Raw genomic sequence first — 144179 nt, 5'->3', positions numbered from 1 at the left:
TTTTCTGCTTTGACATAAATGTTATCAGCTGGTGTGATGATGAAATTAATTACAGATTTCATCGAAATAAGTTAAATGTAATGGCTGCTGATAACGCCAGAGCAATAATAAATCTGACAATCCTGAGTCACTGAGCTGTGCATTTCTGAACAGATCCCTTCCTCCACACTCGCCTGACTACCCTGCTCCTTCTCCAAATTAGAGACTCCATAAAATTCATCTCTTTTAATATTTCATTTCTAACCCAGCGAGTTTTGAGAATATTTTATGTTTCTCTCGTGTGACGAACCTTCAATGGGTCAACGTTAACACTATTTAATTTAATATGATTAACGGTGTTTTCTGCACTTTTCTAGCGACAAACAGTCGTAAAGCATGGAAACAGAACCTGATTTCCCACAATCCATACTGAGCAGGTACTCTAGTCTGATCTCATTCCATTTACCAGCATTTGGCCCATATCACACAATCCTTTCTACTGACATTTCTGTCCAGATGTCTCATCAATGTTGTAACTGAACTAACCTCCACCACTTCCTGTGCAAACTAAGTCCATACACGCACCACCCTCTACGTGAAAACGTTGGCCATCAGGCCCTTTCCAAATCTTTCATCTCACAACTTACACTTATGCCACCTCATTGTTCACTGCTTTTCAATTGAAAAAAAATTCCCTCGCCTACTAACATTATCTATACCCTTCACGATGTTATAAACTTCCATAAGATCAGCCCTCAGCCTTTGATGCTGCACGGAAAGGAGCCACAGCCTACACGCCTCTCTCGTGACTCAAACCTCCAATGCAAGTAATATTCACTTCCACATCCATTTGTGAATGGTGGTGGACTATTAAGCAAGGCTCATGAAGAAGAGGCTCCGCAAATGTCAGCATTTTCAAATCCTGAAGAACCTCGCACTTCAGTGAAAAAGGTATGGGTGCTGTATCAGCAACAATCTTCAGTCAGACGTCCCGAGGGTATCATCCATTTCGGGATCCTCGAACGGTCCCCAGCATCACAGACACCAGTTTCCAGCCAGTTCCATTCACTCTACGCGAGAACAAGAAAAGGTTGGAGGCACTGGATACTGCAAAGGCAATGGTCCTGAAAACATTCCGGTAATTATAATGAAGACGTGTGGTCCAGAAGTTGCTGCTACCCTCGGCATGCTCGTCAAGTACAGTTACATTGCTGGCATGTATCCGATAATCGGGAAATTGTTCGCAATTGTCCACAAAAAGCTGGCCATACCTAAACCAGCCAATCAGCGTCCAATCAGTCCAGTCTCCATTATGACTCAGCTGTTGGAAGAAGTCATCAACAGTGTTAAGAATCAGCACCTGTTCAGCAACAACCTCCAAAGTGATTCCCAGTTGTGTCATGAAGCTCCTCATCTCATTACAATCTTGGTTCAAATATGAGGAAAAGAACTAAATTCCAGAGTTAAGGTGAGACTGACAATCCTTGACTTCAAGGTCACATTCGACCGAGTATTTCACCAAGGAGTCCAGGCAAAACTAAAATCAATGAATATCAGGATTATGGACAGACATGACACAAAGGAAAATGTTTCTGATTGTGGCTGGTCAATCACCACAACCCACCACATTTCTTCTGAAGTCCCCCACGGTATTGCCCAACAATCTTCAACTGCTCCATTAATGGCCTTTCATTTGTCATAATGTCAGAAGTGGGGATATTCACCGATGGTTGTAATGTTCAGCAACATGTGCGACTCCTCAGGTACTGAATCAATCGTGCTCAAAGGCAACATGATCTGGACAATATCCAGCCTTTGCCCACAAGTAGCAAGGATCATTTGCAAAACCCAAATGCCCGATAATAATGATCACTAAAAAGTGACAATATAAACACTGCCCCTTTATATTCAGCAGTGTTACCATCACTGTATCCTCCTCTGTTAACATCTTTGAGGTTACCATTGGCCAGAAACTCAACCAAACTCACCACATAAAAACAGTGGCTGCAAGAGCAGGTCACAGACTGGAGATACTGCGACGAGCAACTCACTTCATGACACCCCATAGTCTCTCCGCCATCTACAAACGACAAATCATGAGTGTGACGGAATATTCCTTACTTGCCTGGATTTGTGCAGCTCCGATAACACTCAAGAAGCTTGATACCATCCAATAGAAAGCAATCTGCTTGATTAGTACGAACTCTCCAAGCATTCAATCGTCCACTACTGGAACGCAGTAGCAGCAGTGTGTACTATCTGCAAATTGCACCGCAGAAATTCACGGTAGAACATTAGTCAGCACCTTCCAAACCACGACGAGTTCCACCGAGAAGGACAAAGGCAGTGGGTACTCCGGATACGACTATCCACAAGTTCCCCACCTCGGCACTTACGGCCCTGTCTTTGAAATATACCATTGATACTTCACAGTCTTTGGATAAAATGATGTCTTCTTCCAGCAAGCGGACATCAGCGAATTAAGAAGGCAGCTCACCACCACCTTCTCAAGAGCAAATATGGAATGGCTATCAATGCTGGACAGTCCGTGACGTCCAAGCTCCACAAATGAATATTTTAAAATAATACTTTCTATTACCTTTCTAATGAAACAATAGTTTTCCGGTCGCAGAGAGACCTAAATCTTTACCGTGCAGAAACAGGCACTTCGGCTGAACAAGTCCACAACGTCCCTCCCTGGAGTAAGACACCCACACTGATTCTCCCACTACACTATCCTTACGCCAGACTAATTCACGTCCACATCGCTGAACATGATGGGCAATTTATCGAGACCAATTCACCTAACATGTGTCCAGGGATGTGCAGGCTAAATATATTAGTCATGGGTAACATGAGGTAGATTCTCTTCCATGGTTTGGTGTGGACTTATTGGGCCCGATGACCTCCTTCCTGCCACAGGGATTCAATGAAGTTCAGGTTTTGTCCTTTCTCTAAATGGAGCATTTACATTTTGATAGAGAAATTTTCTTGTCAACATTTAACAAATTCGTCACCATCAAACATTTAAAATTATGTCAGTGCCAGGCAGTGCTTAGAAGTTTAAACTACCCTACTATTATAACCTTAGAGCACGATGAGGTGTTTGTGATCTGTACATGATGGCTTCGCAATTCCTTCGACTGTTGTGTTAAATGTGAAAAATTGATGAAGCATTAATATGACATTTGTTATATTGAAGTGAACTCAAAGGAGAATCTTGCAGAATGTATCAGTAAAGACCTTCTGACTATTGGAGTAAACTGCCAGAAAATGTGGTAAGTGCAGGTACAGTTACAACATTTCGTACCATACATTTCCATTAAGTAGCATCTAAGAAACGTTTACTCTATTTATTCTCGTAATGCGTTCCTGAATCAAAACGTCACACCTTCTCCCCTTTCACCTCTCTTCCACCCTTCCTATGACAGCGAAAACGCGAACATTGAGATTCCAGTCCTGCTCTTCCCTCAGCCAAATTTCTGAAATAGCTATGACGTCCCAATCCCATGTTTCCATCCATGTCCTTAGCTCATCCGACTGACCGGAACGAGCTCTTGCATTGACATAAATGCAGTTTAATTCTTCAAAGTTACTTTGTTCCATGACTAGCTCTTGTCTCTCTTTTGTACTTAGCTTACTCTTTATTTCTGATTCATAATCATCCTCACCTTTCTGTCTATTTTCTATCTTAGAAAGCACCCACCATATCTCTAAAAGATTACTTGTTCCCACAATAGAATGAGCAAATTTCCCTGCCAGGCTTTTGGTCACTTTCTGATTCAAGTATGAACCTTTCTTTTTGAACAGGTCTTTTCTACCTCAAAAAATCATAACGATCCAAGAAACTGATTTCCTGCACATTGACCTGCCATTTCTTCCAGTGATTTAATAGCTCTTCGTCGACCTTGGTAACAGACGTAAACCAGAGATTACTACATTTTCTGTTCTGCTTTTTAACCTACGACATAATGTCTTGTGTTCACTTTGCAAAGCTTTAACGTTTTTTTCTGACCAAATCATTCCGCTCAATGGGTACAACTTCCAGCTTCTCACTCTCCCATTTCACAATATACTGAACACATTTTGAGACGTCCACAAACTGACACCAGAAAAGCAACATACCATAATCGAGTTTCGCTCACTGTCACAGAAACTCTGTCTGTGCCTCTGACAGGAGAGTCACTGTAAGAATTAATCTTGTACATTTTGAAAAACCCGTTGCACATACGTTTCATATTTATTGCTTCTGATGTGACCTGCTCTTCGAACTTACTTTGAGAGCCTGCCTCTTTCAAGAGGAAACAAAATAAGATATGTATTTGAGAGAAGAATAGCCACAGAATTTTTCTGAACTACCTTCATACCTTCACTGCCAGTCCATTATCTGTCTGACGGTTCCTGCTGTGTAATCACTTCTCTAAATTTCGTAATAATAACACTCATTGCCTCCCATATGCCCTCAGTGACACAAACCTACAAAGAACAGCTATCAATATCGGCTTTCTTCTGAAAGTAAGGTTCCATTCCTTTCCCACAGATATAAAATGAAGTATGCGACAACTCAATACAAATAAACTTACAAATCGTGAAAAGAAATCCAACAAATTTGATCAAACGAAAAAAAAACTTCTTGTCAAAGAGATCCACCATTCATTCTTCAAACTCTGGATGAAAATAGAATTCCTCCACAGTGGTCCATCTGTCGGCCTCTCCACAATCTCAGTATATATGTTAAAATAATGCTCATAATTGCCTCTTTTTTAACATAATTCCTTTTGTCCAAACGTACCCACCATTTATGTCAGTCTCACGGGTTTATAATTAAATGGCTTTTCCTTAACACCAGACCATCAGCAGCCCTCTAGTCCTCTGGAACGTTACCCATGTCCCTCGATGACGCTAATATTTTCGCACGAGACGATAGCATTCTACGCTGGCCTTCTCATAGTCAGACGTTTTTGAAGTTCATGTGAATTGCCTAATGTCAAACTGTATGATGTGTGGGCTATATACAGCACAGTCTCTGATCCGCTTCCATTCTGCAAAATGGAGACCACAGCCAATGTCTTTTGGAGGGTCTGAACAAACCTTGGATGTCCTTTAAGAAGAGTTAGTCTCCCAGAAGCAATGAATCAATTATTTGTCTTCGCCTGCATTCAACTTGATCATCCATGAAACCATCCATGCTATGACAGTGCATCACTCTGCCTGGCAGCATGTCCGAATACATGAGGAAAGGCATCAGCAGACCTGTGTACAGGGGAGGGGGGCAGGAAGGAGAGCAGGCTGACCACACTGTGTCTCTGCCACTAACCCAGGCAAACGCAAACTGACAACACTGTGTCTCTGTCATTGACTCAATGTTGAACAGTCGGACCCCAAGGTGTGTCTGTCACTGACCCAGGGGAGAACAGACAAATCCCAGTGTGTTTCTATCACTGACGCACGGAGAGAAACCTGATCCTATTCTGAATCTGTCACGAACCCATTCACCATTGCCCTGGCCGGTCACTATCTCACTTCAAAGAGGAGTGATTTTAACTTGTGGTTTGTAAGGCAGTGTGTTCAGAGTGACCTCAGCTGGTCGAGGTTCCTCAGTCCGTATTGTTACCGTCGCTATCCATCACAAAACAGCCAAACAGCAAACTGTGAATCATACATTTGTTGTAGGGCTGATAGAAGACATTTGGTCCATTGAATCCACACCACTCATTCGAAAAGTTTCCGCCCAGACACCTTCTCTCGCCATCCGTGTCACACCGCCTTTCCCATGGCTAACCCGCAGACCCTGCACATCGCTGAACAATATGATCAACAATTTTGAATGTTTTCATTCTTCTGTAGGACCTATCAGTGTCACATGCCTTGTGTTATAACATTGAAGTAATTCATGCTGATATGTTCGTGGGTGGATTCACTAAGGAATATTAAATGAAAATAGAGGACCAGTGGGATATTTCTGTGGAATAGAACATTCCGATCGACGCTGCTGATTCATCATCATCGCCATCTGACGCATGGATATTCCATGCCTCACAGTCCTGGCCCCTTCCGTTTGTCATTTCGTTTCCTCCTTGTTTGGCATTCCCACAGTGGGTTGGGCATCTTGGGACGACGTCACCGCGTAGACCTTTCCCGCTTGGTGCCACCCAGGTCTTTGTGAAAGTGTCAGAAATAATAACTGCAAATCACACAATATCATATTATAGTCCAACAAGTAATTTGGAAGCACTAGATTTTGAAACGCTGCTATTTTCACAGGAAGTTGTGGAGCAGGAACGTAAGATGCAGAAGTTATAGCAAAGGATCACAGTGTCACACAACTGCAATTTTACGTTAAAGAAACCTCAACTCTTGTTATGTCCTTCATCTTTTGGAATGGGTTTCAGGATTTGTTTCATTGACATGAAAATTTGAGAGTCTTTTCAGTCACATTCTCGATATAACATAATGTTTCGCGAAAAAAAAGGTGATTTCTCAGCTCAGACAATGCATTAAAGATGTCAGGTTCAGATCCGGTTGTATTCCAATGCAGAGTCAGACTGTTTCCACTTCCAATGTGGAATTTACATAAATGAAATGCATTGACTGCCTGCAGTTTGTGCATTTTTGAGCAAATTAGAAAGAGTATGCAATTATAATTCTGCGAATACAAATGCTCCCCATGCTCCAATGTGCATGTACAAGTACATGTGTGAGAGAGAGTTTGTGTATGCACGTGAGTGTCTGCACGTGAGTACGAGTGCACATGAGAGAGTGTGTGTTGTGTGTTTACATGCTTAATGAAGAATGATGAGATTTTGAAGCAAGGAAACGCAACAGGCAAGGATTCTGTAGCGAGGTCAAGCAGACATTATGAAAATGAATGACAGGAAGCCAAGCAACAAACGTTGTACAGGGGCGTTTCTTCCCCTTTGGTGAACACTTCAGCGGTTAGGAACATCCTCCAGGACGGACATTGTGAGATGCAACAATGAGAGTGATCGAGCGAAGACTGGCAGCCAAGTTCGAAATCAATGAGGATGGCCTCAACTGGGAACATGGGATCATGTCACATTCTGGATGAACCAAATACTCTATTTCTCTCTCACACACATACACACATACATATGCTCACACTCACGCAGATCATCTCTCCAACACACGCTGTCTCTCATGCACACTTACAAAAACCACCACACTCGCACACGCGCATGTACCCCATCACATGCACACACACGTGCACACTTTAGCAAGCATACACACACGGAAACACGCACTCTCTCACGCGCACTCACACTCACATGCACACACACAGGCGAAACTTGATCTCTCTCTCATTCACGCATATTGACATAAATGCCTACGGGCTGAAAGAACAAAGAATAAAGGAAGATTCAGCATGAGAACTGTCTGAACTATTCTCCCCTCCAAGCCTGCACCGAAGCAGAACCGCAATCTAAACCTGTTGCGTATTTTCTCAAGGGCTTTATTCTTTGCTCTGTGCCCATTCATGTATCTGTCGAGATACAGCTTAAGTGATGCAAACGTGCCCGCCTCTACCACCTCCGCTGGAAACGTGCTCCAGGCACCCACCAACCACTATGTAAAGAACTTTCCAATGATATCTCCACTTACCAGTTACATGTTGACTGTGATCTCGTGACCTCGAATAATTGACTCACCTCTCGAAGAAAAAGCTTCTTATATCCAAAGTGTTTATACCACTCATGGTTTTGTCGACCTCAATTAGGTCCTGCCTCAACCTCCGTCTTTCCAATGAAAGGAGTCCTTGAATCAAACTTTCTCCATAGCTTGCGCACTCCATACCAGGTAATGCAAGAGTGAAACTGCTCGGCATCCTTGCCAAAGCATCCGCATCCTTTTGGTGATGCGGGAAGATAAAGTTAAGCAATATTCCAAATGTGCCCGAAACAAAGTCTTATGCATCTGCAATGTAACATGCCAACTCTTCTACTCAGTACCCGTCCAATGAAGGAAAGGATGTTTTATTCCTTTTTGACTACTGGTCTACTTTGCCACCTTCAGGGACCAATGGACCTGAACACCCACATCTCTGTGTCCAAAAGATTTTCCCAGGAATTCCGTTTGTACTTTTTGGGAACAGATATGCACCGAAGGAATCGAACAAATTTAGTCCGTTTGAATTAGTTTTTGAGCATGAATTGAACCGTGAAAATTGATTCAGGAGAAATGAATAAATCAGGAATCAGAGACCACCCTATTGGACTATCTGTAGAGAAAGATAAAATAGAGCTGGAGAGTTGGTTAGACAGCACTAGAAAGTACCACGGCATACAATCAAACAAGATGGGGATGAGTAATCACAAAAGCTCGATATTGCAATTGGGGATAAGGTATTTGTGTTATTTACAGTAACAAGTCGCCTTTAAAGACAATATTTATGAACCTTATCAAATTGATAAGAAATTGAAGGGAGTTAAATACTTGATAAGGAATCCAGACAGGAAGAAATCTCACAGGTTGTGCCATGTGAATATGCTCAAACAATATTTTGATCGGGAGAGAAAGCAAGAGGTGAAGGTGTTAATGATTACAGCACATAAGGAAGAAACATTTTCAGAGGATTCTGGGTTGGACATTCTTCAAATCATATTGGACATTGAGGATGTTATCAAAAATTGGGATACGTTATTGACTTACCTTCCAAAAGAAAACCCAAATTACCTGAATGCGTTAGTACTATCACATGGGGAGACATGTGGAAATAAACTGGGAAGTATTAATCTACTTATGCATGATGTAGTTAAAAGAGATGCTTTTCCAATTCAACATCATGCTGATAGGTATATCCCTCTAAAATTAGCACAGGTTCAGAAGAAGATAGAGCGCATGCTCCAGGATGTCATAATTGAAATGAGTTATAGTTACTCCAGCTCACCCACAGTCATGGTGCCAAATCCAGATGCTAGACAATGGTAATGCGTGAACTATCGCAAAGTCAACGCCGTTACGAAAACTGATGCATATCCAATTCCACGATTGGTGGACTATGTCAAAGAAGCGGGTAAAGCAACTTACATTTCTAAGTTGGACTTGCTCAGAGCTACTGGCAACTACCACTTTCATCGAGAACAAAAGGAATTTTGCCTTTCGTAACGCCAAATGGATGATGTCAAATCAACGTCATGCCATTTTGTTTGTAAAACGCTCCAGCCATATTTCAGAGAGTGACTATCAAGCGCACTGCTCAATTACCCAACTGTGTGGTGTACATTGATGACGTGGTGATTTTTAGTCATTCATGAAACGAATATTTATAGAATCTGTCAGACTTCTTTATTCGACTTGGCAAGTCTGGCTTGGTTTGTAAACCTAGCTAAAAGTGAATTCTTCCTGGGCCATGTTATCGGACATGGACAAGTGGACCCACGTCATAAAAAAAGTAATGTGGGAATTTCCCACAGCGTCGACAAAATAAAAGAGGTATTAAGTTTACTGGGATTAAGTGGATTTTACGGAAAGTTTGTGCCGAAACATAACAGTATGGCTACACCCGTCATCAAAATGTTTTAAATAGGGCAAGAAGTTGCAGTGGACAACGGACTGTCACAAGTCATTTGATCGCCTAAGATCTGTGTTAACCACTGCCCAATTATTAGTCACACCGGATCACTCAAAGCCTTTCAAGGGGGATATCGATGACAGTAATGTGGGGGTTGGTGCTGTGTGCTCCTGGAGGAGGATCACAAGGGAATAAAAAGACCCATCGCGTGGTTTTCCATGAAGTTGAAAGTTCATAAACAGAAACATTCAACGGTGAATAAAAGAGACATTAAGCTTGTTGTTGGTATTACAATATTTCAGTGTTTATTTTATCAACAATGCATCTAACACAATTGTATACACTGATCGCAACTCATTGATATTTTGGAAGAAATTTAAGGACAAAGATTCCAGACTTTTCAGATGAATTTGTTGTTGTTGCAACCATTCAATTTCACAATTGTGTATGTGACAAGTCGCAGAAATGTCATTACTGATGCGTTATCAAAATGCAAATGAGTCATGCAGTGGGTGTGCCGTGCCTTGACTTTCAATGTGGATGTGCATGTTTGCATGTTTATAGTTAGTGCATGTATGTGTGTGTTTAGACTACGAAATGGGTTTTGAAGGTTTTAAAAGGAAGTCATCTTTTGGCATTGGTAGTTCAATTTTTAAAGGGGGTGAGAGACACAAAGCTAGTCCCTATTTCCTCAAAAAAGCGGTTCCTGACTTACAGACACTCTGTCCTTGATTTTTCTTGACAGAAGGGCAATAGACCGGGCAGATTTCGGTCAGGAGAATGTGAGGACTACAGATGCTGGAGATCAGAGTTAAAAAATGTGTTGCTGGAAAAGCGCAGCCGGTCAGGCAGCATCCAAGGAGCAGGAGAATCGATGTTTCGGGCATAATTCCTTCTTCAGTAATAAGGAGAGTGTGCCAAACAGGCTAAGATAAAAGGTGGGGAGGAGGGACTTGGGGAGGGGCGTTGGGAATGCGATAGGTGGAAAGACGTTAAGGTGAGGGTGATAGGCTGGAGAGGGGGTGGGGCGGAGAGGTCGGGAAGAGGATTTCAGGTCAAGAAGGCGTTGCTGAGTCTGAGGGTTGGGACTGAGATAAGGTGGGGAGAGGGGAAATGAGGAAGATGGAGAAGTCTGCATTCATCCTTTGTTGTTGGAAGGTTCCTAGGCGGAAGATGAGGCTCTCTTCCTCCAGGAGTTGTATTGCCATGGTCTGGCAATGGAGGATGCCAAGGACCTGCATATCCTTGGCGGAGTGGTCGGGGAATTTAAATTGTTCAGCCACAGGGCAGTTGGGTTGCTTGGTGCCGGTGTCCCAGAGTTGTTCTCTGAAACGTTCCACAAGTATGCAGCCTGTATCTCCAATGTATAGGAGGCCACATCGGGTGCAGCGGATGCAGTAAATGATGTGTGTGGAGGTGCTGGTGAATTTGTGATGGATATGGAGGGATCCCTTGGGCCCTTGGAGGGAAGAGAGGGGGATGTGTTGGCGCAAGGTTTGCATTTCTTGCGTTTGCAGGGGAGGGTGCCGGGAGTGGAGGTTGGATTGGTGGGCGGTGTGGACCTGACGAGGGAGTCGTGGATGGAGTGGTCTTTCTGGAACGCTGATAGGGGGGGAGGAAAATATATCATTGGTGGTGGGGTCTGTTTGGAGGTGGCGGAAATGATGATACCATGTATCTGGAGGTTGTTGGGTGGTAGGTGAGGACCAGTGGGGTTCGGGTCTGTTGGCGATGGGAGGGGTGAGGTACAAGGGGAGAGGTGCGGGAAGTGGAGGTGATGTGGTGCGGAGCATCATCAACCATGTCTGAGGGCAAATTGCGGTCTCTGAAAATGGAGGCCATCTGGGTTGTACGGTATTGGAATTGTTCCTCCTGGGAGCTATTCCTTCGCCTCCACTGCATCTGCTCCTCCGTGCTTATGCCCGAAACTTCGATTCTACTGCTCCTTGGATGGTGTCTTACTGGCTGCTGTTTTCCAGCAACACATTTTTCAGCCTCCGGTCAGCCGGTTTTATAAATGAAATAAAAAGGATTTTTGAGACCTTTCATTTCTATATAAATGGATGAGATTTCATGTCAACGTCGTCATGCTTTAGCAGAGACCTGTTTAAATAGAGGGGAATTGTCAGCTCTCGAACTAGCTGAGCTGAGCAGGTTTAGTTCAGTTTGAATTGGGAAGTTCAACAGGGAGCTGCATGGAAACACTCTCACTTTTCTGCCCTTCAACTTCATCCTGTAAGTATGAGTCCCATTTATACTAGCGTTTTATGGGAGTTTGCTTATTTGGACTCAGTTGGATGCATTGAGTTCTGTAGGGGTTATTTATTCTGTCCTTTGTGTTACATTGTGTACTTTTGTGTAATTTTGTCGATTTTAAAATACAGTGGACAACCTAGTTATCTTGCGCCTGGTAATTTTCACTGTGGAATTACCAAAACAAGTTGCAAAGTTAGGTCACGGTCTGCCTTCTCGAGAATGCTTTGAGTTGTCTCCCCAAGTCTATAACACTTGAAACACCCGAAGAATGGGTCAACAGACATTTCAGTTGATGCAACCATCAGAACAACAGAGAGCTCATTGCAGCGATACAGACACACATACTCACAAACAAAGGGACACATACTAATATGCACACTGACACCTACTAACATACACACATACTGACACAGACACGGAGAGTCGGATAGAAAGAAACACCGAAACAGAGACATAGAACAAGAAAACACATGAATACTCACAGCTCCGTGCAGACCAACAGAAATACATAGGATAGGTAGCAATAACCGATTGATCCTTGATTTTACCATCTATTACACCATATGTCAATCATCTCATTCACAACTTTTACAGATGAAATGCAGTTAAGTAGCTCGAACAGTCGCGTGATACCCCAAGTGTCAGGGAAAGAGGTGAACATCTTTAACATTCCATGGTCATTTTTACAATTAACCAGGTCGTACAGCAGATCCGTGTAAACAGTGGATGTCCTTTTTTCTAATGGATTGATGATGATGGAGAGCACGAGTGTTCTGTACCACAGCCAGAAACATCCCCTGTCTCCACCAACGACAGTCTGTAGCAGCTGTGCGTTGATCAAAACGCACTGCAGAAATTCGCCAAGGTTCCTTTCAGAACAGCTTCCAGATCTATGGATCGATAGTCCAGAACGCAAGGCACAGCATATAGACAGGAACACCACCTGTTGCCAATTCAACATCAAGCAACTCGCTACCCTTGCTCAGAAAAAATATCTCGGTTGCTGAGTTTCTGAATATATTCTAGAAAATTGAAAATCAATTTCCTTGGAATGTCTCAGATTGTGAAGAGGCAGAAATTGAAACGGTCTCTGCTAAGAACGTATTCCTGTGAATTTTGGAATCTGAAATACAAGGGCACAATCCACGGAGCTGTTGGAAAAACTCAGCAGATCATGCAGCTTCTGTCATGACAAATCAGAGTTAACGTTTCAGGTCTGGTAATTGAAAGGTCACCGGACACGAAACATTACCTTTCATTTGTCATCAGAGATGCTGTCAGATATGTTGACCTTTTCGACCAACTTATGGTTTTGTCTCTTATTTACACCAGGTTCAGTTCCTTCGGTTTCACTGATACAACGTCGGCAAAAGAGACAGATTATTTCTGACTGAGATGAGGAGTCAACACTGATTCTTTCATATTCTCTATCACTGAGGACAATGCGTGTTTCCTGGTTGAGTACATTTCGGATTGGAATAGACAAATTGGCGGTTTCACAGAGAATCAGCGGACATGTGGAGTGGACAGGAAACTGAATTCGAAAAATAAATCCAGCAATGATTGGATTTACTGCCAGAGTAGCCTAAATGGTTTGAACAGGCTGCACAGTCTCCGCCTGCTCCAGTTTCCTGAGCTTTCATGACTATTATGAACGCATGAACAATCATTGCGATATAGTTCCATGAGACTATTTGTTATTAAGTCTTGGCAGTCTCCAACCTTTTACTAATGATCTCATTTTTACTGCAGTAACAGCCCCATTCCAATTGCTCAGACTTCATTACCGTCCTAATTTTCTTCCATTCTTCTGTAATCTTACTTCAGATTACTACAGGATCTGGACCAGATGGGCCAATCGGCTGAGAAGTGACAGATGGAGTTTAGTTCAAACAAATGCGAGGTTCTCCAATTCGGGAAAGCAAATCTTAGCAGGACTTATATACTTAACGGTAAGGTCCTAGGGAGTGTTGCAGAACGAAGAGACCTTGGAGTGCAGGTTCGTAGTTACTTCAAAGTGGAGTCACAGGTAGATAGGATAGTGAAGAAGGCGTTTGGTATGCTTTCCTTTATTGGTCAGAGTATTGAGTGCAGGAGTTGGGAGGTCATGTTGTGGTTGTACAGGGCATTGGTTAGGCCACTGTTGGAATATTGCGGGCAATTCTGGTGTCCTTCCTATTGGAAAGATGTTGTGAATATTGAAAGGGTTTAGAAAAGATTTACAAGGATGTTGCGAGGTTTGGAGGATTTGAGCTACCGGGAAAGGCTGAACAGATTGTATCTGTTTTCCCTACAGCGTTGGTGACTGTGGGGTGACCTTCCAGACGTTTTCATAATTATGAGCTTCATGGATATGGTCAATAGGTAAAGTCTTTTCCATGGTGTCGGGGAGTCCAGAACTAGAGTGCATAGATTTAAGGTGAGAGGGGAAAGATATAAAAGAGACCTCAGGGGCAACGTTTTCACGCACAGGGTGGTACAGGTATGGAATGAGCTGGGAGAAAGTGAGGACTGCAGATGCTGGAGATCAGAGCTAAAAATATGTTGCTGGAAAACCTCAGCAGGTCAGGCAGCATCCAATGAGCAGGAGAATTGACGTTTCGCGACTGAGCGCTGAAGAAGGGCTCATGCCCGAAATGTCAATTCCCCTGCTACTTGGATGCTGCCTGAACTGCTGCGCTTTTCCAGCAACACATTTTCAGTATGGAATGAGCTGGCAGTGGATGTGGTGGAGGCTGGATGTGGGAGCTGGCTGATCCCATTGTGAACAGCAGTGACCACTTCTGCAGCAAGTGTTGGTTGCTGGAAGAATTCCGGATCAGAGTTGATGATCTGGAATCTGAGCTTCAAACACTGCGGCACATCCGGGAGGGGGAGAGTGACCTGGACGCTTTGTTTCAGGAGGCAGTCACACCTGTGAGATTAAGTAATTCACATTCAGTTCGAGATCAGAGACATCAGAATGTGACTGTAAGTGAAGCAGGTACGGGGAACGTGATTTCAGGAGTGCAGGAGCCTCAGCCCTTGACCTTGTCCAACAGGTATGAGATTCTTACTCCCTGTCCGGATGAGGAAAAGTCCTCTGGACTGGATGAGCCAGCTGACCACGGCACAATGGTGCAGAAGGCCATTCAAGGGAGGGGAGCAAAAAGACAAGTAGTTGTTATAGGGGATTCTATAATTAGGGGGACAGATAATATAATTTGCAAGCAGGATCGGGAGTCTCGCATGGCGTGTTGCCTACACGGTGCAAAGGTTCGGGACATCGCTGACCGGCTTAAAGGATATTGGAGCGGGAAAGGGAGGATCCAGTTGTTGTGGTCCACGTTGGGACTAACAACATAGGCAAAGCGAGGGTGGAGGACCTGTTTGGGGATTATCGAGCACTGGGAAGGAATTTGAAGTCCATGTCCTCAAGGGTCATAATCTCTGGATTACTGCCTGAGCCACGTGATAGTTGGCATAGGGATGAGAAAATTAGGGAAGTAAACACGTAGCGAAGAGATTGGTATGGGAAAGAGAGATTCCACTTCATGGGGCATTGACATCAGTTTTGCAACCGGCGATTTCTGTACCGTTGGGACGGTCTCCACCTGAACCGATCAGGTACCAATTTTCTAGCGAAGAGGATAAATGGGGTGGTCAGTAGAACTTTCAACTTCTGAGTTGGGGGGGAAGGAAAAGTGAAAGCAACAGGGAGAGTGGAGTTAAATGGAAAGATAAGCGGCAGGATACCATATGTGCAGGCAGATTTAAACTTGAGATAGACTGGGAATGCAGCAAATAGGAAGGATAACTTAGGACATCATATGACTTCCAATATCTCTAATGATAAGAAAGGTAGCATTAAGTCACTTTACCTGAATGTTCATTCATAACAAAGCAGATGAACTAATGGCACAGATCATCGTGAATGATTATGATGTGGTAGGTATCACAGAGACGTGACTACTGGGGGGTCAGGACTGGCAGTTAAATATCCAAGGGTTTTCAACTTATCGAAAAAACTGGGAGGTAGGCAGAGGGGGCGGGGTTTCCTTGCTAGTTAAGAACAAATTAAATCTATGGCACTGAATGATAGAGCGTCGGATGATGTGGGGTCTGTGTGGGTGGAACTGAGGAATCACAAAGGCAAAAAGAATATAGTGGGAGTTATGTACAGACCTCCTAACAGTGGTCTGAACCAGGGGAGCAACATGTACCGGGTAATAGAGAAGGCATGTCAGAAAGGCAAGGTCACGGTGATCATGGGAGACTTCAATATGCAGGTGGACTGGGTAAATAATGTTGCCAGTGGATCCAAAGAAAGGGAATTCATGGAATGCTTGCAGGATGGCTTTTTGGTACAGCTTGTCATGGAGTCCACAAGGGAGCAGGCTATTCTGGACCGAGTGCGATGTAATGAACCAGACTTTATAAAAAATCTTATAGTAAGGGAACACTTAAGGAAGCAGCGATCATGGTATGGCAGAGTTCAGTCTGCAGTTTGAAAGAGAGAAGGCAAAATCGGATGTAATGCTGTTACAGTTAAATAAAGGTAATTATGTGGGCATGATAAAGGAACTGACGAAAATAGACTGGAAGCAGAGCCTAGCAGGGAAGACAGTAGAGCAAAAATGACAGGAGTTTGTAGGTAAAATTGAGGACACTGCACAGAGGTTCGTCCCCAAGAAGAGAAGGATTATCTGGGGAGGGATTAGACAGCCATGGCTGACAAAGAAAGTCAGGAAATCTATGAAAGGAAAAGAGAAATCCTATAAAGTGGCCAAGAGCACTGGGAAATCAGAAGATTGGGAAGGCTACAAAAAAAAAGAGGATAACAAAGAGAAAAATAAGGAAGGAGAGGATCAATTATGAAGGTAGGCTAGCCAGTAATATTAGAATTGATAGCAAAAGTTTCTTTCAATACATAAGAAACAAACAACAGGCGAGAGTAGACATTGGGCCACTTCAAACTGATGCTGGAAGCCTCGTGATGGGAGATAAGGAAATAGCAGGAGAACTTAATAAGTCCTTTGCATCAGTCTTCACAGTGGAAGACATGAGTAATATCGCAACAATTAAAGGGAGTCAGGGGCTGAGTTGAGTATGGGTTGCCATTACAAAAGGGAAAGTGCTAGAAAAGCTAAAAGGTCTTAAAATTGATAAATCTCCTGGCCCAGATGGGCTACATCCTAGATTTCTGAGCGAGGTGGCTGAGGAAATAGCGGAGGCATTGGTTGAAATCTTTCAAAAGTTACTGGAGTCAGGGAAAGTCCCGGATAATTGGAAGATCGCTGTCGTAACCCCCTTGTGAAACAAATGATCAAGGCAAAACATGTAAAATGATAGGCCAATTAGCCTAACCTCCGTTGTTGGTAAAATTCTAGAATCCATAATTAAGGATGAGTTTTCTAAATTCTTGGAAGAGCAGGGTCGGATGAGAACAATTCAACATGGATTTAGTAAGGGGAGGTCGTGCCTGACAAAGCTGTTGGAGTTCTTTGAAGAGGTAACAAGTACGTTAGACCGGGAAACCCAGTAGATGTGGTCAACCGAGACTTCCAAAAGGCCATTCATAAGGTGCTACACGGGAGGCCGCTGAGCAAGGTGAGGGCCCATGGTGTTCGAGGTGAGCTACTGGTATGGATTGAAGATTGACTGTCTGAGAGAAGGCAGCGAGTTCGGATAAAATGTTCTTTGTCAGAATGGCAGCTGGTGACAAGCGGTGTCCCTCAGGGTTCAGTGTTGGGGCCGCAACTGTTCACATTGTATATTAATGATCTGGATGAAGGGACTGGGGGCATTCTCGCGAAGTTTGCCGATGATACAAAGTTTGGTGGGCAGGCAGGTAGTACTGAGGAAGTGGGGAGGCTGCAGAGTATCTGGACAGTTTGGAAGAGTGGTCCAGGAAATGGCTGATGGAATTCAATGTAAGCAAATGCGTGGTCTTGCAGTTTGGAAAAAAGAATACAAGCATGAACTACTTTCTAAACGGTGAGAAAATTCATAAAGCCAAAGTACAAAGGGATCTGTGAGTGCTAGTCGAGGATTCTCTAAAGGTAAACATGTAGGTTGAATCAGTGATTAAAAAAGCAAATGCAATGTTGTCAATTATCTCAAGAGGGTTGGAATATTAAAGCACCGTTGTACTCCTGAGACATTATAAAGTTCTGGTAAGGCCCCATTTGGAGTACTGTGTCCAGTTTTGGTCCCCACACCTCACGAAGGACATACTGGTACTGGAGTGTGTCCAGCATAGATTCACACGGATGATCCCTGGAATGGTAGGTCTAACATATGAGGAACAGCTGAGGATCCTGGGATTGCGTTCATTGGAGTTTAGAAGATTAAGGGGAATCTAATAGAAACTTATAAGATAATACATGGCTTTGACAGGGTGGACGCTAGGAAATTGCTTCCCTTTTACTAGAAGACTAGGACCATTAGACACAGCCTTAGAATGAGAGGGGGTAAATTCAGAACTGAAATGCGTAGACATTTCTTCAGCCAGAGTGGTGGGCCTGTGGAATTCATTGCTGCAAGTGCAGTGGAGGCTGGGACGCTAAATGTCTTCAAGGCAGAAATTGATAAATTCTTGATGTCACAAGGAATTTAGGGCTACGGGGAGAATGCAGGAAAGTGGAGTTGAAATGCCCATCAGCCATGATTGAATGGCGGAACTGACTCGATGGGCTGAATGGCCTTACTTCTGCTCCTATGTCTTATGGTCGTAATTGCAACATTTAAGAGGCATTTTAATGGTATGTGAATAGGAAGTGTTTGGAGTGAATAGGGCCGGGTGCTGGCAGGTGGGACTAGATTGGGTTGGGGTATCTGGTCGGCATGGACATGTTGGACCGAATGGTTTGTTTCCATGCTGCCCATCTCGATGACCCTGTGACAGTATTACATTCAGAATGAGGTTAATCATATACAGAATCAAAATGAAAGGGAAACTGCAATGAAAATGAATATACGGAGTCATAGAGTAATAATGTCATAGTTAAGTACAGCATGGAAAACCTGAAAGGGTTCAGAAAAGATTTCCAAGGATGTTGCCAGTGTTGGAGGATTTGAGCGATATGGAGATGCTGAACAGGCTGGGGCTCTTTTCATTCGAGTGTCGGATGCTGAGGGGCGTCCTTATAGATGCTTACAAAATTAAGAGGGGCATGAATAGTGTCAATAGAGCAAATATTTTCCCTGTGCTCAGGGAGTCCAGGACGAGAGGGCATAGGTTTAGGGTGAGAGGGGAAAGATATAGATGAGACGTAAGAGCAGCTTTTTCACACAGAGAGTGGGTGGTATGTCATTGGAATCAGCTTCCCGAGGAAGTGTCAGAAGCTGGTACAATTGCAAATTTTAAGAGGAATTTGCTGGGTGTATGAATAGGAAAGGTTTGGAGGGATATGTGCCAGGTGCTGGAAGGTGGGACTAGATTGGGGTGGGATATCTGGTCGAGTTTCACAACATAAATACGTTAGGAAGGAGATCAGAATTGCACGCAATATTCCAACTTTGGCCTCACCCATGTCCTGTACAGCTGCAACATGACCTCCCAACTCCTGTCCGCAAACCTCTGACCAATAGAAGAAAGTATACCAACACCTTCTTCACGATCCTAGACAGCAGCGACTATATTATCAAGGAGCTATGAACCTGCACTCCAAGGTATCTTTGTGCTGCTACACTCTCTAGGAACTTATCCTAAAGTGGATAAGTCCTGTTGAGACTTGCTTTCCCAAAATGCAGCACCTCACATTTATCTGAATTAAACTCCATCTGACACTTCTCTGCTCATTGGCCCATCTGGTCAAGATCCTGTTGTATTCTGTCATCATAGTTAGAAGTTTTACAGCACTAAAATTAGGCTGTTCAGCGTATGATTCACACGGTGGTCTAAACTTTTGTTCTCCATCTCGAAACCCTTCCAATTACCCAGATTCCAGTTTCTGATTTAAGACTGATTTATTTGTATGGAGTTTGCACATTTTCTATGGTGTCCGTGTGAGTTACCTCTGGCTGTTCCGGTTTCCTCTTTCAGTCCAAAGATGTGCAGGTTGTGTGGATTGGCCACGCTACTTTGCCCATAATGTTGAGGGATGTGCAGGGTTGATGGTTTACCGATGGAAAATATAATGTTACGAGATAAGAGAGTTGAGACTGGGCGGAATACAGTTCAGAGAGTCGGTGTGGACTTGATGGAATGAAAGAGCCATTTCCACATTTTTGGGATTTTAAGATCCTATGACTCTTCACATGTGGCTCAAGGGATGAAATAGACTATCACCTGATGCCATATCCACTTGGATTGTTCAACATCAGGTCTACTTAAACAAAGAACTTCGGATACCAGAGATCTGAACGACTGCGCAGAAATTCTTGGTGAATCTCAACATGTCTGCCAGCATATGTTCGGAAAAAAGCAGAGTGAACATTTCGTCTCCAGTAATTGTTCTTCAGACCTGAAGATTTATGATGTTGACAGACCTACTGATCGTTCCCCGCAACTTATGTTCTTGTTTCTGATTTACAACATCATCAGTTCTTTTGTTTTTTTTATTCCAAAATTGATTCAATAACCCAGGAGAGGCAGCAGGAGTTATTGAACGATAGACATGCCTGATGATCTTGACAGATTTAGTTTGAAGGACGATGATGTCCGAAGGAAGGTCAGCTTGTGATGGTCGGGCAAATGAATTATAAGCTTAGTGCCCATGTACCTGACTGAAATAGTTCCGTTTAGACATTGTTAGTTTGAGGATCTAACCAGTTTCAATGCTGGCTTTCGCAACACATCCATTTTGTTTCACTCGCCCAAACCAAGTGACGTCTTTCTCTGCTGTAATCGATCTCCAATTCCCAGGAACGATATTGCAGTGTGATCAGTAAGTGACACAACATATAACCGTGTTGTACAATATAAGCCATTCGGCCCTCAATGCCGTGCTGGCCTTCTATCCTACTCTAAGATCAGACTAACTTACATAACATTCATTGTACTTAATTCCACGTGATGATCCAAGAGTTGATAAACTGTCCCTGATGTATCTGACTCTACTACCACTGCTGGCAGTGCATCTAACGCAGTCACCACCCTGAGAAAAGAATCTACCTCTGACATCTCCACTAAACCTTCCTCCAATTACCTTAAAATTGTGCCTCCTCGTGATACACATTCCCATCATGGGGAAAAAAAACCTCTGGTCATCCACTCTATCTATGCCACACAACATCTTGTACACCTCGATCAAGTCAGTTCTCATCTTTCTTCGCTCCAATGAAAAAAGACCTAACTCTATCAACGTTTCTTGGTAAAACACTACCTCCAGTCCAGGCAGCATCCTGGTCATTTCCGCCCACTCTGAAGCTTCCATATCTTTCTGATAATAAGCTGACCAGAACTGAACACAAAATTCCAAGTGCGATCTAACCTGGACTCTATAGAGATGCAGCATAACCTCTCGTTTCGAAAACACAATCACCCGCTAATAAAAGTCAACAAACGATACGTCTTCTCAACAGCCCCACCAAATTTGGTGGCAACTTTTAGGGATCTGTGGACATGGATCCCAAGAGCCCTGTTTTCCTCCTCACTGCCAAGAGACATCCTTCCAATCCTGTATTCTGCGTTCAAATTTTATCGTCCAATATGAATGAATTCATATTATTCCAGATTTAACTCCATCTGCCTGTTATTTTCTCAGTTCTGCATCCTGTCAATGTTTCGTGGCTAATGAAAACCAATCTCCAAACTATCCACAATTTCACCACCACTCGTGTCATCTGATAACTTACTAACCTTGCGCTTCCACTTCCTCGTCCAACCCATTTAGAAAACTCACAAAGAGCAGAGGTTCCATAACTGATCCCTGCAGAACCGGAACAATTCATCCCCAGAGCATCAATATGGACATCAACAGTTTCTTCATTTCCCCTTCCCCACCTCACCCCAGTTCCAAACGTCCAGCTCATCACTGTGCCCATGACTTGTCCTAACTGCAAATCTTCTTTTCCAACTATCCACTCCACCCTCCTCCCTGACCGATCACCTTCTTCCCCTCCCCGTTCACCTATTGTAATCTATGCTACTTTCTCCCCAATGCCACCCTCCTCTCTTTTATCTCTCCACCCTTCAGGCACTCTGCCTGTATTCTTGATGAAGGTCTTTTGCCCGAAACGTTGATATTACAGCTCCTCGGATTCTGCCGGAACTGCTGTGCTTTTCCAGCACCACTAATCCAGAATCTGGTTTCCAGAATCTGCCATCATTGTTTTTACCTAGAATACTGTTTTATATGATCGCTTCATAATTCATGAAATCGTCATGACACATGTCAGATACCATGAGCAATTTTCGCTCACGTTGTTTGATGTGCACCTTTCGAGCTTGATCAATTCTAATGTTGGGGGCTGAAGCAGAAGTTGAGGTGGGTGATGGGGTAGTGTATATCTTAGCACACTCTCATTCCCTATCGATTAAATGATTAATTGTTTCAGCACGTGCCGCCTTTGCCAACAGCCCCTCGAACTGTATCTCCACAACATTCTGAATTGGCCCTGCCTGGTTTTTCAGACTTTTCCTCACTTTAAACTGTTAATTCTTTCATGATTTGTCTAACCCTCTGCACGTTCTCATTCATACCCTGTATGTTCAATAAAAATTGACGAGGCACGGCACAGCATTGACCCTTGTGACAGCGTCATCCTTCTGGTGTCGAGTGAGATTATGGCATTCCCCACATTTGGTGGCCCCGTGGCATCAAATGCTTTGTGCACCATGGCATTGGTTAACATGTGTTACATTTGTTTCAATCGAACGAGAAATATTCTGGCGTTTGAATGTTTTACGTTATCATTTGACATCTCACCTTTGTCAAAAACTGTGGAGCTGGAAAATCACTGCATGTGAAATAGCATCCCAGTAGCAACACATTCGACGTTTTGGGCAGAAGCCCTTCAGTTGGAATGTGAGGATGGAGAACGGAGCTTAAAGGTAAATGGGAGGGGGTTGTGGAGCTATGGTAAAGTATCTTATGATGCAATAGGAAGCTGGAGCTGGAGGTGATTTCGATAGGTCGGAGCAAAGGTTGGAGCGGATATGTTGGAAGGAAGATGGATTAGTGGCAGAGTTCTACAAGGTAGTGCTGAGTTGGAGGTATCGACCTGGAATTCAGTGAGGGGAGCGAGAGTAGGAAACCGGAGAAATCGACGTTGATACTGTGGGGTAGGAGGATGCCTCGTCGGAAGGTGAGCCGTTCTTCATCCAGACGTCGCGTGGCTCGTGTTTGGCGATGGAGGAAGGTCAGAACTGGGCCAATACATCTCACCTATGTTGAATATTACTATTCCATGAACCGGTTTCTCGTTGGGATTGGTCATTTCTATTTCCCTCGGGCTTCTTCAGAGGCAGAAGTATGTGGTGTGCGTGAGGCAAGTGAAAAGCCAACCTACAACGATTGTACTGGTGCACCCATTTCCAAATAACCTCCACACAGCTATTTTTGCCCTTTCATATAAGATAGCCTGTTGTACGTGGAGGGGATTGCAATGCATGCTGAAGGTGCATTCATCCGTTTTTCTACTTCTTTTTTTACATACATTTCACAGGTCTGCCTGGAGACTGCAGATTCAATAAGTCTCTGCCAGGAGATGGCATGAACGGAGCGCTAAAGTACGTTGACTCGTTATTTTGGCCTTTCGCCCTTGGAAGGCATGTCCCATCCCACGTATTGCGTGATAACAACGTCTCTTGTATTCCGTTATTGCATCAATGTGATCTCTAAAGGAACAGAATATTAAGGAGTTGAGCTGGAGAATGCATCCTGTCACAAAAAGAGCGAAAGGTGGATCCATTGCCTCTCAAAAGGCCATGGTGAGAAAACTGACAAGGTGAGGCAGCATCCAGAGAGCGCGGGAAATTGCGTGATGGAAATGGGGAAGGGAGAGGATAACATTTGTTTTATGGGGTACTTCCGCAGAAGTAACGGAAGTTAGAAAATTTTTTTTCGCAATTGGACCAGGAGTGGTGCTGAAGAAGAAATTAAATGTTCTGTGATAGGGTGGAAGCTGCAAACTTTAAACGACAAATGTTTTCAGGGAAACAAATCTAAACGGATTGCTGACTGTGTCAGCAAGGAAAACAAGAGCCCAGGAAACGAGCAGGAGAAGACACGTTTTTTTTCGATCTGTTCCATCAGTCAATATGATTGTGGCTGACTTCAGACTTCAAATCCAGCGTACTTCCCATTTTCCATGATGCTTTGAGACACTATGAAGTTGTCGATTTCAGTCTGAAATGAACTATGTGAGGGAGCATCCTCAATCCTCAGCGATATCAAATACCAAAGACGACGAGATGATTTGAGGAAAAAGGCGTTACCTCCTCTCACTCCTAAAAAAGCTTTTCCTTATCTTGAGATTGCGTTCGCGTGTTTAAGATTACCATACGTGCGGGAATAATTTCTTCGCATCTCCCCTATCATCCTCTGTCATTCAGGATCTTATATATTTCAATGGAATCGTTTCTCAATTTTCTGATAATTGAGGATATGGACACATGGCATGCAATCTTGGCAGCAAATAGTGTAATTATTTTATAATTTATCATGGGGTTTTGGCATTTCTGGCTGTCTACTGGCTTTTGTTCCCCATACGTAGCAGGTCTGGAGGAAGCGGTGGGGAGTTGTCTTCTTGAACGGCTGGATTCCATGTTGTGCAGTTAAATACAAAGTGCTGTAAAGGAAGGAATTCCAGGATTTTCCAAAAATTGGTACATTTTGGAAGCAAATGTTTGTTCAAACCAGGATGGTGAATGGTTTGATGTGAAATTTTCAACTGGGGTGTTTCCTATTTACCTGATGAGCTTTACATTCCAGATAAGAGTGCTGTGTTTTCAGAAGTTGTTTAGTATGGAATTTCTGCTGTGTATCTTGTCTATGGTACGCACTGCTGCTACCAGTGGTGTAGACAGGGAGTTTGTAGCTGTGATGCTGAGCAAGCTGCACTGCAAGTTTATTCTCCCTAAGTATTGAACGCACATCTGCTCCATGTGGTTACTCAATGCCTTATTGGCAATTTTATTTTAGTTCAGATTGTTTACTTTCTTGCAGGCTTTTCATTTAAAAATAAACACAAAACTGTGGATAGCCTCAGCTGGATGGTGAGAACAGATGCAGGAAAACAGCAGGAGTCATTCCTTGCCCATTAGAAACGGAGTATTGTCGTGTTTCTACTCCTTCTTATCCTTTCGTCCTTTCCTCACGTGGACTCCTCCTTCCATTATTTGCTGCATCTAATCTTGTTGCTCAATTACTTGGATTTATTCATTGATTGAATTATTTTTATAACTGGATATTTAGCAGCATACTTTATCTGGTCTCTGAACTTTTTCTGTGTCACCACATAAATACATGCATTTGTGCAGCAGCTAAAGTTCCGCAGCATAAATACAATTAGTTGAAAGAGACGATAAACAGCATAATCCAATGAATAACCAGCATTAAAATAATATAAAATACAGCCCAACCAGAGGAGTATGAAGCTGGCAGACATGGCAAAGAGTAAAATTACAGACTTCTTTCTGCTCTCTACCTCTGGATCGTTCTCTATTTTTCTCTGATTCCCCAATCCCTTCCGCACCTTAATAGCCTGGAAGATGTGTCTGACAGTCAGAACATTGAGAAAGAGAATAAAAATAAATGGTAACAGCGGTCTTAAAAATTGTTCAAAATATCTGAAACTTACCCACCGACGGTCGTTATAATAACTGGACCGGATATGGCAGTACCATTGAATGTTGTTGATAATCGTTCCAGGTTTAAAACGAAAGTACGAAGGGATGTTCTTTAGCGAAAAGAAAATACAGATGATCGCTAGAACCCTCATTGCAATTTTCTTTGTGCAATACGTAGTTTTCATCTGATGAAAACAAATGGCGACAAATCGATCGAAAGAAAAGGCAACAGTGAACCAGACAGAACAGTCAGTGGTCACGCTGAAGAGGACATCGATAAGACGACAAACCGGAGTGATGCTCAGGAAACACCGTGGATAATAAAATTGTTGAAATCGGAGAAGTACGACATAAAAAACAATGAACAGTAGATCAGACATTGCCATGGCCACCAGGTAGATAGTGCTGCATGTTGAAAGACCACATTTGCCCCGAGCTAAAATTACAATCATCACGAGACTAACTGTAAGAGAAAGGACAAGAAGAGATTTCAAGTTGCTGATGGAGCATTATTCATGCCGACCGTACGTAATGACACAAAGATGATTGTTGTACTCTGAAATATAAAGTTTAAACCATCTGAACCAGACACAGGGAAGAACATGATCAGCGGATTGCTCATGAAAAGACGATCATGTATTCTCTTTTTGGTGTCGGCAGTGGTTGATTTCATATTCTTCACAGACGAAACAGGATGGCTGGGGTTTCCTATATGACCACAACATCCACCACAGAGACATTTTGGATCAGTTAAGCAAAGAATTGGAGACATCCTACAGACATATGGGATTGCAAAATTTCTGCATTTCGTTTTGAATCCAACGTTTGTCACTTATCAGATTAAACGAAATTTTATCTTACTATATATTGGCACAGACCTCTTACTTAAATAGTGCATCATACATTGTGCTAACCATTGTGCAATCACAAGAAAATATCTTTTATTTGGAAATGATGGTGGAAGGAAAGGTATTGCTGAGACAGATACAGATTTTGGGAAACTGAATACTTGCTGCAGCGATGTTCGACAGTTGAGATGATTGCGTTCCAGGAGTCAAAAACATTTTCACCTGTGGTCAGGATGAAACCAGGGAGAATGAGATTACCAGAATGTAATGTCATTTAGTTTTTTTCTGATGGCTGCCTTATTGTGCATCACTGTTTGTGATTTGTATGTGAAAGATTTGAATCTCTTTTCAGGAACGAAAATTTAACTGTAAAAATAGGCACAATTAATTGATAAACAGATAGCCAATCCTACTGTAAATGCAAGGCAAACAGTCCCAAGTGTGGCGTTCGACAGATTTAACATGTGAATATTGGGAAGGTCAGAGATCATCGTACAAAATGCAACAAGCAAGTCATTGAGTTTGAGCCCAAGAGAGTCGGAATGTTTATCATTATGACGCTTAAAGAAGGGAAATGGTTATAAATCAGGAAATTGGATTTGAAAGCTGTGAAGTGGCATGGAGTATGACAGATGGGTGAAGAATACAAAGCGCTTTGTGATGTAATTACTGAATTTTATTATTTGTTGAAACAGACTTTTTTTCCTATTGCTATTCCTACTTTTATTTTTATATGTTGCCTTAAAACTGATTGACGCACAGTTCTCATCGAGAGTTCTACCTCCGAATGATGCCACACATCACAAAGTGCAGTGCAGCGCAGCGATCTCTGAACAATTAACTGTAGGCAGATTATGAATTGCAGATTTAACAATTGATAATCTTATTCTATCCACATACAGATGGCAATTCGTGACAACATTTCCAACTCTATATACATACCTATTAATGCTCAGATAAGACATTAGTGTAACCATTGTTTCACAACTTGCCCTAACCTTGATGGAAGATTAATCAGCATCATAAACATTGCTTGAATCAACATGAAATGTCTTAATGGCATTTTGTTGAATGACCGTTATTGCTCTCGGAAAATATTGCATCTGTTTATCTTCAATGGGACATTTCACTTTCCAAACTTAGCATCAAACATAATCAACCAGTTGCGAATATTTTCCTAGTAGCAAACCATTGTATATTTACAAAATGCATTGAGAACTTCATCACTGGACAGTACAGTAATGAGGAAGGTCATCCAAACGAAGAAGTCACTGTTTCATATTCTTATGGTCATAATTAACTTTGCAGTCAGATATTATGAATCATTCTGCTCCCCACAAACAGCAAAATTAGCAGTCAGAGATACTTCCACTCCATTTAATAATTCCCACTCAGCATAATTTTCCTTTGAGTGATGCTCCCAGTTACGCTTTCACACTCCGGTCATTTGTTCCTCTTTATTTAGGAAATCACTTTTGCTAAAATTCTATTTGAAGATGCTCACTGAATCACTATGTCACTGGAATTGGGTGTCAATTTATTGACCCACATGCAATGTAGATCTATAGTCAAAGATACTCTTTGCAAAATTTACAATTGGAGTCACAGGTCGTCTCCTCTCAGTGCTCCACACTTACGACAATGCTGCATTTACAGGTCACCACAGAAACGCAAGAATGCTGCGTCATAAGTTTCTATTTCAGCAGTTACCCACACTCAGTGCAATTCGACAATGGAATATCCTCCTAGTACCATGTGGCCACTGGAGCCAGGGGATCTGGACTGAAGATTGTGATCCTCGTTCAGTACAATTACCCAATCAGTCAGCACTTCAAACAGTGTAATTCCTGGAGATCTAGATCAATTGCACACAACATTCCAGTCGATCGCGGGATAATATAGAGTGCTTGAAAGCTGCAGACAAAAGGTTTTCTTTATTCCAATTGAGAACTAACACGATAGTGATGGTTTGGAAATATTAACCGCATACATTAATATTACACCAGAAGAACCAGACCAGTGCCCATTAAGTGGAGGGTTAAATTTCACCATTATGCATGTCGATGGATCAGCATTCAGACAGCACTCCATATCAGGGTGTAAGATGCTCTGGCAAAGTAAAGACAAAACTTCAAGACACGATTCTACTCCAAGAGCCCATCGAAGGATGTTTTTGCACCAGAACTCTCAGTGTGCTGTGTTGTACTCACCTCTGGCATGATGATAGTAATCTGTGTTCTCTGAAACTTACAGAGGCTTATTGGGTAGAAAATAAAATTTATTTGACTAACAAGTCTCCATTTTCCTTCAAATGAACCATTTTGGAATGGAATAAGACACCCCATTATTGCATCAAATTGCCTGATCCACTCCCGTGATGCAACAAACGCTGTGCCAGATTTCTCCCAGCAAGCAGTGTTGATGTGGCAACCCTGACAATTGGACAAAACAGCAGGTGCCTGTATTCTTACTTCACTCTCACAATCAAGATAATCTCAATCCTCAGTTGCCTCAAAACATTCCGGGACAGCTCAGCACCTAAATGTGATCATCATTAAATCAGCCCACTTTAAACAGTAATTCAAAAAATATGAAACATTTCATCGAAGCCGAAGGAGCTGAACATGCTGAACTGTCCTGTGGGGGGTCAATGCCCAGAATGGTCATCCACACCCAGCACAGTTTTAGTCATAAACAAGTTCCCACATAGTAAACACAGGTGAGTAGTCATTCCCACTCACCTCTGCTTTCCGATCATTCAGAAAACAAGGAACATGTGACGTTATTAAGAAGTAGATTAGCTCAAATCGGCCAACAAGACCTTGAAATACATCGACATGGCATCGATACAGCAAAGCAATTATAATTGTTGGCATTTATACCTCTATATAAATTTGTCTGTGTGGTGTTAATCGAAATCACTGCTTGGACAGACACGCCACATGAAAACGGCATTTATACCCCACACTATGTGGCAAAGAAAGTCATTCAAAGCTGGGTCGACAAACGGTACAGATTATTTTAGCAGTGCGCTGCTGATGGATTAGAAATCAATTGGTGACCCTGATGCGTTGTCTAACTCACCAATCCCCTCAATTCTGAACATCGGCACACGCAGCAGCTCTAAATATTACTCCATTTTGCCAGATATTATGAGCCTTATTGGAACCTTGGAACAGTAAAATAATCTGAAATATCTTAAATTGTACTTCAGTCACCCCAAATCGACTTCTCTTCCATCAGGAAAATCTGTTGTACCACACAATCTCCAAAGTTCTGAGTACTCTAGATGGCGTACATTAACAGGAATTTCTCATAACTGACAGAGAACTGCAGTCCAACGGAAAACACGACGGTTTCACAGAGAATTGGTCTAAACTATATCCAGGATGTTCATCTCCAAAACGTCAGAATCGGAAAAATAACAGCGACAATAATAAAAATAATAATAAATGTAAACGTAAATTCAGATCCAAATACAGAGTAACAATCCCAATCAAATGCCCAAATGCCCTTATATACCATTCATATAGACCAGTATCGTAAAGGGAACATCGAAATATAACTCAACAAAGGGATAGTTGGGAAATATCTTGTTTGAAAAACCTGTTTCACAACTGTTGGATTGCTGCTGTCACAAAATTCAAGGTCGCAATATTTTTCATATTCGACTCTGCCCTACAGTACAGTGCCTCTCTTTACAAATGGCACGACTCACATGTCTTTTGTGGAAACAAACAATCCAGAAATACACATCATATTTGGAACCCTGTGCTAAACACCCCTCCCAGCAATCTGTCCTCACATATGTCGTGGCCCCACACACCCACTGATTGACGAAAACACACAAGATGTTCAAAGCCATCACTTATCACTCCGTAATGACTCAAACCAAACATTGCCCACCTGGTATCTGCTCTCCCAGTTGGACCAAGATACCTGAGAGAGATCCACGAACAAAATACCTTTGCATCAAGGAATTTGGAACACCTTACTCAGAGGTTACTAAGATGTCGGTCGTTACAAAAACCATCTGACTGATAGTCAGGTTTGAGCTACCACGGAGAGAGATCGGTCTTCCTCAACACTCTCTCGACCATCCAAAGTCAGTACTCATTCAAACTCCATCAGTGTGGCCTCAGTGCCAACCCATCCTGCGCGGCATAGTGAAAATGTTATGCTGCACATTACTGAGGATCCTCCTAATCAATAAACTATTCACATTAAAATCAGTAAGTGGGGGCATTGTCATCTGCCATCGGTATTTGCCATGCTAAATGGAAAGGAAATAACTATTAATCATAGAGTGGAAGTAAGTATGATTTAATGCAGAGATTTTTAAAAATAAATTGTTTCAAGACTTACCAGGAATACCAAAAATGGCCAAGGTGGTATAGTAAATTTTTTCTATCATTATCCTTGGAACATACATTTTGCTGTTTGTGAAATAGCCTTTGATGTCCTGCTGCTGACAGTCTGTCTGAATTGGAGAATTACCTGGCGCTGACACAGTTCAAAAGTTATTATTTTATATCATGTGGTGCTCCACTGGGAAACATTGAATTTTTATCCAACATTTTTAACAAACAATGTATGACAGAAGGTTTATTTTAAATTTGTGATGTAATTGAGATTTAAGCCTGTAATTGAAATACCCCAAAGACTAGATTAATCTCATCCTGTTAGATCTCTAATATTAATTGTAAATCTTCTTGAAACTTCAATGCTTGTACAAAATCATATATAGTTCGTCCCATCAATACCAAAAGATTTTTCGATATTCTTTTCAGTGGCGGCATGCATTTTGATCAGGCTTTACAGTCATTCAATAGTTCGCGCGGTGGACCTTTTTAAGAGCTGTTCTATTGCATATTGTTGTATCCCTATTTTTCTTGTTAATCCAATTTTACAACACATTTGGGAAATTCTATCTGTGAATGAGCACTCTCAATCAGAACCTGAAGCTGACAGAAACCACAACAGCTGGAACGTGTACTAAGTGATATAGTTCGCAAAACAAATGCAAAAACTAAACAGAAAAGATTTAGACCTTTGACTTCAGAATCCAGAATGACAGAATGATACATAATACAAGTGACCCTTCGACCCATCGTGTTCATTCCACCAAAATGAATCTAAATCTACATTAATCCCACTTTCAACCACTTGGCCTATAGACTTGTATGTTATGACATTTCAAAAGCTTATCCAAGTAATTTTAAAAGTGTGTATGTTTTCCCATCTCAAACACCCTCCCAGACAGTGCATTTCAGGCAAATACCATTCTCTCGAAGAAAGGAATTTCCCTCATGTCCACTGTGAACCTCCTGCCTTTCACATAGAATTATACAACCTTGTTCCTGACACTTGGACTGAGAGAAACAGCTACTTTGGATTCACACTGTCCATGCCCCTTATAAGTTATACACCTGCTCTAGATAAGTCACTCCGAACTTATCCACCCTCCTTCTGCACAGCTAAATTGTTGCAAACTGAGCACCATTCTGTTGAATCTCCTTTGCACGTCCTCCAGTGCAATCACACCCTTCCTATGGTGCAGTCTCCAGAACTACACAAATACTCCAACTGTGGATTAAACAAAGTTCGGTACAGCTTCAACATGCACTCTCCTTTTATAATCCTCCCACATTTCTGATGAAGGTATTATACCCGAAAAGTCGACTTTCCAAGTCCTCGGATACCGTCTGTTCTGCTGTGCTCTCCCAGCGCCACACTGTTTGACTCTGATCTCCAACATCTGCAGTCCTCACTTTCTCCTTCGAACCTATGCATCGACTGAAAAAGGCGAGTGTCGTATAAGCATTCTAAACTACCCCAGTATCCTGTCATTCCATCTGCAGGGATCTGTCAACAGCACCTCAAATCCGTTCGGATCCTCTGTCCTTCCTAATGTCGGACTATTCATTGAGTATACCCTTTTCTGGTGACTGGGTTTCTTTTAAAGTGCATCATCTAACATTTCAGAAGGATTACATTTCATCAACCACTCATCTGCCCATCTGACCAATCTCTCTATTTCTATCTCTCACCTATGAAAATATACCTCCCTCACAACGACCCAGACAATGATAGTATCATCAAAAATCCTATTTCACATTCCCAACCTCATCAACTGCATCTCCCCATTCCCCAGCCACACCCACTCCGTAAAACACACACACACTTTCTCAGTCCCCCATGTGCGAACTTGTCAAAGGCTTTGCTCAATTGCTATGAAGTACTTCAACTGCCCTACCATTATCGACAGATCTGGCCACCTCATCGAAAAACCTCACCAGATTGATGAGGCATGTGACCCTCTGACGAAACCGTCCTGACTATCCATGCTGAAAACATTCCGCACTAAACGGAGATTAATTCTATCCTTTGGTTTTCTTTTCTCCAATCGTGTCCTGAACACTGATGTGAAACTCAGTAGCCTGTTATTTCTGTTCGATCTCCACCTCTTTCTTGAAAAATGGAAAAACACCAACTGTCCTCCAGTCCTCTAGCACCCCCGCTACCTCTCCGCGTCCCCACCCCAGCGTGGCTGAGGAGGAATTGAATGCTTCAGTCAGAGACCCTGTAATATTTTCCGTTGTTCCCTTGGTTATATATCCTATGCATATCAGAATCTTTACACATTTAAGGTCTCCAAAATCTGCAATATCTGCTCGCATCATATAAATGGTGAGAGATTGAGCGAGTTTCGTTTTCTTTTAACTCTTTCACTTCCCATTCGGTTTCCCAACCCTACAAAGGGAGGATAAAATGTGTTCCAAGCACCTTGATTTCCGAATTATTTTTTTCCATAAACACATGGCGAAGTCCTTTCAGACTAAGTAAAAGCCGATTTTCGAACATGAGAATTGTACACTGTGGACGCAGGCAATATGTAAAACGATTCCACACCGACTCACTGTACAGCATCCAACTTGACCCACCCTTTGCCCTATCATTGTTACCTCTCATTTCCCTTGTCCAATCCAGCTATCCTGCACATCTCTGGACACTATGGGCAGTATAGAACGTCTCTCTCTCTCTCTCTCTCTCCCTCTCTCTCTCGCGCACGCGTACACACACACACACACACACACACACACACACACACACACAGAGTACATGAAATGTATTTTTACATTCTTCTTTCACCACTTAACACTTTCTTTTGCATGGGGAAACAATTCCTCTGACCGTCAAAATTTGCTTCTTACGCACTGAGCAAATACACTAAGCCATCTTGATTTTCTCTTAATTGTTCGCAGTCAATGGTAATGCCATTGCCTGGTCTTAATTTGAATGCATTCACATTGTCTCGGGATCAAGTAGAAGCAAGTTAATAATTCGCTAAATAATATTAAGACTTATATCTTTATTGAGTAATTGGCACAAAACTTTCAAGTTGGTCTCAAATTCAGGCAGGATGCCAGCTTTGAATCAGTTCATTTTATGACTTTTAATATTGACAGAAAGCTATGGTCAATTGAAGTAAAATTCATCGAATTCATAAATGTCCTTTTGGGAAAGAAACCTGCTGTCCACAGCCAAACTGGGCTCCACGTATCTCCATTCTCACAGAAATTGATGTTGTTTTCGGAGGTTAGTGATATAAGCTCAAGGCCCACACTGCATGAGTTCCTCAGGATTGTGTTCTTGACCTAACTGTCTTTTGTAACTGTACAAAAAAACCTCTTGTCAATTATTACAAGTGCCATAAGTTAGACTGTTTGCGAATAATTGCACAATCTTCAGAAGTATTCCTGCATACTGCAGCACTCCATGCCGCAATGATGCAAAATCTCAGAAACATCCAAGGCTGTGCTGATCAGTGCCAATTAAAATGCGTACCACACAAATGTAAAACAATTACCACCTCGAATACGAGATCACTAAAGTTCCACCTCTTGACATTCAGAGGCTTTGCTGTTTGTGAACCATTGTAATCAATAACGTGGAGTTACTATTGAGCAGACAATGAACTGGACTCAGATTTAATACTGTGGCTCCAAGAGCAGATCAGAGGGAAAGATAACTGTCATGGGTAATGCATCACATAACCCCAAAAGCCTTTGCACCATCTACTGTGCAAGGCATGCATCAATTTGATTGGTGCCATATTTGGTAAAATATCGCATACATGCATTACATCAATCACCAAATGTTCAGTGGAAGCATTATGCATGACTGACAGTACTCATTGCAGAAATTCGCTGATGTTCCTTAAGCAGCATCTTCCAAATTGCGACTGACACATTTCTAAATACAAAGGCAGGAGAAGCATGGGAACACCTCTAGCTGCATGTTTCCTAACAAGCCACTCACTATCCTGACATTAATGTATCGTCATTCAAAAAAAAATGCCATCACCCCAATGGACAATAAAGCTGCTCACTTAATAATGATAAACGACTGTTTGTGAGTTCAACCTGAGGGTTACCATGTCCCAGGTTAGTGGTGATGGTGGGAATTTAGGAACTTCATGGTGATACCAGCCAGTGTGGGAAGTGACCCACACTGTTGGTGCCACTCTACATCGCAAAAACAGCCGTCCAGCCAGCAATGCTGCAGGAATTCAGTAAGCACAGCTGGTTTGACAGCTGCTGTGAGGTATGGAGAGGTGAGGTAATCCTCTGTTCAATATCGCTGCCAGTTATCTCACTCTCTGAGAGAATACCCCTCCGTATCTAAGACGATTCGTTCGGTGTCCCATTGTTAAAATCCTGTGCATTCCCTCTCTCCTGTCCCCTTCACACACCTTCAACTATTTTTTGCCGACACTGTCGTGACTGTGATAGCACAGGAAAGCAGCTTCAATAAAATACTGAAGGGAAATAAATTTTGGTCCATACATTAAAAAACAATCCCGCTGAATTAATTGATGAAACATACCTGAACAAACCATTTTTATAGCCAAGATTATGACTCCCAGAAAATTCAGATTAATGTACAAGGAAATTCGTTGGATATGTAAACAAATGGCAGATTTTTTTCGGGTGGAGACTGAGTCAGAGAATATGCGTGAGAGTGTAAGTGAGATACTGCGAGAAAGAAATGGCATGTCAATTGCTGAACTCAGTTTAATGTCATTTTGACTATGATGAAATACATTGAGCAAAGACCACTGCTGGCTGAATTTTCTTTGAAAGTTTTCGACACTTTGAAGCATTTTCAGACATGACTTTCCAAAAGTGGTTAGTACATGTCGCACGTCAGTACGTTCCTGCTTCTAATCGCAGAAATAGCTCCTTATAATCCTAAATAATCATCTGATGTTTGCCCAGTCCGAGTATCTCAGATGAAAATATCGTTCTCGTGATCCAAGATTGGTCAGTGTTTGTACTCGAGATTAATAAAACATAGAGTCCATGCCAAATTGCTTATTTTTATTGAATTGATGACGTTCTGTTATCAACATTTACGCTGCAGTTGGATTAGAAAAGTACTGTTATCTATGTTGGGTGACACATATATCGGGAGAGAAGAGTAAATTTTCCAGTGAGGGGTTTTACATTCAAAACGACATTGAATGATTACTGTTAGTGCAAGGATATGATGACCCTGTGGTACGCACTGCTGCCTCACATGTCAGGGCCACATTATCGATTTCACCATCGCGCGACTGTCTGTGTGGAGTTTTCACATTTTCCCCGTGTCTGTCCGTGTTTCTCTCATGTGCACCGCTTTCCTCCCACAATCCAAATATACACAGGTGGGGTGCTATATTCACGGGTAAATGTCAGAGAATGGGTCTGGTAGGGTTACCCTTCAGATGGTTGGTGTGTACGTCTTGGGGAATAAAAGGCCTGCTTCTACACTGTAGGAGTTCTACCGTTTTATAAAAGAGATCGGAACGAAACCTTGGTCAATAGCTGATTCAAGGCAATATGTCTGAGAAGAGTTCCCATCGTTCGTACTTTGGAGATAGGCTCGCTGCCAATTCATCAAAATGTCACTTTCCAATTGGAAGTATTGTTTTACTGAATTACATAATGATATTGTCGACACTTTCTTTCAAAGTGAAGCATATAAAACAAACTAATAATACTTGTTAAAAGACTACAAATAATGGAACTATTTAGTTAACACACTTGGCTACCTGGAGATTTGATACTCGAATTAGAAACAGAATTAGGCTGTACTGTCATGTGTCCTGATCAATATGAACACGCGAGAATTGTAAACAGTGTACAATGTCCCAATTCTCAGGTATCAACTTTGTTACAAAGGCGGAATTTTTAAAACAAGCAACATTACAAATAACATAGCCAAAGGTGTGTGTTTGGGGGGGGGAGGGGTGGGATTTGGCGGGATTGGGGGGGTTAGTATCCGGACATTAAAGTTTAAATCTTTTCTCCATAAGCGTGTTTGCAACCTCCAGAACAGGCTCATGGACCGAGCCATCGCCTGTCGTATTGATCAGCCTACGATTCTGCATTTAATAGGAAGGGATGTCGTTGCTGGAAGAGGTTACAACGAAAACGAAAGTTGCACAGGCTGGAAGATGAAGCAGTGGGAGGTAGATTTACGCGGATTGGAGCAGATAACAGTAATATTGAAGGGTATAGGGACTGTAGGAGTTTCTATCAATGACCGGAGTGGCAAGGATGAGAGGAGTTTGCAGTGATAGAGAGGGCAGGAGTATCTGAAGGAGATGACAGCGAGAGGGAGATGCGTGACCGCTGGAGGAGTTTTCAGAGATTTCGATGTTTGTCGATGTTGGCGGAAGTTCCAGAAAACGACATTACTGCTGCATGGAATTACACAAGAAGGGAGGCTCTTGGGTTGGAGGACCTGACAGAGGGTGTAACAGAAGGTGTTAATGTACTTGAGCAGATGCTGAAACAAACGAAGCGTTGTTGGGCTAGAGTGTATCACTGAGATAGAGAATGATGTAGATTGTGGAGTCGGTTCCCTATATATGGAGGAGTGTAGCTGCTGGAGATCATTACTGCGATAAGGAAAAATGTCAGGGTGTATGTGGTTTGCAGAGATAGACAGAGATGTAAATGCTGGAAGAAGTTAAGGAAAGAGGAAAGGATGCAGGTGCTCTCGGAGTTAACCGAGATCGGCTGGGTGTTTGTGCTCGCAAGTGTTGAATGGATCGGGTGTCGTCTTGAGCCTGACTTATTTAATTTGATTTACTGTAGTCAGGTGTACGTAAGTACAGTGCTTTGTTTGCGAGCAGCATTTGTTGGATCATAATAATCGAGTATACACATCATAGAGTGCTTCGATAAAGTGAGGCAGAATGTTTTCTTTGCACAAGCGATGCATGAAGCAAAATCACTATAAACAAGATGAGCAAAATTTGAAGTTAGGAAGTCCATCCAACATTCTGATAACGGGAGGGAAGAAGCCGCTCTTGAAACGCATGGTGCCTGATCATGCTTCTGGATCTTCTGGTTGACGGAAGATGTTGCAGGAGAATATTACAGAGGTCGGAGGGAGCATGATTTTGTTGGCAGTCTTTCAACTGGTAATGAGCTGCGTAAATGGAGTTCATGGATGAAATCTTGACTTTCCTGATGAGCTCGATTCTGCACACAACCTTCTGTAGTTTCTGACAGTCCTCGACTGAACAGTTGCCGGCTGAAGCCGTTATTCGCCATGATACTATGCTTTCCATGGTGCATCTGTAAAAGATCTTGAGATTCTTATGGACATGGTGAACTTCCTAAGTTGCCTTAGGAAGAAGTGGTGTTGATGTGCCTTCTTAACCATTGTATCAACAAGAGCCGTCCAGGACAGGATGTTGGTTATCGTCGGTCTGAGGAACTTGTTGTTCTCAACCCTCTCAACGACCTCTTCTCTGATGTAGATGAAGTCATAGATAAGTGAAGGTGTAAAGATTTTACAGAGATAGGGATGTGTCTAAGGGTTAGTGAAGTTCAAGAAAGAGAAACGTGTCCGGGCAGGTTGAGTTTAGAGAGAGGGGGCAAGTTATAGGCATTGCAGAACTTAACAGACAAACAGAGGCAAGTAAGTTCTGAAGAAGTTGGCAGAGACAAAGGTGCATGTTAGGCTGGAGGTTGTTACAAATATAAGGAAGTAGAGAGGTGTTGGGGCTAGAGGGGGTGACAGAGATATGGAGGGGTGTAGCAGATGTCAGAGGTGAGAGGGGTCTCGGAGCTGTGGAAGGTTAGAGCTATGGAAAGGTATAACTGGTGGGTGAGCAATCAAAGAGGTGGAAGGGGACGGATGTCTGGGCTGGACAGGGTTAAACAAATAAGGAGGGGTTTAGATGGCGTCAGAAGTAATCGAGGGTTAACGGGCTGATTTTGTCTGGATTAATTTGCAGATTAATCCAGGAACTCAAGTAATGCTCAGATTCGAATCCCACCATGGCAGATTGCAGAATCTTTCACACAGAAATACTTGGAATTATGAATACAGTGATCACTGTGAAACTATTGTTGTTTTCCAGAAATATCCAACTGGCTCTCAGATGTCCTTCCGAGAAGGAAATCTGCCATGCTCACCAGGTCTGCCTACATTTGAATCCAATCTCAAGGCCAGTTGGTAGATCCTTAACTGCCCTCTGAAAGTGCAAGGCAGTCAGTTCTTTCAATTGCTACAATGTCTCAAAAAACGAATGAAATGGCACCGACAGCTGAGCATGACCTAGGCAACAGAAAAGACAAAGCCAGAAAACACAAAGCAAGAAACAGACCTGTTGAACCTGCAATGTCTTCCAAGAGTTTATGACAAAGTTTGGAAAGTGGCCTCACAGAGCAGTCAAGCAGCTTTCTCTCCTTTTCTGTCCCCAGCCAGCTCTCACTGTGTTTCTTTCTGTCTTTATCTTTCGTTCCTCTTCCTCTACCTCTGTGCAAGCATATCCTATATATCTGTCTCCTATTCCATGTACTTGACGTTACCTCTAACTTCTGTCTATTTCTATCTGTCTTGCACTCTGTTGACCCAAAATAATTATGCACTGCACCACATTTGTGCTTCCCCATTCTTGCATAGCCGCAATACGTGTTGTTTTTCTTTCTCTCTTCCCAAACACACAGCTTCACACAGCTCCAGACAGAGTTGTATTTGACTCTTCTCTGTATGAATGACCATTGCACAGAACTTACGAATTATTATAGTGTGGAACCATGCCATTCTGCCTCCCGAACAACACCGACTATCCGAAGAGCAACCCACCCAATCTACATAACCTTGCATTTACCATGACTAATCTACCTTGCCTGTATTTCCCAAGACACTATGGATTATCTAGCATGGCCAATCCACCTAGCATGCACAACTTTGAACTGTAGCAGAAAACCGCAGCAACCGGACTAAACCAACGCAGACACGAGAAAAGTATACAAATTCTCCTCAGAAAGTCGCCCAAGCTTGAAATTGATCCTCGCTATCAGAGATCTGGCTTTTTTTTTATGTCATGTGTTAATTGCGTCTGTTGTGATAACAGAAAAAACAGAAACCACTACCACCCTCTGAGAAGACGCTTTGGAATCAAATTTCCAAACACAAAACTTCTCTCACTCATTGTCTTCTGCCTCAGCCTTTACTTTCGAGACAACCTGTCACTTTGCCTTTTCCTCGATGCGTTGTTAACTTCGAGTTCAGAGGAATGGTCTTTCGACCCGAACTAATTGCACTGATTTCTCTCCACAGGTGGTGCCAGAATCTCTGAGCTTTAACAGCAATTTCTGTTTTTGTTTGAGATGCATAACTGTGATTGCCTGTTCCCTTCCCAAAAACATCACTTCACATTTCTCCAAATTAAGTTAAGATTGTCACTTCTGCAGGTTGTTTTTCGTTTTTTACCCACCCAGAGAACCGTGGTAGACAATCAGTGAGCTTTGCCGACATGCAATGGCTAGCTGAACCATTGAGAAAGCTCTGCCTTTCGTCTGCACGACGGCACAGCCTTTTAAGGAGGCCTGACACGTTACTGATAGCTGTAACAACAAATCAGACCAGCCTACAAATGACTGCCAGCTATGTTAACCAATCCGATAGTACATCCTTTCAGGCAATCAGAGCAGTCAACCTCTGACATTGGCACTTGCAATCAATCAGATTGGCAGTGCAACGGCTACGTTATCCAATCAGAAATCACCAACCACACCCCCACCTCCGTCAGACCAGGAACAGTGGGAGAGATTCAAAAAAAGTTGAAGAATTGGAGATGCTGGCAATACGAAAGAAAATCTGAAATTGTTGGTTACTGAATGGTGATGGTCACTGCATCTGAAACGTTAACTCTGATTTTTCTCCACAGATGCCACCGGATCTACTGCGTTTTTACACCACTTTCTGCATTTGTTTGTCACATTCCGAAGCATGTTTCACACATTGACATAGAAGCATGAACTGAATAGCTGGGAGACATTCGGAACAACTTACCCATGCCAGTCAATAAATATATGACTACAAAGAGGTGGGGGAGTGGCATTGCCTTGAAGGGACAGTGTCAGAGCTGCAGAAAGAGAGGTCATCGCGAATAGTTTCTCGACTGAGTCAGTATGAGTTTGAGTCAGATACAGGAAAGGAGCAATCACATAACTGGGTGTTTTCCACACAGCCCACAACAGCAACAGTGACACGGAGGATCAAGTTTTGTGAAGGTGCAGAAGTAAAGCGGTTATCGTCAAGGGTAACTCCAACTTCCATAACATGGATCATAATTTTTCAGGTGTGCCCAGGAATGAGTCCAGACTCAATATGTAGAAAGGCCGACTGGGGAAGGGGGGGGGGGGGGTAGCGGGGGGGAAATTGGATTTGGGGCTTTGTAATGACCAGGTCAGGTGCCATACCTCTCGTTGGGAGAGAATTTTGGCGAAATTAATCATAACTCTCCTAACAGTACTCTAGTTATGGAAAGGGATAGGACCAGACAGTATGGGAAAAAGTCATTGTGGGCGGGGAAATTATGATGCCACTAGACAGGAACATTCAAGCATAAATTGGGAGCTTTTATTATCAGAGAATGATCAGACACGGCTCGAGAAGGATAAAAGTTAACCATGAAAGCACTGAAGAATGGACTTACGTAAGCAAGAAGAAGTCATGAAAACGGTTTGTCCATTCGGACTAAGGGAAACCCAAGGCATTCCACATTTACGTGAGGAAAAGGAAGATGGTCGAGTGAGGACAGCGCCGATCAGGGATAGTGGAGGGAATTGGTGCCTGAGTCGGATAAATACAGCGATTTCCTTAATGATTGCTTTCCTTCAGTATTCACTAGTGAGGAGAATCTTGACGTTTGTGACAAGAGCGTGAAACAGGCTGTTATGCTTGAACAGGTTGATGTTAAGAACGGGAATATGCTGGAAAGTTTGGCAGCATGATTTTAGATAATTCCCCTGGTCCAAATGGAATATATCCAACTTCACTACGGAAAGCAAGGTAAGACATTGCTGCGCTTTTGGCGATTTTCGTTGCATCTTCACTGTCCACTGGAGTAGTACCAGATGATTGGAGGATGGCAAATGTTATTGCCTTGAACATGAAAGTTAAAAGGTTTAATGCTAATCATTACAGAACAGGCAATCTTACATCAATGATGGGCATATTATTGCAGAGGAATCTGAGAGACTGGATTTCTTATTATTTGGGAAAGATTGGCTTGATTAGAGTTAATCAGCATGGCTTCGTGAGGGGCGGGTCATACCTCACAAGATTTACTGAATTCTTCGAGGATATGACAAACACATTAATAAAGGTTGAGTAGTGCATATTATGTATATGGATATTACCAAGGAGCTTCAGAAAGTAAGGGGGATGGGATACAGGGAAATCTGGCTTTATGGACACAGAAATCCTGAGGTCATTGAATGAAAGAGAGTGATAGTAGATGGAAAGTATTCAGCCTGAAGCTCAGTGACCAGTGGTGGCTCTGCGTGAATGATATGGATGTGGAAGTGGAAGAGTGGCTTCGTAAATTTGCCTGTGACACGAAGCTTCTTGGAGTTGTGGATAGTGTGGTGGGCTACTGTAAGTTGCAGTGCGACATTTAAGGAATGGAGAGTGGGGCTGAGAATCCGCAGATGCAGTTCAACCTAGATAAGTGTGAAATAATTCACTTTGTATGGTCGAATCTGAATGCAGATGACAGCATTAAAGGCCGAATTTTTGACAGTGTGTAAGAAAAGAGTGATCTTGGAGTCAACGTCCATGCATCCCTAAAAGTTGTCAAAGAAGTTGAGAGATTTGTAAAGAAGACGTATGATGTGCTGGCTTTCATATGCAGGTACATTCAGTTTCAGATACGCAATGTTGTGCTGCAGCTCTGTAGATCTCTTGTTACAAAACACTTGAAACATTGTATTCAGTTCTGGTCGCCTCCTTATAAGAAGAATGTAGAAGCTTTAGAGAGGGTGCAGAGGGTAATTACCCGGATGTTACTTGGGCTGGAGGGCATATCCTATGATGAAAGGTTCAGGGAGTTAGGGCTTCTCTCGTTGGAGCAAAGAATAATGAGAGGTGATTTTATAGTTATGTACAAGATGATGAGAGTCATAGATAGTTTGGCTAACAAGAGACTTTTTTCTAAGGCCGAAATGACTATCATCGAGTGCATAATTTTTGCTGACTGCAGGAAGGTTTAGGGGAGATTTTAAAGGCCGGTTCTTTACACAGAGAGAGGTGGTTGCGTGGAATGCATTGCCTGCAGTGGTAGTAGCGGCACATACTTTGAAGTCACTTGAGCAACTTTTGGATTGGAATATGGATGATAGTTAAATGAAGGGTATGCAAGTTACTTTGATCTTAGAGGAGCAGAAAAAGTCGGCACAACATCGAGGACTCAAAGGTCTCTACTGTGCTATACGGATCTATGTTCTTTGTCAAATAACTCTATTTTCTACTTTGGATTAAAAGCGCTGGGTTCACAAACACATTGAGTACATCATCTCTTATTATTTTCTGAATTGAATTCCATTTCCTATTGCTCTGCACATCTAAGTTATCTATTGACTTTCTCCACCAGTTTACGCTCTCCCCCTCACTATTGACTATGCTAAGAATATCATATGATTTGCGAACTTCTTGATCATGTCACGAGAAATTTATTGCAGATGCTGACATCTGAACTGAGAAAAAATATTGGAAATTTCAGTGGGACAGACAGCATCACAGAAGAGAGACTAAGTGAACGTTTCAAGTCGCGATCACTTTTCATCAGAATCGGAAAGAAGAGTGGAGGCGGCAGCATTTATATGATATTTTGGGGAAGGTTCGTGGGTGCAGTGTGTGATGGTGGAGAAAATATGCTGATTGCTCAGATTAAGCGATCAGTATGCGAGAAAGACGGTGCAATGCTTTGCCTTACTGTCAGACCTGAAAGGACAGACACTGGGATAAGTGGCGGGAGAGAATGCATGATTACAAGTTAAATGCAAGTGAAGAAATGGTTTACAATTTGAACACCTGATTAAGTTCAGAAATCTGGAAAGTGCCTCGTCTGAAGATGTGTTTTCTTCCTCCAGTTTATGCTGTGATTCACAGGAGCATGCAGCATGCCGAGGACAGACACAGGCATACGAGCAAGATTCTGCGATTAAATGATTGTTTATGGGAATGTTGTGCATAGATCAGAAGTGTGCGACAAGGTCGTCACCCAGTCTGAATTTGGAATCTCCAAGGAGGAGTACGCCACATTGGGTGCAGCGAATCCAACTCACAAGATTGGAGAAGGTACAGATGAAATGCTGCTTCATTGGAAAGAGTGTTTAGACATTTGGATTGTGAGCAGGTAAGAGGTGAAGGGGCAGTTTTCACACCTTCCGCAGTTACATCGGAAGGTGCCATGGAGAGGTGGATGGATTTAGTGGTTGTGGAATGGTCTTGAGAGTTTCAGAGGGAATGATCCGTGAGAAATGCAGATCGTGGAAGTGAGGGAAAGATGTGCTTGGTGCTGGCACTCTGCTGGATTTGTCTGAAATGATCAGGAATGATCTTTTGAATGCAGAAGCCTGTGGGATGTAACGTGAGGTCAAAGAGAACTTGATCACGCTGCCCTGAGTGATGGGAAGGGACAAGGGGTTAAGTACGGGTGATAGGTCGAATACAGGTTAGTCAATCACAGTGGGTTGTAAACCACGGTCATGGAATAAGCGAGCCATGCCAGCAGCAATGCTAATGGAAGGAGGCATCATTCAACAGATGTTTTCTGGTTGGAAGGACTGGGAGGATGTGATGGAATTCTTGCAGGACATGGGGAATATGGAGCTGCAGGGAATTTAACCGTCAGCGTCCGTGGCTTCCCAGTGGACTACAGTGAACACTTTAATCCCCGTCTGTCTCTGTCATCATTTCAGGTAGACACTAAGGAATTCACAGGCATTGTCCTTCTCACTGCCACCCAATGAAAGTCTTAATGTTTGTTGGTATTGATAGCATGCTCAAGGAACCACTTGTAAAGATCCGTATTTTCATTTACCGGCAGTGTCTCGACGACACTACATGCTGACCAATTCCTTCTCCACTGGTAGTCAGAGACACACAGACACTCACCTCGGTCAGTCCACCTGCCAAATGAGTTGTGGCTAATAGATTCTGTCACTCAAAACCCATGTCCTACGACATCCCAGTTCATCCACTCTGGTCCTAGCACCCTATATTGGAACACACCTCCCACAGGCAGGAAAAACATCAGCAATCACTTTTGTGGGACGAGACTGAGTGTGGGAGAAAGCAGCAAACCAATGTTTTAGCTCAGGCCTGTTCTTGTCCCTGATCCATCCACACTGGACCCAGACTTGGAATACACACGGACACAACGCTGCAGTTTCAGACCCAGAGAAACCACACATATGGTTACAAAACAAAGCTGTCTTTTGCATAAATGAACAAAAGTTTATTCCAAAAATGGGCACTAGCTCTTTGTAAAAATGAACATAAGTTTAGTACACAAATTAACACCAAGTTCTTAAGTAACTGAGCACAAGATTTTTCGACAAATTTAATGAAACCAAAACAATCAAATAATGTCAGCATTCTGGATTAGTGGTGCTGGAAGCGAACAGCAGTTCACGCAGCATCCAAGTAGCTTCAAAATCGACGTTTCGGGCAAAATCCCTTCATAATGTCAGCAAGCTGGATAAAGCGGGAAGTTCTGAGGAATGCTCATTGGCCCTAAGACTTGAATTTTGATTTCTGTTCACAATGCTGCCAGAACTGCTTGTCTACGTCAGCAAGCTTCATGAGTTTGAGATTTATTCAAATGATAAGAAACCATCATAAATCTGAAAATATCATATTTACAATTTAACACAGTGCAATTATAAGAATGGACACAATTTAAAAAAACACATAGCATGCAAATGTCAGAATTGAAGACAAGATTGTTAAACAAATGAACTTCATTCTCGTGAATAAGTCAAGGGAATCTGACCTTCGCTACATCTGAGAGACCAATTGTAAACTAGGGGTACTTTCCACTGGGCAACTCAGACGGGCCTAGAAGGGCCGAACCTGACCTTCTGTCACTGCCTATTTCAACTTCCATTACCACTCATTCTCCGACATGACCATCATTGGGCTCTTCCATTGCCAGAGTGAGTTAGACCATAAATTGGAAGAACGACACGTCATCTTCCGGATGCCTCAACATTGAGTTGTTCAATTTCAAATAACCTCCCTTCCCATCCCCTGACTCCGTTTCCAGCCCCTCCCGCTCCCTTCCATTCCTGTGACCGACCCTTCCTTCCAGCTGTTGGCTGCATTCAGTCTTCCCATTGACTATACAGGCGCTAACCGGTACCTGTCGTCACCTGTCATTACTTCATCACTCCACCCATCTCCCCACAAATAACATTCCCCCACCACCTACCCTGCAGCTCGCCTTACTCCCACCTCCGGTCCTGAAGAGTGATTGGACTCAAAACGTTGAATCCTCCACCTCCTGATGCTGCCTGGCTTGCTGTGTTCTTCCAGCTTCCTGCTTATCTACTTTGTATTGGAGCATCTGCAGTTTTATTTTGTGTCTGACAATGGGTTATTAAACGGTTCTTACACTTTATCATCTGTAGTTAATACTGGGAAGTAGATGTTTGACACAAAATGTGTTAAAGTCGTTCATATTCAGCAATGTCAATTCCAGTACACATACCAAAAACAGCAATCTCCCTCTGCGGACAACGTGAGTATCACACTCTCACAGACCGGTCATCACACCACCATCCCTCTCTGCTGGCGACTGTTCATTTCCCCCAAGAAACAGGTGATACGATTATAGCCATGACTTTTACAGACAAAATATAATTATTTGCATGAGTCTGCGCAGACAACATACCGATGACTCGCCTTTGTCCATATACCGTGTTGTGAGCAAACATTTGTGTCTGATTGCTCGGAGTGCAGACATCTTGAAGGAAAACACAGCTTTATTACTTGTAACATGGCAAACTCAGTCAAACCTGAATAAACATTCCTGCACATATCTAAAGTTTAACATGCATTCCTGAAACAATTTGTGTTTTAGTGGTATGTGCATCGCTTTCTAATTATTAATAGATGACATGTGATGTCAAAATTGGTCAGAAGGTGCAAAAGCATGTCCTGATATTATGACTTTGATCCGAGGTTAACCCTGTTCATATCCTAAGTCTTTTGAGCGTCTGCCAACTGGTGTCAGCTAGTTTCACGTTATCACTTCGTAATTAAGGCACTGTCTCTTGTGTTATCCATTTGGACTCGTTAATACCTTATTGTATCATGGCGTTTTTGTATGTTTTCTCTCAGAGACATCAGCTTACACTTTGCATTCTTCGATCTTACAACAAATGGTACGTTTTTTTGTGAACTGAAAACAGGCCCCAGCAGTTTCTCTATGTGGGGAGGGAGTGGCCACGTCATAAGTTGACAATGTGACTTTTACTCCCTGCTCCTGTCGGCCTGAAGCCATGTGGTGTACCATTCATTATCTCACTCACGATGATCTTTTTCTATTCTAACCTCTGACATTCTTTCCACCCCTACAATGTGAAATTTGTTCTCATCTTTTTGCGTTTTTTTTTGACCTTGAAGATTCTGTAACATTTAGATACTGATACAATCAGTCCAGATGCAGATTCCCGTGCTGACTCTAATTGACGTGCGATTTTATATCAGCTGAACTTATTTGCCAACAACGTGAAACAGATTGAAGAGGAAACAGGAAATAAATGCATTGATTACAATTATAAATCAGATTGATATAGTAATTCAATAATTGGAAAATTATTACCAATTAAGGTGGCTGGATCACATTGTGTTTTATGTTTACAGAATGACAAACACTCACACACACCTTTCCAGATCAGGAAGAGGCGGGAGACAGAGGGGACAAATTTGTTTGTGAAGAACGTTCAATGAGTGGTTTGTACTGACAACTGTGCAAAGATACTCAGCACAAGCACCGTGAGACTGACAGTCCACAGTCTTGACCGAAGAGAAATGACTGGTATCAAAGTTATCCCCCAGAGTTCTATGTTATCGACAGCAGTAGCAACATTCAGTGCTTGTTAGTAATACAGGAATTAATATTCTAAAGTCTCGACAAATTACAATTGTAGAGGGAAACAATCATGCAGAATATCAGATAACGATTAGCATCAACACAATCTCACACGATCGGGTACGTTCAGCAGTTTCTGTTTACTACAGTCCGGATTCCCCAGAACTACACACAGTAGTTGGACTCCAGAACCTCCCAAATTCCTACCATTGATGTTCAGATCCATTAAATACTGTTTTTATTGAGACCGCAGCAGAGCTAGTGATCAGAAGACGTTGTCAAACCATTTCTGTCGAGACTTGGATCAAGAGACAGAATTAACAGGAATCAGAGTGAAGCCCCAATGTTGGTCATTAATTCCACAACTTAACAGTTAACAGCATTTTTAAATAAGTTGATAACAAGCACAACCTCACAGAATTTGGTAATGACAGAAATTTTACAATTAAGTTTTTTTAAAGCCTGTGACAGTAGTTTCACTGCTGAATCACTCAGTTTATTATCATTCAGGTTGACAAAACACTGGTTTGGACTTAAAGTGAAGTTGAGACAGTTTGCCCAAGAACATGTGAGGATGTTATTTTTGAGATTGGGGATCAGAGAGATAGGAAGAGAAAGAAACGACAGGGCTCAACTTTAAGACGAATAATAATAAATATATAAAGTTTCAGATATCTGTTTATCAGATGGCAACACGTGAAACCGGAACTGAAGTAGGTCATGTGCTCGCTTGACCCTACTCCTCCATTTCAGAAGACTATGGCTGGTCTATTTATATTTTGAGCTTCACTTTCCCATCTGCCCACTGTAATCTTACATGTTTGTTATGCAAGGGAATAAATCTTCCAGTGACTTAACAATACTCATTGTCTATATCTCTATCATTTTCTGGGAGAGACAGTTCCCATGTTACACTTCCCTCAAAACAAATCACTTCATCTCCGTCCAAAAAGGGTTACCCTTCACTAATTTTAAAACCATGTTCCCTAGGTTAGAACTCACTGACCGGGAAAAAAATCTCCATTCCGTACTCAGCAAGATCATTTGCGATCTTATATACTTCGATCAAGTTACACTTAACTTGTCCAAATTCCAGCGTAAACAAGCCCATTCTGTCCACCTATTCCCACAGCTCAAATCACTCATTCAACGCATTCATTGAGTAAACCTGTTCTGAACCGCCTTCAAAGTCTTTAGATCCCTCTTTTAAAAATGAAGCTATTGGAAATAATTAGACAATAATGGTTAAATGCAGACTATTATAGCAAAGGTAGAGAGCGGGTTACAATTAATAAATCCTTTAACAAATGAAAATAATGCATCCTCGAGTTTCCTGTCAACAGGAGTCTATGAACAACAGTCTCGTACCAACAATTCATTCCAGAAAGGCATTGGGGCCAGAAGAGGTTTCCAGACAGTGAGGTGACTGACACTCAGAATGGATGGGACAAGCAATAACAGACTAAATGATACAGACTGAATGAAGTCTGATGAAACTTTTCCTGAATCTTGGCAATTCTGGAGCATACACACGAATGTTTCTGCTTTCAAAATTTCGGCCACTTTTGTGTCCCTGTAACGGAGACTGAACATGAGATTCCACTGCTGCCTTAGTTTACAGAGTGAAGCCTGATTAGTGAATGAACTCATTATCTTCCTTCCCTCCCTCCTACCCTTTGACTTACAGTTGAGTTGACGCTGAGGAATATTCGCAAATGTCTCTAGGGAGATGCTTGTTCATCTATTAGTGAAAGCGATTTGTTGAAGTGTCTCAAACAAATGCCTTCTTTCCATGCATTCTCAATTTCACTGGATATTGAGATCTGGGGTGGGGTTGAGTGGGGATGGGAAAGAGAATCGGGGAGAGAATGAAAAAATGCGAGACTGAGAAATTGCGACCTGCTGAGGAAAGAGAGAATAATATATGGTTTGGAATACGGGGTGAAGTTGAAACCCACAGAGGAGGAGAGTGTATTTTTCATCGAGTTCCATTCTGTGTTTGTCGCTGTCTCATGTCTATGGCTCGTTGTACTGTGTCTGCCCATTCATGGTTCTTTGCGGTAGTGAGTCAAGTCTATTGGTGTGAAGTTTCCTGGTTGAATCAGGGAACCTATGCATAAGTGCATTAACTTGGACCTGATTCACAACACTCTGAGAGAAACGAACAGGAATTGACATCAACACAGAAAATGACAGTACCACTGGAAATGACGTCGCCAACCCAAGGAAACCTAAACTCATAAATAACAAGCGGCTCACTAACACCAGTGCTTCACTGGTGTCTCAACGATGATGATACCAAGTATAGTGACAAAACGTCTGAAAAAAAAGTTCCACCTCAGCGACAAACTTCAATCCAGATCCTGAACCTGAGCTGCAAATCATCTGAAAACTCTCTAAATTCTGTTTTTTTTTTAAACTCAGCGGTTTGACCAGCAGCATCTCTGAAAGCAACGAATAAACTTACGATCTGGGCTGCCTTCTCGAAATGGCCTGCTCTATAACAGATTGGAGGCTCTGTGAGGGATCTATTTCAATTTTCCAAACTTGGATTCGGGTTGTTGGACTCGAAGACAATGAATGGCAACTCTTTGTGTAATTTGTGCCGGTAGGAGAAAGTGATGACTGCAGATGCTGAAGATCAGAACCGATAAGTGGGGTGCTGTAAAAGCACAGGAGGTCAAACAGCATCCAAGAAGTGCCAGAATCGACTTTTCAGACATAAAGCTTTCATCAGGACTGGTGAGGAACGGGTTATGCCTGAAACGTCGATTCTCCTGCTCCTCAAATGGTGCCTGACTCGCTGTGAAATTCTGGCACCACACACTTCGACTCTTTCATTCTGAGAGTTGAATTCGGTGGGTTTAAAGTGTTTGGGATAGCAATGGCTCTGTTAGTCACAAAGGGAGTTCTTGAGGTAGAAGCACTGACGTTTGGGTTTCTGCAAAAGTTGATTAAGGCCAAGCTGCTGCACGTACCAGATACCCTGGAGGTGGAGGTGAAGCTGGAGCTGCCTCCTTTTTGAGAAAATGAGAGATAATTACTGCAATAGCTTAGCATTTAATTTTGCCAGAAACATCATCAGAATTGTTGGGACTGGCTAAAATACCATTAAAAATTAATTTTGGTGCCCTCTCCGAAAGAGTTGCATTGGAGATAGTTCAGAAAAGGTTCACAGGTTCGATCCTAACTTGAGTTTGTCCAATGAACAGAGATTGAGCATTTCAGGCCTATATTTTCTGGAGTTCAGAAAAATGAGAGGAATTCATATTGCAGTCTCTCAGATGCTGTAGGGGATTAACAATTTAAATGTGGAATTCAGGACAACAGATAAAGGGACATTGTGTAAATGGAGGGTTATGGATTTCGGGAAGGAAAGTGGAACTGAGGTCGAAATGACTTCAACCATGATTATTAAACTTACGGCGGAGACATGTCTTTGAAGTTGATCTGTGTCTTGTCCACTGACAGATGGCGGAAGAAGCTCGGGGGACTTAATTGTCAACTGGTGCTCCTCATTCTTATTCAGCGGTTTGTATGTGCTACATTCCCAGGAATGGGTGAGCACTTGTTCAATAATAGGTCTTCAACGGTTTGTCGCAACATAACGAGGGGACAAAAGCGGTGACAAGTGCTGGACCCTCACCCGTTCACAATCTACATCAATGACTGTGAAGGAGTGGAACAAATGTATTATATTTCATCTCAGCGATGATACAAAAGTAAGCAGTAAACTTAAATTATCAAGAGAACGTATAGAATCTAGAAATAAATATAGACTGGTGAGTCAAAGTACAATATTTTGGAAGGTAGCGTCATACATAACTGTAAGTTATTTCATGAACATTGGAACGCAATATGTTACTGAAACGGAGAAAGGTTACAGGACTTCGTCATATAGCGTTTACTGGAGAGTGCACTCAGACACGTTCAGCCATGGGAAGTGTTGCTTCATCTCCCTGGTGGTCTGCTCGTTGATGTTCCCAGTAGCCCCATTGCTCTAAGTACAAATGGGATATTTTGATGTGGTTGGTTGGTGGTGGAGAGTGGTGAGGAGGAGGGTGTTTTCAATCATGTAGCAGGAGGGCGGCTCTTATGTGAGAAGTCATCCTTTCGTTCTATGTGGAGATTTGATTACGATAGGAAAGGATGAATGTTTCTCAATGAAGAGTCTGTGGCTTCCGCCAACTCAGTGTGTATTCACCAACATGATGTTCTGTGCATGGTTACACTGTAATATCAATGCAGTGAGAGCTCCTTCAGTTCCTCTCACACTCCACATTGACTTGGGGTCCCCGTGCAGCCATGCACACCACTTGAATCCCACTATTCATACACTCGACAAGTCCATTCTGAAGGAGAAAACATTGTAACAGCTTATACAACATGTATATTGTCTGTGACCGAATGGTAACTATGATGTCAACATATTGGGAGATGATGAATATGTCACCCACTCCTGCCTGGGAACTTCCAAATTATAGAAGCTGAATAGAACTGTGACACTAATAGCCACTGGCAGCACCGTCCTACAAATGGTACAATGGTTCAGGTCGTGCTGATGGAGGTGACACCATTCTATGACCAACTCCATGTTCAATCAGGGCCCCCTCATTTTCTTCTCCTGGGTTAATTGTAACTTGGGAAACTGTTCTTGGAAAAGCTGCGGGGCGGATACAACAGATCATTTTCCCCACAGACACTAACTCCGTGGTTTCAGAGCATCCCCTCTCTGCAGCCTCTGCCCCATTTGTTGCAGAAGCAGATGCTGTAACTACAGTCCCCATGCTCCTTCCAGATTTGAATCATCAAATCTTCAGGTCTCCCTGAATATCTGAGGAGGTTCACACCACAACCTCCAGCAGACCATCCCGAACACCTTAACGAACTTTTCAATGATAAGACTCATTCTGACGCCTCTCAACTACAATCAGGTTTCTGGTCCTTTATAATACTCAAAGGGCAACCTCGTGTTAATGCCCGTACGATCAGCTGAGAGGGACAATTATAGGCGTTCAGTGGACAGACACAGATCGATGAAACCCCGCTGTTAAGCATGGAGCAGTATATGAACACACTGGGAAGTGAAAAATAGCTCAGAACGCAACGTTTCATTGTTTTTGAGCTTCACAATTCCAGCATTCCATACATGAGAGAGACAAATTTAAAATCATAGAAAAATACGAATGGACAGAGAGATTCATATTAAATATAGAAAACGACAATTAATTAACTGAGAACTTGCGAAAGATTGGGCGCAAAGACAGCGGAGTGTGACTAACTGGAGGAATGAGACTTTGGAGATTCCAGTCTCCAGCATGGGAAAATTGAATAAAGACATAACAGGACGAGCTGAAATAGTTCTTTGCTTCAAATTCTGAATCTGTCTCAAAGACCCAAACAAGTCGCCATAAACGATGATAGCTCAGCATGGAGAGGTGTGCAGATCATGCCAGTGCATTGCTCAGTAAACTAGAGTATCATCCCAGTATGGGAGGATTGCAAACATTGTCATATTGGGACTATACTAACACTAGACATTTGTCTAACATAGGGAAATTTGCAGCTCATTCTGGTAGTGACATTCTGCGAATGGGATTCACATCAATTTATGTATCTGACACTGTCAGAGGCAAAGAGAGAGAGAGAGAACTGAGCACGTTCACTGATGCAGTTAAACCTGATTTGTGGACCTCCTTTCAGAATCACATTATGAGCAATAATGATGGTAAGGGGTGCAGAATAAATGAAAAGAACAGTAATACCGTGATATTTACATTATTGAAATAATTTCTGAACGGTAATAATTACGAGGAACGAAAACGATATACAGGATATGACATTAAAAAAAAGGATAATCAGAAGTGTATAATAAACCCACAATGTCAATGACCCCTCATTAAAATATACAGGAAGATACGAAATATTCCGGGATAAACTCCTGCTCATTGTTACAACATGAGGCTATAGATCTCAGATTCTGATCCATTGCTGGAAGATTCCAGTCTATTGTCCTCAGATTCTGCGCCATTGTTGGAACATTCTTGCCTAATGTTCTCAGATCTCCGATATATATAACACCGGCAGTGTGTAAATGGGCCGTTCAGCTGAACAAATCCACACAGACCCTTCTAACAGTAACCGAGGCCGACACATTTACCTACCCTATTATCGCATATTTCGCCTTGACTAATGTACCTAACCTACACATACGTTACCACTATGGGCAAATTAGCATGGACAATTGCCCTAACCGGCACATCTTAGGCCCGGGGGTGGGAGGGGAGGGAAGCAGTGCAGGCGGAGGAAACCCACACACAAACACGGGGGGAATGTGCAGATTCCACACAGACCGTGGCTGGAATCAAACTCGGATCCCTAACGCTATCAGACAGCAGTGCTAACCACTGAGCCACAGCACGATGCATTCCAGTCTGATCTCACTGCCCCCTCTCTCTGGAGCTGGGCCATGTTATTGGACATGGACAAATGACCCCACGGGATGCGAAAACTAAAGTAATTAGGAAATTTCCCACACAGTTGACAAAACATCGGTACTGCGGTTTCTGGGATTGAGTGGATATTATCAAATGTTTGTGCCAAACTTCAGCAGCAAGGCTGCTCCACTCAATGAATTGTTAAACAAGGGCAAGGAGTTCCACTGATCGCGGACTTTCAAAGGGAGTTTAACAGCTTAAAACCTGTGTTAACCACTGCGCCGAATTAGCCATCCCTGATTACACGAAGACTTTTAATATGACTATCGATGCCAATGATGTCGGTGTCAGCGTGGGACTCCTGCAGGAGGAGGACGAGGGGATAGAAAGAAAGATTTTTCCAGCAATTGTACATTCATCAACAGAAATATTCAATGGTGGAGAGAGTGACTTTAAGCTTGGTATTTACATTACCAGCAATGCATCTGAGGCAATCGCATAACCTGCTCACAGCCTATTGACATTTGTGGTAAAATGTAAGAACAAAATGACCAGAGAGTTTAGAAGGAACTTGTTGATATAACCACATAATTTGACAATTGTGCATGTGGCAGGTCGCGAAAATGTGATTGCCAATGCATTGTCGTGACTCGAATAAGATAGAGGAAGAGGTAAAAACAAGAACTGCAGATGCTGGAAACCAAATTCTGGATTAGTGGTGATGGCAGAGCACAGCAGTTCAGGCAGCATCCAACGAGCAGCGAAATCGACGTTTCCGGCAAGAGCCCTTCATCAGGAATAAAGGCTCTCCACTCTTCAGGCTCACTGCCTTTATTCCTGATGAAGGGCTCTTTTCATGAGAACGGCAAAGCTGTTAGATATAGTTAGTGCTGGATAGCTAGCAAATTTGAGGCTTTTATCAAGAAAAAGAAGGAGCCAAATGACAGGTGCATGCAGCCAGAATCGAATACTTTAAGTATTCCAAGAGCACTCAAGTAATAATCAAAAGAGAAATCAAGTCAAAATTGGACCCTGAGATAGCTTTGGCAAATACATTAAGTACAAAATAGAAATTAGCAAGAGAATAGGGATCTTTCATGATCAGCCATGCCAACTTTCTGTGAAAACACGGGAGATGTGTGAGTGACTAAATGAGTGTTTCATATCAGTATTTGGTCTGGAGAAGGCTATGGAATCTATAATACTTGCGGAAAAGCTGGTCAGGCCACATTTGGAATACTGTGTTCAGTTTTTGGTCGCATATATAAGGAAGGATGCATTGACCTTGGACCGAGATCAGAGGAGGATAACGAGAAGGCCCTCGGAATGAAATGTTTAAAATATGATGACTCTGCATCTCTACTCGGTGGATTTCAGAAGGACGAGAGGAATCGAATTGAAACATAGAGAATACTCAATTGCTGGACAGAGTTGATATTGGGAAGATATTTCCATTGGAAGGAGACTAGAACTCGAGGGCACAACCTTAGAGTTTCCTGAAGAACTTTTAGAACGGAGATAAGGAAAAACGTCTTCAACCAGGTAGTGGCGAATCCATGAAATTCGTTGTCAGAGAAGGCTGTGGAGGACATGTGCTTTGAGTAGGTTAAAGACTGAGATCGATAGATTCGTGAATATCAAGGAGATCAAGAGTTACAGGAGGAAAGCGGGATGAAGGGTTTGAGACTCTTAATACCAAATATCGAAAGCTGGAGCAGACTCGATGGGCTGAACAGCCAAATTTGTGGCTGCTGTGTTTTAGAATCTAAATGAATAGGGATATATTTCAAAAGTGCTCATATATCAGAGGAGAAGTTAAATTCTGTGGGAAGGTGAGGAAAGGAGTATTCAGCGCCTTGTTGAGATATTTGTCGGGTACATAACGACGGGTAAGGCGCTGAAAGCCTGAAGATTGACTAATATGGTGCCATGATTTAGCAAAGATGGTAAGGAAAAGTCAGGTTGACGAAAGGTCATTGAGCCTGATGTTGTTAATGGGAAAGTTGTCAGACGGAAACCGGAGGGATAAAATTTACATGTATTTCGAAAGGCAAGGACTGATTAGGAATACTCATCATGGCTTTGTGCACGAGAAATCATGCCTCACTAACATGAATGAGTTGTCTCAAGATTAAGCAAAGAAGATTTATAAGGGAAGAGTGGACGATAAGATCACTCGAGATTTCAGTAAGGTGTTCAACAAGGTTCCGCATGGTAGACTGGTTGACATGGTTAGATCACATGGATAACAGGAAAACTAGTCGCTTGGATATACACCTGATTCGACGGTAGAAGGTAGAAGTTGTTGGTGGTGGGTTGCTTTTTCAGAATGTCGGCCGATGACCAGTGCTGTTCCACAAGGATCAGTACTTGTCCACTGCAGTGCGTCAGGTATACAAACGATTTGAACGTGAGCTTAGGAGATATAAGTAAGTAAGTTTGCATCTGACAACAAACACGAAGGTGCAATGGCCAGACTAGAAGCTCACCTCAGAACGCAACAGAATGTTCTTCAGATAGGCCAAATGGCCCAGGAATGACAGACGGTCTTTAATTTCGATGAATGTGAGGTGCTGCATTTTGGAAAGGCATATCATAATAGGACTTACACACTTCATGTTAAGGTGCTGGGGAGTATTGCTGAACAAAGGTATGCAGGAGTACAGGTTTAGAGTTCAAAGCGGAGTCACAGTTGGATGAGATAGTGAAGAAGGCATTTCGCATGTTTTCCTTTTTATGAATTTTCGAGATTCGGTTCACTATGGTTTGGAAACAGGCCCTTCGGCCCAACAAGGCCACTCCGACCCTCCGAAAAGCAACCCATCCAATTTAGCATGGCCAAATCCCTGACCTGCACAGCTTTGGACTGTGGGAGAATACCCACGCAGACACAGCGAGAATGTGCAAATTCCACACAGCCAGTCATCCGAGGTAGGAAACGAACCTGCGACCCTGGCGTTGTGAGGTAGCAGTGCTGACCATTGAGCCACGGTGCCGTCCTATAAGGGAGCGCATTGAGTAGAGGTGTTGGAAGTTCATGTTGCGGCTGACCAGAGCATTGCTTTGGCCATGTTTAGAATATAACGTGCAACGCTAATCTTGCTTCGATACGAAGAATTTTGTGAATCTTGAAAGGGTTCAGAAAAGCTTTACATGGATGTAACCACGGTTGGAGGGTTTGAGACAATGTGAGAAGCTGAATAGTTTGGGGCTGTTTTCCCCGAAGCGTCTAAGGGTGAGTGGTCTTCAAAATTATTAGGGGCTTGGATCGGGTAAACAGATATAGTCTTTGCTTTTGGTTGTTGGAGTGCATAGCTAGAGGGCACCGGTTTAGGGGGAGAGGGAAAGAACATAAAAGGGTCTTCAGAAACAAATTGTTCATGCAGTTGATGGGAATATTTCTACACAAAGGGCTTGGAGAGATGTGGACCAAGTGCTGTTAAATGGGATTAGATTAATTCAGGATAGCCTCTCAGCGTGGATGAGGTGGATTGAATTATCTGTTTCTCTACTGTAAATCACGTAACACATTGAATCTCTCTGCTCAAATGATGCCGAATTCCACTGGGATACCCCAACATTGCCTCCCTTTCGCCCACCTGCGGATTATATGCCACCACCTCCCCAAAGTCAGGTAGACAGGATTATTAGCTGTAACTGACACATTTCCTGCACTTCTGCCTTCGCCCTTTCCCCTCGTTACCAGATCAAGTTATTCATTAATATTACTGAACGCACAGTACTTACTGATCTAAAATAAAGCAGATCTTAAACAAAAACTGATATAATGACGAGTCCCTAGATTTGCAGTGTTATATTTGCTTTCTTCCAACAGATACTATCATACACCTAGAGTTTCACCAGCAATTTCTTGCATATGTAATTTTCTGCTGATAACGTGGACAAAATGGGCCTTGCAGTTTTGATTTTGATACTTACTTCCCACAAATAATTGCTTCTCCTTGCTCTTCTAATCTCCAGTTAAGACGTTTCTTTGTATTCTGAGTGACGTGGGCTATACTGTGATTGCTTCCATGATGTTAAGATAATCTCAGTTCTCTTGTCCGTTCCTATCAAGGGGAATTGTACAGTCTCACTGTCTCTCAACTTACGCTGGTGGAGTGAAGAAGGACAATAATCTCCCAATAATGCTGCACATTAGTCTACATGGATAAGACTGTTCTAACCTGGGGGGCAACTTCAGAGCAGGCCCGCATGGTCTGGTGTCATGGTCTCCACGCCTGGCCTCAGGGGAAATGGGAACGTCAGCCTCCCCACACAGGAGGAGATCCATGCCCATGACCACAATGTGGGTGTGGGGAGGGCAGTAATTTCGTAAAGTCTGCCACGTGCAGGCTCAATATCGATGGTGTGCAGGGTAGCTCCAAGTAGAATGTATTTGTCCCAGTGCAATTTGGGCTGTCAAAGATGGCTTTGGTTCTCGGGCGTCTGATTACTTGCTGGGGATATCCGGTGATTGCGGAGTAGCTCTGGGAATGGCCTGAAGTAAGAATCGGGGGAACCCAACCTGATTTCCACTGTGAGTTCCATGAGAGCCACACAACCTCAAGGTGGAAATCTCTCCCCAAAACACAACTCCACTGGCACTTTGCATATAAAATCAATAATATTAAGCAAAGACATAAGAACACAAGAAATAGGAGCAGGGTAAGACCAACTGGTCGCTAAATAATATGAAGGATGTATAACCAAAGGAAACCGTGCAGAAAAGATTTACCAGAATGTTACCAGGTATGTAGCGAAGGCATTTTGAGCATAGGCTGAGTGACTTGAGACTATTTACATTAGCAAAAAGAAGGTTAATGAAAGACTTATGAAAGAAAGACAAGACGATTCGAGGATTAGATAGGTGGGAGAGTGAGAACTGTTTTCCTCAGATGATGTTTAACACGAGTGGGCATAGTTTTAAATTGAGGGGTGAGAGATTTCGAGGTCGGCTCTTTGCTCAAAGAGGAGAACAAGCGTGGAATGCCCTGCCTGCGACATTGTTTGAGCCGAAATTATTAAGGGCATTTTAATGGTCATTGGATAAACAAATGAATGGTAATGGACTAGTGCAGGTTTGATGGAATTTAGGTTGGTTTTAATAAGTCGGTGCAACACTGAGGGCCGAATGGCAAGTGATACTCTGCAATGTTCTACTTTCTATCTGGCCTCTCAAGGCTAGTCCACTATTCAACAAACTCATGGCTGATATTTTCGTGGACTGATCTCTACTTAATTGGCCGTTCACCATCGCCTTTACTGTTGAAAAATTGATCTGTCATTGCCTTCAAGACATTTAAAGAGTTAGCGTCAGATGCATCATATGGCAGGGAATTCCACGGATTCACAAACCTTTTGGGGAAGACTCTCCTCCGAAAATTAATCCTAAACCTGTTCTCCCTTCTTTCGAGGCTATGACCTCTAATTCTAGTTTCACTCACATGTGAAACAACCTCTCTGCGAGTATCTTATCTATTACCTTCATAACAATACATGTCTCCGTAGAAACGCCTCATTCTTCGTAAGCTCCAGAGTATAGCTCGGAGAGACCCTTCGGCTCCCCAGAGGCAACATTTTCAACTCCAGAATCAAGTAAGTGAACGAGGACTGCACTCCCTCCAGTGCTAGTGCATCATTTTCTTCTCGAGGAAGGGTAGCAAAACTGTGCACAGTACTCTTGGTGTGGTCTCAATATCACTCTATATGTCTGTAGTAGAACTTTCTTATTATTAAACTTCATCCCTCCAACAATGTAGAACAATATTGCATTTGCCTTCTTAACTTTCTGCTGCATCTGGATACCAACCTTCTGTGCTTCATGGACTGGGATGACCAGATACCTCTGCATAGCATCATGCTGCAATTTTTCATCATTTAAACAATAGCCCATTTTGCTTCTTTTTTCCAACGAAAATAGATTATCTCACATTTACCAACATCGTGCTCCATCATCCTACCCACTTAACCTGTTTGTATCCAGCTGCACACTTGGCTGTGCCACTCATCTAATTATTGTCTGCAAACGTTGACACACTACACTTATTTTTCAACGCCAATGATCTGTGTAATACCTTTATCAGTTGATGAAAGATTCTTGTTACGATGATGCATCCTTTTTTGCTAATGTCCACCATCTCCTTTTCAATTTTGTGTAATAGTCCCAAATGTGAAATATTCCGGATATTCAGTTCCCAATATTAATCACCCTGTAATAACGTGTCGCTCATATTATTAAATCCGATCCATTGACCTCATTGCTCATTGAAAACATCGATCATTTTTGAGAATACAACACACATTAAGATGGAATGCCTTTTATTTCGTTTTTTAAGCCGTTATTCCCTGCTCCATGGAAATCTTCATTTCTTATATTGGCCAATCAGGAAACAGTCTGATATCGTCTTCCTCACAGAATCAGGCCAGATGCGTAATATTTCATAAGGAACCGTCACCGTTTCTGGGGGTATCCTGTACGACTCGAAGGGCAGCTATGCCAAATGCGGGGCACTTGGTCAGGAAAATGGTCAGGAAAATGGTTACCCTGGTATTCCTCAATATTGATTTTGGAATGTCAATATTAAAGGTCAATAAAATCGCTTGATGATGGATCAAGCCCGTCACACCACCCTCGGATTTAACCCTGTTCCCTCGATGGTGAATGCAATTCGGAGAAAGCACTGAGAATGAACAGGACACCCAACATACTCTGTGTGTGGTAATTGAATGCCCATTACCAACTGTGTGTCCACAGACCCATCACTGACAAAATATGGGGAGGCGTCAAATACGCAGCAGCCAGACTATGCGAAATGATGGTTGAAACAACAGGAGTGTAACATTCTAATCAAACAACTTGTCAAAGACGTATCTGTCCCTAACAGCATCTGTATGAGGACCCAGCAAACAGTTGGGGCGGTGGGAACGTCTCAGCTTCATACTGAAGATACCGTCCATTGTGTTATATGGCACTACCTCCTACGAAGTGGGTGAAGGACAGATCAAATGGAAACTTGGTATCCACGAGTCAGTGTGGGTCATCAATAGTTGCAACATCAATGGTCTTCCTTTCATCATAAAGTCAGAAATGGGCGATTCCCTGATGGTTCGAAAACGTGCAGCACTACTCACAACTACACCTATTCTGAAGGAGGCTTTTCAGACCAACATGAGTGTTAAACAGGAACAGAACAACGCCATGCAGACATTTTAGCCAGTTACTCTGCAACTGGAGCAAATCCTCTAATCTATCATGCCTGTTACCAAGGAAGTAGAAGGAACATACAGTAATTCGAAGCTGCTAAACAATATTAGGCGAAGGATTGACCCCTAACATAGAAGCAGGGACAATATAGGGTACTTTTTATCAGGTTAACAGATATCACTGACCAGAGAGACACATTGACATTGCTGGCTCATCAACTATTTGCATACAGTTCAGATAAATGGTTGAAATATATTGTATCTGAATTTGTGAACGAGACAAAGATAGGCAGGAAATTAAGTGATCAAGAAAAGATGGAGAGTCCAAAAAGTGGATAGGCAATGGACAATTAATTTGCGTATGGAATATAACGTGGGTCATAAATGAAGCAATATTGCAGGACGTAGTGGAAAAGTGTTTCCCGGAGACTTTGATCTGTCCCATTTAGACATGGAAAGTGTTGCTTGTTTGTGCTTGGTCTACTGCTTTTCGTCTACTGCTTTATGACAATGATATGGATGCAAATATGTGCCTGTTTAGTCCATTTCGAAATGAAATAAAAATATATGGTGTCGTGGACAGTCAAGATAAGCTCACAGTCCAATGGCACCTTGTTCAAATGGGAAAATGGGTCAAGGATCGCAGATGGAGGTTAGTTTAGATAAATGTGAGCTGGTGCCTTTTTGTAACGTAACACAGGGTAGGACTTGCACCATGAATAGTTAGGTCCTGGGGAATGCTGTCAAACAGCGATGCAGGAGTGTCGGCTCATAGTTCTTGAACAGTGGATCCATACGTAGACAGGAAAGTCAAGAAAGCGTTTTGTATGCTTGCTTTGTGCATTGTGTATAGGTGTTGGGAGGTCATGCTGTGTTGCACAGGACATTGGTTCAGCAACTTTTAGAATCCTGTGTTTCATGCTGTCCACTCTGCTCTGCAAAAGAGTTTGTTTAACTCGACATCGTGCAGAATGGATTTTCAAGGTTGGTTTGGAAACTGTAAGTTTTGAGCTACATGGAGAGACTGGGCAGACTGGGTCTTTTTTTTTAATTTGAAGAATTGGGGCCGAGGGGTGATAGTACAGAGGTTGATAACATTATAAATGACATGGATATAATGAACAGACAAGATATTTATTGTTTTCCCACCAAAGGGAAATCCAAAACCTGCGGGCATAAATTTAAGGTGACAGCAAGAAGATATTTAAGGGTCATGAAGGGTAAGGTTTTCTCACAGAGGCTGCTGCATGCATGGAACGAGCTGTCAGAGGAAGTGGTGGGAGCTGTTACAGTTGCAAAGTTTAAAAGACACCCGGTGAGTACATGACTAGGGAGTGAAGGGCTTTTGCCCGAAACGTCGATTTCGAAGCTACTTGGATGCTGCCTGAACTGCTGTGCTCTCCTAGCACCACTAATCCAGAATCTGGTTTCCAGCATCTGCAGTCATTGATTTTACCTGAGTGTTTAGAGGAATATGAGCCAAGCATCATTTAGCATTCGACAAGGTTCCCCACGTAGACTGATTAGCAAGGTTAGATATCATGGAATGCAGGGACAACTCCCCATTTGGATCCAGAACTGGCTCAAAGGTAGAAGACAGTTAGTGGTGGACGGTTGTTTTTCAAACTAGACGCCTGTGACCAGTGGAGTGCCACAAGGATCAGTGCTGGCCCTCTACCTTTTGTCATTTAAAGAAATGATTTGGATGCGAGCATAAGAGGTACAGTTAGTAAGTTTGTAGATGACACGAAAATAGCAGTTGTAGTGGACAGCGAAGAGGTTTACATCAGATGTAAACAGGATCTGCACCAGATGGGCAAATGGGCTGAGAAGTGGCAGATGGAGTTTAATTCAGATAAATGCGAGATGCTGCATTTTGGGAAAGCAAATCTTAGCAGGACTTATACACTTAATGGTAAGGGCATAGGGAGTGTTGCTGAACAAAGAGACCTTGGAGGACAGGTTCATTGCTCCTTGAAAGTGGAGTCGCAGGTAGATAAGCTTTTGAAGAAGGCGTTTGGTATGCTTTCCTTTATTGGTCAGAATATCAAGTAGAGGAGTTGGGAGGTCATGTTGCGGCTGTACAGGACATTAGTTAGGCCACGGTTGGAATATTGCTTGCAATTCTGGTCTCCTTCCTATCGGAAAGATGGTGTGTAACTTGAAAGGGTTCAAAAATGATTTACGTGGATGTTGCCTGGGATGGAAGATCTGAGTTACAGGGAGAGACTGAACAGACTGAGGCTTTTTTCCCTGGACGTCGGAGGCTGAGGGGTGAGCTTATAGAGTCCCAAAAAAGAGGGCATGGGTTTAGGGTGAGAGGGGAAATATTTAAAAGAGACCTAAGTGGCAACGTTTTCACGCAGAGGGTGTTACGTGTATGAAATGAGCTGCTAGAGGATGTGGTGGAGGCGGGTTCAATTGCAACACTTAAGTGGCATTTGGATGGGGATATGAATAGGAAGCGTTTGGAGGGATATAGGTTCGATGCTGGCAAGTGAGACTACATTGGGTTGGAATATCTGGTCGTCATGGACGGGTTGGACCCAAGGGTCGGTTTACATGCTGTACATCTCGTTGACTGTATGACTCCAAATGGGACTGGGCAGAATTGGGATATCTGCTCGGCGTAAACAAGAAAGACTACTGGATTTTTTTGCTCTACTGTATGACTCTCTGACTCGACAAGAGCGCTGACGAGAAATTCGAAAATAACCTTTTGAGTCACTATTCTGTTCTTCAGAAGTTTGTCTTGTATCTACATTTGCATTTATTCAAAGTTCGGAAATATTTGACAGAGAAGTGAGTCAAAGATGATAGGACGCAGACAGGCAAGTGGGACTGAGTTCACAACCAGATTCGCCACCCTCGTAATGCCTGGTGGAGAATGCTGAAACTGTCTACTGACCCACTCCTGCTCCTCAGTCCAATGTTCATAAGTTTCATTCAGCCCCTCAAACCTGGTGGAGAGAAACAGAGGAGATTATTCAGTTCAGCAAAATTATGGAACGCGGTTTGGGGTGGTTTGGTAAATGTGATTGGAGAACCTGAGCTGACTATGAAAGAGGATCCTTATCTCTCTCTCCAGACCATCCCCCTTCTGGAACTTGTGCTTCATTTGTTGGTCATGTCGCAGACACAGAGTCACTGTTAATACAACACCCATGCCTCACCCAGAGATGGCAGACAAAATAATCTGTTCTCCCTGGCTGCAACACTTAGTACCAGAACGTTCATGAAAATAAGACCCACTAACTTTCCAATAACAGAATGAGAGAAAATCAGAACCAGGAGCAGGTCGTTCACTCGCCAAGTCTGCCTTGCCCTTCGATAAGATCTGACGAAACTCTGAATTCCTCTTTAATGTTCAATTCTTTACGGCCCTCAACTCTCTGACAGTTAAAAATTCACCCGACCCTCTTCACTTTTTTTCACTTATTCACCTCCTCAGACAGTCCGGAAAAGCGAATTCCTGGCATTGAGTTCGCTCTGTTTGAAGGAAGCAATGCTGTTCCAACCACATGATCTATCAATATGAACAAAAGAAGTAAATTAAATGTTCGAGTAAGAGCGACTGTCGCTGACACCAAGGCGTTACTTGATTAAGGATCTAAGCAAATTTGTGCTCAATGGGAATCAGTTTAAACTTCCCACTGATGGGATTTAATTATAGCACAAAGGAATATATTCGTTGTTCATGAATGACATTCACCTCAATCCTGGGATATCCTTCCTCCATGTTTCTTCATCACCAGAAATATCTTCAGCTGCTTAGTCAATTCTTTCCTCCATCATACAATCGGAATTAGGAATTGTCGCTGAAGAACACGCAATGTTCAGAACAATGTGTCACTTCTTAGGTCCTCAAGCAGCCTCTGTCCACGTACAGTAAGACCTGGGTCATATTCAAGCATCTGCTGTTAAAGGGCAAATACTTTTATGTACTGCCGGATAATGAAATATTCCACAGTTAAAAAATGAGGCGTTTATTCAGCACCTCACGCTGGCTTCGTAGGACTATGAGGAGGTCATTCAGCTCAATAAAACATATTGAAGAAGACGCGAGATAGCCCATTCAGTCCCTCCAGCCTATTACAAAGAAAGACAAGGAATCTTGTATTCTGATCAGATTTGAGACCTTTCAAAAATAGTTTAGTGTGTCAGCCTGGAGCCTAACATTTATTTTATTTAAGACAAATGCAATGTGCTTGAGTCAGATGCAATGAAGAAGGGCTGCTGCCCGAAACGTCGATTCCCATTTTCCTTGGATGCTGCCTGACCTGCTGCGCATTTCCAGCAACACATGTTCGGCTCAGATGCAATGTGACATACCAATCTCCTCCACTTTAAGCAAAACACGATTTGCTTATAAACTGAGGATAAAATACAAAGAAAGAGGATTTTAAAATAGCTCAACTCCATGTACAAACTTAACAGAATAACAGAAACTGCAACAATTACTAATTAACTCTCCAATATTGTAAACTCCCATAAACAGACTGCGAGGTGAAAAGGGAAATTCTTAAACAGGAGGATGGCAGCTCCTCGGATCACCTGTACTGAACAGAATGTGGCAATTGATGTTTGAACATGACAAAAAAAAGCGGAGGTGGCAAGGACAGATAGCTCCATATTTTGCCTCGCAGCTGCATTGCTCGTGGAACACACGTGGGACTTTACCGTGGTTTTCGAGCAGTGAGGAGAGAAGCAAAATGTTTTGTATGACGTAAAAAGGAGGCACCTTTCATCCCCAAAAGACAGACTGGTGTTCTCTGTGTCGGTAAGAATCTGGTGGGAATGGCTATCTGTTTCAGAAGGAAGACATTGTGGCTGCTTTCGGGGATTCTGAGCAACATAACGTTCTCTCCAGGGTCACATACCGACTGCATTTTGACGTGGGGTGAGTTCATTGAGTCACATAAAAAATTAGGAATGACATATTAGACTGATGAATGAACTCGCTCAGTTCAAATATTGCTGATCTTGTTCCTGTTGATCTTGACTAATGCGCATTCACTGTAGGCTCATCTGCATAACTTACTCCGGAAAAGGTTCATTTTTAAGCTTATGGCCTATTTATCCATGTTTACTATGCTTAGCCTGTACTGGTGACAAACAAAGCTTTTCACTGCACATTGGAACACGAGACCATAAATCATATCAATCAATCCAGAATAAATGTGGAAATTGTCACCCTATCAATGTCTCTTTTGGAAATAATTGATCGCTGCCAACTCTCAAATTGCAAGGTAACCATCTCCTCTTCTCTCAAAGTGCTGCAGAGTAAACAATCAGTTTCTTCACTCGCTCCTCATGCACCATCGTCTGCGTCATTGCTAAGAGGATCGTGCTTTAAAAAGGAGTTCAGATCAATACACAATGACCCAAACGTCTCTCATCTCGGCTCAACCTTGTGAAATTGGTTTTATTTAGGTATTTAAATAATGTTAAAATGAAGGGCATCGTATCATTTACTGCACTTATTAATTATTTGATTAGAAGTAGTCAGCCTGTATTTGTGAGTGTGGGAACATGCCTCGAGTTCTTTTTAACAGTACTTTGATGAATTGATAGGAAGCTTGACGAGGGCAGGGCGGTAGATATACTCAACATTTCAGTCTGGCTCTTAAAAATGTTTCATAAGAGAGACTGCAACAGAAGATTAGATCACATGCAATCCAAAATAATCTGACAAATTGGATGTACATTTGACTTCATGTTAGGAAGCAGAGCGTAATAGTGCAAGGAAGCTTGTCGAACTGGAGGACTGTAACGAGTGGAGTGTCTCAGGAGTCAGCGTTCGGTTCATTACTGCTTGTTATCTCTATCAATAATTTGGATGAGAATGTACAAGGCATGATTAATCAATTTGCAGATGACATTAACATAGATGTGTCGTGAGCAGTGAGAAAGGTTATTAGAACTTGGAGCAGGACTTTGATCAAAGGGGAAAGTGTTCCGAAAAATGGCAAATTGAGTTTTATATAGGTAAGTATGAGGTCTTGCATGTTGGAAAGTTAAATCGAGGTGCACTTTTCGTGTTGAATGGCAAGGTTTTGAGGAGTCCCGTGGAACAGACGCATCTTGGAGTTCAGGTGAACCGCTCTCTAAAAATGGAGTTAATGGGAGACTGGGCAGTGAAGAAGTTTTTCACACATTTGCGTTTGTCTGTCAGAGCCTTGAGTTTTGAATTTGAGATATTATATTGCAGATATATAGGACATTGTTGAGACCTCACGTGAAGTATTGTGCTCACTTTTGGTCACCTTGCTATTGTAAGTATGTTATTCAACTTGAAAAAGTGTAGAAGGAATTTAGAAGGATGTTGCGAGGAATCAATGGGTTGAGGTATAGGGAGAGGCGAGACAAGCCAGGAACTTTTCTATTTCGAGTGTGGTGCAGGAAAAGCACAGCCGATCAGGCAGCATCCAATAAGCAGGAGATACAACGTTTATCTAATGAACAGCTTATGCTTGAAATGTTGACTATCCTGCTCCTCGGTTGCGCTTTACGGACAATCGATTTACCAGTCAATTATTACTTTTGAAGCATCTTGAAATTCAGCAGGCAGCTCTGGCTGCACATTAATTTCAGAAGATAAGCATTTTATGTCTTAAAGTGACCACACATGCTTCCCGCTTGTTGACAGGTCCCCACTTAAGAAAAGGAACATGAACTGCCATAACAAAAAGCAGACTCCATGTCCTCGAATTCTTAATACAATTACTATGAAATATATGTTGTTAGTCACAGTTGTACTTTTCTTAGTGATAGCTGCACTCACAGAGAATATTGGAATCAGGTTAGTATTACACACAATTATGCATAATTTGTACATTAAATGTCTGCAGAATAAAAAGCCAACAAAATAATTTCAGACTTTCTTCTTTTTTTTCTAAATTGTAAAAGGATTGTGGTCCATGTTCACAAACGTCTCTGATATCTTTTTCGGCACATAAATTTTAAATGTTTTCATGCCAGTACCCATCTCAATTACTCTTTTTCGGTTGTTGAGCACTCTCTCTGGAGTAATATTGAATTTTTTTTCGAGAAATATCTAATGAGCCATTCAATTCCAGAGTCATTTTCCTCTCTCAATATGGCTATCATCGATTACATTTTTGAATGCTTTTGAAATATAATGATGCAGCTGAAAATAGTGTCGTGTTTAATATAGCTTTTAAATTCTCAAATGCCTCCAGGTATTGTTTTCGCCACCGAAATTTTACCCTCTTCGTCATAAATCTGTCAGTGCCGCCTCGCCGATGAAGTTTGGAGTAAAAAAAACAACATCCGGGAGTTTCTGTAGAGTCCCAAAAATTGAAGCACCTCTTTCTTTGAGGATGGTCGTGTAAATTACTTGATGGCCTTTGACTTTGTTTTCCCTGGGCTCAAACTTCCATGACAGATGCTCTGTCCCAAGAACATTACCTCTGCTTTCACAAATTTAGTTTTATTTATTTCACCACCAGTTTTCCTCCTCGTAATGGTTAGAAGAGCTCTGCCAACTACCTTGTTTCCATGACTTGCTAAAGATACACTATATGATCACGATTAATTGCACAATTACTTAATTCGGTCAAAATTCTGTTCAAGAGTTGTTGAAATTCAGCTGGTGTGTTCTTCCTTTCAAAAGCCATCATTTTGAATTAAAATAGCCCATTCGGAGATACAAAAGCAGGAAATCATTTCGATTGTCTGAGAAATGTACCCCCAACCGTGCAGGCAGTCCAACTTTATGATGTATGTAGCTTGTCCAACTTTCTCTCTGCAGTACTCCAAACTTGATATTGGATAGGTGTCCGTATTAGTTAAGGCACTGAACCTCTGATGTTGCACACAAATATGTTGAGTCCCGTCAGGTTTGTGAACGAACATGATGGGCGAACTCTACTCACTCTGAGTCGGTTCGGTGATATATTTGTCGAGCATCGACACTGCTTCCTCTGAACCTCTGTGGCTTTGAGAAGATTAAGCCTGTTGTGGTGTTGTTTTATCGGAACTGCATTACCTAATTCCACCTCATGCATAATAGCATTAGGCTGCCGAACTTTGTTCGTGCATATGTCCTCATGCTGCTGCAAAAACATTTCATCTCGAGTCTTTGTATTGGAGACAGATAGCGCAATATCCGATCCCATTCGTGAAGGACTTCCTTGGTAATTAATGCATTTTGTAGCACATAAAACTCCATGACATCTGAATTGTATTCAGCACTCTCTTGGCAGTAATGTTTCTCCAGTTACGTCTGTCTATTATAATAGGATTGGAATATGTTCACATGTCGTACACAAAGCAGCTTTTTGTTTGTTGTATCTGGCAGCTTTACCAGACAGTTTACCTGGCAACGGTTCTCTCCATTTGATAGGGTTCCACGAAATCTGGCTTTAAAGCGAACTCCTCCAAGTGCTTAGTTCCTTCGTGGAAATATCGGAATTTTGGAGTCATTATCGGCCACCTGCAAAATTCCAGGCTGTATGCTCTTTGAGTGCTGTTTACCAAAATTATCTTACTGATATATAATCTCCCTCACCTCAGATACATCATTGAAATGTGCGATGTCCGAATTGAATTCGATTACTTTTTTTCGTTAATTCCTTTCAAAGGCCCTTTCACTTCATATTTGTTCAAAGCAAGTCAGCTGAATAGATTCGTTTGGGGCATCTCTTATGGCAAACAATATGAAAGTGATAGAATTATTCCACTCATTTGTGTAATCATGACAGTCCCACCTTGGATCCTGCTGAATCATTCCCAAGAACAAACTGTGTTCCTGGAAATGACATTCTGCTAATCACACTCACTGTTACTTCCCCAGTCTTGAGTTCACTTTCCAACCTGAACTGATACACGGGCATGTCACATTTCTCAACGTCTTCACATTAGTTCCTGTTCTTTAGCTCCAAAAGCCAGTTGGCAGGGTCACGATGTCATCAGGGAAGGGCGCAGCCTGTCGGGATACCTGAGTATGCAATATACATTTTTCTTACATATAGGTCCGGCGTACTTTACTTCCTGGTGTCAGTAGAAGACGTCGCGAGATCGCCAGAGAGCAGTGGAGCCTGCGGGAATATGTGAGTTTAAAGTATAAATATTACTTGCTTTTCGGTCTGGCGTTCATTCGGCCCTGGGGAAAGTCGAAAAGGTTACAAGATCGCCAGGGTGCAGCGGAGTCTGTGGGCATACGTGAGGATGCAGGATGAATGTTTCTTACCTTTCAGTCCAACGTTCAGTAGTTCCTGGAGCCTTTTGTAGAGGTAACGAAGTCACCAGGGAGCGGCAGAGCCCTTCGGAATGGGTGAGTATACATTATAAATATTACTTACCTTTAGGTCTGAAGTTCTTTAGTTCCTGGAGCCAGTCATGTGTGTCATGAGGACACCAGGGAGTGCAGAGCCTTTCGGGATATCTGAGTAGACAGTATAAATATCACTTACATTTAGGTGTGGCATTCTTTAGTTCCTTAAGTCTTTTGGAGAGGTAACCAGATTATATACATGGGCATTTGCTGTATCCAAATACACTACTAAGGTGGTGTCCGACTCACTCTCCTCAAATAAACAAACAAAAACGGATCTGTGCGTCAATTGTTATTGTGATAATTGTTTGCTTTCGTCTGACTTTTTTTGCATCGGTCTATTTGGGAATTTGGAATCGTGGTAATTGAGACTAATGCAGGTGAATATTCTTCTTGCAATATGGGGGAGGTAATGGCCACTTCTAGTTTCCTTGCTGAATTCATTTGTGCGAAGTGCACACAACTCTCGCTCTTCGAGAACTGTGTTCGGGACCTTGAGCTGGAGCTGAATGTACATCCGATCATTCGGGTGGTGGAGGGGGTTATTGAGAGGGGTTACAGGGAACTACTTACTCCGCAGCCACGGGAAGATGGTAAATACGTTACCGTCAGGGCTAGGAAGCTAAACCAGCAGGCAGTGCAGTGAAGTGCTGTGGTGTTTCCCCCATCGATAATTATTCCGTTTTGGATGCTGTTTGTTGGAGGGTAGGTGGCTGAGACTTTCCAGGGGTAAGCAATCGGGTACAGGTCTGGTGCAGAGTCTGGTACTGTTGCTCAGAGAGGAATACGACAGAATAACAGAGATTTAGTCAATGGGGTCTCCATAGTCAGGAGGTTTTGTGTGATCGGGTGACACTCACGATTGGTGTGTTACCTCTGAGGTGCCAGGGTTCGTGATGTCTCTGATCGTGTTTTGGGGATCCTTGAGGGAAAGGAGGACCAACCCCACATTATTGTCTGCAGATACCTCATCGACATCGGTCAGAATAAAGGTGGGGATGTAAGGCAGAAATCCTGGCAAGTCGGGTGCAAATTAGAGCTAGACTGAACAGATTAGTTATCCCTGCTTTTATTTTTGCCCATGCCGCGTGCAGATGAGGCGAGGAACGGGGAGAGATCAGAGCTGAACACGTAGCTGCTGGGATGGTACTGGAGGGAGGGTATTGAAGTCTTGGATAATTGGCCCTTTTTTTCCTGGGGGAGGTGGGACCTCCAGAAACAGGAGTTTCTTCACCAGAACCAAAGTGGCAAAATTACCCTGGAATTTGCTAATGTTGGTTGGGGTGTTTAAACTCGTGCAGCAGGTGGATGGGGATCTGAATTGTTGTTCCAGTGTACAGGTGAGGGTAGTGAGGTCAGCGATAAATTTACAAGTTCGTGAGAGGGCTGATGCAATCAGGACGTTGGGTGGAAATGTGTGAATGTCAATGCCAGGAGAAGCTGAAAAGAAGTGGATAAACTTGCAGCATGGTTTGGGGCCAGAAATTTAGATAACGTGGCCATTTCAGAGACATGGCTGGAGGAAGGACAGGAATAGTTAATTCAGGTTCTGGAATTCAGATGTTTCAGTCGGAACAGACAAGGTGGCAAAAGAGGGAGCAGGAGTGGCATTGATTACGAAGGGTATTATGAAAGCAGCTGAGATAACGTTTGTGGACTCATCCAGTGAGGTATTTTGGATTGAGGTCAGAAACAGGAAAAGAGATTGAATTTGCTGTCGGCCTCCAAATTGTTCCAGGGAAGTAGATGAAAGGATAGCAAATATGATGTACAATAGGCGCGTGAGTAACAGGCTGCTCGTTATGGGGGACTTTAAGATCCACAATATTGACTGGGCATACTATTGCTCCTGCAGTTTAGATTAGTCAGTTTTTGTCCAATGTGTTCAGGAAAGTGTTCTGACACAGCATGTAGACAGGCCAACAACAGCCAATCCCATGTTGGATTTGGTACTGGGGAATGAACCCGGACAGGTGTTAGATTTGCAGGTAGGTGAGCCCTTTGACGATAGTGACCAAATTCGGTTATGTTTACAACAGCAATGGGCAGGGATACGATTATACCGCAGGGAAAGCAGTATAATGGGGGAAAGGCAACTGTGATGCGATCGGCATGATTTAGAATGCAAAGGATGGGGAAGGAAACTGCAGGGGATGGGCACACTTGAAATGCCGAGCTTATCCAAGGAACAGTGACTGCCGGTACTTAATAAGTTTATACCTATCAGGCAGAGACATGGTTGTCGAGAGAGGAAGACATCGTTTACTGAAGAACTTGAAGCTTTTCTCAAGATTAGAAGAAAGCTTTTGTAAGGTTGAGGCGTGGAAGTTCAGTTAACGGTCTGGAGAGTTACAATTTAACCAACAATGATGTGAGGAGGGGACGAGGAATAATCAGGAAGATGCATTAGACGTCTTTGGAGGATAGGGCGAAGGGAAACCCTATGGCCTTCTTTATGTACTGCAGCAACAAAATAAGGGGAATACGTTTGTGGAAACCTAGGATATCGGGGAAGTGCTAAATGAAAGCGTTTCGTCAGTATTCACATTGGAAAATGGCAATGGTCTTGAGAATACAGAGATACAATCTACTAGGTTAGATGGGAATGCAGTTGAGCAAGAGAACGTTTGACCAATTTTGGAAGATCTGAAAATTGATATGATTCCTGGGCCAGATGGGAGTTTTCCTCGCATTCTCTGGAAAGGCAGGGACGTGATTTCAGTACCTTTCAGTGTGATCTTGCTCGACAGGAGTAGTTCGGGATGACTGGAAGAAAGCAAATGTTGTTCCCTTGTTTATGAAGGGGAGTAGGGACAATTTTGGTGATTATGGGCCTGTGAGCCTTACTTCTATTGTTGGTAAGGTGTTGGAAAAGGTCACAAGAGCTAGGATTTATAATCAACTGAAAAGGAATAATTTGATTCTGGATAGGCAACACGGTTTTCTAAAGGGTATTTTGTACCTCATTAATATGGATGAAATTAAAGCGGTTGATCTGGTGTATATGGACTTCACTAAGACGTTTTTGAGGTTCTATATGGTAGGTCATTGCACAAAATACAGGGTTTCTGGATTGGAGGCGATTTAGCGCTTTAGATCAATAATTGGCTCGCTGAAAGGATACCAAGGGTCGTGGCGGCAAGAAATGTTTACCCTGAAGGTCGGTTACGCAGTCGCATTAAGCAAAGATGTGTTTTGGGGCAGTGCTGTTTGCCATTACCATAAATGATGTGTATGTGGGTGGAGAAGGATGTGTTAATAAATTGGTGGATGATAGTAAGGTAGGCAGAGTTGTGAACAATGCAGCAGGATGTTGTACGTTCCATGGGGACACAGATAAGATGCAGAGCTGTGCTGAGAATTGGAAAATTGAATTTAATGCTGAAAAGTGTGAGGTAGTTCACTTCGGAAGTAGTAACAGAAATGCAGAGTACTAGGTTAATGGTAACCATCTTGGCCGTGTAGATGAACAGGGAGATATCGTTGTACAGGTGCATAAATCCACGAAAGTTACCACCTCGGTTGACAGGAGCCTAAGAAGGCAAATGGTTTGTTAGCGTTTATCAACAGGGGCATTAAATTTTGGAAACACGAGGTCATGCTTCATATGCAGAAGACACTGGTATGGCCGCACATGGAGTATTGAAAACAATTCTGGTCACCGCAATATTGGAAAGATGTGGGAACTTTGGAACATAGAACATAGAACAATACTGCACAGAACAGGCCTTTCGGCCCACGATGTTGTGCCACACAATTGTCCTAGCTTTAGCACCTATCCATGTAATGATCCAATTGCCGCTGAAAAGTCACCAATGATTCTGACTCTGCCACTCCTACAGATAGCGAATTCCATGCCCCCACCACTCTCTGGGTAATGAAACTAGCCCGAACATCCCCCTATTCTTTCCAAACTTCACCTTAAATTTATGTCCCCTTGTAATACTCTGTTGTCCCCGGGGAAAAACTCTGACTGTCTACTCTACCTATTCCCCTGGTCATCTTATAAACCTCTATTAAGTCACCACCCATCCTTCTCAGTTTCAATGAGAAAAAACCTAGCACTCTCAACCTATCCTCGAACGACCTATTCTCCATTTCAGGCAACATCCTGGTAAATCTCCTCTGCACCCTCTCCAAAGCTTCCACAGCTTTCCTCAAATGAGGCGACCAGAACTGCACACAGTACTCCAAATGTGGCCTTACCAAGGTCCTATACAGCTGGAACATCACCTCACGACACTTGAATTCAATCCCTCTGCTAATGACTGCTCATACACCATCGGCCTTCTTACAAGCTCTATCTACCTGAGTGGCAACTTTCAAAGATCTATGAACATAGACCACAAGACCCCTTCTGCTCCTCCATCTTACTAAGAACCCTACCATTAACCCTGTATTCCGTATTCTTATTTTTCCTTCTAAAATGGACAACCTCACACTTGACAGAGTTGAACTCCATCTGCCACTCCTCAGCCCAGCTCTGCATCATATCTAAGTCCATTTGCAGCCGACAACAGCCCTCCTCACTATCCAGAACTCCACCAATCTTCGTATCATCTGCAAATTTACTGACCCACCCTTCGACTCCCTCTTCCAAGTCATTGATAAAAATTACAAACAGCAGAGGACCCAGAACTGATCCCTCTGGAACTCCAGTTGTAACTGGGCTCCAGGCTGAATACTTACCATCTACCACCACTCTGACTTCGACCGGTTAGCCAGTTCTCTATACAACTGGCCAAACTTCCCATGCCTCCTAACTTTCCACATAAGCCTACCATGGGGAACCTTATCAAATGCCTTACTAAAATCCATGTACACTACATCCACTGCTCTACCCTCGCACAGATGCTTGGTCACCTTCTCAAAGAATTCAATAAGACTTGTAAGGCAAGACCGACCCTTCACAAATCCATGCTGTCTGTCCCTAATAAAGCGGTGACTTTCCGGATACTCATAAATCCTATCGCTCAGTACCCTTTCCATTACTTTGCCTACTACCGAAGTAAGATCAACTGGCCTGCAATTCCCGGGGTTATCCCTATTCCCCTTTTTGAACAGAGGGACAACATTCGCTACTCTCCAGTCACCTGGCACCATCCCAATTGACAGTGAAGACGAAAAGATCATTGCCAACGGTTCTGCAATTTCCTCTCTTACTTCCAACATAATCCTAGAATGTATCCCGTCAGGTTCGGGGGGACTTGACTATCCTCAAGTTTTTCAAAATGCCCAACACATCTTCCTTCCTAAAAAGTATTGCTTCTAGCTTACCAGTCCGTTTCACACTCTCCTCTTCAACAATACGGTCCCTCTCGTTCGTAAGTACTGAAGAAAAGTACTTGTTCAAGACCTCTCCTATCTCTTCCGACTCAATGCACAGTCTCCCACTGCTGTCCTTGATCGGACCTACCCTCGTTCTCGTCATTCTCCTGTTTCTCATATACGCACAAAAGGCCTTGGGGTTGTCCTTGATCCTACCCGCCAAAGATTTTTCATGCCCTCTCTTAGCTCTCCTAACCCCTTTTTTCAGGTCCCTCCTGGCTCTCCTGTATCCCTCCAACGCTCTGTCTGAACCTTGTTTCCTCAACCTTATGTAAGCCTCCTTCTTCCTCCTTAAAAGATATTCAACCTCCCTCGTCAACCAAGGTTCCCTCACACGACCATCTCTTTCCTGCCTGACAGGTACATGCATATCAAGGACACGTCGTATCTGTTCCTTGAAAAAGTTCCACATTTCAACGACATCCTTCCCTGACACCCTATGCTCCCAACTTATGCTCCTCAGACCCTGTCTTGCAGCATCGTATTTACCCTTCCCCCAATTGTAATACCTGTCCTGTTGCACACACCTATCTCTCTCCATAACCAAGGTGAAAGTCACAGAATTGTGGTCACCATCACCGAAATGCTCACCGACTAACAAGCCCATCACTTGTCCAGGTTCGTTACCAAGTTCCAAATGCAATATGGCCTTCGCTCTGGTCGGACCATCTACATACGGAGTTAGAAAAGCTTCCTGGACACACTGCACAAACACTGCCCCGTCCAATCTACTTGATCTGAAGAGCTTCCAATCAATATTTGGGAAGTTGAAATCGAACAAGACTACTACCCTGTGGCTTCTGCACCTTTCCAAAATCTGTTTCCCAATCTGTTTCTCCACATCTCTGCTGCTATTGGAGGGCCTATAGTAAACACCCAACAAGGTGACTGCTGCTTTCCTGTTTCTGACTTCAGCCCATACTCCCTCCAAAGGCAGATCCCCCTCGAATTGCCTTTCAGCAGCAGTTATACCATTTCTAATTAGCAACGCCACCACCCCCCCTTTTTTTACCACACCCCTGCTCTTACTGAAACATCTGTAACCAGGAACCTCCAACAACCATTCCTGTCCCTCTTCTATCCACGTTTCCGTGATGGCCACAACACCGTGTTCCCAGGTACCGATCCACGCCTTAAGTTCACCCACCTTATATCTGATACTCCTTACGTTGAAGTATACACACCTGAGCCCATCTCTGTGTTTGTAAGTATTCCCTGTCAGTGCTACATTCTCCACAGCCTCCCTACATTCTTGGACGTACTGAAAAACAGCTAACCTACTTGCTGGACTACAAGTCCGGATCCCATCCCCCTGCCAAATTAGTTCAAACCCACCGAAGAGTGCTAGAAAATCTTTCTTCCAGGATATTGGTGCCCTTCTGGTTCAGGTGCAACCCGTCCTGTTTATACAGGTCCCACCTTCCCCAAAATGCAATCCAATTGTCCAAATAACTGTAGCCCTCCCTCCTACACCATCCATGCAGCCACGTGTTCAACTGCACTCTCTCCCTTGCCTCATTCCTTGCCTCACTGTCATGTGGCACCGGCAAATTCCCAGAGATAACGACTCTGTCCGTCCTTGCTTTTCGCTTCCAACCTCACTCCCTGAGCTCCTGAATGACCTCCCCACACCTCTTCCTACCTCTGTCGTTGGTGCCAATGTGCACAACGACTTCTGGCTGCACACCATCTCCCTTAAGGATTCTGAAGACACGGTCTGAGACGTCTCCGTTCCTGGCAACTGGGAGGCAACAAACCATTCGAGAGTCTCGCCTATGTCCACAGAAACGACTGTCTGTCCCTCTAGCTATACAGTCTCCTATAACAAGCGCTGTCCTCCTCTCCCCCTTTCCCTTCTGGGCATCAGAGCCGGACCTCGTGCCAGAGACCCTGTCACTGCTGCTTACCCCTGCTAGGCCGTCTCCACAACAGTATCCAAAGCGGTATACTTATTGTTGAGGGGAACGACCACAGGGGATCCCTGCACTGCCTGTTTCCTCCCCTTACCACCTCTAAATGTGACCCAGCTACCTCTGTTCTCTGGCGTAACTATGTCCCTGCAGCTTCTATCTATCACCCCCTCAAATAGTTCTCAGTTCATCCAACTCCAGCTCCAGTTCCTCACGCGGTCTGGGAGGAGCTGGAGATGGCTGCACTTCCTGCAGGTGAAGTCGGCAGGAGAATCGGTGGTCACCCCTACCTCAAACATCCTGCAGGAGGAACATTCCACTGCCTGCGCTGTCTTGACTCTACACCCGTAGATATTCAGTTTGTGACAAGATTTGTAGCTCGCGTGCTCGTTGTTGTGGTTCTGTTCGCCGAGCTGGGAATTTGTGTTGCAGACGTTTCATCCCCTGTCTCAGTGACATCCTCAGTGCTTGGGAGCCTCCTGTGAAGCGCTTCTGTGATGTTTCCTCCCACATTTACAGAAGTTTGTCTCTGCTACTTCCGGTTGTGAGTTCCAGCTGTCCGTTGCAGTGGTCGGTATATTGGGTTCTGTTAGATGTGCTTAATCTGTGGATGAGTACCATGCCTCTAGGAATTCCCTGGCTGTTCTCCGTTTGGCTGGTCCTATAATAGTAGTGTTGTCCTAGTCGAATTCATGTTGCTTGTCATCTGTGTGTGTGGCTCCTAAGGATAGCTGGTAGTGTCGTTTCGTAGCTAGTTGGTGTTCATGGATGCAGATCGTTAGCTGTCTTCCTGTTTGTCCTATGTAGTGTTTTGAGACGTCCTTGCTTGGGATTTTGTACACTTAGTATACACATCCTTCTCCCCTCAAACTTCTTACCTTCCCAGAAGCCTCTGTTGACAACTTCCGAGTTTCCGCTCCGAGTTGAAAAAAACACACACAGATTGCAAAAAGAAAAACGTTAAATTAAACTAGTTTCCGCTTACCTTCCGGCTCCCTCTCTGTGCTCCTGCTGTAACACTGAGATATGTGATAAACTCTTCATTGGTGTCTGAAATGGCCATGTAAGTCATTCAATTGGGTAAAACTGCTCTGAGGGCGTAAAGGTCAAAACTGGACTGAACACCCAGCTCCAGCCTCGGTAGCGGAAAAGGAAATGGGAAACTCAGTCTTGTCGAACCTTCAGAGAAGAGAGCTGAAACTGTGTTGCTGGAAACGCGCAGCAGGTCAGGCAGCATCCAAGGGGCAGGAGAATCAACATTTCGGGCATGGGCCCATCTTCCAGAATGAGGAAAATATGCCAAGCAGGCTAAGATAAACGGTAGGGAGGATGGACTTGGGGGAGGGGCGTTGGAAATGCGATAGGTGGAAGGAGGTTAATGTGAGGGTGACAGGCCGGAGTAGGGGTGGGGGCGGAGAGGTCAGGAAGAAGAATGCAGGTTAGGAAGGTGGTGCTGAGTTCGAGGGTTGGGACTGAGACAAGGTGGGGAGGAGGGCAAATGAGGAAACTTGAGAAATCTGAGTTCATCCCTGATGGTTGGACGGTTCCTAGGCGTAAGATGAGGCGATCTTCCTCCAGCCGTCTTGTTGCTCTGGCCTGGCGATGGAGGAGTCCAAGGACCTGCATGTCCTTGGTGGAGTGGGAGGGGGAGTTGAAGTGTTTAGCTACGGGGTGGTTGGAATGGTTGGTCAGGGTGTCCAGAGGTGTTCTCTGTAAAGTTCTGCTAGTAGGCGGCCTGTCTCCCCAATATAGAGGAGACTACATCGGGTGCAGCGGATGCAGCAAATGGTGTGTGTGGAGGTGCAGTTGAATTTGTGGTGGATATGGAAGGATCCCTTGGGGCCTTAGAGGGAAGTAAGGGGGGAGGTGTGGGCTCAAGTTTTGCATTTCTTGCGGTTGCATGGGAAGTTGCCGGAAGTGAAGATTGGATTGGTGGGGGGTGTGGATCTGACGAGGGAGTCAGGGAGGCAGTGGTCTTTTCGGAACGCTAATAGGGGAGGGGAGGGAAACAATATCACTGGTGGTGGGGTCCGTTTGGAGGTGGTGAAAATGACGACAGATCATTCAGAGAACTCTTGTGAGCTTGTGAGCTTGTGAGAACATTTATAGAATTTTCCCACAAACTGCTCAGAAACATCTGGAAGGGAGTAGGCCATTCGAACCTTTCCCATCACAATTCATGGCCGAAGGTCTCTTCAATGCACTCTAACCACACAGCGTACATACCCCTTACTGTCGAAAACCTTATAGCCAGAAGCGCACAGACGGTTAGGGAATATCAGAGAATCAGGAGAGTCAACCTTTCTGGCGTAAAACCTTCATCAAGAATGTTTGTGACGGGTAGGGTCCTCGCATTCCGAATGAAGAATTTATACCCAAAACGTCAATTGCATGCTCCTGGGATACTCCCTAACCTGCTGTGCTTTTTCAAAGCCACACACTTTTAACGTGATTGACCTTAGGATCCAATGTAATGGGAACAACAGTAGTGCCTTTGGTTCACCCTGTCTTCAATAGAACACAATATAATGATAGCTGATCCTCTGTCACCACACCATGGTCTTGCCCTTTCCACATAATTTTAGTGACCAGAAATCCGAAGTTACATGCAGTGTCTTTACTTCCACAGGCATAAGTGATAGAGAATTCCGCATGGTCACCAGCCTCTGAATGCAGATACTTATTCCCGTCACAATGCTGAGAGGCTTTCTGTATCTATCAGTGTGTCCCCTTGTTTAATATATCGCAGCCAGAAGAGTTATCATCCCTGCTTCCAACCTGTCTCACTCTGTCAGTATTTTAGATATTTCACTGAGATCTCCCAACCCATTTTCCTAAACCCCATGGAATACAGGCCCAGTTTGCAGGTATCCTGATACCACAACGTTTCTGTCATCCCAGAGAGCAGTCTTGTCATCCTTCACTGCATACCCGAAATGTCGGCTTTGTCCTTTATTCGGCAAAAAACCAAAACTACACAGAATACTGCACAATGTTCGAGATGTTTTCTTATTGAGGCTCTTGCAGCTACAGTAAGACATTCCTATCGTCAAATCCCCCTGAAATAAAGGTCAACACTTTATTTACCTTCTGATCTGCTTTCGGTTCCTCCATTATTGTGTTTAGTTACTGCTGCACGGGGAGATCCAAATCCCTTTCAATGTTACAGCTACCCACTCGGGTGGGTCTATGTACACTGGTTAGCGTGCCAATGATATTCCCGTATTAACGTCTGGCTTCAGAACTCACTGCCATGCATGGACTTTGAAGGAATGTGCAGAAGGATTCAGAAAATGAAACTAAGTCGCTTTAAAGATCAACATTTTTCGACCATTTAAATGATAGACTGCCATTCCATTTTTCCCAACAAAGTGTCCAACGTTACATCTATCCACGCTGTTCTTCATCCGCCATGTATTTGCCAATTCACTCCACTTGTCTTCATCACCTTGGAGAATTTTCACAACCTCCTCATCCACTAACATTCGGACATCGTTTAGTGATATCAGCAGACTTGGAAACATTGCCTTTGATTCACTTAACCAAATATTTCATACGTATTGTGAATAGCTGAGGCCCTATCACTGATCCCTGTGATACTACCCTATCCTTCCAGTCAAAACAAAAATATTTTATTCATATTTACTATTTCCTGTCAGCTGTTCCATTCTAAAGCCTTGTTTATACATTAGTAATAATATTTGAGTTTGCACACTCGGCTTGCGATTTTATCAAAAATCTCTCTGAAAATTCAAATGCATTGCAGTCGTTGCTTCTTCACAGTTTATCGACCAGTCAGCTTCTCAAATATTATTCACATTTCGTAAATGTGTTGACTTTGCCTATGCACTTTGTTTGCAGTCCCAATAATTTCTCCAATACCGTTGATTTGCTAATCTCATTCTAATCCCTTTTCCTCTACAGACTATTGTTTCCAGGTATTGCAGACATTGTTGTTTGTTTTGTTTCTTCTGTGAAGACAGAATTGAAAAAGTTGCATGTGCATCCTCCTTTATTTAATTCGGGTACAAAGGACTCGTGTGACTATCTATAATGTTCACCAGCTTCATCCACAGATTTCACCTTGATTTTAGTGGGGCGTAATTGATTTCTGATCTTCAGTTCAGCTTTGCATTCGTTTGGAATAACTTGGAATTCTCGTCAACCTTGCCTGTGCTCTGCAGTCGCTTCTGTGTGCATTTTCTAGGTTTCATTAAGATTATTGCTCCTTATTTTTAAACTCTACCGAACATAGGCCGAGTTTACTCTTCAGACAATCATGCCATCTGATGGATTAATCTGGAAAATATTCATTCACTACATGTGCTCAAGATATTCTTTCTTAGATCAGGACACCAAAACTGCGAACAATATTCCACGTACAGTCTCATCAACACCTTTGTAAGCATGCTGGACGCATTTACTTTTAGTGAGAGCACATTACTGCAGATCCTGGAATCTCTGTTGACAAATTCAAATGCTGGAGATTGCAGTTGGTCAGACAAGGTTCATGGAGAGACAGCAAGCTAATGTATCGAGTCTTGATGATGCTTCATCATCTACATTCCGGTTCTTCTTTAAATCAAGGCAAACTTAAATTTTACTTTCCCGTATGCCTATGTTCCATTTGTTTCTTTATCATAACTTACCGTGTGAGGTCTTTTGAAATTTCTCCTGAATATCTAACATCCAGTAGTTATGCATTGACTATGCATAAAGGAGATACATTCAAGCAAGAAGTTTTCAAATTTTGACTTCGCTTTCATAAAAGTGAAATCGTTCTTGTGGAAATTACAGTTACTTTCTAAGTGTATACTATCATATTTTTATAACCACTTCCCTCCTGTGAATGATACCCTTACTGGTCCATAATTCTACACTGTCTAAGAACAAAGAGCTTGACAGGACAGGAACAGCTCTTGCGGCCTCTAAGACTGCACCTAACTGGATTCCTCTACTGAAACCTTCCACTATTTTCGATGGATCTGTGTCTGTCTGATCGATGCCCATTCATGTCTTTATCCAGATTCATCTTCAATGACGCTTTCCTACCCGTCTCTATCACTTCCGTTGGAAATGCATTCCACTCACTCACTCCACTCTGTGTAAACAACTAGCCATGCAAAACTCCTGGAAAGTTTACACCTCTCACCCTGAACTCGTGACCCCATATATTGAGTCGCACACTGTGTAAAAAGAAGGTTCTTCCTGTCCATTCTGCCTGTAGCTGTCGTGATCTTGTTGACTTCAATCAAGTCCCGGCTCAACTTCCGTCTTTCGAATTAAAATAACCCGAACCTACTCGATCTCCCTTCATAGTTAGCACCATCAATAACAAACAACACGTCTTTGAACCTCCTCTACACCCTCTCCATAGCATCCTCAACCTATTGGCAATGTGGCGTCGAGAACTGTATACAGTATTCCAAATTGGAACTAACCAAAGTCCTATACTACTAAAACCAGACCTGCTAATTCCAGTACTCAACACGCCATCCGATGAAGGAAAGCATGCTGCATCCCTTCTTGACCACTCGAACGACCTGCATTGCCACCTTCTGGGGACTTGAACAACCAGATCTCTCTGCACATCAACTTACCCCTGGTCGTTTCCATTTAGTGTTCTCACTTTAATTGAATATTCCAAACTACATCGGCTCACACTTGCACCTCTGCATCCTCTTCCCTTCTTAAATCGAGTGAAACTGTATATATTTTTTTCAAAATAAATAGCAGAAGATACAGTATTCACTAACGCAATCAATAAGTTTATTTATGTTTCTTCGAAATTCTGGTATGAAGTCAAATTGGTCCATTAGACTTAACAATGCTCAATGTTTTCAAATACTACTTCGTCACTGATATTATTGATTTTAGTCCTTAGTTACACACGTTCCATGGTCACTTGATATTTCTGGGAGATTTCCTGAGTCTTCCTGCATGAAGACAAACACTAAGCATTTGTTTAGGTTTCCGTGTCATATATCTGTTCTCGACAACAAATTATTCTGTCCACACACTCGCTGTTTCATATTCGATTTTCCAGGCATTTTTCCTTTCAAATATTAACGGGAGCTTTTCATCAAATTTATGTTTTTGTTAGTTTGCTTTCATGCCCTTTTTTGAGTTACTTACCAATTTTCTAATCCTCCTGTGTCCTAGTGCCTCTGACTCCACAACATTAAACATTTTTCTGACCCCCTGCTTTGATTGAATGCGAAATTTAAATGCGTTTGTTAAACATCGTTGAGTCACCTTTCCTTTTGCCGTTTTGTACCTTGAAGGGAGATACGTATATTAAACACCTTACAGCTTTTCTATAAATAACGCAAATTGCCTGTCTTTCATTTAAACCTTTTCATCCACATTTCTAATTCACTGAAGCTAACTTGCACTCATACCTTCATGTTCTGCCTGACTTTGGCATATGCACACAATCTAACGAAGGACTATTTTGTATCTGGCCATTGAAAACTCAACATATTTTCTGATCACGACTCCCACAAGCTTCTTTATTGCAATATGTACAATTAGCATGTCTGCTCACACAACACAAATTCTAAAACGTCGTGATCTCTACTTGATGCTCAACACGCTGTTGAAGTAAACCATCTCATTCATGCTCAAGAAATCCATTCTTCTCAGCATTAGCATTTGCATGTGTTAGCACAGCTTAAATGCAACGTGAAATTATCTTTAATTACTGTAGTACCCACAAACCTGCATTTATAATGTCCTGTTTTATAACATGCCCAAAATTTGTATTGCAGTTTTGACTTTGATATGTATCTCAGATCAATATTTGCTTCATCTTGCTGTTTCTGAGGTGCACCTTAACCGATTCTAAGGGGTCTGACTGACGTGGACATTTATTTTATATCATAGATTTCATATTTTGTAGAAGCAGGATATTCAACGCACACAGTGCACACTAATCCTCCGAAGAGTTCCCATCCAGCCAAACCAGCATTCCCAATGACGAATACAACTGGCCTCCACATCACAGAACATGATGGGCAATTTGAGTATGGACAATCCAACTATCTTGCACATATTTGGTTATGAAACTGTGGAGGTACTGTACCTTTAAGATAGTTAAAAAGCTAGCAAAACTGCCTGACACAGCACAAGGTGTTCTGAACAATTTAAAGCATGGTCGACTCTAAGAGGGTATCTGCGCTTCCATGAAAAAAAATAAACAAATGCAAATTAGGCCAAACAGTTTTTATTATTGACCTTGATACCGAAATCAATTAAATTTGAATTTAATATTTTGATTATATTGTTAAACAGTGAAATGATCCGATACTTTGTGGTATAAAGGAGGGCATTTGGAACAGATAGAGGGAGAATTGCCATAGAGATTCGGAGTTCGAGGTCTCCGGGAGGCATCTGCCTGGGGAAGGAGTTTGCACAGTATAACATCGAAACCGACCTGGATAGAATCTACAAAGAATATCTATGGAGGAAACTGAGCAAAGCTGAATGGTTTTGCACAGTGTTTCTTTAGTAAGTCGTAATCGGTATTTTTATCAGACTAAAATTGGAGGGTGGGAGGTCAAAGATAGGGTTAAGAGAAAGGAATTAGAAACAGTTGTTAGTTTTACCATTCTCTGCTGGACGTCAAGAATACAATGGTTAACTTTTACTTTAAATAGTGAATTCTGACATATATCGTTGCCTCTCGAATTTTAACAGTTTACAGCACGCAGCGAATCTTCTTTAGTGATGATGGTTTTAATGAGCAGAGGGGAGAACAGAATGTCACCATTCCACCTTGGGGGCGATTTGAAGCGTTCACAATGATCCAGTTTGCGATTTGCACAGACCTGAATCGATTTGGTGGAAGGAAAAGCCCAGTAGGTTTAAACACTTGCCCGTTAGTGTCCTAGGTTTTTAAATAAAGCGTTGACCCGGCAATCTGTTTAATTTCAGTGACTTGTGGTTGATTCAATTATAAGTGAAAGAAATGCATCTCAACATTGTTAAAGAGGCGCTTGGATTTGAAGATGGTTCGCAATTTTTTCAAGAAAGTTCAGAAGGAAAGCAAAAGACAACATATTTTAGAATTAGCAAAGAAGTTAGAACAGGGTTTAAGCAAGGACAAAAGTAAAGCTGAAATTATAAGCTACTTGCTCAAACACTTAGGTGCATTAGGGAAACAGACAATTGCAGTAGATGTAGAAACGCATAAATTAGAATTGAGGAAAATAGAGTATGCAAAGAGAGAGAAAAAGAGAAAGCGAAAGAAGAAAGAAAGAGAGGGAGAAGCGAGGAGAGTGAGAGAGAAGGTTCATGGCTGTGCAAAGAGAGAGAGAAGAAGGGGACGGACAGTGGTAGAGAAAGGGAGACATGAAAGGGGAACGAAAGAGATAGAGAATAAAGGGAGTGAGTTCTGCTTTAGGACCACTGCTGTTTGTCATTTTTATATATGACTGGGACGCAGGCATAGGTGTATGGGTTAGCAGGTTTGCAATTGACAGCAAAGTCGTTGGAGTGGTGGGAGTGTGGAAGAATGTAGCAGTTTCCAGGGAGACTTGGATAAACTACAGATTTGAGCTGAGAGGTGGCAAATGGAATTCCATGCAGGTTAATGTGAGGTGATTCACTTTGGGAAGAATAACAGGAAGTCGGAATACGTGGTCAATGTCAAGATTCTTGTTAGTGTGTACGTGCAGAAGGATCTTAAATAGAATAAGGAGGGGGAAAAGAGGAGAGGTGTAGCACTACTAATCAGAGAGGGTATCACAGCTACAGAGGCTTCCATTGTCGAGGAAGATCTGCCTACAGAATCAGTATGTGTGGAAATTAGGAATGGCAAGGGAGCAGTCACCTCTTTCGGGGTTTACTACGGGCCCCCCAATAGCAGCAGAGAGATGGAAGAAAGTATAGCTCCGCAGATTTTGGGAAAGTGTGGACGTTGTAGGGTTGTTGTAATGGGTGACTTTAACTACGCAATATTGATTGGAACCTCCTTCGAGCAGAAGATTTGAATGGAGATGTTTTTGTAAGGTGTGTTCAGGAGGGTTTCCTAACTCATTGACAGGCCGGCGAGGGGAGAGGCCATTCTAGACTTGGTGCTCGGCAATGAGCCGGGGCAGGTATCAGATCTTGTGGTGGGAGAGCATTTTGGTGACAGTGACCACAACTGCCTCACATTCTACAGAGCTATGGAGAAGGAGAGGATTAGGCAAAATGGGAGGATATTTAATTGGAGAAGAGGAAACTATGACGCGATTAGACATGAGTTAGGAAGCATGGATTGGGAGCAATTGTTCCATGGTAAAGGCACTATTGATATGTGGAGACTGTTTAAGGAACAGTTGTTGCAAGTAATGAATTAATATGTCCCTCTGCGACAGGCAAGAAGTGTTAAGATAAAGGAACCTTGGATGACGAGAGCGGTGGAGTTTCTCGTCAAAAGGGAAAAGGTAGCTTACATAAGGTGGAGGAAGCTAGGGTCAAGCTCAGCTCTACAGGATTACAGGCAGGCAAGGAAGGAGCTTAAAATAGTCTGAGGAGAGCCAGGAGGGGGCATGAGAAAGGCTTGGCAGAGCGGATTAGGGAGAACACAAACGCATTTTACACTTAAGTGAGGAATAAGAGAATGGCCAAAGAAAGAGTAGGGCCGATCAGGGAGAGCATAGGGAATTTGTGTGTGTTGTCTGAGGAGGTAGGGCAAGCCCTAAATGTGTTTTTTGCTTCCGTCTTAACGAAAGAAACGAACTTTGTAGTGAATGAAACCTTTGAAGAGCAGGTGTGCATGCTGAAATGGATAGAGATAGAGGAAGCTGATATGCTGAAAACTTTGTCAAACATTAAGATTGACAAGTCGCCAAGCCCGGAAGAGATTTGTCCTCGGCTGCTTTGGGAAACGAGAAATACAATTGCTTCGCCACTTGTGAAGATTTGTTCATCCTCGCTCTCCACTAGAGTCGTACCTGAGGACTGGAGAGAGGAAAATGTAATTCCTCTCTACAAGAAAGGAAATAGGGAAATTCCCGGCAATTACAGACCAATAACTCTCACGTCTATCGTCTGCAAGGTATGAGAAAGGACTTTGAGGATAGGATTTATGACCATCTGGAAGAGCATGGCTTGATTAAATGCAGTCAACACGGCTTTGTGAGGGGCAGGTCGTGCCTCACAAAACTTATCGAGTTGTTTGAGATTGTGACTAGAAAAGTTGATGAGGGTCGAGCTGTGGATGTGGTGTATATGGACTTCAGCAAGGCATTTAACAAGGTTCCCCATGGTCGGCTCATGCAGAAGGTCAGGAGGAATGGGATTCAGGGAAACATAGCTGTCTGGATACAGAATTGGCTGGCCAACAGAAGACAGCGAGTGGTTGTTCAAGGAAAATATTCTGCCTGGAAGTCTGTGGTTGAGTGGTGTTCCACAGGGTTCTGTCCATGGGCCTCTATTGTTTGTAATTTTTATTAATGACTTGGATGAGGGGATTGAAGGATGTGTCAGCAAGTTTGCAGATGACAGAAAGGTTGGAGGTGACGTTGACAGTATAAAGGGCTGTTGTAGGCTGCAGCGGGACATTGACAGGATGCAGAGATGGGCTGAGATGTGGCAGATGGAGTTCAACCTGGATAAAAGGTCGAATGTGAAAGCTGAGTACAGGTTTAAGGATAGGAGTCTTGGCAGTGTGGAGGAACAGAGGGATCTTGGGGTGCAGTACATAGATCCCTTAAAATGGCCACCCAAGTGGACAGGGTTGTTAAGAAAGCATATCGTGTTTTGGCTTTCATTAACAGGAGGATTGAGTTTAAGAATCGAGAGATCTTGTTGCAGCTCTATAAAACGTTGGTTAGACCGCACTTGGAATACTGCGTCCAGTTCTGGTCGCCCTATTATAGGAAAGATGTGGATGCTTTGGAGCGGGTTCAGAGGAGGTTTACCATGATGCTACCTGGACTGGAGGGCTTATCTTCTCAGGAGAGGTTGACTGAGCTCGGGCTTTTTTAATTGGAGAAGAGGAGGAGAAGAGGAGACCTGGTTGAGGTATACAAGGTAGTGAGAGGCATAGATAGAGTCGATAGCCCAGGGCAGAAATGACTAACACGAGGGGTCATAGTTTTAAGCTGGTTGGAGGAAAGTATAGAAGGGATGTCAGAGGCGGGTTCTTCACACAGAGAGTTGTGAGAGCATGGAATGCGTTGCCAGGAGAAGTTGTGGAGGCAGGGTCATTGGGGACATTTAAGAGACTCCTGGACATCCATATGGTCACAGAAATTTGAGGGTGCATACATGAGGATCAGTGGTCAGCACAACCTCCTGGGCTGAAGGGCCTGTTCTGTGCTGTACTGTTCTATGTTCTATGTTCTATGTTCTATGTGCACAGATCCCTAAAAGTTGTCACCAAATTGATAGTGCTGTTATGAAGGCATACTTTGTGTTAGGTTTAATACGTGGAGTCACTGTGTTCTGGTGCCGTAATGTCTTGCTGCAATTGTACAAAATCCTTGTGTGGCCGCACTTAGAATAGTGTGTACAGTTCTGGTCCCATTCCAGGAAAAATGTGGAAGCATTGTAAAAGTTGCAAATGAGATTTACCATGATATTGCCTGATCTGGAGGGCGGGATTCATGAGGAAAGTCTGAGAGACTTAGTTCTGTTCTCATTGAAATTAAGAAGGGTAAGATGACATTTGATAGGGACATACAAGATGATCAGAACATTAGATAGGGTAGACAGTGAAAGGCTTCTTTCTCGGATGATGGCGTCAGCTTGTACGAGTGGGCACAGCTACAAATTGATAGATTTAAGACAGATGTCAGAGGCAGGGTCATTACACAGAAAGTTGGAAGGGCGTGGAATGCCTTGACTGCCAATGCAGTTAACTCAGCCATATAAAGGACATTCGAATAATCCTTGGATAAGCACATGGATGACGATAGGACAGTGTAGGGGGATGGCCTGAGATAATCTCACAGGTCGGCGCAACATTGGGGGCCGAAGGGCCTCTTTGGCGCTGTATTGTTCTCTGTTCTGTGCAGACAAATCAAGAGAGAATTTGAAATTTAGAAGTCGCGGGACTAAGTCAGCAAAGTCAAGTTTACAGAATGGAGGTTAAAGCATAAGTAATATTACGAACAAATATGTCAAAATTCTGCAACATTTCGATGAGAAAGATACCGAAGAATCTGTATTTCATTCGAAAGAAAAAAGCGAGGCAGAGGAAGTGGTACGATGATTTAAGGGTACTTCTATTCAGTGTAAACTGGCAGGCAGAGCTCGAGAGCCAATTGCTTCGTTTTCAGATGAGGAGTCAAAACATTATTAAGACGTCAAACAGGGCAATTTAGGTGTTTATGTATTGGTTCCAGAAGCGAATCGACAGCTATTCAGAAACGTAAAGAGGGAGCCAGGTCAGACTAATGTTGAGTTCGAATGAATTAAACATAGACATTTTGATAGATTGTTTCGTGCTTTAAAGATAGCAGGACCCGACCTCTTGTGTTCAGTGATTGTCATCTTTTTGGTGGCAAGTGCAGTGGGATGAGCGGCAGAGTGGAGCAGAGGCTGGACGGGAAGGTAAATTTAAAGTAATATAAACTTACCCATGAGTTCACCGGATTTCATTTTATCGGTGGCATTTTCAGTGGGAGGAGCGACAGCGAGAACCAGAAGCCGGACGGCAACCTAAATTTATAGTATTAAAAATTACTTCGTGTATAGACCGAGCACGTGCTGCGCACGAGCGGACACGGGACTGCTGGATGATTGAGGCTTTATATTTGGGCGATTGTTTTACCCGAAACACTACCCAGGTATTGTCTTCCAACATCTCCCTCTCTAACGAAATATAGCTTCTGTGTGCCGCATTGGTAAGGTGACTTTTTTCGGTTGTATTATTGGGAGTGGATGCTAGGGTGGTTGAATGTTATTCCTGTAGAATGTGGGAAGTAAGTGTCACCACTAAAGTCCCTGCTGGCTGCACCTGCGGGAAGTTCACCCAACCACAGCTCCTCGAAAACCGCCTTAGGAAACGTGCTGGAACGGTATGAACTTCAGATTTTTCGGAAGTTGGAGACAGTAATTGCGAGGAGTTACAGGGAGGTAGTCATACATCATGTCCATGCAGATTTTGGAGGGAACGGAAAGAGAACTAGCAGGCAGTGCAGAGATCCCCTGTGGCTGTTGCATTGAACAACAAGTGAACCATTTTGGATGTTCCTGGGGTGGCAGCTGTAATTACCAGTGTAAAGTAATGTGGCACAGGTCTCTGGCACACCTTCTGTACCTGGTGCTCAGAACGAAGCGGGTAGAGGAGAAAAGCATTAGTAATTAGCGACTCCATATTTCGAGGAACAAATTGGTGGTTCTGTTGGAAAGAGGGAGACTTGTGGTTTGTGTGTTCCGGCCAGGGCCAGATTTCGTGACGTCTCTTACCATGTTTTTTGGATCTTTGGGCGGGAGGAATGCAACCCCAAGTCATGGTCTGTATAGGCACTAGGGAACAGGTGGGAAGAGATGAGAGCATTTAAGTCAGAAATTCAGCGAGCTGGTATGGAAAATTAACACCAGAGCAAACAGAGTTGTTATCTCTGGTTTGCTGCCCTTGCCATGTGTTAGTGAGACAAGGGATAGCGAGAGAAAGGAGTTGAACGCGTGGCTGCAGGGATGGTGCAGGAGGGAAAATGTTTGTATTCATGGATAAATGGGGCTTTTCCTGGTGGAAGGGGCATCTCTACAAAAAGGACGATATTCAGCTGAAGCAGAGTGATGCCCATATTATGGCGTGCTGGTGGGCACGTGGGTGATTTGCTCATGTTTTTCGGGTGTGACGAAACTAATTCAGCAGGGAGACGTGAAGCTAAATTGTAGTTCGAGTATGCAGGAGGATTCGAGTAATGAGGTAAGAAATAAGTTTCGTAAATGGCAAGAGGTCAGCGACAAGCAAGATGTTGGTTCGAAATGTGTCTACTTCAATGCCAGGAGCATTCAGAATCAGGTGGGTGACGTTACTGCATGAGTTGGTACGTGGGTTGTCGATGTTGTGGCCATTTCGGAGACATGCGTAGATCCCGGACTGGAATAGTGGTTAATGTTCAGGTATTTAAACCTTTCACTATTATCATGGAAGATGGTAAAAGAGGGGGTGGTGTGGGATTGTTAGTGTATGTCTTTATTACAGTTGCAGAAACGACGTTTGACATGCAGGGCTCTGGTTAATCCAAGATGGAGGACGGAAAAAATCAGGATGCAACAGCTGCTTCTTTTTAGGTATTTTAAATGTTTCAGGTGATTTCCTCACAATTTTAGGAGCAGCAATTACTCTTTTATGTGCTGCTGCATCGTTTTGAAACTTTGAAGAACAACGTCAAAAGAACAGCAGTTTTAAAACAAAACATAGGAAGCACATGGTGAGGTCAGTGCAAGACAGAGAGAGAAAGAAAATGACACAGAGTGAACTTATACCTTTACTGCCTTTGCTGATTGAATTCATGCATTGCTGGGCATCGGAGTGCGTCTGGGAAAATGAACAAATTATGAAATTCACAACTGATCTTGGAGGCACCTTTTTGGGCGAGGTCACAGCACAGCAACAGATAAGTGAACAGTTTTAAGTATGGCGTACAGAAAGTCTGCAGTAGTGAGTACAGTGAGTTCTTTCTTGATTTTATATATATCTATTTAGATATGTCCCTTGACTAATCCTAAAATCTAAGCCGCAACTATTAATTTAACCTGAAGCATTATTTTGAAGAGGCATAAGATGATGAAATTTCTGGGTCTATATTTTGTGAAGGAGTAAAAATGGACTTTAGTGGAATGATGTGCTAATCTTGTCGGATGTGGGAATTTAAAGAAAGTTTACGGTTTACTGCAGATGATACCTGCCATAAATGATGTTGATTGTGAATGATATCAGATGGAAAGGATCAGTTGGAGAGACAGTTAGAGGCAATGAAGAATGTGCAACAGCAAGGGGATGTGATGGATGGCAGATATAGGAAGGGGGAAAGTCACACATTTTGTCACATACAACGGTTAACTCCAGGAATAATAAGGGAAATAGGCAGTTAGTGCAGGGGTCCCCTTTGGTTATCCCCATTTCAAACAAGTATGCTGTTTTGGAAAATGAAGGGGTGATGGATACACAGGGAAACGAAGCACATGCATTCAGGTTTGTGAACGTGTTAAAATCTTACTATATTAGACACAGAGATTGGAGAAACATGCTCGAGCTACTGCCCTGCAGAGTGTGCTATAAAATCCAGATGTCTGAGAGTTTGATGAGCTTCAAAATAAGTTAAATAATGAGAATGTCCTTGAGGGGTGGGAGAGATTACTGAACTTTCTGGCTCAGAAGTAAATAACCCAGTTGAAATGCTTATTGCAACTGTATGAGGACATATGCATGAATGAGGTGGGGAGGATTAATATTACTTTGCGTGAGGTGGAAATGCTGTTCAGAAAAAAAGCACCTTTCGAGAGTTGATCCTCTCAAATGCGCAAAGACGCAGAAGAATATGATTGTGATGATCAAAAGCTTCCATCGAACCTAGTCAGATTGAGTCGAATTCGCCAATCATGTGGTTCTGGAAACTAACGTGGTCAACGATGTTGTGTGGACTGTCCAAACATCAAAGCCATAACAAAATCCGACTCATACACAACACCAGGATTAGAGGACTGTCCAGAGAAAGTTGGATAAGCCGCATGCATCACAAATTTGGACTAAATACGTGGTTTTTCGTAGGTACATTAATCAGAGAAACCCGAAAAATGTTTCTGTATTTCAAACCCCAAATTGTATATATTAATTCAAAGTGATGTCTTTTGGAATGAAGATTGCACCAGCTACATTCCAAAGACACATGAACAGAGGTGTCTTGCAACTGGATTGCGAAACTGTGCGCTTTCCCAGTAAAGAGGAGTGATCATTCACGAGTGGACGAGTTATCACATGATACAGTTGGCAGGAAACTTCGAACGATGACGAGAATCAAAACTGGAAGTAAACTTAAAGAAAACTGAATTATTGAAGGCAGAGGTGACGTTCTTGAGACATACCTTCCGTCATGGAATGATGACCCCAAGGTCACCACGAAGGCTTTCGAAGAATTTCCACGACCATCCTCAAGGAAAAATGTGCGTTTCGATATTAGGGAATAAGTGGATTCGACTCGAACTCTGTTCCAAACTGCAGAAGCGTGTTGGCATCACGAACAGACTGAAGGAAGATGAACACAAACTTTTCGTAGACATAACAATGCCAGGAGCTATTGGATAATTAAAAAGCAGCATTAATCACCATACCAGTTTGACCATTCGCCAAATTTTCGGAATTTGCAATTGATGCTAACTTTATAGGAGTTGGAGTTGTACCATTACAGCAAGATAATAATGGAATTCATCGGCCAATTTCCTCCTTTTCAAAGAACCTCAACACCCACCAGCGAAAATGCTCTGCCATCAAAAACTATTTTGGTACTGACCTTACATCATTTTAATTTTGCTGGACTGAATCATGTATCGGAGATAGTTGTGTTCACCACCTACAATCTCCTTACAATCTTGGAAAGATTTATAAGCAAAAGTATGATAAGGTTTTTCAGGGGTCATACGTAACAAATTTTTAATTGACAAATTATACATGCTGCATGTCGTATAATTACGATTGCATATGCCTTATCGGGAATTTAAAGGAGAAGTATAGATAAGACTGGACATATATAAATACTTATGTGTGTGTATGTGCACGTTTGTGTCTGTTTGTCGACAGAAATTAATATGGACTTTGTTCAATGAACTGCGTATGAAGCTATCTTTTCTTTGTATTCATTTTTTTCTGAATGGGGGAGGTGTGTTATGAAGTTGAAGGCGCGCACTGTACCTTTAAATGAGAGTGAATGGTGTTCCAAACTAAGAGCTTACAAGCACCCATGTGATATAACCTGATGGCAATCTCAGAGTGCACTGGAGAATTGAAATAATGTTGCATTTGATTTTTAAAGGATATCCCAGTTATTTGCTGTTTTACAACAATTCGAAATGAATCAATGAGTTTAAATTATTCCCCAGGATACAGAAATAAAATCGAGTTTTAATCCATTTATTTGCAAACATTGAATCAATGAGATGATCCGTTGGCAAAGATACAGAATGCAGGCATTTCGAAAACTGGACAGAGCAACAACCATCAACACAGTTCCAGGAAATTAAGAAACACTTTCTATCAAAAGTACATTTTGATATGAAACATCTTCCCAGCAAAAAGAAAGACGACGACCCATGAAGATCTCATCCAGAAGAAGACAGATACTGAAGACACTCTGCGGTTTCGAAAATAAGTTGATGTAATTTTAGTAACTGTCCTGGAAAATTATACTGTTGTCGAGTTGGAGGCAGGTAATAAGCAATTGAAAGAAAGGGGGGCTACAGATGTGTACAATTGTTGTTTAATGTTCTCTATTAGATTAAAAAAATGAACTGTTACAATTTTCATAAAATAGGAACATTATGGAATTCTCTGTCACTCACATTTTAACAGATTACGTGGCGAGATGAACTTCTGTGTGTGTGTGTTTGGTTTACTTAACAGAATAGTTCACCAGCTTGTCGTAACGAAAGAAACGTTGTAACTACAAAGGCACGAGTTATATCTCACTGAAACAGGAGAATTCACAAGGATTAGAGTGGTGCTGGAAAAGTGCAGCAAGTCAGACAGCATTCAAAGAGCAGGAAAATCAAAGTTTCGGACAAGTGCCCTTCATCAGAAATGTGGCAGGGAGCCACAGTGGTGGAGAGATAAATGGGAGTGGGATGGGGCTGGGGTGTGGGGGGGTGAAGGTAGCTAAGAGTACAATTGTTTAATTGAGGTGCAAATGAAAGTGATATATCAGAGAGGAAGGTGGAGCGGGTAGTTGGGAAGAAAGTTTGGCAGGTAGAACAGATGATGAGGATCGTGCTGAGCTAGCAGTTTGGAACTGGGGTAAGGTGCGGGGATGGTAAACGAGGAAGCTGGGGAAGTTCACATTGATGCCCTGGCATTGAGGTGGTCTGAGGCGGAAGAGGAGGCCTTCTTCCTTCAGGCGTCGGGTCGAAAAGGAGTAGTGGTGGAGGAGGCCCGGGAAATGCATGTCCTCGGCAGACTGCGAGGGAGAGTTGAAATGTTCGGACCCGGCTTGGTGGGGTTGATTGGTGCCGGTGTCCCGGAGATATTCCTTAAAGCACTTTGTGAGAAAGCATCCTGTCTACCCAATTGAAAGGAGGCCATATCAGGAGCAACAGATGCAACACATGACATTTGCGGAAGTGTAGGCAAAACTTTGATGGATGTGGAAGGCACCTGTTGGACATTGGATGAAGATGAGTGGGGAGGGGTGGGCGCAGGTTTTGCAATTCCTGCGTTGGCAGTGGAATGTGCTAGGCTGGGAGGGTTTATTGTGTGGGGCGTGGGCCTGACTATTGCAGTCACGAAGGATCTCCAAACCCTTCCTATTCATATGCCCATCCAAATGAATCACAAATGTTACAATTGTACCAGCCTGCACTACTTCCTCTGGCAGCTCATTTCATATACATACCACCCACTGTGTGAAAACGTTGCCCCTTAGGTCTCTGGTGGATCTTTACCCTCTCACCCTAACCTGTGCCCTGTAGTTCTGGACTGCCTGAACCCAAGGAGAGGATCTGGGTTTATTTACGCAGCCCGTCATAATTATGTAAACCACTGTAAGGTCACCACTCAGCTCCTGCAGATTTAATGATTCTTCGCAACTTCTATCTTTTAGGCTCTCTTTCAAAATATGAGATTGTACTTGTAGGTGTATGTCTTATTATGAGGTTGTGTTTCTCTTTGGATAAGGTGAAAGTGATCTCAACATAAATACCAATCAAAAATTTGACATTTTGTGCCGGTTCTATTTGGACACAACAATCACTAACTATCTAACCTCTCCTTTATTTATGTAAGTCATAAGAAATCACAGTTTCCTTTAACGCTTTATTTCAGAATGTGAAGGACAGCAAAGAATAGTATTAATACCCACGAGACATCATAAAATTATAGAATAAGACAAGAAACGCATGGTTTTCATTCAGTTCTGTTGCAGAAAGAAGCTATTTGGTCCGCTTTGTCGAAGTGGCGTCTCTGTGATGTAATCATACCAGTTCATTCTCTGCAATTAAAACATTAAAGATGGAAATTTTTGTCCCTCAATTTTTTGTGAGATCATTGCTTGGAGATGTTTTCATTACATGAGTGGATAGAGTCATCGACTTCACCACTACACATCGCATCAAGTAATCCTGCAGTATGTATGCACTTGCTAATTTTGCAGTAGTGTAACATGTATGGTATTGATTGTTGTGCCAAACATACGAATATAGGTGAATAGTATTTTCAACTCTCGAGCAGCAAAATTATTTACTCGACAGCGTTATTCATGCTACTTCATTTCTTTCCATTTTTTCCAGTTCTGATTTCCTACGAAATGATTGATTCCATCTTAAAAAGCATAAAAATATATTGGAGAAGGTATGATCTGAGACGATTGCAATTTGAAGTCTTCTGGCGGAAGGTAAGTCAGTTTTGATACTAATTATCTGTTTATGTAGAATATGCCACAACCCATCCGTCCAGAGTGCAATTTTCATGTTTTAGCTTGGAACCGCTTTGTCAGGGCCTTGTGGGTTTTCTCAAACTATGTTTCCTCTGCAGAGAGATTTGCTTCAGAAAATTGAGCTCTTTCATCAAGCACAAAAGATCACCTCTGAAAGTATGGCATTGCCGTAACTTGCACATGAAAGTCATTTCATCCAACAAGTTTGCATCTCCACCCGAGGAGCACGTCACCCTATTCCAGTAAACCAATATTTCGATAGTTAATCTACCTGAAACACCATGCTACTCTTTAATTATGCAAGTCCAGTTCACTTAAATTGCACGTCACTGGATTATTGGAGAAAGCAGAACATCCAGAGAATGTAAAAACTCCACAAACTCTGAGGCGAGAATCAAAACTTGCAGTCGTGTCCACAACTGCACTATTGCAACGTTATGTTCGACACTTCTTCTTTCCAAAATGTAGACAGACTCAATTTGCATCTTTTTGACTCAAACGAATTTAATGTCAAAATAACTAAAACGAGTATTAACATAGCTCCATTGAAGTACTTTCATAACTGTGTTTTTCAGTTACTATGAAACAATGTGGAATCTTGTGAACGTGCCAGTTCGCCTCCGTCATTTCTTTTCCCATTCATTCAGCAGACGAGGTTGTGGTTGATGAGGTCATCATTTATGGCAAACCTGTAACTGCCAAGAAGCCAGTTATGAATCAATTACATTGTTTTGGGTCTGGATTCACATGCATGCCAGGGCAGGTAAAGACAAAAGTATCCCTCTCTAGAGACCATTCCTCACATTGTCCAGAATACTGATAATTGATTCATAAATATATTAAAAACTTAATTCCAGATTTTTGAAATAAGTTTTAACTTTCTACAGGAATTCCAGTTTTACGTCACCAGAACGCTTCCTGCGTCTCTGGATTAACTACCCAAATGTAATATCGCAGGCCATCACCTCTCCCTTATCTCGCGTGATTGTTTCCTAATACTTGGGTCTCTTCTCTGCACATGACAACACCAACAACGAAAGCGAAACTTTTTCTCAGCTGTTCATTTAGTGTCATCTTTACCATTCCATTAAAATCTGCTGCAATTATTTTTAAAAAAATCTTTGTGACACATTTCTGCCAACTTTACCTTTCACACTACAACGACAGATCCCTTCTGTCACGGAAATTAGTCGTGATTAATGATTTTGTTCAACTTTTTGTTCAAAGAACATTTACGGGCATTTCCACAACTTCTGCTTTTTTAAATATCTAGTGCTGCGATCAATTTCACACACAGTGTCGAAATGGCAGAGATTCCAAATTCTTGGAAGAAAATAATAGTTTATAATTGAGCTTGCATATTATACAGAATGCCATCTAAATCGGAATAGGCTTGCAAAATCGAGATAATATTCAATCTTAAAACTTGGTCATCGGTAATGAGAGCACTTCGTTTTTTAAAAGGCCCTTTGCTGGATAATTGACAACATTGCATTCGTTTTCTTAATCACGGACTCAACCTGTATGTTTGCCTTCAGAGAATCTTCAACGAGCACGCCCAGATGCCTCTGTACTTTGGCTTCACGAATTTTCTCACCGTTTAGAAAGTAGTCCATGCCTGTATTAATTTTACCAAAGTGCAAGACCTCGCATTTGTTCATATTGAATTCCATCAGCCATTTCCTGGACCACTCTTCTAAACTGTCTAGATCTCTTGTAGCCTCCCCACTTCCTCAGTACTACCTGCCCGTCCACCTAATTTTGTATCATCGGCAATCTTCGCTAGAATGCCCCAAGTCCCTTCATCCAGATCATTAATATATAATGCTAACAGCTGCGGCCCCAACATTGAACCCTGCGGGACACCGCTTGTCACCAGCTACCATTCAGAAAAAAAACCTTTATCCCAACTTTCTGCCTTCTGTCAGACAGCCAATCCTCAATCCATGCCAGTAGCTCACCTCGAACACCATGGGTCCTCACCTTGCTCAGCAGACTCCCGTGTGGAACCTTATCAAAGGCCTTTTGGAAGTCTAGGTAGACCATATCCACTGGGATTCCCTGCTCTAACCTACTTGTCACCTCTTCAAAGAACTCCAACAGGTTTGTCAGGTACGACCTCCCCTTACTAAATCCATGTTGACTTGTTCTAAAACGACCCTGCTCTTCTAAGAATTTAGAAACCTTATCCTTAATGATGGATTCTAGAATTTTACCAACAACCGAGCTTAGGGTAATTGACCTATAATTTTCCATCTTTTGTCTTGATCCTTTCTTGAACAAGGGGGTTACAACAGCGATCTTCCAATCATCCGGGTCTTTCCCTGACTCCAGTGACTTTTGAAAGATCTCAACCAACGTCTCTGCTATTTCCTCAGCCACCTCCCTCAGAACTCTAGGATGGAGCATATCGGGGCCAGGAGACTTATCAATTTTAGACCTTTTAGCTTTTCTAGCACTTTCTCTTTTGTAATGGCAACCATACTCATGACCCATGACTCCGTTTAATTGTTGGGATATTACTCATGTCTTCCACTGTGAAGACTGATGCAAAGTACTTATTAAGTTCTCCTGCTATTTCCTTATCTACCATCACGAGGCTTCTAGCATCAGTTTGAAGTGGCCCAATGTATACTCTTTCCTGTCGTTTGTTTCTTATGTATTGAAAGAAACTTTTACTATCATTTCTAAGATTGCTGGCTCGCCTACCTTCATATTTGATCCTCTCCTTCCTTATTTCTCTCTTTGGTTTCCTCTGTTCGTTTTTGTCGCCTTCCCAATCTTCTGATTTCCCAGTACTCTTGGCCACTTTATAGGATCTCTCTTTTTCATTGATATAAAAAAAAGAACAGAAATGCCTTTGAGAATATCCAGCACTTTCTCCCTCCATGTGCTGACTTGAAGTAGAGTAATCAAACATCAGTTACCAATCTCAACATCCAGTCTGTGCCACTCCTCAGTGATTGCGAATGCAAATTACTCGTTAAACGTCTCAATCATTTTCTCAGGCTCCACACGTATCTTTCCTCTTTTGTCTTTGATTGGGCCAACCCTTTCTCTAGTTTTCCTCTTGTTCATTACATATGAATAACACGTTTTAGGATTTTCCTTAACCCTGTTTGCTACAGGTATCTCTTACCCACTTTTAGCCCTCTTAATTCTACGTTTCAGATTTTTCCTGCGTTCTCGATATTCTTCAAAGCTTTGACTGCCTTCAGATGAAGGGCTTTTGCCTGAAACGTCTATTTCGCTGCTCGTTGGATGCTGCCTGAACTGCTGTGCACTTCCAGCACCACTAATCCAGTATTTGGTTTTCAGCATCTGCAGTCATTGTTTTTAGCTTGCCTTCAGAATCTGCCTGCCTAGACCTTATGTATGCGTCCTTTTACTTACAGCTGATTTTAAACTTTAACCTATCTTCTTTGCTTCCCTAATTTTGATATTTTCATCCCTCATTTTCAAATGAAAAATCCCTGCTGCACTCCAGTTAAACACTCTTTAAAAGACTCCCTCATATCAAACGTGGATTTACCTGCAAACACCTATTCCCAATATACTTGCCCCAGCTCCTACCGAATGTAGATATAGTTGACCTTCCCCCAATCTAGCAATTTTCCTTTCGGACCCCAGTCGTCATTGTCCATGATAATTCTAAATTTTACGGAACTGTGAATGCTATTCCCAAAGTAATTGCCATCTGAAACTTTAAACAGCTTTTCCGAGCTCATTCCCCAACATCAGGTCCAGAATGGTCCCTTCCTCTGTCGAACTATTTACAAAATGCTCGAGAAGGTTTTCCTGGACTCTGCCAAATATATTTATCTCCTTCTAGACCTCCTCGATGAACGGAACCTTAGTCAATACTGGGAAAAATAAAATATTCCATCTGCACTCCACTTTTTCCTCCTGCATTTTTCCATATATGTTGACATATTTATAACTACTATCTCCTGCTCCTTGTTGAGAGGCCTGTAGGAAAGCTCCAACATTTATTCTGCATCTTCCCCATCTCTGAGCCCTACCCATCTTGCGTCAATCTTTGAGTCATTCATCGTGACCTCCTTCAGTGTGGCTGTCGTATCCTCTTTGACCAGTAAAGCAAATCTATCCAGACTGAAGCATCTGATTCCAGTCCGGCCCAGGGTTGGGCCGTCTAATTTGTAATCATCCCACCCGTGCCAGAATCGATGAGAATGTCCCAACAAACGTAAGCCCACTCTCTTGCAACATCCCTCAAACCACACATTCATCCTGCATGTCCTTCACTCCTATTCTGTTTAGCACCGGGCACTGGTAGCAATCATCAGATTACTATTTCGGAGGTCTTAATTTTAGCTTGGTTCACACCTACATAAATTCTGATTGTAGGAGCTCCTCGTTTGTTTGTTTTTTCGGAATTTCTGGCATTGGGTTCAGTGGGAAATCAGGCTGGTTAAACCAGGACAAAGAAAGCAAAGAATGTGAAGGAGATTCCAAAGAGATCGTGCAAATACATGAGGGCGAGAGACTAGACAGGGGCACAATAAGCCCCTTAAGGACCAACAAGGCCGTCTATTAGTTAAACCGCAGGAAATTAATTCTCCACATTGTACAACGATTCTACTGCATTATTTACTGTGAAGTACGAAATGTAAGTTAGTGAACATTATGAAATTAACAGTGATGTCTCGAAAAGCGTCCACGTTCCGGAGGAGGAAGTCCTGGAGACCTGACAGGGCAGAAAAGTAGATACATCTTCGGGTCTTGATCAGTTGTAACCCAGACGCTTGTGGGTAGCTCAGGAAAAGTTTACTGAATCCGTTGCTAAACTATTCGCATTATCGACAGTTACATGTGGGGTGCTGGAAGAATAGAGTACAGGAATGCTGTACCTTCGTTTTTTAGAAAAGCTGCAAGAAAAAGCTGGAAAATTATAAACCTTTGAGCCTGAAGTTAGTGGTGAATGGATTGTTGGAGGGGATACTGAGGGACAGCAAATCAATTCAGTTGGAATAGCAAGGACAGGTTAGATACTGTCAATAAGGCTTTGTGGTTGGGAAGTCATGTCTCACTTATAAACTGAAGATTTTTGAAGAGTTGACAATGAAGATTGATGAAAGCAGAGTGGAAGACATTGCTTCTTTGGACCTCAGCAAAGCGTTCTACAAAGTTACATATGCTAGATATGTTCGTATGTTTGAATCCCAAATGATCGAAGGGGAGGTAACCAATTTGATGCAAAATTGGTTTGACTATAGAAAGAAAGGACAGTGGTTGATGGTTGTTGTTTCAGGATTCAGGACCTTGAGCAGCGATGTGCTACATCAACTTCTGCCGGGTTCACTCTGTTTTACCATTTGTATCATGATTTGAATGAGAATACAAGACGCATTCGTAAATTCATTAATTCATTCAGTGCAGAAAATATTGATTTTATACCGACATATCCACCATTGAAAGTGTGCTAAAACTGCCACCGGTCCACACAGTCTCCGAACACTCATGCAATGCTCCTGCAGGTTTCTATGGTAAACAACTTAATCTTCTCGATATTATGGGCAATTCAGCATGGCGAATCCACCTAACTTGCACACATTTACGAAGTTGGACGTAAAAGGAATTTTGGGAGGAACCCCACGCAGCTGTCGGGAAAATGTGCAATCTCCATGCAAACATTTGCCCGAGGCTGGAATTGAATCTAACTCGCCAATGCTATGGGGTAACTGTGCTAAACATTGAGCACAATGCCACTCATACCCTTGAAATTTATCATATTTGATGCAGTTTTGCAAATATTTTTGTAAACGTTCAGGCCAACAGTACCTTCCCAGGCAGTTTTTTCACCACATGCTGAGTGAAAACGCTTCTTTTAACCGAATTCCTTCGCAATCTTCGGGCGAGGCCGAAGGTCTGTGCTGTCTCAGTTCTGATTCCTCATTCTAGCAGAATGGCTGCACGATATTCGCTGTGTACAAACGCCTTACAAATATATGCAGCTTAATCATGTACACACCTCCGTCATCTACGCTCAAAGGAAAACTTTCCAAACCTATCTCTTCTCCACTAACAACTCAATTTCTCCATTCCAGGTAACATCCTGGTGAACCATCTCGGTATGTCCTCCAAGATCAGTTATGTATATCCCAGTCGCACTTCGATGTCCAGTTTTCACATGATTTAGGAGATTAAAGAGAGTTTATGGGTTACTGAGGATTATATCAACAATAAATGTTGTTGGTTTCGAATCCTATCAGATCTAATGGACCAGTTGGAGAGACAGTTAGAGGCAATGAGGAATTTGAAGCAACAACCGTATGTGATAGATGACAGTTATAGGACGTGGGGAAACGTCTCAGATATAGTCATATAGATGGATTAACTCCAGGAAAGTTAAGACAGTTAGGCAGTTGTTGCAGAAACCTTCTGCGCCTGTCCCCATTTCATGCAAGTTCTGATTTGGAAAATGTAGGGTCTGATCGATTCACAAGGAAACAGAGCACGAACACCCAAGTTTCTGGTATTGAGACTGGTTCTAATGCAACGAGGGGCACGTTGTGTTCCAAGAGATCGATTGTGTTAGGGTATTCTCTAGTCCGATGTACAGACAGACGTCTCTGTTGCCAGCAGCATAAAACCAGAATGGTATGTGGCATTCCTGGGGCCAGGATCAAGGATGTCTCAGAGAGGATGCAGAACGTTCTCAAAGGGGAGAACGGTCAGCAAGGCGCCATTTTTCACAGTGGAACCAAGGAAATAGGATGGGAAAAGGTTGAGATTCTGAAGGGAGATTACAGAGAGTTAGGCAGAAAGTTTAGAAGGAGCATCTCGAGTTTAGATATATCTGGTTTACTACGGTGCCACGGGCTAGTGAGTGCAGGAATAGAAGGATAGAGCAGGTGAACTCCTGACTGAGGAATTGATGTATGGGAGCTTTTGCATCATTGGAATCTCTTTTGAGGAGGAAGTGACCTGTACAAGAAGGGCGGAATGCACATAAATTTGAATGAGACGAATATACTGGAAGGGAGATTTGCTCGAGCTGCTATGGAGGACTTAAGTTAGTAAGGTGGGAGGTGCGACTCAGGGAGATAGTGAGGAAAGAGATCAATCTGAGACTGGTAAAGTTGAGAACAGAAGCGACTCAAAATATCAGGGCATGGTTAGGAAGTTGTGACTGGAATATCATAGCAATTACTGAAATATGGCTCAGGGCTCGGCAGGGACTGGCTGTGTAATGTTCCGAGATACAAATGCTGCACGAAGAATAGAAAGGGAGGCCAGAGAGGAGATGGAGTTGAGCTTTTGATAAGGGAAAGCATTACAGCTGTAATGAGGGAATATCTTCCTGGGAAATATATCCAGTCAAGTTATTTGGGTGCAACTGAGGAAAAAGAAATGGACAATCACCTAATTGGGTCTCTATTAAAGTCCCCCGAATAGTTGGAGGGAGATTGAGAAACAGACTTGTGAGGAGTCTCAGCTTCTGTAAGAATAATATGGTTATGGTGGGGTGTTTTAACTTTCCGAACATAGACTGGGACTGCATAAAGGTTTAGATGGAGAGGAATTTATTATGTGTGGACAAGGAAATTTTCTGTATCAGTATGTAGACGTACCGACTGGAGGACGTGCAATACTTGAACTACGTTTGGGAATTAAGGCAGAACAGGTGACTGAGGTGTCAGTGGGGGAGCACATTGAGGCCAGCGACCATAATTTAATTAAATTTAAATTAGTGAAGGAAAATGAGAGACCAGATCTAACAGTCAGTGTTTTAAATTGGAGAAAGGGTAATTTTGACGGTATTAGCCAGAAATTTCAAAAGCTGATTGGGGCAGATGTTCGCTGATAAAGGGCCGGTTGGAAAATGGGAAGCCTTCAGAAATGAGATAACGAGAATCCAGCGACTGTATATCCCTCTTCGGGTGAAAGGAAAGGCTGCTAGATATATGTAATGCTGGAGAACTAAAGAAGTTGAGGATTTGGAAAGGAAAAAGACGGAAGCATATGTCAGATATAGACAGGAGAGATCGAGTTAACCCTTAGAAGGGTATGAAGGCCGTATGAGTATACCATAAGAGGGGAAATCAGGCTGGCAAAAATGGGACATAAGGTTGCTTCGGCAAATAGAATTAAGAAGAATCCAAAGGAGTTTTACCAATACATTCAGAGCAAACGCGTAACTAGGGAGAGTATAGGGCGCCTCAACATCAACAAGGCTGTCTTCGTGTGCAGCTGCTGAAAATGGGATAGATACGAATGAGTATTTTGCAAAAAAAAGTTAACTGTGGTAAAATATATGGAAAATATAGAATGTCGGGAAATAGATGGTGACACTTTGAAAAAATATCCTTATTACAGTGGAGGATATGCTGGATGTTTTGAAACACATGAAGATGGATAAGTTCCCAGGTATACCTTTGAACTCTGTGGGAAGCTAGAGAAGTGATGACTGGGGGTCTTGCTGAGAGATTTGTGTCATCAATAGTCACAGGTGAGGTGCAGGAAGACTGGAGGTTGTCTAACGTGGTGATAAAATTTAAGAAGGGTGGTAAGGAGAAGCGAGGAATCTAAAGGTCAATGAGCCTGACGTCGGTGGTGGGCAAGTTGTTGGAGGGAATCCTGAGGGACAGGATATACATGTATTTGGAAAGGCAATGACTGATTAGGAATCAGCCAACATGACTGTGCGTGGGAAATCATGTCTCACAAAATTTATTGAGTTTTTAGAAGAAGTTACAAAGAAGAGGGATGATGGCAGAAGAGTGGAAGTGATGGATGTGGGTTTCAGTAAGGCATTCGACTAGGTTCCCCATGGGAAACCGATTATCATGGTTAGATTTCATGGAAAACAGGGAGAACTAGACATTTGGATACAGAACTGGCTCAAGACTTGAAGACAGGGTGTTGGTGGAGGGTTGCTTTACCGTCTGGAGGTCTGTGACCAGTGGAGTGCCACAAGGAAGATACCTGTATTCCTCCAATATTCCCAACGTCCTGCCTTTTATTAAATTCCGCAAAATCTTTATTTCGTTAACAAGCTATAAAACCATTGCGATTGGCCTACCAATCTGATCAACACTTCTAAGCCATGCTTCGTATATTCGCAGATGACACCAAAACACGTGGTGTTGTTGACAGTGAATTCGTTTATCTCTGATTCCAGCGGTACCTTGAGTCAGATTTGCCATTGGGTGGAGGAGTGCAAATATGGACCGTATCTTAATTACATGTCAGTTAATGCTTTTGGAAAGTCAAATCACCCAGACATATACACTTCCAGATCAAGGAATTTGCCCGATTCCCCAGCTCTTCGGATACTGGCTGACGTGATGTGCTTTTCCATCATCACACTCTCTACTCAGATCTTCAGCATCTTCAGTCCACAGTTTTCTCTTTACACTTAATGGTAGGGACTGGGATGCGTTAATCTAAAAAGAGACCTTGAATTGCAGGTTCATAGTTCTTTGAAAGCGCAGTCATAGGTTACCAGAATCTTACAGAAGGTGAATTGCATCCCTGTTTTTTTCTGGCAGGGCATTCAGTTGATGATTGGGAGGTTGCATGTGTGCAAGACATTGGTTAGGCCACATTAAAATAGTGTGTGCGATTCTGATCTCTTTGCGGTCGAAAGGAAACCGTTGAACATGAAAGTTCAGAAAAGATTGCTTGGAATGCTGAATTTCGAGGTGTCAAGCTCGCTGAAGAACAACAGGATGACGGGTGACCTTATAGAGATTTATAAAGTCATGAGGATCATGGGAAGGGTGAGTAACTCAGGTCTTCTTCCACTGTAGGAGCGTACAAACCTGACAGCATACGTCTAGTGTGAGAGGGCAAAGAACTAAACGGAAAGGAAGGAATGATTTCACCGAAATGGTGATGCACGTTCAGAAATAACTGCCTGGGGAAGTACTGGACGCAGCTACAGTTCCAATATCTGAAAATAACCTGGATGATTTTCATGAATAAGAAACGTTTACAGAGATTTGGCCAAATTCTGGCAAAAGGGAGTAGATCAGTGTAGGATATTTACTCGGCATGGCCATGTTGAGCCAAAGATGTGTGTCTTGCTTTTTAATTACTATGACTCTTTGACGGATTGACTCTCCTTCTGGTAACCTCCGTGGATTTATTAATTTCAATTTATAACACACCAGATAAATTCGAACATCAGAGAGAAATCCACTTGGTAGATTCATTTTTTTTAAATTTTACTCATCGTTTTATGCGTGGGTTGCTGCCTAAGCATATTAGCCAAATGCCGTGAATGCACTGTTCATTACAAAAAACAGAGATTCTTTTGTAGACGAAAAAGAATCGGCATCCATTCATCGGCAGTTGACATTTACAGGCGTGATTGTAGTGTGAACATCAGAAAGGAAAATATAATGTATTTTTCCAATCGATAGCCATACAGAAACTCAGAGGCATGAAGATTTCTACCTCTCGATGTGTTCAGTATCGTTATCAGCTCGCATGTCTGCAATCCACCTCTTTTCCAGAAATTCATGTGTTACCACTCGTTGTAATCTTATTCAGGAAATATCTCTACCGATTATTAAAACAACTTCACACTCAGCTCAATTTCATTGAACATGGGGCATGAACAAAAAATCAGCTCCATGTTCCTCCATTGTCAAGCCAAGTCCTCAAACATCAGAAGAATAAATATTGAAACTTCATAAAAGAAGGAAAAGCAAGAAGACTTTTAACTCTCCACTGAAACCTGTCACATGTGAAATTCTGTGGACACGCATCCGAATTTTGCATTTTTGCCATGTTGATCTGATCATATCATAACAGTGTCAATTTTTAAAAATCACACGACTCCAGGTTATTGACCATCAGGTTGAATTAGAAGTCGTAGATTTTAGAGCGCTGCTCCTTCAATAGGTTGTTGTGCAGTAAAAGATCTTAAGACATAGAATAATAACAACGTTTACGAGTGATGTAACTCAAATTATATATTGATAAAAGAGGACTATTTGTTTACTCTCTTATCTTTTAGAATGCCAATGTTGCTTTCAGTGCTTTCATATGAAAATCGCAGAAGATGTTTTAAAGTTGCATTCTCAAGTGAACTGAAACAACATGTGCTATGGCAGCGCCGATAATGCATTGGAGGTTTGTGGTGCCTTTGTGAGGTGACCTGAGTCCCAAAGTTCAGACTGAATCTCATCTTCAAAACGGATTCACAGAATCTTACATAGATTCGTGCTGTTTTTGAGCAAAGTAACATATAATTCTGCAAGTACAAATTCACCTCACAAATTTTGGGCGGCACTGCTGCTTCACAGCGGCAGAGACCTGGGTTCAATTCCCGCCTCAGGCACCTGTCTGTGTGGAGTTGCACATCCTCCCCGTGGGATTCCTCTGGGTGCACCGGTTTCCTCCCACAGTCCAGAAATGTGCAGATTATGTCCATTGACCATGCTAAATTGCCCGTAGTGTTAGTGGACGTGGTAGATGTGTGGGTGGGTTGCTCTTTGGAGTGTCGGTGTGGACTTGTTGGGCCGAAGGGCCTGTTTCCACGCTCTGTCTGTATTGGGGCATGAATGAATGTGAAAGAATGTGTGCATGTGTAAAGGGTACACGTGAGTGAGAGACTTCGGTATGGGTGTGAGTATAGGAGTGCAGCTGTGAGCGTATGAGAGAGGGCAGCGTGAGAGTGCGTGTCTGTAGGAGAGAGGGAAGGAATGTCTGTGTGTGTGTTGTGCAATGCGGTCACCTGTAGTGTGACATGAACCCAGGGTCCCGGTTGAGGCAATCCTCATCAGCACTGAACTTGGTTTCCAGCCTCTCTCCATTGAAAACAATGATTTGGCGATGCCGCTGTCAGTGAGACAGGTTGTATGTTTATGTGTGATTGTGAGTGTAAAGGCGTAAGATTCTGTGAGAGGGTGCGTGCTTGAATGTGGGATCATATCAGAGAGGGTCTGCTTGAGTGTGTGTGTCTGCAACTAGGTTTGAAATTGATTTTGCCTTAAATGTAGGAGGAGTTTTTTCCGTCCAGTGTTGTAGAGTATAAAGTAAAAATAGGTTGAGGAGAAAGGGGTTGCTAATATTTGTTGGTTTTAATATTCTCTTTTGGGTTTACAGAAAAAAAAGTTATTTTTATTTAAGTTGTGCCGTTTTATCTCTTCAAATTTAATATGTGAGTGCCAGGTGAGATTCCATGTGTGTCTTTTTTTAAAAATTGGCAATGTGTTTATTAGTGTGGAGGTTCGCGCCTGTGATTTCGATACGATTAGGAATACACATTATGAGGAATGGACAGGTTTCAATAGATGTGTGGATCGAGAAAATAACAGTAAATTAAAGCATTTGCCGGTTAGTTTCCTGGATCATTAAATAAAACAAAGGTGGGACAATTTGTTTAATTTTTGTTACTTATGGTTGGTTAAATTAAAATTGAGAGTAATAGCTGTTAAAATTAGTAAAAAAAAGTATTTGGGGTTTGAATATGATTCCAAGTTTGCAAAGATTGTTTGAAAAGAAAGGATTTTTAAAAAGTACTGTTGGAATTACAAACAGAGGTTAGAATTTTGTTTAACCATGGACAAATGTAAAGCTGAAATTGTCAGGGAATTTCTCAGGAGGGCAAAACGGACAATGATATCGGCTTTGGCAAATATAATTAAGGAGAATCCAAATGGTTTTTAAAGATATATTAAGGACAAAAGGGGAATAGGGAGAGAAAAGGGCCACTCAAAAATCAGCAAGGCGGCCTTTGTGTGGAATGACAGAAAATGGGGGAGATACTAAATGAGTATTTTGCATCACTATTTACTGTGGAAAGGAATATAGTAGATATGGACTGTAGAGAAATAGATGGTGACATCTTTCAAAGTGTTTAGATTACAGAGGAGGAACAGCTGGATGTCTTAAAACGGTTAAAGGTGCATAAACCCCCAGGACATGATCGGGTGCACCCGAGAGCTCTATGGAAAGCGAAGGAAGTGATTGCGGGGCCTTTTGCTGAGATATTGTTATCATCGATAGTCACAGGTGAGGTGCCAGAAGACAGAAGGTTGGCAAACGTGGTGCCAAAGTTTCAGAAGGGCGGTAAAGACAAGCCAGGGAACTATAGAACGGTGAGCCTGACCTCGGTGGTGGGCAGGTTGTTGGAGGGAATCCGAAGTGACAAGATGCACATGTATTTGGACAGGCAAGCACTGATTAGAGATAGTCAGCATGGCTTTGTGCGTGGGAATACATGTCCCACAAACTTGGTTGAGTTTTTTGAAGACACAAAGAAGATTGATGAGGGAAGAGCAGTGGATGTGACCCAAATGACGTTCGACAAGATTAGCAAGGTTAGATCTCATGGAATAAGGGAGAACTAGCCATTTGCATATAGAACTGGCTCAAAGTGAAGAAGACAGAGGCTGGTGGTGGAAGGTTGTTTTGCAGACTGGAGGCATGTGGCCAGTGGAATACCACAAGGATCGGTGCAAGGCCCTCTACATTTGGTCATTTACATAAATGATTTGGGTGTGAGCATAAGACGTACAGTTAGTAAGCTTGCAGATGACACCAAAATTGGTGGTGTAGTGGACAGCGAACGGGGTAACCTCAGATTACAACAGGACCTGTACCAGATGGGCTAATGGGCTGAGAAGTGTCAGATAGAATTTAAATATGATAAATGCGAGGTGCTGCATTTTGGGAAAGCAAATCTTAGCAGGACCTATACACTTCAGGTTCAGGTCCTAGGGAGCGTTGCAGAACAAAGACACCTTAGAGTGCAGGTTCACAGATTCTTGAAAGTGCAGTCGCAGTTAGATAGGATAGTGAAGAAGGCGTTTGGTATACTTTACTTTTTTGGTCAGACCATTGAGTACAGGAGTTGGGAGGTCATCTTACAGCTGTACAGGACATCAGTTCGGCCACTGTTGGAATATTGGGTGCAATTCTGGTCTCCTTCCTGTCGGAAAGATGTTGAGAACCTTGAAAGGGTTCAGAAAATATTTACAAGAATGTTGCCAGGTTTGGAGGATCTGAGCTACAGGGACAGGCTGAACAGGCTGGGGCTGTTTTCCCTGGAGCGTCGGAGGCTGAGGGGTCATCTTATGGATGTTTACAAAATTATGAGAGGCATGGATATGATACATAGACAATGTATTTTCCCTGGGGTCGGGGAGTCCATAACTAGAAGGCATAGGTTTAGTTTGAGAGGGGAAAGATATAAAAGAAACCTAAGTGGCATTTTTCACGCAGTGGGTGGTACATATATGGAATGAGCTTCCAGTTGAGGAGGCTGGTACAATTGCAAAATTTAAGAGGCATTGGATGGATATATGAATAGGAAGGGTTTGCAGGGATATGGGCCGGATGCTGGCAGGTGGGTCTAAGTTGGGTTGGGATATCTGGTCGTCATGGACAGGTTGGACCGAAGGCTCTGTTCCCATGCTGTACATCTCTATGACTCTACTCAAATACTTAGGTGTCAGTGAAACAGACATGTGAAGTGTCCATGAAAAAAGATTTAAATTACAATTGAGGAAAAGTTTGTTAGATGATAAAGAAAGACAGAATAAAGGGAGAGAAAAAGACAAAAGAAAGGTAGAGAGAAAGACAGACAGAATAAAGGGTGAGAGAAAGTTTTCACTGAGCAATAAGAGTGAGAATTCGAAGTTGCGAATTGGGAACTTCGTCATCAGAGTCAAGTTAACTGGCTGGAGATTAGATGAGATGTTAGTATTATTACAAATATTTCAAATTTCAGCCACATTGTCATGAGAGAAACATCGAAAACCTTCTTCAACTTATTTGAAAAATTGATGTGCCTGTTGGAGTGGTCCCTGTATTTATGGACAATGCTAGTTTAGACTAAACTGGTAGGTTGTACTAGTGAGGTATTTGCCGCTATGTCAAATGAGAGGGCATGAGATTACAAAGAGGTCAAACAGCTATTTTAAGCGCTTATGAATTGATACCAGAAGCGCATAAACAGCCTTCAGAGGCATAAAAATGGAATTAGGTTTGACTTATGTTTTGCGTTTGAAGGAAGTAAAACCGTAATTTCTAATAATAGATGCCGGCCTCAAAAATAGATAAGATCTATGAGGTTGAACGTGAGATTAGTCTGCTGGTGGAGTTGAAAATTCATGTGCAGTGTTCCTGTGGTGTATCAGAAATTCCAGAATTTTCCAAAAGCATTATGTTAAACACGGTATAAAAGAAGGAGAATACACCTGAGGATAACTTTCAGAAAGGTGAAAGCTTGAGACGGAAATGGAGACCAATTCAGAACCGAAATCGGCGAAATGCAGTAGATTGTGTAGTCTGTGTATTACACCGTGGAATTTTTAGAAGTAGAATATGAGCTCGATAGATTAGACTAGGTTCCCTACATTGTGGAAACAGGCCCTTCGGCCCAACCATTCCATATTGACCCTCCGAAGAATAACCCACCCAAACCTGTTTCCACCTGACTAATGCACCTAACACTACGAGCAATTTAGCACAGCCAATTCACCTGGCCTGCATATCTTTGGACTGTGGAAGGAAACCGGAGCACCCGGAACAAACCCACGCTGACACTGGGAGAACGTACAATCTCCACACAGACTGTCACCCTAGGTTGGAATCGAACCTGGGACTCTGGTGCTGTATGTCGTTAGTGCTAACCACTGAGCCACCGTGCCGCCCATGAATGTGTCCACTGTGGTATTTGAAAGACTCAGGCTTCGGTAAACAAATCATTTTTATTGGCCTGGACCGCACGAGGATGTTGCTAACCTTCACCAGACGTCTCATACATGCCAAATGGTCGGTACGTTACAGGCGGAAAAAAAGCCAGGACCTTTGTTAACAATTTCTGCACGTGAAGAACGTTTCACACGGGTTATGAAAGATATTTTCGGACATACGCCGAGAAATAAAAATGGGAAACAGATTTCGTTAACCATAATGGCTTTGTCTACCAGATTTCAAGAGTAAATTGAATTATGAGAATTAAGGCAAAATGAGTGGTGGAGGAGTTCGTCGCTTTGTTCGCGTGTTATGGGCTACCCAGAGAGATTCATTTGAATCAAGGTTCTAATTTTTTTGCAAGCCTAGTTATGGATTTGGATTTTATTCAAGTACGTATCATACTTATTCCAAGAGAGCTTTAGAAAGCTGGCATGAGACCTTGAAGACCATGTTGAGAGCAGACTGTCAGGATTACCCGAAAAATGAGGAGGAAGATGTCCAATTCGGATTGTTTCCCATCACAGATGCACCAAATGATTGGACGCAGCTTACTCCCTTCGAGTTAATATTCTGACATGAAGGTGAGGACCCATGAAATTATTTAAAGTAAACTTGACAAGACCAAAGCACAAGACCTAACAATTTGGTTTTGCATCTGGTGAGAGGAAGATGTTATGTCGAGCAGGTGATTTTGCTAAAACGTACCAAAAGGGGCCACAGCATAAAATGAAGCAGTTTCCATATACAAGCACAGACTCAGAAGTTGTCTTTTAGTCATGACCTCTTATTACTGTTGCCAGTGATAGGACACAATTTATAGTCAGGTTTAGTAGCCCCTGATAAATTTAGAAAAAAGTTGAGTTAGGTGAACAATCTCATAAAGTTGTTGACTTGTTGAAACTGAATTGCACTGGACAGAAACAACTGAAGAAACAAATGTAAGTTACTTCTCAGCAGAGTGCGGAATCAAATCCGGATATTGTGGATTTTGATCTGACTCAAAATATCTTTCAAACTAAGAAGGCCTTGAGTACTGGGAACAGGTCAATACACTATCCTCCTCAGAACCAATGAACACAGTTGAAAGTTTGCTACTGTAGTATGCGGACATATGTATGAGTCTGATGCATGGGAAGAATACAATTGTAAATGATGTGGATATAGACAATGCTGTTCAGATAAAGCAACACTCTAATCAGCGTCACACTTCCAAAGCCAGCGAGGTCCTGAAGGGTGTGGTAGCCAAAATCAACGAGGATGGCATTGAACTGAGCCAGAATGCATAAAGTTCAATGATGTTCTTAGATATCAAAGCCCAAATGCAAATAATGTTTCATACGGATTATGAATGATTGTGATGGAGCCCTGCCTGGAATTAAAAAAAAGTTTTCATTATCCACAATGGTTGTACCTACCAGATTTCAAGAGACAATTTGATCACAAGAACTCAAGCAATCAGATTGGACTCAAGGCCAGACTGGATTCAACGATTTTGCTTGAATTATTGGAAGTCCATACCGTTACAAAATCGGACTCATACCCAATATCGAGATTGGATGTCTGTATGGAGGGAATTTGACAAGCAGTTATATCAGCAAGTTGGACAAACTGTGTGTTTATGACAAGTACATTTCCCAGTGACAGTGAAAGACATTTCTGCGCTTGCAAACACAAATGAACTGCAACAAGTCAAATTGATGCCCTTTGGAATGAATAACACACCCGCCAAATTTGAAAGACTCACAAACAAAGTTGTCGATTGGTTTACAAACTGTGAAGTCTGTTTGAACAATGTATTGGTGTTTTGTAAGCACGGGTAGGATCATACTGTGTCGTTTGAATGAACACGAGAGGCGAAATTGGCAATAATATTAAACAATACAGAAGACACAAAAGGTGTCTTCTTGAGTGATGTTCTTGGGACATAGCAGTGGTCCTGGAATGTTGACCACACGGAACGCAAAGATGAAGGCCATAGAGGAATTCTACCTAATAAAGTATAGATAAGGTAGGTATCTATTCAATTATGAAATATATTTGTCTGTCAAGAAGTTAATGTGAATTTAGATTAATGTCATACACATGGCATGGTGATGGTGTTAAGGCAAATAAGAAATTGAGCCTTTTTTTTCATTATATTGGTTAATTTGCTTTCTTCAGGGGAAGGGGTCATGACGGTCTATACGCGTACTGTATTTTTAAAGGAGAGAGGAAACTAATCCGGAAATAGAAAAGCAGACCGGAAAATATGTAACATTTGCTGTCCAAAAACACTGCACGGTGTTGCCATACACCTAACAAATTCAAACTCGGCCAATTAATTTCAGTCGTACCACAGATAACAAATACCAATCGAATTTCAATTTTTCAATTTGGGATGACATCAAACCAATTAAATGATCCAATGTTTTGGGGAATAAAACCAGACATTTTGAAGAGATTGGTAGAGAATAGCAACGACTACCAACAAACAAACTGCTAGCTATATAGCTGTCTGAAAGTTCCCTTATGAAAACAAATATCTGCAGCAGAACACTAATGTCAAACCAAAGAAATCCACAAAGAATGGTGTGGATCTGGAGATGATAACGGGTTTTCAAATTGATGTTGACGTAAATTTAAGAGGGAATGTATAGGACCAGAATTGTTGCGTGATAGTTAAAAGATAGAATTAAGAGGATGTTGTAAATAGTTTTTGGTTTTAGTATTCTCTTTCAGACGTTTAGAATAAAATTGATATTTTTTACTTTAAATGGTGACCTTTGGGAGTATTATTTTCCTCTCGATGATTATCGCATTGCAGAAAGCGGTGCGGGTCTCTGTGTGTCAGTTTTAGAATGATCAGAGTGTTTTAACCCGTGTCATAACCAAGTCTTTATATCTTTCTCCACGATAAACACAGTGAGGAAATATTCATTGAGAAGCTCGCCCATTTGCCGTAGTTAGACAAAAATATAAACTCACACACTTACTCTTGAGAGGCCATAACCTTTCTGTAATAATTATTTTCTCTCAGCCAAAGCTATCTCAAAGCCTTCATCAATAAACTCTTTTGTCCACTGCATACCTCTAGGGAATCCCTTGATCATAGCTGCTTTTACGTTGAAAATAAAGCCTTTATTCCTTTATTGCTGATGTTCTGTTCAAGAAAGTAAACTGTGATATTTCATCAAACTAAAGGAAAGTCAGCATCGCACTGTCATTTGGAAAGCTGTTGGAGAGTATTCTAATGGACAAGACTTTAGATGTTTCAAACCGCCTGGCCTAATTAGACACAGTTAAAATACCTTTGCGCAGGCAAGGGCAAGTCTTATTAACATGATTGAATGTTTCGAGGAGGTGATGAAACTTGTCGTTTATGGTCGTGCTGTGGATATTATCGACATGGATTTCACTGAGACTTTCAGCAAAGCCCCTCATGATAGAGTCGTCAAGAGATTTAAATGCATAGCATCCACGGTGAATTGGTCGCTTGAATCCTTTTGGTTTTGCACATACTAGCCAGAGGAACGTGGTCGAATAGCGGAGTTTTGTTTTCTGAAAAACAGTCCGTGACAAGTGGTGGTCCATAGTTATCGCGACTGGCAGCTCTGCTGTTTCTGGTTTTCATTATTGACATGAATGAAATTGCAGATTGTAAGTTTGTAAGTTTACAGATGAAATAAGGTTCAGTGGTTTCTGGGAAAGTATAGAAGGTTGTCAAAGAATAGAGCAGGGAGTAGATCTGTTCCAGGTATGCACGAAGATTTGGCAGATGGAATTGAGTCCAGTGCTGCACTTGGAGATCATGCCTTAAGGAAAAGTATATAGTTAATCGTAGGAACCTGAAGAGCTTTTATTTGAAGAGGGATTTTGCTTGCAAATCCAGTGCTCCCTGAAAGTGGCAACACAAATCGACACGGCATTAGAACAGTTTTATGACATGCTTGTCTTTATTGTTCGGAGTATTGTGAGTAACAGTCAGGCTATCATGTTGCAGCTTGATAAAACATTAGTTCGGCTTAAATTAGAGTTCAATTCTGTTCACCATGTTACAGAAACGTTATGGAGATTTGGAGAAGGTGCAGCAGAGTTTTACCAGGATGCTACCAAGATTTGAGAAAATGAGCGATAAGGAAATGTAATTAAAAAGCTCGGCTTGTTTTCTCTAGTGAGGGGGGAATGAGGTGAAACTTGGCAAAAGGCTACAGAAATATGAAATTAATGGATAGGGTTATTGGCCTGAATCTCTTCCCCACAGTGCAGTGTCTAACTTTACATTGCATGCATTTCAGGTGAGTGAATCAAAGTTCAAAGGGAGATATGGAGCGTACGTTTCTTTAAAGCAGTGAGTGTTCGCAGTCTAGTACGTACTGTCGTGATGTCAGTCGTGGCAGAAGGGGGAGCTAAGGAAGCCTTTAGGTATGCACATTATAATGCAAGTCATGTAGGGATATGGTCAAAGGGCAGGCAGAATGAATTAGTTTAATAATGAAGCATGTTAAGCATTACGTTATCCCTCGAAGTGCACGTTCCTGTGCTTTCCATGTCTATGTTCGTTGTTCCAAGTTCCCCAAATTAGGTACTTGTGCATCTAAGATAACCCAGCATCGATGGAAAAGTAAATCTTTCAACACAGGCATGTGAGTACACATGACAATTTATGTAACTCAATTGAAGTCAATTGAATCATTACTTCTGTGCCTTTTCTTCAGAGCGCTGTTTCCCCCCTGTTGTTTCATGGAAAGATTTGAATTTTCCTTCTTTTATGTGCGATACCGGCAGTCATGAATTGATGACCAAAATGAATATTGACTGGGGGGATGAAGAAATAGGCTGTCTGGATTCAAAGAATAAAGCCAGGTAATGTGATTTTCAGATTGTTCTATAGTGAAAGGACATTACTTCAATATTGCAAATAGACATATTTCAGACAACTATTCGAATTTCTATTATCGTCCTTCTGCAGTGCTTGTTTATCTCCTCTCCAAATACGCATCAAATTCTCCCTTTACTCTGAGGCAAAGCATTCCAAGTTCCAAACACATACCATCAGCGAATGTCTATAATGTATGTTTCATTCACTTCCCAAGCTTCTGAGCAGTCTGTACTCTGATGAAACCTCCCATAAATGATAAGAAGTCTTAGCATGTCCACTTAACCCTTGGTACCTCAGTGTGATTAGATTCAATTGCTGATTTTCCGTCCTTTAATTTGAGTCTAAATGCCATCATAGAACATAGAATGTAGAACACAGCAGCAGATGACAGGCCTTTCAGCCCTCGATGTTGCCCCGACCTGTGAAACCAATCTGAAGCCAATTCATCCTGAACTATTCCACTTTCATCCTAATGTTTATCCAATGATCGCTTAAATGCGCATTAACTTGGCGAGTCAACTAATGTTACGAGCGGGGCATTTCACGGCCTGAGTGTCTATGAGTGACGAAACTACCTTTGACATCAGACTTATATCAATGAGCCCAAAATATAAATCTATGCCACGTCGTGCTGGTCATCACCATCCGAGGGAGAAATCTGTCAGTGTGCAACTTGTCTAAACCTCTGATAGTCTTACATGTTTCAATTAAGTCACATGTCAACTTTCTTCTCTCGAACGAAAACATCATCGAGTCCCTCAGCCTTTCCTCGTCAGAACTTCTTTCCATACTCAGGAACATCCTGGTAAATCTGCTGTGAGTCCTTTCCAAAGTTCCCTCGTCTTTACTGTAATGCAATTACCAGAACTGCGTGCAATACTCCAAGTATGACCGCACCAGAATTTTGTACAGCTGAAAGTTAACCTCGTGGCTATGACCATCAATCCCTCTACCAAAAAGCCAATACGACATGTGCCTTCTTAACAGCAATATCAACCTGAGTGGTAATTTTCAGAGATCGATGCACATGGACACCAAGATCTCTGTTCATCTGCACTATCAAGAATCTTTCCTCTCGCCCACCACTCTATATTTCTGTTGCTCTTTCCAAAGTGAATCACTTCATACTTAACCACAGAAAACTCCATTTTGCACCTCTCAGCAGAGCTCTGTAGCTTGTCTATGTCGCATTGTAGCCTGAAAATCGTTCGTCACTATCCACAACTCCACCGACATTAGTGTCATTCACAATTTTCCTTACCCATTCTGCTCCGCCCTCATCCAGGTCCTGTTTAAAGATGACCCACTGCAGTGGCCGAAACAGATCCTTTCATTACACTACTGGTAACTGAACTCAGGATATACATCTCCCATCAACCACAACCATTTGTCTTCTCTCAGCTAGCCGATTTCTGATCCACACCCCAAATCACGCTCGATCCCATGCCTCTTTTCTTTTGTGCAATATCTTCCGATGCGGATCTAAAAGAAAACTTGAATGATCAAAACATCCCAACAAAATGAAATGGTACAGGCTTGACCCTCTCAAAGTATTTTCAGAAGGTGGTCCTGACTGATTTTTGTCTGAAGGTTGATGTGAAGTGAGTGTTCCCCAACTGATACAAGCCATCAAAGCACTGGACTTTCAGGGGAAAAAACACAGTAATTTCAGGTCAACAGTTGTAGCCCCAACAAATGGAAACGTAATTTTGAATAACTTAACTGTTGAAATACGACACCAATCCGCTCCAATACCTATTAGTAATTAAGTGTTCCAATAGTTTAACATCCCATGAACATATCCATGGCAAAAACGAATCAAACACAGACTCTTATCGACGGAAGGAAACAACGACAAAGACATAAACTTCAATATAAATTCAGAAAAGTCTTTTAAAGAAGCTGGCGACATCCCTGCACTCCACCAACTTGTGTCTGCTGCAGCTGAAATAAAGTCGAAAAAACGAGCATGAACTGAGAGCACTGGCCATTCCTTTTCCAGCTTTAAACGGAAAACTAATGCATGAAAATAAAACTGTTGGCCTATAACCTGGTGTTTTAGTCCAGTAACGATACCTCCAAATCATTATTAAAAGCGATACTGCGGCAGCTATGCCTTTATGACCTCGAAATATAAAAAAGACAGAATATCATTGAAAAAGTAACAGCATTGTCACCAGCACAATACGTTTTTATTCTGATCCTACATTCCTCACAAAGGTATTGATGTTTAATTCCACACGCATATTCCATATCATTAGTCAGTTGCTTAAATATCGTAGAAACTATGCATGTCGTCAGTAATGAATATTGATATTTACTCAGTGTTCTTTGTCTAATCCCAGGCTTTCAGATGAGCTAGACTAAATTTCCAACTGGTCTGGAATGAGTTACTGATAAGAGGATTGCATTCTTCACATGTGATGCATGAAAAGATATCCAATGTGGTTAGTCAATCACTTCGTGTGAATTTTCCTCTATTCGCCACTCAGTATGCAATTTCAGAAACTGGACAAATATTCGAATTTGATGAGCTACGATATGCGTAAGGATTCAACACTTGGCAGCGAGGAAGCGCAGAGAACAATTGATAAACGTATTAATAACAAAAATAGTCAGGAGGCAGTGTTATTTTTCACAAAATCCGGCTGTCTAAATTCTGAAATAAGGTGATGTACATGACATCTCGCGTCCAATGCATAGAGATCACAACGAAAGTGACGTCGAGAATATCAGGGCCAGATCTTATTTTGTTTCATTGTGTTATGCAAAACAAAAACATTTTAAATTAACGGAACTAATGTAAGTGATGATTTGACGTAATCGACTCAATGGAGGTCTGATGTGTGCATAAATACAGCTGAGCATTTCCATGTGTCGGTCATATGGCAGCCAGAGACCTTCAACAACTACAAACGTCATTCATTTTCAGAAATGAGGAAACCACCGGTTTTGCTGTTGAAAGAGATTTACTATCCACTTCTTGCAGCTGCTGCTCTTCCAGGTAAGCAATTGATCTTGTTTCTTTCCGATTGATTTTACTTTACTCGTGTAAGCGTTGAATTCTCTATTTTTCCATTGTCAGTTTTCACAGAAGATTATCAAACCAGTGATTGAACACTTTCGGCTCCTACATTTTAAATGGGGACATAACTCGTGTATTAACAATTGCCACCAATGTGCCGCCTGCAAGGAGTCGTGTCGTTCTTTAGACAGTCTGGTAATACCAAACAAAATGATGACTACAGCAGCATATTAAACATTTGTGTAAATGAAATGTTTTGTAAATCACTCAGAATGTGTGCACATTCTCTTAATAAATATCTACACCTCTATTTCAATCATGCTTTGCAATATTGCCGACTCTGTCTCTTATATCTGTCTTTATTACAGCGAACACGATGACTATTTTAATTCTTTTACGAAGAAACTGTGGTCTTTCCAAATGCATCACTGCTTATATCGTGGCCATGGCAACATCGGATCTATTGGTCGTCATCAATAATGTTGTAGTGTATCGCATTTTAAGTTATCACTTTCCATTTTCCTTCTTCTCCCGAACACCTGTTTGCAAGCTCATTATATACATGACTGTCATCAGCCTCGATTTAACTGTTTGGTTCACTGTGTCGTTCACATTTGACAGATGTGTGATGATCGGCTGCCAGAGATTTAAAACATTATATTGTACCGAAAGAACTGCAACCACGGTATTAATAATCATTTCGGTCTTGACATTGTCAAAGAATATTCCAGTTTTGTTTGCATATGGGCCAGAGGAAATCATTGATGTAATCCAGTGGGGCTGTCGATCAAGTGTAACATCATCTGAATGGTTGGTCTGGTTTTATAGTGCCTGGCTTGGTTGGCTTCCATTTCTCTTAATATTCTCGTTTAATTCTTTAACCATCCACTTTATTGTGATGGCGAATCGAACTCGGATTAGGCTCCGCGGTCACAGAAATAATAATGAAAGCAGTGCAGAGACGGAGAACCGGAGGAAGTCCATCGTTTTATTATTATCGGTATCCGTCAGTTTCATGTTGCTTTGGTTGACATTTTCTATTATTTTGGTCATTGCCAGATTGGAAAACCCGAATGATTACAGAGGTGACTTTAATGATCCTGAATATATCGCAACTGAAATAGGAAATAGCCTCAAGTTGTTGAGTTGTTTCCTGAATCCCTGTATTTATGCCATAACCCAGAAAAAATTCAGAGAAGAACTGAAGAATGCAATGGAATCGCTATTGAAACAAACTCTCAGAGTATTTATAAAAAACGTGGACAAGAGCAATATATTTTAGCGGAACCTCTTTTTAGCTGAGGCTAGATTTCACCCCCGTTTTGGTTAATTCCCCCGCTTGTGAAAAATGTTTTGCACAATTATCCCTTAGATTTTCAATCCACATTTTGACATGTGATAATTTCTATTTCGTGCGATTTTTGTTTGAAATATACATATTACACATCCATTGAAAAGTGACATTTTCCAACTCAGGTGTCAATGTTCTAAAACCTCTCTTGAGCAGGATATTTTTCAAATAAATACATGAATATAAAATGGATACCGTGATCAAATACATAAGTCTACAATCGTACTCCTATTTATTGCTTTCAGTAGAAATTATCAAAGAGAGTATTGGTTCAAATTGGAAACTGGGTATTTTTGTTCAAATTTTGCAAGGAAGAGATTTTATAGTCTGACAAAATTACACAATGGAAAGCCATGGTCGACAACTTCAAACAGGCAAGAAGAAACAAAGGAAACGTTCTTGCGGACCTGGCTCTTGTAAGATAGGGAACGGAGCGTTAATTCATTCAATGGATGGATCAGATAACCTCTGTCAAATGGCCTACTATGTACACAGGAATAGTGCCTATAACGCTCATTGATGAGTACACGAAGGAAAGGCAGACTTAGAGATATATTCAAAATAAGAGTGATCTTCCATCTCAAGACTTTTTTTCGTATTCTCCCGATACTCAAGCATCCTTGGAGCCTTCAGAAATACATATTGCTATTTCTTTAATACATTTAAGAAAACGACCATTACTGGTTTCTCTGACAGAGAACGCCACAGTCTCTGTTCAAAAACTCTCTCTTTATCGCAGTCATAAATATTCTGTCTCATCTTCTGAGATACTGAAGCATGGCTCCATCAGACAGTGGCATTGTGATGGAAATTTCTTTTTTTTTGTTCTCAAACATAAAGCAAGATTATCGGATGGAAACCCTAAACGTTCATATTTGTTTCAACGTGATGAATTTTCAGTCACTATCTAAGACAAATTTAATGTCTAATCCTTTTTTGCCTGCCTGAAGTTACATTGTAACTTGTTCTTTAACTTCTAACATTGGTGTGGGAATACCAAGTGTGGGAATGTCGGGTCTTAATGTGGAACAAGAGCAATAATGTAAATTCGTCTTTATCTTTACATGCAGATGCAAATATCAATGAACAGTTGCTCTCTGACGATTGCAACATGATCACATAAACAATGCGTAGTGTCAAAGAGTCGCACAGCACAGACGCAGAAACGTTCATCCAGCCAGTTTGTGCCTTCCATAAACAAAAAAATATCTTCGTCGCACTTCTCTGTGCTTGGCCCATCTACCTTCAAACAATTCTTGTTATCATACTGACCTTAATGAATTTTAAAAGTCGTAACTCGATGTCCAACTCTACCTTTGCAAGTTCATTCCACAACCGAACCACTCTTTGTGTAAAAAATACCAGCATGTATGTATAAGGTTTTCTCCTCTAACCTTGAAAATATGTGACCTTTCCATAAACTCCCCCATACAATGGAAAACGCACCTGCAAATCTCCTCATCTGTACATCTCATGATTTTATTAACCTGTATAATGCCATCTCTCAACGGCACATACTTCAGTAAAAATATCCTTGCTTAGCCAGTCAATATTTCAAAGGTAAACCCTTCATTCCCAATAACATCTCATTGAATCCCTTCTGACCACTCTTCCGCTGAGCTACTAATCGTATTCGGGGCTTTGACGGGCTGAAACTGAGTACTAATCCTTTCAACATTATAGTCATGGTAGACTTGTCAAAGGAAGATTGTGAACAAATCGGTGCCCAATTTCATGTGATGTCCGTTGGCAGGAAGAACATCGACCCTCCTGAGAAGCAGGTAAGGGGTCTATTCTGCTGTAATTCCCAGTTGCTTGTATCCTTCATTAAATTAGCATAGTCAGCATTAACTGATCATCTCTCATTCTAATTTTAACACATTTTGGGCGACATTGTTAACCAATCGCATAACGATTTCTGGCGGATGACAGTTCACTCCCTAATTCAGTGATGGAACGTTCGATGATGGATTGGGAATCGGTTTCCCATATCCTAACACCTATAGAAAAGGGTATAACAGATGTTGATTGGATAGGAATTTTCTTTCTTTTGACGAAAGTGCTATCAATGGTGAAAGAGGCTGAATAATGTTCCCTGATTTCTTTCTGGTAAAACTGCAATTCCTCACTTTCAGAAACTTCATCTCCCTTGCAAGAAACTATTGCAAAAGCTCGACATAAAACAGGAAGAAAGAAACCGTAACAATAACATGAATAATAGTCAGTGTTTGTCAGGCTATCAGAACACGATCAATGAATAGTGTGCTGTTGAGGTACGTTATTGCTGTCGTCGGGTCGTGGAAATTGTTTTTTTTTTCTGATACTGTGTTGATGAAGGAATTTTCACATTTTGTGGAACGTGAATTATTGTGTCCATGAAAGGGCTTTTAATGTCGTGTGACTTATGATTTATTCTGTTGGAGTACTTTGCATAATGCCCTTTTGCAGAGGAAGGAGGAAGATGTGAGCACGCAAAACACGGGATCTCAAAGAAGGTCAAAGCTAATTTTCGACACGCAACAAGGCAATCACAAGGTGTTGCCTGCAAAAAGGAAAATCACGCCGAATTCTTGATTCATTCTGCCAATGGATAAGGCATAGGAATGGACGACTTAGTCTCTGTTAAACATACTAGACTAGAAACATACTCGAATATGGGTAGAATAGCAAGTTTTCTTTTCAAAGAAACGACTGTGAATGCATTTAATGTCGTTCTCCAGAAGAAGATATTCTTGCCTCTTCGTCCAAATCAAACAAGAATAAAATATATTTTTGTAACTGTTTTGAAGGCATGAAGCTCATCAGAGAATTCGGAGAAGATTTTATCCTTTATGAGCTCACTGAGACTGTGAGGTTGGGAGTCTGCAGAGGGAGTAAATTCGATATGTTTGCTTTAGAGTTTTGCCAGTATGTTGGAGGGAATGTAGTTGGAACAAAGGCCTGCTTCATGAAGACTGCAGCATAGTAGAGCACAACTGGAACAGGAGGCTCTGGTTGGAGGCTGAGTAAACTCGTGTTGCTTATTGTTGAGCAAGAACTGTCTATGAGAGGCATGGTCATGGTGATAAGGAAATCACTGTCTCCCTTCGACCACGGGATGCAACAAAGGGGGCACAGTTGTCTTGGAAAACAGGATGTTTACCAGGGAGTTGAGGGCTCATCATTTAAACCCAGATATGTTGGTATTCTCGAACGGATTGCGTCGGAGGTTATTTGAGACGGGTATCATCTAAAGTTTTAACGATACTTGCATGAACACTTACAGTGTCATGACTTCCATGCCTATTGACCAAATCCGCAAATTGGACACATGTAGTTATGGCATAGCTAAGGTAGAGTAGAATCGATGGACCGAAGTGTCTCTTGATCAATTTGTTATTCTAAAATTCCATAAAAGAACTTGGGAGACATGGGATTGTGCATGAGCAAAGAATCACTGATATCAACACCAGTTGGAACATCTTAGAGGAAATTTGGTTTCAAACATAAAGTAAATGATGTTTGAAGTGGTGATAAAATATAAACTGAAAAGTTTGAATAGGCAAGTAAACAAAATATGTTCTCTACCGCAGGAAATACCTTAAAGTCTTGGGCACACACAGACATTAAAAAGTTATCCTAAAAAAAAGTTGCACATAGTAGGCACGTGCGAATTGCTCTGACATTCAAGCCAAGGTTTCATTTGTTCCAAGCTAGCCTCTGGAAGTGAAAGTAACGCTAATCAGAAAAATACATTTATAAAGTTGCTGAGACCCTACAAGGGCAAATGAATTTGTCAACTCCTTCTGAAAGGCAAGCCTAACTGTTCAGACGATGTATCAATATTTTTAATTGTATCCTAACGTCTTCTTTACAACCAATGTTCAGCAAATTGACAACTGGATTTGGTAAGTTTGACGAACGTCTTTAACATTACTCTTGAACTGAATTGAACATTCAGCGAAAAATAATGAACTAACAATGCAATTTCAGATAGTTTTATGAAATTTTGGTTGTTCGCGTATTTTGTTTATTTTGATGAATAGATTAATGAAATCTCATGACCAGTTCAGCAACTGACATTGTTTTGAGTGCACTTCGCTGACAGGTGACGTGCAAAGAAATGTAGCTGGGCATTTAATAATGTTTCCCGTGGTAGGGTCATTCAGAAATTACAAGGCATTGGATACAAGGAAACCTGTCTGTCTGGATGCCGATTTGCCTGACCCACAAAAGACAAAACGCAATTGCAGATGAAAAGTATACTGGTTGGAGCTTGTTGACCAGTGGTGTTCCACAGATATCGGTTCTGGAACCTCTGCTGCTTCTGATAACTACATGTGTCCAATTTGCGCATTTGGTCAATAGGCATGGAAGTCATGACACTGTGAGTATTCATGCAAGTAGGATGAGGAACTGGGAGGAAGGATTAGTTCGTTTGCCCAAGACACGAAGATTCGTGGAATTGTGGGTAGTGTGAAGGGCTGTTGCAGGTTGCAAGAGAACATTAACAGATTGCAGACCTGGACTGATCAGTGGCAGCTGGAGTGTAACATAGAAAAGTGTGAATTATTTCACTTTGAAAGGTTGAATTTGAATGGTGAATACATGTTTGAACGCAACATTCTTGACAGTGTGGAGGATCAGAAAGATCTGAGGTCCATATTCCTGCATCCCTAAAAGTTGTCACCCAAGTTGATTGGATTTGGAGGACGACATATCGTGTGCTGGCTTTTATTCGCAAGGGGGGTTTTGATTTAGAGTTGCTAGTTTATGCGGCAGATCTGTAGAGTTTGGTTAGACCACACTTGGAATGCTGTGTTCAATTGTGGTCACCTCATTATATGAAAGGCGCAGAAGCTTTAGGCAGTGTGCAGAGGAGATTTAATGGGATGCTGCGTGGACTGGTTGGCATGTCTTATGAAGAACGGTTGAGGGAACGAGGGCTAATCTCATTGGAGCGAAGAAGGATGACAGATGCTTTGATAGAGGTGTACAAGACGTTGAAAGTCATAGATGGAATAGATAAATATAGACTGTTTCCCAGGTCAGCCATATCGATCACGAGAAGGGATATTTTTTGGAATTTCAATACAATGAGGTATTTCAGCCAGGTGATGACCATGAGACCATTGTTAATTTTCGGGTAAAGAAACAATCCAAACAAATCCCGTTCACTGTTGTCTTTGAGGAAGTCATTAGCTGCTCTTGCCTGAGGGTGATACCAGATCATTAACAATTTACTTAATTCTAAACACCTCTATTGGCAAAAAGGGTCTGTCAATCACTTGTGGAATAGGCAGCGACACAAATGTCCGAGCAATAGGTAACAAGAAAAAGTAAATCATGGTTTGAAAATTAACAGAAGAGACATGGCAGCACACCAGGTCACTTCGAAGTGACATGAAGTTTTCATTCGTCCAATGGGCTCCAACGTTATCGCACTTCAAGAATTCATATTAGCATTTTCACATGATGTCAGGTTTGCACCTCAGTGGCCCTGTTGGCAATGCATTCCACACACCCATGATACTCCGGGTGAAAAGGTCTTTTCTTCAAAGCCCCTTGAAATCTCCAGCCATATAAAATTATGGCCCCTTGCTATTCTGTCTTCAAATAAGATGAACTACTGCTTCTCATCCACTCTGTCATTGCACCTCATAATATTGTACATTTGATGTTTCATAGAAGGTTATCTCGTGCCATCTCTGTTAATAGATGGCCTGTGCAACCCAAGGCTGAATTTGGTGAACACCAACTCCAGTGCAATCACATACTTTCCATCATGTGGTTGCCAGAAATGCATGAAATACTGCGGCTGTTGCCTGTACAAAGTCCTATACAACTCAAACATAATCTCAGTGCTGAAAGTCAATATCACGTTTCAGTACGCAGAAAGGTTTAATCTGTGTTATCAAGAGTGGTGAAGTTGAGTTATCAGAAGAAGCAGGATGGGTGGGGATATAATTCCCTGGGGAGTAGTGGTTGAGGGACATTTTTACAGATTTGGAGAGATCATTAGATATTTAAATTGCAAGGTATTTTAACGAATGTATGGCATTCAAAAACTAGAAGTCATAGATTCTTGCGGGGAGAACGCAAAATTCAGAGACCCAAGGGACCAAGACGGTGGTTTGTATGCGAAACGAATTGAAAAAAGGAAGTTAAAAATGCAAGTACAATAACAATAATTAATGAAATCATCTTTCAAATACATGGAAAGGAAAGGCTTTGTGGGATATTGGACGAATGCAGACGAATAAGAATATTTCTGTTGAGGTAACCAGGACAATTTGGTTTGAATAGTCTGTTTCCATTCGTTTGAATCTGTGACTGTGCTATTCTAATATATTTACAAGTTATAGCTGACTGCAATTTAGCCATGCAACCAAGTAAGATGACACTCTGGAGCACAATTGTACATTTTCTGATTCAATACACGTATAGTGGCTCTCAAAGTACTGCATTGTCTCTTAGAGTCATAGAGATGTATATCGTGGAAATGTATTGATGCTATTGACTGCAGTTACAGGGCGTGCCTGACGATTGTGATTGACATCGTTAGAGTAACATAAGGACACAAGAACTGGGAGAAGAAGTTGGTCATCAGTCACCTGCCGGATTCTACGATTTCCATATGAAAGAACTGCAACCAACATGGTCATTTTAAAAGATCAGAGACTTAACAAATAATCCAGGATTTTGTAGATATGCTATTTCATTTGCATAGCACTGTATAGTTTTCTTATACATTCTTTGCCTTATGATCTCACACTCCGCAACCATCTGATGAAGGAGCAGCGTTCTTTCTTGGAATGCAACTGCCTCCAAATATATCTGTGGTAGTATAACCTTGCGTTGTGTGAAGTTTAGCGAAGTAAATCCGAGTCTAACACCTGCAACTCCAAATCATGTCTTCGCGGACACTTTGCGTTGTTCGTTGTCCCGATGTCCTGTCGAATGTCCAGGACAACTGTCGTATTCCCCAACTGTGAGGGAACCCCTTTGCCTGGTGATTGTTGTGCGGAGTTCATTCATGAGTTGTCTGCTCCGTTTTCACCAATATACACTCCTCCACTTTGCGAAAATAACCAATTGCCAAATCTTAAAGAGTTCATTATTCGCAGCAAAATGCCCAGTTTTCAGGAAAACATCGCCCACATTACCTTACACTATTGTCAGGGCAGACACTGCAAGACGTCTCAGTGTGTCGACTCAGAACCCACCATTACACGTGGCGACCTTCGCACCACCATCTTCCAAGGCAGACTTTGAGGAAAAAGAAACAACTGTGTAAAGTAACCGAGCAATGGCTGATAGCTCAGTTTGGTACACTGAGAATGATCTCAATCGGCAGGGTGGGTTCATGTCACACGACAGATGCCTCCACTGCACGACACACCCTCTATCACTCTCTCTCTCTCACACACACAAGCACAAGCTCACAAACGTAGTTACTCACAAACTATTAGCATTTGCAAACACTCACATGCACACACTAGAACTGTGTCTCATGCACGCGCACATGTCTTTTTTGGAGAATCCGAATTTTATTTTGCTCAATATGCATAACGTACAGTCAATCCTTGAAAAATTCAGTAATTTCGACTTTCGAAATAGAACTCGCACGACTCTAGATTTGGATACAGACTATACCTTCAAACCTTTCATTCATTGCCTGAGCTGAGATGACACCATATGTCAGGAAATCTGAAGTTATCTTGATAATGTGACTTAAAAGGAGATTTGGGATTTGCATAATGATGAACCGAAACCAGAAAACCCATTTCATATGTGTTCAATACATTTGAGCTGCACGACACTTTGATCTTTTGCTTGCAAATCTGTGTCTTAAGGTGCAGCTCCACAAATACCTGATAACGAGGAATCACTGAGAGAGCTCGAGCTTAGAAATACACCTGTTGAACTACAATCGGATGCTATGTGATTTCTTCCGTTATGTGGTGACCAAAACTCTACGCAGCCATGCAGATGCAAGCAAACCAATGCCTTGCATAGTTCAATGAAAAATGTTTGGTTTTTGTTTACTTTCTTCAGCAACATGTTCCAAAATTTAATTTGACTTTCTTTTCACCTCTTGGACGATAACAGTTTAATGAACGCTGAGAAATTCAGTAATACACTTCTGCAGATTTTGCCTGGTTCATAGAGTTCGTCTCAAACAGAACATGACTGTTCTAACATTGTTCTACAGGCACGTAATCGATGAAGCGTCGGAAAAAATGCTACAACATCAAAAGGCAAGAGAGAACGGTGAGACACGGGCATATGTCTGCCTTTGTCAGTCATGTAGGAGTAAGTGAGTGCTGGAGATGCTGGAGATCAGGGCCTCGGTCACACGACTGGGCATATGACATAAAGATAAAAAATGAAGCATTCATTTTTTAAATAAATATAAATAGTCGCAAAACCAAAGATGTATGGTAATGCTGGATCTTTATTCTGAAGCTGTGTGATATATTGCTGATGGTTCATTTCTTAAACTCCTGAACTGTGGATCGAACATCATTGTCAAGTAATGAAACATTTTAGGCCCATATACCCTTACGTTTAGAAGAAGGAAACAATATATAATTGAGTTGACTAATGTGCGGAAGGAGCTAACATAGTTCATAGTGGGTATAAACGTCATGTCTGGTAACGAGACCAAGAAGGGTTAATGTTTAAAATTAATAGGACATGCCATTGAATAATTAACGTGAAGTGGAAAATTCAAAAACGGAGAACTGCTTGAGGAAATAAGACATCATATTTTCAATGAGGCGTGTTGGTGGCAGATGCCTTCCAGCTCAGCACCGTACCCATGAAGTCCTACATGCCTATCTTTCTTTCCACCTATCGACTCGTCCCTCCTCTCTGACCTAGCACCTTCATCCCCACCCCCAAACACCCATTGTCCATTTTGCTAACTTCCCCTACCCACGTCTCTGACCTTTCACCACCATCCCATCCCCATTCACCTCTTGTATTCTATGCAACATTCTCCCTACCCACACCCCTCTCTCATCATTCCCTCCCCTGAAGAGTCCCTGCCTCTATTCCTGACGAAGGTCTTTTGCCCGAAACGTAAATTTTCCTGCTCCTTGAATGCTGCCTGAACTGATGTGACTTTTTCCAGCAGCACTATGATCCAGGCAGGTGCAACTGTATAATCTTGATAATCCGCAGAACGGTTTCTTTTCTGTAGTTTTCATAAAACCAACTGGAGGTAATTTCATCTTAATTTCTCCAAATTAGAATATTTGAAATGGTCTGTAAGTGCAAAGAATTAGTAATGCTGCACATATCTTGCTCTCAATGGTGTAGCTGTTGAAGGAGTGCAATGAACGTTTCCCAGTCTGATTCCAGGGTTGGTGACACTAAGGTATGGAGAGAGATTAATTGGTTAGGATTGTTTCACTAAAGTTCAAATGAATTAATAGAAATCTCTCAGAGAGTTATAAAATTCTAGCAGAACTGTGCAGAGTAGATACAGGGAGGATGTTGCGAACGGTATTAGTGTATGTCGAGAACATGGAGATCATAATGTGAGGATACAGCGTTCGCTGTATAGAACAACGACAAGTCTTCAGTCCACCGAAAGTGCAGTCAGACTCTGAAATTCATTACTATCGGAAGTAATGAATGCCAAAACAATTAATGTGATCGGAAAAGAGGCTAAACACAGAATCTGAGGCGACAGGGATCAAAGGTTATGGGGTGAAAGTAGAATTAGGCTGTTGAGTTCAAATGTTTAGCCATTATCCTGATGAATGGCGAGCGGGTAATAGAGCAGAAGGGCCGACTTCTGTTGCAATGCTTCTGTAATCAATGCAGTATTAGTTGCAGACACGTTGTCCCGCTGGTCAGGGTTACCCCATCAGAGTTTAACGCGTTATATTCGGTTTGTGAAGTTATAGTCTGTCTGTGTACAAATCTTGAGTCAGACAAGTTGTATTTCCAAAGTGGAATTTACAGAATCGTACAAGGATTGAAGGGGACATAGATACGCACAAGTGTGCACGTTTCTCCTTGCATATATTTTGTGAAGACATTAAGGAAACCATTGAATGCTTTCAGCCCTTCAGTACATAACGGAAACATGGAATAGGTGCTTCCTCATGTGGAAAAAATGCAGGATGGCAGACAGAAAACGAAGGTGAGGATGAACTCCGTTCCAAAATGGTTGTAAAATTGCGGAATTCATCGCAGCGCATTGAGGTGTATTGTGTAACATTGGGATAATCGAAGGAGAGGTTTGACAGAATTGCAATTAGCAGTTGGTTGAGTTGTTGTTAAGTGTGGTAAGCAAAGTGGACGTAGGTCTAGGGGTAAAGGCAGGACTGCAGATGCTGGAGATCAGACTCTAGAACGTAGTGCAGGGAAAGCATAGCAGGTCAGCCAGCATCCGAAGAACAGGAGAATTGATGCTTCGGACATAAGCGCTTCATTAGTAATGAGGCGTGTGGGTCGGGGCTGAGGGATAACTGGGAGGGGATGGAGTTGCGGGAAGGTGGTTGGAAAAGTGATAGGTTGGTGAAGGTGAGGCCCAAGGTGATATGTCAGAGGAGGAGTGATGGACTGGTCCAGAGGGCGATGCCAATTTGTACGCTTGAGACTGGGATAATGGCGGGGGATGGGAAATGAGGTAGCTGTTGAAGTCCACATTTATCCGTGTTGTTGCAGTGTCCCAAGGCCGAATGTAAGGTGTTCCTTCTCCAGGCGTCATGTGGTAATGGTTTGGCGGTGGAGGAGTCCAGCAACTGCAACTCCAGAACTGGTTTCTGGATACTTCAGACACAGGAATAGTCGAGCAGAGAGGCGAGTACATGTCAAGCATGGCAGCTCGTAATGTTTAGAAATTGATACTTCACTTACCTTGGCGTCAAAAACAGCGACGGTGCGATGAAATCTACAGCAACTGGATAATGAGAAGAGCAAACTCAATGCCATATTCTTGCGTCAAACAATCTGCCAAAACATAATCGAACAAATTGGACACACTCCAATATATTTCCCTGAAATTCGATTTAAATTCTCAAAATCTGACGCCTCGGATAAATGTCACAGTTTTTGGCTCTCAGTTTTCAATGCCACCCGATCCCAGTAGCTTATCAGTGACGTTACACTATGTGAGATAGTATTGGAAGAATTTCCCACAAACATAAGAGTCAAACATTACAACGACTTAAGTGGAATGCTGCAAAGTTCATAATTACACCATGTATTCTTGAGATTCGTAATTTAGTTTAAAACCCATGCATTGACTAAATTTCTCTGTAAAATTTTCTCTCTGCTTGTGAAATCGATGTAGATGAATTTGTCAATGAATACTGCTTATTTCATTAATAATCAACAATTTGCAATTCTGATTTAATGGCGTGGTTGTCCCCGAGAAGTGAGAACTTGCAAGTGCATTAAAAACTCAGAAAGAATTAACCCTGTGCATGGCAGTCACAAAATTCAAATTGAAAATATACCCGTAGAAATTTGAAAGGGAATATCGAATGATTAATGCTGATTGAAAATATATTAAAACGTACTCTTAAAAGGAATACTGCAATCATGTTATATGTGATGAAATATAAGATAAGGATGACAAATCAGAAGGAGTAAAGAGGCTGTCATCAAAACTTGCTTTTTCAAAGTTACCAACAGTCTTCCCAGGGGAATCGCTCGAAGTATGTTGGATATCATTAACCAGTAAACCTCAACGAAACTGCATGTTCGGAAACAAGTAATGCAAAGTCCTACTAATTGTGGGAAAATTGCTGAGCAGGCTTATAACAGTATCCTCTGCATTTATTGGGAAATCGCTTAATATACTTATAACTGTTTCCTGTGATTTTAAGTTTTTAACTTAATTATAAAGCGCATTTAAAAAGAAAATCACATCGCCTTGCTATTGCATATTTAACACCTTTCGATTTTGATTTTGCTGGAAATGTCAAGGATGCCTATGACGTATTTGCAGAATATGAATTAAATGAAATATTCCACAAACCTAATAAATTGTACGTTTACGTTAATGCATGTTTACAATCACCGAAACTGAGTTAGAAAAAAATACAATGGACTGTAACATTATCAGAAATAAAGATCGAGAAAAGACAGAATATCTCATCTTGCAATCATCACTTCTTGGATGCAAGAAAGTAAAAGTAGACTTTCCGATTCGCTTCATGCGCCATGAAATATATGTGCACAATAGATGGGTCACGGTTGACCCAGAGATGCATTAGAGGTTGTAAACGGTATAACTTAATTGAAGAAATGAAAGTACGACAGCTGTGATTGGGAAATGCATATTTTGTGCAAGGCCTTCTTGCTTCTATATGCTATCTTTTGTTTATGAAACTAGAGGTCTGCTTTTTGAGCGGTCTTACACATTCTCCATACCCTTCAAAAACTCCAGGCTTCCTAAATTTTGTTCTTCTGCGAGTGCAAACTTTAAATCTGGAAATTATATCCCTTCTCCACAATCTTTGTCCTAAATGCAACCTCCGTGAAATTTCCTATGTCATGTCCTCATTTTTTTGGTAGCATGCGAACATGTTTCTGAGTCCGAATACAATGTTATTGTTAAGTTCATTTGATGAAATTTCTTTGTTTTACTCATCAATCTACAGCCTAACTCACAGGCTAATCTCATTCAGCAATGTCACTGACAATTCGCTGCAGTTAAAGCATTCTAAATTTTCTGCATTTATCATGTGCATTTTTGATTTCTATGATCAATGGAAAAAGAAATCCCAGACAAGGGTTTGCGAAAATCATTTTTTAAGCTGGCCTCTCTGGACACCCTGGTTATGTTAATCAGCAGCTATGTTCAATGTGGTATTCGATACTATCAGCAGCATGACCACCAACAGAGAAAACAAACAACTGATGCAATCATCGCTGGATAAAACAGATCCTGACACAATGTATTCAATGATATGAGCAATCAATCTTCGTCTGAAAACAGTAATCTGGAATTTAGTGGCAATTTGTCACAATCTAACCAAAAACAAATCGTTGATTATCATGGTGTAAGGTTGGACATGGGTTTATGCTGCGTTCTCTTTTTTTGGTTGATTCTTACATTTTAAGTAATAATCGAATAAACTCCGACGTATTTTTTTCCTCAGTACGATTAAGTACTTAATCGCATGCTCTCTGCATTGTGTGACACTTTCAAATATCATCTGAAAAATCTTAAAGCCATCCAAACATTCTTGTCGTTTGCTTCCACTCTACTTCTTGGTGGTGTCATTGTGAATATGTTTTCAGTTCATTAACTGTTTCTGTAAATAACATACAAAAAAATGTTGTTTATCCAAACCCTTTGCGAAAGTGGAAACGATTCAGATTTGTCCCTGTCGGAAGCCATGCAAAAGCGACCCATCCGATGATGAAGAATTGCGCAGGAGAAAACTGAATACTGCTTTCTCCCATCTCTATAATCTAGCACTCCACCTCGAAACATGAGGTGTATAAAGCCGCAGGGACGCTTTAGTTCAGCAGAGCTGAGAGGTAATGTTATTCCAGTGATCTCCAGACCAAATTCCCATTTAAAATCCCGTTTAGAATTAATACAAAATTCATATCAGTCCATCTAATTTTTATACCAATTTACGCCAACCGAAACTGATTTTCAGCAATACTTGTTTGTAATCCGGGGGTTTGGAAGGTTGGAAACAACGCATCAAACGCTTTAGATCAATCATTCTGTGTGGTACGACACCGATGCCTTCAGGTCTGTCTCATGCATTCTGAAGAAGGGAATCAGTGCTCAAAACATTCACGGAGTCTTCTTTCCACAGAATTTGCTAGAACAGCTGTGTTTCATAAGGCGAACTTGTTTTTTTTTGTTTCGTCTATGTCTTCTGCCATACAGCAAATGCAATCAAAATAATTGATTTGAATGGAATATGTCAAACAATGTTTCCAAGACTGACACACCTATGTGTGTGTGCTTGTCTACTTTATTTCATTGTAAAGCAAGGTAATGTTTTAATAGCAAGTCTTCCACTTTAATTTTACGCAATCGTCTTATTGACAAATTGACCAACGCGATTTTTTTTTTGTTTCACCGAATCAATGCCTTTGAAAGTGGTGCAGGCCTCCACCAGATTCCTCACTCATGCTTCTCTGCTGCAATTCCAATGCTAACGTTGGTGAGGTTTAGCACTTTGACTGACCCCTGCACTCTCCAGCAGCCACTTCCAGACATCCAAACCCTTTGGCTGCGAAACAAAATCCTTGTTAGCCCCAAAACACATAACGTAAGATAATGTCCTCTTCGTTATTCATCCATCAGTTTAATAAACTGCTAAATAAGTGAACTGCTCCGTTGCCTCTCATAAACTCATAATCCTCACTCTGGAAACACAAAGCCGTCTCAGCTATAAAGAAAACCTTTGGTGTCAATTTGTCACAATCTAACCAAAAACAAAACCTTGATTATCACGGTATAGGGTTGGACATGGGTTTATGCTGCGTTCTCTTTTTTTGATTGATTCTTACATTTTAAATAATAATCGAATGAACTCCGACGTACAATTGTATCACCTTAGTACGATTAAGTACTTAATCGCATGCTCTCTGCATTATGTGACACTTTCAAATAGCACCTGAAAAAATGTTAAAAACATCCCTACGCCCTTCCACTCTCCGTCTTGGTGGTGTCATTGTGAATATGTTTTCAGTTCATTAACTGCTTCTGTAAATAACATATAAAAAGAAATGTTATTTATCCAAACCCTTTTTAAAAGTGGAAACCATGCAGATTTGCCCCTGTAGGAAGCCATGCGAAAGCGACCCACCCGATGATGAAGATTTGTCCAGGAGGAAACCGAATACTGCTTTCTCCCATCTCTGTAATCTCGCACTCCACCTCAATACATGAGGTGAATAAAGCCGGAGGGTCGCTTTAGTTCAGCAGAGCTGAGAGGTAATGTTATTCCAGTGATCTCCAAACCAAATTCCCATTTAAAATCCCGTTTAGAATTGGTACAAGATTCACATCAGTCCATCTAATTTTTATAACAATTTACGCCAACCGAAACTGATTTTCAGCAATGCTTGTTTGTAATCCGATCGTTTGGAAGGTTGGAAACATCGCATCAAACGCTTTCGATCAATCATTGTGTGTGGTACGACACTGATGCTTTCAGGTCTGTCTCATGTATTCGGAAGAAGGGAATCTTTGTTCAAAACATTGACAGAGTCTTCTTTCACAGAATTTGCTAGAACATCTGTGTCTCATGAGGGGAACTTGTTTTTATTATTCGTCCATGTCTTCTGCCATAATATGTCACACAATGATACGAAACTGACACACCTATGTGTGTGTGTTGTGCTTGTCTCCGTTATTTTATTGTAAATCAAGGAATTGTTTTAACAGTAAGTCTTCCACTTTAATTTACGCAATCGTCTTATTCACATCTCGACCAACGCGATCTTTTTTTGTTTCACCGAATCAATGCCATTCAAAGTCGTGCAGGCCTCCACCAGATTCCCCACTCATGCTTCCCTGTTGCATTTCCAACAATCAAAGATTACCCAGTACAAACCTACTTGTGTCTCATCTAGCCATAGTTCATGCATTGTATGAAATGAAACGGAAAGATCACAAGCTAAGAAAAGTTCCTCACCTGCGAATCATCAGATGTGCATGCTGGGTCCAATTTGGCAATGTCATATCTGGTCATACCTGCATCGATTCCCATGTCGTGATGCATGCAGAGAGACTTGCAAAGTCGAAAGCACATTCTGTTAATGAGTGTGTGATTTCAACGCTTTTTGGCTGAAAGGAAAGAATTGGAAAGCCGTGCTCACTCGACCCAGATCAGTTGACACGTTTCCAAGATGCATAGTGTCATAGCGAAATTAGCAAAGAAAATGAACTTTCAAAAATGATCTTGTCCTGTGCTATTGACACTAATCCCACATTCCAAGGCTTGGCCCATGACGTTCTCTGACATCACAATTCAAGTGTTCATTGACACTCTTTTTAACATTGGTGAGGTTTAGCACTTTGACTGACCCCTACACTCTCCGGCACCAACTTCCAGACATCCAAATCCTTTGGCTGCGATACAAAATCCTTGATAGCCCCTCAACACATAACGTAAGATTATGTCCTCTTCGTTATTTTTCCATCAGTCTAATAAACTGCTACATAATTCCACTGCTCCGTTGCCTGTCATAAACTCATAATCCTCACTCTGGAAACCCAAAGCCGTCTCAGCGATAAAGAAAACCTTCAGGTCTATCCACACTGTCTTACTGGCTAAATTTATTCTGTCCAGCAAACACCTTGGCGGATATGTGGTGCACCCCGGCCGGAGAATTCACAGCATCGTTGGCATGGCTAATGGGACTGCACAGTGTAATCTGGCTCTGGCATACGCGAAGATTTGTACAACTCTACTCGAACGCCCCTGCTCTCTACACTGTTGTACACATGGCAGGAAAGGACAGAAGCTTTATTTGTCTTCTGAAGTACAGTTTCAACGTTTGGTGCCAATTTCAATTGTCGATGAACAAGAATCCCAAGTTCCCTTTGTTCCTCAGAGCTTTCGAACGTCCTCCATTTATTGAGTAACTGTTTGTCGTGTTACGTCTTGCAAAGTGCATTATTGAACAGCTTTCAGGGCAAATTTCGTTCAGCTGATCTGCCCATTTGAGCAGCCCGTCTAAAACCTACTTAAACCTAACATCTGTTTCTGCACTTTTGAACACCAACATAAACGTCCTGCCATTTGCACACCCATTTATGATCTCTATCCTCAACTTAACCATAGCTTCTGATAAAAAAAAAATGTTTTGTACTATTTCGAAGTTGTCCAGAGTAATGCTTCTGTGCAATTTAGTTTAGCATATTTCACTTGGCTGCTGGACGTGCAGGCGAAGTGTTATGAGAAACGTCTCTGATCTATTCACTTAATTTTTAAACGAAAAATTCACGGCAGCTGCCCGAAAAAAAAGCAAATTTTTTTCTTCTTCGTGTCACTGCATTTGAGAGGGTAAAAACAACTCTTGCTTTTGTGAAGATCTGAGTACCCCTGAACGCTTTGTTCACAACCTAAGATATCTAGATTTTCAGAGCCATAACACAGTTACTCTCAACCAGATGAATTTAATCAACAATATCTCTGAAATCTGCAGTTGAATCAGTTATTACTTGTCAGGCGAAACTCCACTCGTGCACAGTTTCAAGTTTTCCCTATCGTAACGTTCTCATCAACAAGCAGCTGCATAATACTGGGGAGACACCATGCATCAAAAATGTGCATCAGCTGTATCATGGAGAAGGCTCCTTTTATTTTGCTTTAATGATTTGTTTTCCCAGTTCATTCGATAAACAAAGTACAAATTAATATAAACAGGGGAGATTCAAGCAGAATTTCGGAGCTGCGGAATGAGTGTACAAAGCTGGAAGATCTATATGGGCAACATGACTGAATTTGGAGAGCTTCCAAACGCTCCTCATTCCTCCTTTAACCAAAGTGTATTCCTGAAAACTATTGACCATTCTTTGTTATTCTGCAAAAGAGACATGTCAGATTGGAAACGTTAACGCATTTTGTCTTTTCGCTGACCCTGCCACATCTGCTGTTTCACCAAATTTTCCCTCGTTTCAGCTCTCCATTATCTGCTGTATTTCATATAAATTTTCTTAGTGTTGCTTGACTAATATTAGTCTCATGTAAGGGAACCAGATGTCTTATATCTGTTTTCGGGTGGTGATAAAAATCTCAAAAGCAAAATTTGAGAAATAACCCCTTTCCCATAACTTACAAACTGACGCAAATAACATCCATTCCCTCATTAACAAACACTGTTTTGGATCAGATCAGGCACCTTCAGAGCCTTTCAAGAACGTGGCCTAAACCTAACATTAGAACTTGCTTTAAGCAGGTTTATTGCAGATATTCAGGAAGAATGCAGCTGGTTCACCCATTTCGTTTTTAACAAAATATAATTTATTTATATTTTTACTGAATGAAACAAGAACAAAGAGAACAAAACACAAAATAACTTAAACTATCAGAAAAGCCAAAAGATAGTCACAACATTCTTCTGGTGATTTCAATGCTTGCAAAAACACCTTATATACCCCTTGTCATAAAAGGCAAAATCAAACAAAAGGTCTCACAGGAAAGAGGTCACAGAGCTGTGGCGAGTATGGACCAGCAGTGAGCAATCAAACGATCACGCACTACATAAAACCAGAGAAAGCCTCAGCTGGAAAAAAGAAAAACCCTTTACTCCACATTCGTTGGACTGGTATTTCTTTTGAACACTAAGTTTTTTTTGGCCTTCGACGGTATCTGTTAGCTGTGATCAAATTGGCCCTAAAACTCTTTAAACTTAAACGTTTCAGAGTCTCTGTCTATGACGAACTCGCTGAATAAATGCTAAGGACATAGTAAACAACGTAAACAGGCGCAGCAACATCACAACATCTGTGTAGGCCCTGACTGATGCGCACGTGCGCGCACAGACACACACACTCCCTCTCTCACACACACACACAAACGAACACACACACACTCTCACACACAAACACACACACACAAACACTCACACACAGAGATATATCTGTACATGTCTCACGCACGCACAGACGCACATGCACGAATGAACGTTTCATTTTGTATTGAGAGTGAAGGTCAGAATTCGAGATCGTTAGCAGTGATTTGCGTTCAGTTTTCATTTTGTCGTCTCCAATGTATTTAACAGGGATTGTGAATCAGCCCAACGGAAAATGTGGCCTTTCCTCCTGCACTGTTCACTACTTTGTGACCATGGCAATAGCCAATCTCCTTGTTCTTGTCATGGAGGTTATGTTGAGGCATATTAGTAATGATTGCTTCCCATTGTCTTTCCTGGATATTGCTCCTGTCTGAAGTTTTATTGCAGTTCTTCTTCCTGCAGCCACAGACTGTTTCCTGTTGTGTTATCTTTCGATTGATTTGTTGTTATTTGTTGCCAGCAACTGAAAACGAGATATTCCACTACGACAATAGTAACTGTTGTTCTGGCACCAAACTGTGTTCTACACGTTTGGAAAAAACATTGTTTTCTCCTCCAAACCTTTCAGGGTTCCATGTCTCCCTGCCTCCGTAACCCGACGTTTCCCACCACCTCTCCAGATATCTCCGATCTCCTCCAACCCCTACAACATTCCTATCTATCTAAAACCCAGAACCGACATTGTTCCTATCAGTCTCAGCTCTTTCAGACCCCTCACCTCTTCCGATCTATTTAACATACACACCTCTACACCCCTGTCTATCTCGAAAAACCCAGCCGTTAGCCTTCCTTCTACCTGATGCAGAGCAACAGAGGAAATCATTTCCTCATCAATCAATGACATACAGTTTGGTGTAGGTTGGGCAATGCTCGTGAAAAATACCCCTTGGTACAATAGAGTCCCCTCCTTTCTGTTCACAGAGAATCCCCCCTCTGAATCTCGTGCTTCATCTATTGGCCTTGTTGCAGTCCCAGGTTCACTGTCAATACAGGCCCCAAATCTCCCAGAGCTGACTCATGAAATCCTCCGATTTTCCTGACTGCAACGCTTCTCAGCAGAGTTTTGAGGGGCTTTAAGTAACAAAGGGAATACGAATGAGGAGCAGAAATCCTTTGACTCTGTTCCACCAGCAATGAGATGGTGACTAATCTGCTTGGGGTCGAAGTAAACATTCCTGTCTGTACCCCAATTCACAGACACACGCCTGTACAGAACGTCAATGTGAAAAAACTTTGTCCAAACAATATCTACACACATGAGAAATGAAAAAAAATAGGTGATTGCCCAAATCGTATTCTGCATCTGAAAGTTATTCTGCTCAAACATTCTGTTGGCAATGGGATTTCCACCCAGAACAAGTGGATTTTGCGGATTTACTTTCATTCAGACGGTGGGGAAGTTTCAGTGCATCATCGTCTGGAATCCTGTACGAGTAGTAATTATGAGTGAAAAGTTTTCTGTTCCCCCAATTTCGTATGAGGAGAATAGAGAACGACCGAATGTGCAGCAGACCATTCCTTCTCAGGGATGTTCAATTTTCTCCCTCTTTGATCTGAATCGTACAATAATGCTACTCGACCTCCAAATTGGAACATGTTGAGGTAAGCTGCTCCTACGCCACAGTTTAGAATGTTTGAATTGTTTCGTCCCTTGCTTTGTAATTACGTAAAGAGCTGAGTGGCTTCATTCTATTCCTGTGTAACTCCTGAGGCATAGAATGGTCGTCTCCTGACTGATTGAATGGGATCTTCCTCTCACTGCGCAAAGTTGTTGAGGGATTGAGTGAGACAGAAACACATGGAGTTGGCCATTCGGCTCCGCGGACAGTTGCCCAATTCAGAATGCTCATTGATGATATGATTGTGTCTGAACATTATTTGCCCAATAATTATTGATTGCAATGCCCAAAGGTTCGTTGAGCTCATCCTTGAATATCTACAAAGACCCAGTTTTTGCTATTCCCTGGGGATGAGGGCACTGCTGATGGCACAGTGCAAAAGAGAAAGCGACAGCTTTATCTCAATCGGGATTATGATCAATTTATGTTAAACCAACACTAAGGAACGAACTATTTTGAGACCTACATACAACAATTAGAAACAGACATATATAATTCAAGCTGTTAAACCTATCCGACATTACCATTGAATCCCCAGTCAAATGTTCAGCAGCCTTCATTGACTCTGGACTCGAAGGACACGTTTTAAGATCCCATAATACAATAAGAGCGTAAAAAGGAACAGAATGCGGTAATTTGTACCGTTATGTCTGCTTGGCTGTATGATAATGGTTGCTCTGCTCAACGTCATTATCCTGCTCTTCCCCATATTTGTAATTAAAAATATATTGTTTCTGTATGACTCTGTGATTAAGATTTTGTGTATTTGTGTCTGTATCTGTGGTTTTCTGTAACACTGGGTGTATACCTGTTCCATATGCCGCATTAATGATCTGCTGCACCTGCAAACCAATTTGTTCTGATTAATGAACAAGGACACCCAGGTCCCTCTGCGCTGCAGAATGCTACAATGTTTTTTACGATTTAAACAACAGGACAATTTGTTATTTTGAACACGCACGTGAATATTGTGCATTTAAGAGAACATGAAACCTGGCAAGGAAAGACTGAAAGGACAGAGTGTGCTGAACAATTTAAAAGGGTAACATTTGGTTGTGAAAAGAATAGCTTGAGCTGCATTGCCATCGGACACAACGAATTCGAATTTGGACAATTAGTTTATATTTTCTCTCAAGATACCAAAATGCATTCGAATTTGAATTTTAATCTTTTGATGATATAAAACCAATTAGACGATTCGATGTTTTGGGGCATAAAATCGGGCACTTTAACCAGTTGCGAGAACGGCAAAGATCAGCCGACTGCTAACTGAATAGTTCTATGAAAGTTAACTGCCCATCAGAGATTTGTGCGGCAGAAGGCTGAAGAATAGCTGACAATGAAAAATCGACTGAGGAAAATCAGCAGAGGAAAATCGACACAGAGAAAATGATAGAGGAAAATGACAAGAGGTAAGTCGACATCGAGAATTGATAATGCTGGCTAGCTATGAAATGCGTTTTTTTTTGTAAATCTCATACGGTCTTTTGATCAAACCAGTATTGGAGAGTGGGGGGAAAATTATATGTTTAAGAGTAAGAATTGCAAACAGTCGTTGTCTAATGTTCTTTGTTTGTTCTTAAAGAATGA

This window comes from Chiloscyllium punctatum, chromosome 35 (assembly GCF_047496795.1).
Source record: "Chiloscyllium punctatum isolate Juve2018m chromosome 35, sChiPun1.3, whole genome shotgun sequence".
NCBI classification, from domain to species: Eukaryota; Metazoa; Chordata; class Chondrichthyes; order Orectolobiformes; family Hemiscylliidae; genus Chiloscyllium; species Chiloscyllium punctatum.
This window is presented reverse-complemented; position numbering follows the sequence as displayed.